Source organism: Coturnix japonica, chromosome 7, assembly GCF_001577835.2.
Source record: "Coturnix japonica isolate 7356 chromosome 7, Coturnix japonica 2.1, whole genome shotgun sequence".
Classification (NCBI taxonomy): Eukaryota; Metazoa; Chordata; class Aves; order Galliformes; family Phasianidae; genus Coturnix; species Coturnix japonica.
In genome coordinates, this window is record NC_029522.1 from 4,028,440 (window position 1) to 4,165,266 (window position 136,827).

The window sequence follows — 136,827 nt, forward strand, 5'->3', positions numbered from 1 at the left end:
TTGTAAGAAGCTGGCGGTGAGAGCTGTACAGCTGTTTCATTTCCTTGCAGACAATGGCTCAAGCTGCTCGCATGGTGGTGAAGCTGGAGTCTTTGGGGGAGGAAAAAAAAGTAGTTGGGTTTTAATTTATTGCATGTATACAGAATGAGGAGCATCCATTACAGGACATTAAAGGCTGCCTCCTTTAAGGGGGGTGGGGGAGAAAAGCTGGGAAGAGATGATTACAGAACATCATTTTGGGGGCAAAAAATGCACTCCTCCATGGAGCGGGTGGGGAACGAAAAGAGAAAGAAGCTTGGGACAATGAGCATTTGCCAGAAAGCACGTTTTTGGCCATAAATCTCTGCATGTCTGTGTTCCTTTACTTCTTTTCTTTTTTCTTTCTTCTTGAAGCCCTCGCTCATATAATTAGGTGACAATCTTGGCTATAGGGTTTTTTTTTTAAATCAAGTTCCTCGCTCCTCTGGTTTTGGAGAAAAGCTTGGAAATGTAAGCCTTAAAGAACCAAGGTGGTAATAAAAGGCCTCTAAGACATATTGGTGTTCGGGCAGAGCGATGGCTGTGCCTGTCTCTTGGTTTTGGTGGTTTGGTTCCTGTTTCTTCTTTTCCTTATTTATTTATTCATTCTGTTAGGGGTTGTGTAAAATCAGTTTGTAATTAGCAGTGTCCATTTGAATGCAGTTCTTCATGCTGGTGTGATTTCCATCAGAAATCTGCCTTTTGACTGTCTTGGATTGTCACCCACTTGCAGGTTGGGAATTCTCCACAGCAATGACTTTGAGAGTGCTTTGCTCTCATTGAGCGCCTTCATCAAGGTCACTGGTCTGGATGGGAACCTTATGTTTTCATTGCCATTAACGTGGGCATTTGGACGGAGCTTTTTTGCTGAGCTATTTTTTTCAGCCAAGGGTTTTACCCACAGAGTCCCTGCAGTACCGTTTCCATAAGTGCATGTGGTTTTAAGGAGTGATTTGGCCATAACCCCTAAGGAATATACCTTTTCCCATCGGCCTCAAAATACCTTCCATTATTTTGCTTGGTTCCCAGGTCTCCAAGAGAAAGTAAAAAAGCACTTATGATTCAATAAGTAAGTTCAAGAACCAGAGTCCTAATAGGAAATGGCTTTAGTTCTTGTGCTCCACAAAGTGCTGCTCAAAGATAGCTTCTTAAATTAATAGCTGTGCAACCCATTGCATGTGCTTAAGACTTAAAGGTGTGAAGCTTTTAGCTTTGTAGCTGATGAGAGTAGCATTCAGCTGAGAGTAAATTATTGATTTAGGGTAAGAAAATACACGTTTGTGATGAGAGGGATTGAGATATTCTGTATGTGAGATATTCTGTTTTGCTGTAGATTTGCTATTGAATCCTTGAGCTTTCATGTGAACATTTGAAGTGAAATGGCACAGGTTTGCCTGGGCTGTTCTGACAGTGCTTTCCTCAAATGATTGCCCCGAGGTGTATCTTCTGCTGTGGCTGTATCTCCACCTGGGGCTGTCTCAGCTGCTCCCCATCCCCTTCTCCAGGCTTTCTTCTCCCTTTCCTTCCTTCATCTCCCATCTTGTCTCTTCCCCTGGAGCTGCCGCAGCCTGCTTTCATGTTTTATGCCTCTTTCCCAGCTTCCTTCATGTCGTGTGAGCTGGGAGCCTTCTGGGGTAGGGCAGGTCCTCCTCTCTGATCCATTTCTGCAGGAGAGATCTGGGTGCGTACTGAGCTGCCATTGAAGTCCATCCGAGCATCGACAATCAGTCAGCGCTGTGAAGTGTCTCAGTCTTTTCCAGTTTGGAATCATGCTTCTCCAGCAATTCCTCCAGGCAGCTGGCTGATACCTCTGGTTCCTACCAGAGATTAAAGGGATTTGTAGCTGTTATTCCACTCGTTGTGTATTTTCACGCAGTGTTGATAGAGACTTGCTTGTCCCCATCACGCCGCATTAAAACATAAAGCTGTGTTATTTAATCTACCCGGCAGGGATAGGTGATGGTTTTTCTACGGCGCATTCTTTTTGGCATCAGTAATTCCTTAGGCTCTTGCAAATGCAAGCTTAAAAATTCTGCTGCCTTGGAAACTAGGTGCCATCATTTTTTTCAAAGAAAAAAACCTTTTATTAGAAGCTTAATAGGCGACTAGTGAGCTTACGGGAGGGTAACTTAAAAACAGAGGGCCTTGTTCCTCTAAATTCAGGTCTCTGGCAAAGAGCTTAGTACACCTGTCTCTTATTGAGTAGAGGCTTAACGTGAAGTGAGGAACATAATAGAAAAAAATGTTATGCCTTTGCAACTCCTATTTCAAAGCGTTTCCAGAGCTCTGGATTGTGCCTCGGGGTGCAGTGCTGAGGGAGGAGTGCTTTCGTGCATGTTGTTGCCCCGGGGAGCGTGCATCACGATGGGATATGGTCAAAAAGGCATTTTTCAACGATGTGAAGGGTGGTGGAAGGGGCCTTGGGTGAGGCTGGGGCTGGGAAGGAGTGCTGGGAGGATGCGTGTTGCTGAATGCCACAGCCACCTTCCCCTGCAGTCCTGCCCTAAGCACTGATGAATTCCCAGCTGCAGAGGGCTCAACAGAGAACCCCTCTTGGAAGAGGTGGTGGCTGTGTGTCCAGTGGGGATTGCCCCCAGATGTGGACCTGGCTGTCATTCAGCTGCGTGGCGCAGCTGTGAGCCTGCAAAATGAGAAGTAGGATCTCTTACGGTCAAGCCCGGGGAACTGTTGGTCCAGGCTTTCATGCAGGTAGAGGTTTGGTTTCTCTTTTGGCTCTGATGGTGTGAAGGGGCTCTGGACAGCATTCCCCTGCACCATGGAGGCTATACCCAGCTCCAGGACTGAGTTCTAGCTCACAGCAATGTGTGCTCTGATATCTAGGAGAAATGACGCTGCCAGTAAGGCAGTGGGGCCAGTTCATTTAGTTGTGTGATGAGCCTCTGAGCTGTTTGCCAGCTAGCATTAACCACCATCTACAGGAGGTTTGCTGCTTACTTCAAGGCTAAGTGATAGGGTTTTGTCAGTAGTCAAGTCTATTAGACTTTGATATAGCACCAGCGTGTTCATCAGGCCTGAGCACAGCGCGTGGAGGAGGAGGACTGGAGCAGAATTAGAAGGTATAAAGTTCAATTCTAATTTGAAGAATTTTCCTCTACCACTTAAATGTGGGAAATGTTCCTGTGGTTTCAGGTATAAAATGTCATACTTCATAAGGAGTGTGCGTTTTAAATCTCAGCCAGATATTAAATGCCATGCCACACTCCACTTCTCTCTTTGTTAAAAAGTAAAACCCCAAACCATGTCTCATGGAATGATGTTGTTCAATAAAATTAAAGCTTTCGAAAGAGCCACTTCAAATAGTGCCAGCTCTCTTATCACTAGGAAACATCTGGTAGTGTGTTGATTTAATTCTGTATTGACAACTGTTCATTGGCATTCGGCCTTTTAATTATTGATGATGTTGTTCTTCAGGTTGTCTACTAGAACAAATCTTGCCGTCGATAACAGACCAACCATTAACGTACACCAGATGTTTTTTGGTGAGAAAAGAACAGAAAAGGGGTTGGGCTCGGGCTTCTGGTGATTATCCAAGTAATTTGTTAGCAGAGGTTTTAGGAAACTAGTTGGCTTTAATGCTTGGCTTCATCCAGCAGATTTTTAATGAATTAATGCAAACTCTGTCAAGCTATAATCGCTTAGGAGGGGAAAGGTCACTTCTTTTCTGGAAAACAAATATTGGAAATAAGTAGCATTTCTTTTGGTTGTGTAATTTGAAGATGTATTCAATATCAAATGTGAAATGGTACTTCTGGACAGACCCACTCTGGTTCTTACGTGTGGCTCCTCTCGCCATTTACTCACTCCAGAAGGTCACCAGCCAGCAGTTTTAAGTGTTATGTATGTATGTCTGTGATGTGAAAGTTAAATAAGAACCTATGAACTCCATATCTGATACTTTCATTTGTTGGTCACCCTTCTCCAAGTGAGAGGCAGTAAATGGGGCTGAACTCACCTTGGGGGTGGATAATGCTTTCTGATGTAGTTATCAATCTAGTTTTGTTCCACTCTGTCCCAAACACTTACAGATGGAATTTCTTCACAACCTTTATTGAGAGAGAGCTCAGAAAATCTTACATGCTTTATTATTTCTAGGCTTTTTATTTAGCATATAGTGTTTATTTTCTTATGAGCCAAAGTATCTGTTGGACGTTGACCCTCTGCATCACCTTCTCTTAATTTTGCTTGTTGTTCTTGGATTTCAGAAATAATCACGGCAAATATCCATGACTTGTTTCTTGGGGTGGCCTCTGATTATGGAGAGGCAGAACTGCTGCTATAGGAAGGAAAGCTCTGCTTCTCGTGGAGGGCTTCAGAAGAGCTGAAATGGGATTTAGGAGGTAACGACAGTTTGTACGCGTCTCTCAGTCCCTGTGAATGACATAAGTGTAATTTTTAGCAGCTGTCTCAGTGACATTTTTTGCAGCTGAAAGCCCAAATGTGGGTGGTTTGCAGGGAAAACGCAGTGAGCTCTTTAGAGACCTCGTGGGTAGGATGTTTGGCAGTTTCTGAAGCTGTTCCAGTGATGTTGGACTCAACATGCCTCATCCCATCCTTGGCCTAACAGCTCATGCAGAGAAAGCAGCAGACAGTTGGTATTTTCTGGTGGCTGCAGTTGTAGGGATGGTTTGGAGGCCTCAGGAAAGAGATCCCTGTATTTCATGCTGGGTGAGGCACCAAGCTGCTCCCATCTTTAAGCTGCTTGTGGTTGTTTCAGTTTCTGTTTTTCATAGGATCATAGAATGGGTTGGGGTTGGAAGGGACCTCAAGGGTCATCAAGCTCCAACCCCCCCATCTTCAGCTTTATTTCTCTCCCTCAAGTTTTAGCATGCATTTCCTCATTGCTTTTGCTGCCAAGGGAAGAAAAGGCCAAATTCTGAAGTATTTTCCAGAGCCAAAAAGGATTTTATGATTCTGATGGAAAAATGACAAAAAGTTTGACTTTTAGCACTAGATACATCTACACATTGTGTTCCTTTCACTTGCACAAGCTATTATCCGTTCCCTTTATCTGCATTTATTGTCTGTGGGGTTGTAGTTGACCTGAGTCAGTGTGTCTCATGCTGTCTAAAACAGGCAGGGGATGCTGTGTTGCTGGCGTCCTGGAGAGCCCTGGCTTGGAGAGAGCTTGGAACAGTGAAAAGCTGCTCGCTTTCCATCAAAAGAGGGAGAAAAAGGTCAAAGATGTAGGTCATTTCCGTGGTCAGTTCATCAGTGTGCTGCTTTGATGACTCATGTGAAAAAGTATCTGTTTTACCCAGTTGAGGGAATTAAGTAATTATATATATTTGCAATGAGCTATTAACATGAATTTATGGGGCAGCAGCCTTGGCTTCAGCTGTCCTATGGAGATGGAGATGTAAAGACCGCTGGAAAATGGCTCATATAGGGCAAGACATGAATATGACTAATGGACCTTAATGGTGGAGCTGGTGTTTTGTGGGATGACCAGGGTAGAGAAGACATCACAACCTTACAGAGGTCACATCTGGATCAGTAAGATCCCCTTCCAGACACACCATCAGAGTGAAGGGAAGCGTTTGGGCTCTGGGACTTGATGTCTTTAAATCCAGCAACTCAAAATGAAGTGGTTCTAAAGGAGAAGGGGCTATGAGCCATCTGTTTTAGCAGTTCCTCACCCAGAAGAGGAGCTGATCTCTTATTTGTGCACGTAGGCTGTTGTTTCAGTGTGTTTTGTTTTGTTTTCCCTCCCACTCTCCAGTAAAGCACCTGCTGTGTTAATCCTCTTTGATTCATCTCAGTAGTAAGGAAGTCAGACTCCCTGGGAGGCCGGGCAGCCCAACTCTCATCTCTTCAGGTTTCTGTGGGGGAGCACTGGCTAGCATGGTTTGAAGGCTTCCAGAAATGAAACCCTGTTAAAGCAGGGAGCATATGAGGAGAGAGGAGGCTATAAGGGTGAATGCTTTCTAATTTTGCCAGGTGTAATCATGACCTGAGCTGAGAAATGTTAGTCTAGAATGGGGAAATGCCTTGGAGCTTCCAAAGCCATTGCTCCCCATCCTCAACAACTCCTTTTGCATTCCTGTTTTGGATACTGAAGGCTGGACAGCCAGTGCCACCTATGGAGGGAAGGAGATACCTCCAGGTAGGTTGTACTGTCCCCTCTAAGCAGAGGAAGAGTCTTTTTCACTCTGCTGGCTGTGAGGATCCAAACACAGGTGCTGAAGGCTAAGATGGATGAGCAGCTTCAATGATCCCTCCCCCATAATTGCCCATCTCTTTGTGTTTAGGCTCTAGGGACATTACAGTCGGTACATGTCGACTGAATTTCCAGCTGGAGTGTCCCAGAGAGCTTCAACTTGATAGGCTGTGTGGAGGAAGCAAAAACAACTTATAACCAGCTAATCCATGAGTCACGGTAAGAGCTCAAGGGTTAATATCCTACCTAGGAACAATGCAAACTGAGTGCACGGTGCCCAGTCCCTTTTGCATTGCACGTGCGTCACTTCTGCGTGGAAATGAGTGTGAAACTTATTTTTTTCCCCTCCTCGTGCTATTAATAAAGCTGTGCAGTGTGAGAGAAAAATGAATAACAAGAGGCTGTAGTTTTTAGGTGCTTCGACAGGATGTTTTCTTGATTATCCTGTTTCTTGTAAACACTGGGATGGCTTTTGTAGCCCAGATGTAAAAGGCAGCCCTGGCTTCATTGTTCTAACACCTGCTGTCCTTTAAAACGCACCCAGCACGACCCATTGATAAAATTCAGGCTCAGAAACCTGCAGCAGCAGACTGAGCTCCGGTAGATAGCTCAAAAAAAAACCAACCTTTGAGAATCTGACATCCGCCCGATTTCTTTTTCCCCCCATTCTATTTGATTTGGAGCGGGGAGGGGAAGGGAAGCTCAAGATTATTTTTTCCCTGCTCTCCTGTTCCCACAATAGCAATAAAAAACAATGCTTTCTGGCTACAGGGTGGTAAATGGTGAGAAATAACCACAATAGTGCAGCACAAGGGAGGGAGCCGGATTTATGAATGAAACTGGTGACGGTGATTTTATTTCCAGGCCTGTCTCTGCTTTTGGTATGATGAGATGAAATAAAAAAGCCAGAGAGAAAACAGCTCCTAACTATTGCAGTCAGGAGAAAAGCAGAGCATAGGTTTGAATGCTATCAGTCCTTATAAGGGAGGGGTGAATGTTAGACTTTGGGTACCATACACACCCTCCTTTTGACAGACAACTGTGTGATGGTGGAGAGGGTTTATGTACCTTATGTTTACACACTGGAATGTTTCTCTAGGTAGGACTCAAGCCTGCTGTGCAGGGAGAACCACTTTAAAACATGTCCTAGAGCTGTTTTTTCTTGAGTCTCCTCTCACACAGGAGCCCCATCCCGTTTGCCTGAGCTTGTGTTTGCACTTGAACTACAGTTTGCACTGTTGATGAAGAAACCTGTGTGCTTCATGCGTGGAACTTGGATCTGCATCCCTGCAGATGCTTCCAGCATGAGATGTAATTGCTATAAAAGCTGTCCTATAGCTATATGGGTTGTAGTGGAAATGGTAAGACACAGCTTGAAACAGTGATTGAGCACCTGGTGGGATGGTGGGGCCAACCCAGGGGAGCTCAGGTGCACGCAATGTACCTGAGTGATTGGAAGGGATGGAGCCGGGATCCAACCCTTCCCAGGCCTCATTTAAGGGCTGGCAGTGGAGGTGAGACCATCTTTTGCTGGAGATCCCTGTCTACTGGAGGCCTTTTATAGGTGAGCAGGTTCTTTCCTTTGTTTCTGTGTCCATGGCTGTTGTATTTGGGCTTGTCCTTACTTGGTGTAGCTTAGAATGTTGCTACCTTGCTATTATTGCTGTGCTTTATAGCATTACATGGGTATAACTCTAAATGTCACTAGGGCTTGACCTGGCAGCTCCTGTGGCAGAGTGGCAGGGTTGTGATGATGTGGAGTGCCAAGCTGCTTCCTACAGCAGTGTTAGTTGCTGAGTGGAGCTGCACACTTTCAATATTGGATTTCATGGGCCCAAGCACAAGGTTCAGTCTCAACATCTTCCATTAGCTTGTGTCCCTTGCTCACCTTGGTTAGTGAGGTATTGCTTTTTTGCACTGTGTCATGTGCTATGGGGAGAAGGCGACCTGACAAGGCTTTGGAGCAAGACATTGAGGGCTTTGTGTTCAATTAGGACAAACAAGAGGGTGGTTCAGCAGCATCTTGAGAAAGACGAGATCGTTTTCTGCAGTGCTTTTCAGAGCAGGAGTGATTGTCCTTACGTTGAGGTCACTTGCGTGCTTCTTTGCTCCTCATGCACCATCCACCTGTGCTGCACAAGCAGAGGAGGCATGCTGCTATTTATTTACTGCCCCTATGGGCAGGGGATTAGACCAGATGGTCTCCAAATGTCCTCTCCAACCCAAGTGACTGTATACTTATCATGCTGAGAGAATGAGATGCTAACACCGATTCCTTCTTCATTTCATATGGTAGAATTTCAGTGCTTTCCTATGTCTGTATGAACCATGGAAAATGCATCAGTTGTTTTTTTTTTTTGCTTGTAGAGAGAGGGGTTGCTTAATAACCCTCTGGAGGCAGTGAAAGCTGCTAGGTATTCTTACAAAGAATCCCAGTATGGTTCTAAGGAAGCATTTTTATTTCCTATAAGTGTTTTGCTTTTACAGTCTGGCTTCCAGAAACCCTTTTTGCCCATGAAAATCAGACTAGTGATTTCTAAATTGGGTGAAAGGTGGGGGATGAACATCCGTGACTGGCAAGTTGCCTTTCAAGAGATTCTGAGCAAAACAGAAGCCTTTTTGAAGTGGTTTGCTGTAATTGCATGTATTTTTTTTCCCCTTGCTTCCTGTTAATACTGTTTGCAGTTCGTTTCTTGGGCACACCTACCAGCATTTTGTTTGTGGTTACAGGCAGCGTAGGAAGCCAGAAGGCCAACAAGAGGCAAGGGGGGTTTTAAAACCTTATTGCTTAGGATGCTGCTAACGAGATGTTGCTTTTATTCCTTCCTACCATCAAGGTGTGATGTAGCATTGGTCGAGGCAAGGAGGGATATGAAAGAAATGGGAATAACAGATTCCACGCTGTAATACTCTCCAATTAAGGATCCAGACTGTGGGCAGCATGAAAAGCTTTGTTTAGTCTGCAGTCAGTAGCTGATGGCTGCTCCTCATTCGTGCTCCAGGCACCAAACTGGAAAGCTGTGTCTCCTTCACAGGGGATTTCAGCTGGTGCCATTTACAGCATTGGAATACAGCTGTGGTGCACTGGTGGTGTGAAGCCAGAGCCCCAACTGAGGGGAAGTGTGTGCTGGAAGCTCCGCTCAGCATCAGCGGAACAGAGCCGTGCTGATGGCTGCAGGGATGCTTATTTTGGTAGCTGGGTCTTAGTACCTGCTGCCGTTTCTGGAACGTTCTTGGCCCCACGGCTGTGCTGGTGGAGCTGTTTGTGGGACCTTGGGATGAACTGGATGAGGATTAAGGAAGCTTAAAGGTGGCTTTGGCCCAGAGAGGGCATCTCCATTTGTCACAAGATGGAGGCTGTAAAACAGGTGAACCTGCGTGCTTCATGGGGATGGGAGGGCAAGCTGAGGCCATCCTGTCTCCGTGTTGCTGCGTGCAGTGTGGCAGGTTGCTATCAGCTCCTTGGGTTTTGACTCTTGGGAGCTATGGCTGGGTTAAATGTGGTTGTCTCGCTGCCTTGCTTGCCCCGTGAGTGAGGTTCTGCTTTCAATTAGAGCCCAGAGTTTGAGTCTACTGGCACGGCAAAAACACAAATCCATGAGTATAATTGTGGGGATTAAGTGGGAAAAGCAAGCAACAAATGTTGGGACTAATTTGAAAAACGTTCTGGTGTTTGCTTAACCTCATGCATTCCTGCTTTTTTTTAACCCTCCAAATCTAATTTTGCACACAGTTAACCTTTTTTTTTCTTTTTTGAGAGGCAACATTGCTACAATGGATTTCTGTCTTTCCACAGGCTGCTATGGAGTGGAGCTGACAGCTCCTCATAACAGTGTGTTTCTGTACAGGTTGAGCAGGAGGAGGCATGAACCATGTGGAAGATGTTTTGGTTAGGCTGGTCAACTGCTTTCTAGTTGATGTGATGCTATGGGCTGATTTATTCCAATATTAAGCATAGAGATCTCAGTACCTGGGATGCTTCCCTGCAAGTAGGGCAAGAGGAGGCGGAGCCACACTGAAGGCAGCTTAATGGGAGCTTTAGGGTGTCTGTCTGGCCACATAGCACTTCCACCAGCTATTAGAGCAGCAATTAGTTCTGGTTTGGGCTCTTTAAAATGCGCTGGTAAAAGCTCTGTTCATCTTTCAGTACAGGTTTTGGACTCTATCAGGACCTGAATGACTTGGATGGTGTGACGGGCCCCATAGATGGACTTGTGGGGCTGAGGCTCCCTTGCCCAGCCCTTCAGCTCCCTGTGGCTCTGATAGGGGTTTAGCTGGGTAAGAATCATAGTCATAGAGCCATTCAGGCTGGATAAAATCACTAGTTCCATCTAGTCTAACCATCAACCCATCACCCCTGTGAACCATATCTCTCAGTGCCACAAAAAGCAGCCCTGATCCAAACCTCCTTGAAGACCATTTACCTTCTGACTTGGGTTTTTGCCCACAGTTTCCATTCAGACTTTGCCTCTGGGCAATCTGAGGCACTACGCAGCCTGAGCACAGAAAGGCAGCTCGTGTCCTTAAGGGCTCACACGTCAAGCACATGGGCTTTGGCTGCGAACCCAGAGATTAGCCAGCAGCATATGGTCCCTAAGAGGTGTGGCTTGTATTGCTAAAAGCGCCTGGAAAACTGGAAACCAAAGGGATTTTGCATTTTTTTTTTCCCCCTTCCCTCCTGCAAAAATTCCTGTCAGTGTGAGATGTAATAAAAGAATCCAGAGCAGTTCCACAAAAAGTGGGAGGGAAAAGGGAGTCCCTTTTTGGCCACAGCTGTACAGGGAGTGGTGCCTATGTTTTCTACCCTTAGCAGCCCTCTTCCAGGATCACTATGATGTTGTGGACTGATCCATGGCTGTCGTGGGGCTGTATTTCTTTTTACAACCTTGTGTTTCCACGTTCTTAAGTTTCAGCATGTGTTTGAGTCCTGTCCTGAATGGAGACCATCACAAGCTTTTGCTGAAGTGCTTTCCTGAAGCAGGGCCAAAGGCTGTGGAAGTTCTCTTGCCTTTTCTGCTGTGCTTATACTTGCTGTGGCTGGCTGGGTATTTGCTGCAAGAAAAAAGCATCCCTTTATTGAGTTACAGCTGGCTAAGTGACTGAGAGTAGGCAGGTTAGGAGAGCGTGCATATCTGACCGTGCCCTCTCTCTTGTTTCTATGATCCTAATTCTGCTCTAAATTAATTCTTTTGTTTAGCTGCTGGGTTTTGTGTGGGGTGTTTTTTTTCCTCTCCTTTTTGTTTTCACATGAATGCTCGTCTCTATATTTAGGTCTGCAGGGACGGGATGTTACAAATAATTGTTGATTTGATATTATTAAGCACTAACACGCTTGGCTGTGTTGCACTAATGACGGGGCTTTGGGGATATGCAAATCAATTAATTGCAGTAATTGCTGTAAGCTGGTTTGGAGGAGACTGTTGAAGAGCCCTTGGGATGGCCAACAGGAGAGGCATTTGGAAGTGCAAAGGAAAAAGGGTGCTTCAGAGTCACTGAAGGTTGCTACATCAAGCTGCTATTTGCCAAGTTGCATTTGTGGTGCTCTCCTAGCAGAGAGGCTGTGAAAAGAGTATGATGTAGAGTATGATGAGGATGGGGAGGAAAAGGTCTCTTCTGGTTTCTGCCCTGCCTTTACGTGTGCTCTCCTTGCTTTGGAGCATTGTTCTGTGCTCTTCTGTCCCGGTTTCTATATACATCATGCTTTAGTTTCTGTGCTCTGGGTTGAGCATTCAATGTGGTGCACAGATGGTGCTCCCAGAAATCCTGTTATTTGCTAATGGGATTTTGTGCAGGGAGCTTCCACTGTTCATTTTCTATTAAAAAAAAACAACACCAAGTGTGTGTGTTTGGGTCAATACATCAGACCCCCATCCTGCTGAAACGTGCCCTCCCAGGCAGCTGAGAACACAGCTTCATTGCTTTATTTATCTGTTTGTTAATCCCTGAGAACAATGTCAGAGCAGCTTCTGCGAGGGGCAGAGGCTGCAGGAGTGAGCTCTGGGGGGGCTGTGCTTGTGCACTACATGGTGCAGGAATGGCCCTGCCAGCTCTGTTAGATGTCACAGCCCTGCCAGGTGGCCAGGCCACCTCTCTCCTGTCCTTCTTGCTTTGCATGTAGTCCTGCCCTTACGTTTTGCATTGACACGTGGCAGAGGGATGCTTATCTATTCAGTAGCTTCCCCCTGCTTTAGCAGCATTTCTCTAATGCAAAGTTCAGCTGTTATGGAGCTGCACCCCTCTGTGCCTTCCGTTCTTCACGTAGTGCCTGAAATTACGATATAAATAGCAAAGACATGGCGTATGTGGCTTTTATCAGCAGAGGCCTTTCAGGATAGGTTAGGTAGGTGCCTGCCAGGGATAATACAGCACTGACACTTCCTTGCAGCACAGAGCTGGGCAAGGTGGCCTCCTGAAGTCTTTTCCAACCCTTATTTTTCCATCGTTGTGTGACGTGTGTCGAGATTAGTAAGTGGGCCTTGGTTTTGCGTCACACTCACTGGAGAGAGGTCAGGGCTTGGCAGCTGTCCTGACTAACAGGCGGTTATGGGATGTACTTCAGGAAGTTGAGTGTCCATCTGGGCGCTCCTCATCCTGCAGAGTGCTCTTCCCCAAAGCGCTTCCCAGGCTTCTCAGTAGAGGGAAGGTGAGTCATGCCAGGGCAGTGGTTCTCCTTGGCCCGGCCAAGGACTCCAGGTGGTTCCTCTGGGACTGGCCTTAGCCAGAAAAATCCCCTACTCATTGTGAGTCCAGTGATGAGCAAGCCAAGGACTGTTCCCTTTGTGGTACTATGCTACCGAGCTGGCTGATTTGGGATCTGGGGTTGACTCGATCAACGGGGATACGTGCATCTTTGCAAGTACCAGAGGGAAAATTGGGATTCTCTTCCAGATAGCACAAGCATGAGCCCCTTTAACTGCATACAGGAGCGCAGCTTTACGGCCCTGCTCTATCTCTGTAAACAGCCAGGACTGTATTGTCCTCTAAAGCGGGGTCCAGCTGGCAGAAAACACTCATCTCCAGTCTTTGTACTTCCACAAGAGTTCAGTTCTAAGCTGGGGAGGGGTGCTAATAAAACCAGCCTGCTGTTGCTGTGGAGTCCACGCTATCTAGATTTGGATCTGTGTTTTGTTTGGATATCATTGCACCTATTTTACATCTGGCCCATGCAATGTTAGGCCATTTACAATAGTTTTGTGACCTCTTTGTCCAAAATTTAGGAGCTGCAGGGGATTCTGGAAATTCCTGTTTCTTGCATCTTATCTTTCTTGGGATGTAGGATCTCTTTAGGTCTGCAGAAATTGGCAGAGAGCCTGCCCAGACGCTGATCTTCAGATGTCCTCTATAGTGCAGGATTCCTACAAAGAGAGCAGCTCATCAGAGGTGTCAGCTTTCTGTGCCCATCACCACACAACACTTCTGCCTGTGTGCTTTCATAGCCTCTCAGTTCAGCTGATTTCATCGCCCTTTCTGATAAGTTGATTGGATCTGATTTGTTTGAGTTACATCCTGGCAGCTTCCATCTCTCGCAGACAAAACACCATGTTGCACGGCATGAGGGAATGTGCTGGGCTCACAAGCAGCCTGCATCCAAGAGATGGCAAGGAAGTGAGCCTTCCCAGTGCTCTGATACCTAGCAGATGTGATGTTACCAGGTCAAGGATTTGTGAGGATCAGGCAATGGAAAAAGCAGTATTCAGATGGTGCTTTAAAGCTGTAAAGAGGAGGATGTGATGGGCTGAATCATCCTGTGCTCAGCAGCAGGTCTGAGTGCTGCTGCTCAGCTTTTTACAAGCCGTGCTGTGTTTGAGTGGTCCTGCATTGGCCCCTGAAGCTATTTTGAAGGGCTGCACTAAGCCATTACCAATACATGAATATCAAATCTGCTTGGCTTGTTTATGGATTGGGCACTGTTTGCACTTTGTGTGTCTCATTTCTAGGGAACTGTGATTCTCCTTTTTCATCTTTAGAAGCTTCTGAGGGCACTAGAAAGGCTTTCCCCCCCTCTAACCAGGTTCTGTCAAGGTCAGTGACCTGCTATGAGCCAGAATATGATGCACACAGTATTAAAACCTGGCTCTTCAGCTATGCTGGGAAGATTTTTTTTCTAAGGCACTTGAGTTCAAAAAATCTGGGGCAAGCTGGACTGCCAATTATTACTGTGCCTTTTTCCTGTGTTCTAGTGACTGAAAATGTGAAATAAGGTGTGATCCAGCTGTGTTTTTGGTGCCATTTTGGACTCTGTGAAGGACATTGAGCCCTGTCTGTAGGCGCATCCTTCATCTTCCCCAGTTAGCTGTGGCACATGATTTTAAGCCACAGAAGCAGATCCTGAAAGTAATGATATTTAGAGGATGGGCTGTGCTGTAATTTTGGCTTAAAAGCCGTCTAAAAGTCCTGGGCTCTGTATGGCCCTCAGGATGAGCTTCCTGGCCTGATGTTACTATCGGAGCAAGCGGTGGCTCCTGATACAAGGCCAGAAAGCGGTGGGATTTTTAAGTGAAGAATGGAGTGTGCAAACAGTATGCCAATATGTCATAAAATACATGGAAGTACCAGGGAAAGCCTGAAAGAGCTATTCTGGAGGGGCTGGGGAACTGAGCTTTACCTAAAGGTGGTGATTTGCATCTTTGAGAGGGCTTCTGTAGAGAGGTGTGATGGGTTGGGGAAGGGGATCATGCGACATCAAAGCAGCTTGGCAGCATCTTCTTAATGTGGAGGAGTGTGTTAGGGAGGAACAGCTCAGCCTAGGCCTTTTCATCACTGCCATGGCTGTTATAGGCTCTTGTGGTGACTTCAGGGCAAAGAATGTGTCTCTGAGTCCTCTGTTTTCATCCCTCTGCTCTTCATGACTCCAGCTGAGTGTCCTCCAAGTTATCTTTAGGACTCTGGAAGGAAAGTCTACATGTTTAACTTCATGATTGATTTCGGTACGTGCTGTGTGAATGCAAAGCAGTGCTTGAAAGTACAGCCAAGAAAATACCAAGGGGATATAAATGTGTGTGTCTGTATAGATATGCATTATGGTGAGGCTTGCTTTCCTCTTTTGCTGATGTAATATTTTCTGGCAGTGTGGGTGCCAGGTCCTACTATGTGATGTTTCTTAGTACTGAGAGCACTTGTGAACTCTTATTCCACTGCTGGTTCCCCATCCAATGGACATGGGGAAGAAAATGGGAACACTTCCAGAGTGCTTGCTCTCTCCCACTTCCCCCCTACATCTCCTTCCTCATCTGATTTGTCCGAGTCAGTCCCCATCTTTGGTCCTTCCCTCTTATTTGGAGGCCACCAGTGGCTGCTTTGTCTGGATCAGCTCTGGTAGAGGCTTCTTCCTCCAAGTTATACCTGATGGATGAGCTTCATGTGGTTGAATGCGAACCTTGCCAAGCATGAAGGACTATCTGCAACGTTATGGATGACTGTAGACTTCCTGCTGAGGAGTGTGTAAAGATCTGTCGCCTTCTTATTTTCAGTCTGCTAAAAGAGTGCTCTTGCAACAACTTTTGGCTTTCCTTAAATCCTAATGAGTTCTTCTCCCTTATCCAAAAAGTCTGAAATAAGTCATTTATAAGCTATCCACCGCCTCTATTTGTCTGATTTCCTCCTTTTCTGGGCGTGTATCAGATGAGTGCTGTTGGGTGGAGGTAGGTTGGACTTTGGCCATCCTTTGGTTTGCTGTGAGTCCAAGTTCAGTGTGACCACTAAGTAGACAAAAAAAAAGCAACCCCCCCAAACGGAAATTAAATCACAAACGACATCATTAAAATAATAATCAGAGCCTCATGAAAGCATACAGAAATCCTGTAAGCTCTCTCTTCTTTGAAACTTGAATCTTATCTGCCCCTGTCAAGGTTAATTGTTGCTGGGTTCAAAGCATGGACAAGCTTTCATTAAGGCTGGAGTGTTGAGCAGCGGCTGAGCCAGCTTTGTCTGCTGGGTGGTATGAGCAGGGTTGAATTCAGTCCAGTACATTAAGGAGGGAGTTTCATCTGTAACTGCATTTCATTATGCATATGGGTTTAGATCTGACTCTTAATGTTTCTTGAGTGTCTTCTCCCAAGGTTATAATCTGTGGAGCTATTATAGAGGTGGTTGCTTTACGTTGTTTCTCTCCATATTGCTTCGAAGACCACAGTATGGGAATGCTATCAGATCTGGAGTGCAGGAACAGCTGTTAGAAAGTCACCCTAACATAAAGGAACCTCCTTGTTTATCTGTTGAGAAGTGAATGTTCTGTCCTGGGAGGCAAATCTTCCTAATTTTCTAGTTTGTTAACCTATGAAGAGCCAAGGCTGATTTCTTTTGGTCTTGGTTTGAGTCTCTGTAAGAGCCCAACCTGTTCACTGCAGTTGGACTTGATGATCCCAAAGGCCTTTTCCAGCTCTATGTGCCTTCAGGATCACAGCTCTGTTGGCTGATGTTTTTACTCTTGTAGCTCATGTTCTGCTGAAGGGGCACATCAATAAGCAGGGCTGTTAAGAACATCAGCAATTTAAAAATAACAAACTACATCAGTTTTAAAGAAAATAATAATGAAATGGGCATAATGAGCACTAGAAATAGCTTTATAACCTCTTGAGCTGGGAAATGTAAGTACATGTTCTAAATGACAGTCCCCACCCTCTGCCCTAAGCTTCTATTTTAATGAGTCATGTTCAACTGGTGAGTTTAATATGGGAGACAGTATTTCACATGCAAATGACTTAAGATTGTGGTTCTGCTTGGGTCAATCACAGAAACTCTTCAATGCCTCAATTTACTCAACCTTAACATGGGGCCATTAGCTTTTTCTTCACCCCTGTTCTGTTCCCTGATATCCTCAAGCTCAATAGGGTGCTGATGAGATACACGAGAGTGATGTGATGAGCTAGGTCAGGTTGATGGTTGGGCTTGAGGATTGTGGAGGTCTTTTCCATCCTAAATGATCCTATGATTCTGCATTATTTTCTACCATCTGAACTAAGTGAAAAAGAGGCTTGCTTGTATTAGTGCTGGAATCCTTCCTGGTAATTGTGTTAGAACTGGCAGTGGGGGAAAAGTAAACTTGTTTTGGAAACCAGTTTTGATTTTTTTACAGGAATTTTCATAACTTCATCAAAACTTTCCAAATCTTTTCATACCAAATAAAATTCCTGAGTTCCTATTAAATGTGACTCGATGTGACTGATTAGCATTACATCTCCAGCTTTTCCTTCAGCCCACTCCTTTCCTGTGGCCTGTTTTCATTTCCTCGCTAATCCAAGCGTGTCTAATGTGCCTGGTTAGCTTGGGGAGGTGTTTTTTTTTTATGGTACAGATATATGAGGGAGATCTGGCTAAGATTGTGTCTAACAGTTGGCATCCATAAATATAGGTGGGGTGGGGGAAAAGGATAACAGAAAGGTCAAGGAGAAATGCTGTTGGTAAAAAGAGATGGTGGGGAGGTAAAATGTGTAACTTGGTCAAGAAGGGATGAAAAATACTTGCAAATGGATCCAGATGGAGGAACTGTGATCCCATTGGGCTTGTATTGCTTTCTAATGTCGTGTTAGTTGCTTGGAGAAATGCGAGCACCTACTCCATCTCTGTGTCCAGCAGCCCTTCGCAGGGCTTTGACTCTAAGCGCCATCACGTTCCTCCTTTGGCGATCTTAGAAGTGCTGGTGATAAGCAAGCATCCTTTGCTGGTGTGCTGAAAGAAAGGCCACCTTGCCTTGCGAGTGCTCTCTCTGAAGACAGATTTGGTGATTGCATTTAGGGAGGTAAGTCCATTTGTTCTTGCTGTGAATTACAGAAACCAGACTTCTCATTTTTATACAGTCTCTATCCGCTAGCAACCAGCTGGTATTTGGTATCAGCTGGGAGCCTGGTCCGGAAGCTTTTATTTACTTATTGTTCTGTAAATTCATCTTGTAATCTCCTCTGCTTTCTCAGTGTTGCTCTGTACCTTTTTGACCTGTCTCCTTCATCCCTTATGTGAACCCCAGCAATACGCCATGGGTAGGTGAGAGTTTCTTGGTGCAATGACCAGACAGTGCCATGCAATAGGACCTTACTGTAGGGACTTCCGTGGTCTCACTTGAGCACTCTGGGAAGTATGAACTCAGCATGGTTTCTGTGAGGCTGGAGTAAATGACTGCATAGCTCTGGAACAATCTTCTTTTGCAGTCTAGTGCACTTCCATGTGTGAAAATGGGTAGGTGTACGATTTATTAGGCTGAGAGAGCCAAAGGCTGTGGCTTTTAAATGGTTGGTGTGTTTATTTTTATGAAAAAATCCCATGCTTTCTTCATTAACAGAAAGTATTTACTTTAGGTACAACACAAATCTGATGTTGAGTTTAAGATTAAATAAATCCCCATTTATGGACATGTTAAGTTCCTACACTTCCAAGTCTCTTCACAGTACATTTGGGTCTTGCGTCTGCACTGGAGACTTAAAGTTGAGCAGCCGGAGCTCCATCCATGCAGGAAGGGTCAGATTTTAGGCTGTGTTAAAGGCTGGGGCCATCGGATAGCATGAAAATCCTTTCATGTGGCTGTGGGGGGATCCTCTGGAGACAGGCAGAGGCCAGCCTTGTTGGAGGAAAGACTGGGAGTAAGGTGAGGACAGGAATCCAGCCTGTCTGAGGCAGGGGATAAGGTTTCACTTCTGGGGGTTGGTTCATTTGCTAAAGCAAACAAAACCTTGGTTTTGACTTTGCTCGTTTGTTTCTCTTTTTCTGGAAATGCATTCCTTTATCAAGAGGTGCAGGAAGCTTCGCGGAACTCCACTGGCAGCAAGATGCTCTCAAGCAATTTCATTTCTTTTTTTGGAAGATTTTCAGGTGTGGGTTCCAGTCAGCTGAGCGTGGAACACACAGGCTCCTCTTGCAGGTTTGGTGCCAGGGTCTTGGCCATCAACATGATTCTGCAATATGCTGTAGTGGTGGCAATTGCTTTACAAAGCAGTGTGTTTTGTTCCAGTGGCATCAGACAGCTTTTTGGTGCTCCAGTTAGATCAGAAACTCAAAGGTCTCTGAGTGATGAAGTTTACAGAGGAGCTTGCATCTGTCTTTGGTGCCGGTGTTGATGTGCCTTGCAGTAAGGGTCATTAGCAGACAATTGTCCCCTTCTGAAATTGGGTCAAGCCTTTGGCCTTTCCCTTGATTTTCCCAGTGTAGATAGAGCACTGTAACTCTGTCTTCCTTCCCAGAGGCGGTTGTGATCTCAGGTTTGGTAGGTTAACAGGCACCACAAAAATCAGTAAGGTTGACAAAGACCTCTAAGATCACCTAATCCAATCGCCAACCCATCACCATCACGCCCTTTCCTGGAGCTTAGTGCTGCGTCATTTTGTAGAAGCAAATCTCCAGTGCTTTGAATTCCTCTATCAGTGCCATGGGTGATGGCTGCCAGGAGCTCTGCCCTTGGCTCTCACACATGGAAACCAATCTGCAGCGATCTGCCACCTGAAGCCACTACTAACGATAGGCATTAGCATAAGCAAAGCTAATTCACTTACTTTCCTCCAGTGCACCGTATAATTGATTTCATCAAATGAAATCTATGCAATAAAGCTCTGGAAGCAAAGGGAAATCTGCAACTCAACTGTAGTTCAGCCACAAATAAATTTCTTTTTTTCTTTGACAATTTCAGCTTGCTGGGGAGGCCAGAAAGATTGGAGGTTTCATGGGGGCTGATATGCTCTTGATCACTGACATTTCATACCCTGGCTGAAAATGAAATGAAAACGTTGCAGGTATTTCTTTGGATTAGTCACAGGAGGGAGATGTCTGGGTCAAGACAGTTGTCTGGCTATGAAGAGCTTTAGCCCTGCATAAACCTAAATCTGCTTTCTTTTTTTTTTTATCTGTGAGTTTTGTTGTTACTGTGCGGGATGCAGAACATGGGGAGAAGTGAATGTGTGTTAATTCAAACTGACAGGCGTTCAGCTTTTGGGGACTTTTATTTTCTTTAGCAAAGTCATTGCAAGTCAAGGGTAGCTCCACAGTTGGGCCATGCTGGTGTAAATAGCAATAGTGGGCTGCTTTCCAGCAGTTGGAAATGGAGATCTGACCTTTAAATGTGCCTTCCAACTCAAGTGATTCCATGGTTCTATGAGCTGCTATGATCCTGTCCCAGCTTTCTCCCATTTCAGCAAGTTTCTCCATGACTGAGGACAGTAGGTTCAGCCCATCATTGAGCTGGGGACCCCAGCACGTTCCAGCTGCCCTGTCTTTCCTGGGTGCTCAAAGCCCACGACTCCCTACTGAGCCAACCACACCACTGTACACTGTGGTTTTATATTTCTCCCCATGCAGAGCAATTTATGAGGTTGTGATATTGGCACTTGACCGTGTATTTACCTTTTCTTTTTACTGCTGCCTGCAGCCCTAGAGAAAAGCTGCAAACGTAACTGGAAGAGAGCTGATCCAACTTCTGTCTGGGCTGTGATCCCAGGGGAACGTGGTGGTCACCCAGGGTGTGTTCGTATCCATACCAGGAGGTCCTTGCTCTGAGCTCCTAAGGGATGTGCTGGGAGGCAGCAGGAATTGGCAAAAGGGACTGCCCCAGTGCATCAGTGGGAGCTGCTAGCATGCAGCTTGGCAGAAGCAAGCTTTAAGGATGGGTCTGTAAAAGGAGAAGGCCTCAGAGTGAGAGTGGGGCTGTAATGCAAGGTAATGCATGCTGTCTCAAGGGGAGGAAAGGAAAAGGGGGGGGGGGGAAGGGGTGCCTTCAGAGAATGGAAACAACAGTAATCCATGAGAAACTAGCAAAGAAATGGAATCAGTAAACATAGCTAACTTCGAAGTGACACTGCAGTCTTTCCCCCACTCCACCCCCACCTTTTTTTCCCCCTGTCTGCTGCTCTGTTTCCTATTCATGATAAACACCGTATCCAGGAGCAAAAAGGAGAAATGATACCACATCTTCTGGAATGTTCATGTAACTGGAGGAATGATGGCTACTCTCTGTGAATGGCCGCTGCAGAAATAGCTTGTGTAATACGTGCTGTGGGAGTACAGCCCGTCCAAAATATAATGTTCAGTTTTTGTTCTATAGATGGAACTGTTTTTCCTTTGGGGTGCTGTTTTAAGAATGGCTTGGGTCTATCCAATGGATATGTCTGCTGCAGCTTTTGAAGGCTTTATGAGGCTGGATCTTTGATTCTCTTTTGTGCAGTTGTTGCTGATTTTTCATGGCTGGACTGGATGCAGTTTTGGCCAAGCAATAGCCCTTAGGCTCTTCATAAGGATGTGTTAAGGGAGTGGTTGAGTGAGAACTGGTGTCTCCTATCACTGATCTTGTCAACCTCATGGTCTCTATGAAGTTGTGTGAGATGTGGCTGCATCATACAGATTGCTTGGGTGCTAGTTTATGTCCAGGTAGGTTGAAAGTGTCAGAGAATGCAGTCTGGGTTCATGTCACTACAGTCTTTTTATTTCAGGGCTGCCTGCATTTGTTCTGGAAAAGATTGCACAGATCAGAGAGGAAGGAGCAGGGAAACTGAGTACACCATCCAGAGCCCTAAATTTCCCTGTGTACCATCCACCTTACTCCCAAGCTGACCTGCAGATCGTGTCCTACAGAGTTGGGCTTCACCAGCAATATCCTTGTCCCTTTTCGCTTTGCTTACACAGCTGGTTTTCAAGCCCTCTTGAAAAAACATACATTCAATACAAATATTATCCCTGTACATCCTCCCTCTGTTATTTCTTGTGTGCGGGATCAGCAGTTTGCAGACTGTATCTCGAATCCCGTCAGGGGCCAGAGCTGCCCACAGCCTATGAGAAATATTGCCTTACAAACTCCTTCACCCGGCCAGTCCAAAGAAGTGCAAGCGGTGACTGGGAAAGGTATAGCAGCCCTGGGATGGGTTGTGTTCAGTCAGGCTGTAAAAAAGGCACTGGGTTCTGAGAGAGGCTTCAGTCCGTGGGGAGAGATTGCGAGGTGTGAGGCTGCTGGCTTTGTGCAGGTTATTACCCTTCCATTGCTGGTTTCTAAATGGAGTCCTGTTGCTGAGAGAGACCAGGTTTGTCTTTACTAAAAACTTAGGGGTGGGTTTTTTTCTGTTCCATGGTATGTATGTAACTTTAGATGGCCGTCTCTGTGCCTCATCACCTCTGAGGTTTTTCTACTGATATTCACCTCGAGAAGCTACAAAGAGGTAAAAACTACAGTGGCTTGCCGTGTTTTTGCTGTAGTATCTGGCTTTGATATAAATCCTCAGGGTAAAAAACACCTTCCTTTTGCAGCGAAAGCAAAGGCTGAGGGATCTTTCATGAAACAGGCTTAGTTCCTCTGGAGGACTGAAATCCCCATTTTTAAGGCCTAATTGCATCAAGTCTCCTGTGATAATTTCTTAGACAGCAAGGGAAAGCGGTTGGAGCCGGCCTCCAGCATCGAGAGGCTCGAGCCCAGCAGGTCGGTGTGGTGGCTTGATAGGGCAACAAAGAGATTCAAAGAACTGAGCAACAGCGATCCTATCCTATGCTCTAAGAGCTTTTTTTCCCCATCCATTACTAACACAAATTCCTCAGGTTGATCAATATTATAACAGCTCACTTCAAGGCATGTTTCCTTTGCAGCTCACCTCTATTTTTATAACGTTCTCATGTTGTAAAATGCTCTGCAGTATCAAGTTATCACTGCTTGAGAGCAGAGGCAGCGCTCATAAGAAGGCGTTGGTCTGACACTGGGCTGATGTTGTCCAACACTCTGAATTCTGGGATCAACCAAGGCTGGACTTCCTACCTTCGTGTTGGAGCTGCCAATATAAGCTTTCCTTCTCAGCTATGTCCCCCATATTATGTCACAGCCCCCCGGCTCCACTTGTCACCACATGAGGTTTGGGTTCTTGTTTCCCAAGTCTATAGCCATCAAAGGATGGCTGGGCAGCTGCTGCTGTTTCCTTGCCATGAGAAGCTGGAGCCTTGTGTGCATTCAAGCTTTCCTGCTCCTCAGTACTTTAGATGGCTTTACATCTGTCAGAGCAGGTACAATTTCTCAGGTTCTCTATCTTGTAAACCTCTTTTTAAAGCTATTTCAGTTTGATTTGATGACCCAAAGCCCACAGAATGCTGGTTTGTAGGATTTCAGCCCCCACATTGAACCTGACCATTACAGCCCCCTCATAAACCCAAAGTAACAGCAATTTTAAAGCCCTTTGCGGCGCTGATTTATATATTTTTCTGCAGTATCAGCATTGCTTTAAAGGACAAAGGTTTTTATAATACAGTTGTGAATTGTTTTTCTAAGTATCTTAAGTGCCTCCTGGGAACGACTGATCGCTTGAGATGCTTCATAATTTATTTCTTCTTACATTTTTCAGCAAGTGCAATAAAACATTTGTAAATACCCCAGAATGAGGATCATTACAGATGGCACTGGCATGCACCAGGCTCACGTGGAAGTCACTTTATCACCGCATGAAGGAAAAAGAAGATAGGAATGATAAGCCTGAAGTTTTCCTGAGCCTATGTGACGGGTATTAGCAGCTGAAACTCGTGGTAAAAGTTATAAACATGGTCATTTTGCTTTCTAAATCCTTTTTGTGGGGTCTTCGCTGGCATCTCTGTTGTGAAGAGCAATCGGCATCAGTGCTTACGTGCCTTAATGTGTGCCGAGGTGAAATGTGTTATTATCTCATTGCTGCAGAAGGGTGTTGGGAGTAGGATGGTCCCTACCAACTCCAGCTGCTGCTGGTGGGACCCAGTTACAAAAGCAAGTTTTTACTGTTTGATTTCAGAACTATACAGCCTTACAGTTGGCCATAAGTGCTTTTGTCCAGATCTGGACTTAGATGGCTGGGATATGCATTGCTTGTATCCTCTTGACCCAAGAAATGTTATGGCTTTCAGTAGTGCTGTTTTACTCTCCTTCTGTTGAGTGCCTGATGGGTTGTTTCATCAGAACTGGAAAATCATATCCAAAATGACATCAAAAGCAATCTCCCAACTCTTAAGCTTCAGGTGTAACTCAAAGAACTTGATGAATATATGAAAGAGATGAAAAGCCTCGCTTTCCTTGGCTGCTTCTTGCTGCTGAGGAAGGCTTATACAGCCATAATTAACACAAGAAGTATCTAAAGGGAGTTTGCTGTGCAGGAGCCTCAAAGCTCAGCAGCAATGCATAGCAGCTCCCCAAGATACTGACCATCCAATTCTCTGAATGTGACATCATCAGATTTGTATTTCCTCTAAATGGCCTTATTGCTTTCCTAGTGCTTTCTGCCTCTTTCACATGGCTTTTACCTGTAATAGCCTCAAACACTTGTAGCCACTTAACCTGGCTGTATTCCCTGAGCAGAGTGCTGTGCTAATCTGTGTGGATTTGTTACAGGGATGTAAATGCTGGTTGAAATACTACAAGATCATGTTTTCCTTTGGTGAACAGGCCAAGAAGATTGCTGATCAGTAAATAAGCGCAGCGAAATGGCCTTTATTTCTCGCTTGATGCTGGGATTTCTGGCTAACTGCACCTCCAGGCGTGCTTACAGAATGCCAACAACCTCTTGTAGTAAGGCAGGGCCTGCTGGTCCTTTGACAAGGCAGATCCAGAGGGCCTGAGATATCATCAGCACAGCCCGTCTGCTCCTGTTAGCTCATGCAGAACCACTGGTGGTTGTATTGCTCGCGGCGTGAAGTAAATAGCAGTCGCTGAAGTGCATTGATCTTTGTAGCAGTGGAATTGTTCATGGCACATTGACCTGCCCTGAACTCCTGGCAAGCCGCAAAGTGTTATTGATCAGTGCAGCACGGATGTAATAAGTAGTATGTTTTGCTGTGTGTAAACACACTGGGTTTGCTTGTGAGATCAGTTGTGAGATTGCCCGTTCCAGTGATGACCTAAACTCATTCTCCTTTTGCTCATGACCTTCCCTGTGCTCCTCAGTCAAGTAAGTTGTTCTACAGCAGCCGGTCATTGGCTCCAGATGTTTGCCTGACTGCGGCTGTGTCTGTCCCTGCTAACCAAACACCTGCCTATGCAAATACATACTTTGTTCCTGAGTCCTGAGGGCTGGAACCATCTGCCTAGAAAACCAAGGCAGCCCCAAAAGTGTGCTTAATATCTGCTTTGTAAACCAACCTTGATGTGTGGCCCTCTTTCCTGAGCAATTAACTGCTTGGTGAGGATCTTGCAGACCTGCTGGAGGTACCTTTTGACCTTGCTTTCATTCATCTGGCCACTAATAGCTTGTTCAGGGATCTGGAGGGTTTAACCCAACCGGCAGACATCGCAGCTGGCCTGGTTGCTGTCCTGTTGCTCACAGCTCAGATTCCTGGCTTCGTGCAGTAATTCATAAATAAATCCCCTTTCTTCCCAGTGCTACTGGAGCCAGCTCTGGGTGTGTGCTGATTATGCCTTGGTGGATGACAACAGTATCTTAACTCTCTTTATTGCAGCCCTGCTTAAGAAAGCAAATGTATCTTTGTTCTGTCAAGAGCAAGATTAACTCCTCCTGTTGCCGTGCAAGAAAGAAGCAATCAGCTTGGAGCAGCTGCCTTCGTTTTCTTTTTGCCAGGCCGTGTTTCTCAAGATACAACAGCAATGGCAATGATGCAACATCTCTCCTGGGAGAGATCTGGCTGGAGCGTGCTGCTGGAGCTCCAGCAGAAAGCTTCACCCACAGAGGGTGGGGGGCAGCAGTTGATCTATACCAAATGATGACTTAACCTTGCCTTAAAATGAAGGAGCTTTTCCTTTTTTTTCCTATTCCTGTTGGAAAACTGGTTTTTCTTCCATGAAACCCAACGTTTTTCTTTCCTGCAGTGCTTTTCTGTACCCAAAGGTTGCCTGTTGGAAAGCTCCCCACTAGCTCTATCCATGGGCCAGGAAATTTTCCAGGGCTGGTTTGACATTTCCATTGGGTGATGTGAGGCAATTTTCTTTCTCCACTTTCTTTTGTCCTGTTTTTAAAGACAGCCAAGCAAAACAACAGCTGGTGAGAACTTTAGTACCTGATTTGTCTCTATAAAACTTTGCTACAGTGTGAGAGGGCTTTTCCAGAGCTATCTGCAACTTACTTTTGAGACTGCGTTTTCTCTAATGCTACCAGTAGGAGTTAATAAAATGGCTCAGGAGTCTGGTTCATTTTGGATGCCTAATTGGGTCTCGATTTGTTTCAGCTGAGCCTTGTTAAATTTATCCCGTGACCCTGTAAATATAATCTGCCTTTTCATCCCTTAAATAGTCACCATCGCCTTTCAAATATTACATCGTGTTCACGTTCCTGGCTTCCAGCTTTAAAGTGGGAGCCTGGCTTTCTGCTCTCCTGGCTGTGCTAAGGGCAGCAAGGGCTCCGCTTATCTGCACCAGTAGACTTGAGATCAGCTTCAACTTTATTTCTTTACACTTGAAAGCTGCTCAGTTGGAGAGCAACTTTTTGGCTATTGAAAGACTGGAAAGAGGCCTGGAGTAATCTGCTTTTTGTCTCTGACAAGTGCCAGTAATATTAAATTTGGAAAACAGTTGCTTTTATGTTTCTTTTCTGCCTCAGGAAGGTACTGGAGTGGACACTCAAAAGGAAAGGTGCTCCAGGAGGGAAGGATGGAGTCATCCTGCCTGATAAAAGGCAAAGACAGAGCAGGTTCTGTGTTAAATCCTGCATCTTTCTCTCCTGTAGCATAACATCCATCTGCCTCTGCCCTCAGCACGCACTGTGTGCATGACTTCATACTGGTGTGGGGATAAAACACCACCAAGAGATACTTTACGTGTGGTTGTAAAGCTCTAGGCCTCAGTATGAGAATCCATCTGGTAGCATGGGGGAGCTTATAACAGAGCTCATTGCTTTTTCCTTTGACGTTTGCTTGGCTTTCAATGCTCTGCACGGCATTTCTTCATTTGTTTCTGCTTTGAAACGTGATTATTTGTGAAGTAGTGTTGTAGATTGCTTGTTGTGATGGTTTTGGGTTTAGTTTTTTTTGTCCTCTCCCTGATCCTTAGTGATTACCCCTCCTTGCATTTTGTCATTCATCTGGTTCAGACTGACTTATACTGGTGAGGAGAGCTGGAGTTAATGTGGCTGCAGCTTTACTCTGCAGACTGTCTGGTGCATTGAAAGAACAGTTGAACTTCTTCCACATCAAATTCATTATCAGTTTCTTCTCCCTTTCTTCCAGCCATTTTTACAGATGCTGTCTGTCAAACCATGCTAGAAGAGCTCAGAGTGCTTCACATTGCACTTCATGCCTGAGCAGAGAAGGGGGAAGTAACAGCTACAAGGCTGTGCAGGTCCCCTGGGCACTCACCTGTAAAGACACTCCAGGGGGACAAATTCATGCCTTTCTTCTGTCATACCTGCGCCGGAGGACAGATCTTTACCAGGTACCTACTGGCATTCACAGCATTGGATGTCTGTAAATATTCATGTGCAACTTGTTTTTGGAGCAAGTGTGAGCAGAGCTGTTGAACTGCTAATTGCAATTGCAAGTGTTAATTTTAGCACTGCTGTAAAAGCATCCCAAATTTTGGAGGTTTCACTTGAGTCAGGGATGAAGTTTCTGACAGCTTTCAACTGTGCAGATGTGAAATGCTGAGTTTGAATACTAAGTCCCTCTTTAAATACTTTATTTCATCTGGAAAGTTCTCAGATTTGGTGTTGCTTTGTCAGACTCAACTTTTTTTCTCCTCTTAGAGAGCTTGGAGTCTTGATTTCCTATTGCAACTTTGTTTAGTTGAGTTCATGCATTCCTCTTATCATGTCTTCTGTGCTGTAATGGGCTGCTCTGCTTCTTCCCTGGCAAAGCACAGGGGAAGGTATCTGTCTCTGTGTGCCTGGGAGAAGAGTGGGGTAGAAACAGACTGGGAAGACCAGAGGGCCTTGACCAGATCCTTAGTGCAAAATGGAGTGGATAATTAATGCTGGCAAAAAGACTAAACTGTGTGATAGTACTTCAACTGGCTCATCTCAGGTTTAGGACAAGCAGCAGTTCCAGCCATGTTTAGAAGCCAAAGAATGTATTGTGTGGTGCCTGCGCTGCTGGTAGAGAAACGCTAGGTGCACTGAAGTGAGTGGTGTGACTCCATTCAGCATGAGCTGGGGCAAGACTTGACCTTAGACCTGCAGGGAGTACAGAGAGAGTTTCTCCTGGCTTGTAAACCAAGCAACTGAGTGTTATTACGTACACGTGCACACAATAGTGCTTAGAGCCTGTCTGCTGGGATCTTTCCTTGGGGATCCATATAAAATAGCTCTCACAAAAGCTGCCCTGTGTGCAAACAGAGGAAACTCCATCTAGTGACGTAAAAAGAAAAGCCAACAAAACCTTTTCACACGTGTACGTGTATTACCTCTTATCTCACTGCCAGTCTGCTGAAGATATCAGTCCAGCTAAACAGCACTCGCCATATGTGAGGCTTAAAGTGCTGCCTGGGAAGCACTTCCAGGCCCTATTCTGTATTCTGCCAATGCAAGCAAAAATGTCCCCTTTGTCATGTTAGTGAAAGAATATTCTTGTTCCCCTTTCTCCTTGGATTTATGTCAACCCTGAGTTTCAACTGAGTTTGATCTCCTTGCTTTATTGTATTGCAAACAGTAGTCAATAGCTCTTCAGCTCGAGATTGCCTGGATTTATTTTCAGGTCAAGTCAACTCTCCTTGACCCACGTCTGAACCAAAATACATTCCCAGAAGATTCCCCCACAGGATATCGGATCCAAAGACAGAGTGACATTGTAATGAGTTCAAGGTTTCAGTTCAGTACAACAGAGTCCCTGTTGGTGCGGGGAAGGCAGCCGAGCCATCCTTCTTGTCTTAGAGCTGGGACCTCTCACGGGGCTTTTCAGAGCAGGTTTTGTCATCCACTGGTCGCTGCTCTTCATAGAACAATGTCATTGATTGCAGTGCTGCTATTTGTACTCTCCTGACCGGTCCCAGTTCCGTGCATGTGAGTATTCATGGCTCTAACGTGTGTTAACGTGTGTGGAATGAAGTGTGCATGCTTTAAACAACTAATGGGTTGCTTTGCATTCTTTATTTTCTTTAAAGAGAAGGAGAAGTGGCATCTCCTTTGGGGACTGCCTGGCATGCAGGCAAAACCAAATGATATTGCATCATAAAGTTAAAAAACACCGCTTTGAAGAGCTGGGACAAAAATGGAATGAAATCATGAATTTATCCTGGATGATAAATCTTCCTTCAAAAGAAGGCAGCCTTATGTTTAGTACAAAAGACTGTTTATTTCTTCTATGGGTAAAAAAAAAGAGAAGGAGTGGTGTAATCGGATAGGATTAACTTTCCAAGGGGCCCTGGACAGAAGCTGAAGTACGGGCTGCCTCCTTGTGCTCGCATTGGATAATTTGAGCTCTGGAGTAGTCTAAGACCACTCTGGCTTCCTACAGCATTTGGCTACGATCAGCTGCCAGCATGAATCGCACCTAAAGCCAACATTAAGAACCCCAGCAACAAGGGTTTCTGCAGGGGGAAAAAAATCATCTAAATACTTGGCTGGTATAAACAGCTTGTCTCAGCTGGGAACCTGGCCCAGGTGTGGGCAGAAATATGGCCTTATTAGTGTCCTTCGTCTCAAGCAGCAGTTAAATACATTTTTAGCAAATACCAATAATGTGAGGCTGACTTAATGTTGCATTAAGCATCTTTGTGGTTTGTGTGTTCTGACTTTGCTGTTTTGACCATTCATGGCTGATGTTGCATTAGCCCTTTTAATTTTATCTACTCATTTAATTACCTTGGAGCAGTCCTGCATGAGCTTTTGTCAGTGGGAGCAACGATGCTTCCAATTTCACACCTCACTGGAATGGATGGGCAAGTTTGGACTGAGCTGTGTAGGCAAAAGCAAAGAGGAAAGTGAGTGCCTGAGCCCGGTTTGCATGTGTGTGCACTTTTATTTTTGCCTTAAGTCCTAGGTGGTAAGCAAGCCCCTCCCATAAACCTTTCTTCTGGATCAAGTTGAGTTCCCTGTGCTTGAGCTGGGTAAGACTCTGATGTGGTTAAACTCACCTGTATTGAATTGTGGTGCAAGGGCTGTTCAACAGTCATTGTTACTTGTGTTGGTAAGTTTGGATATGTTTTATTCTTGTTTTTCCAGAATAAGCTAGGATAAAATATTTTGGATAGCAAGTCATCGTAGAGAAAGGTCATGGTCGTGAACAGTTAACTTGTATGCTTGTTAAAGGCCCTTCCGTAGCTACTGTGAGAGCAGCTGTACAGCAGAACAACACTGAATGTGTTTGGGATGATTGGACCTGTGCTTATGGTGCTGTGTGAAGTTGATCTGAGCCAGTCTTGAAAATAGAGGCATGTAAATTGGAGGTATTTGGGAGCGCAGATTTGCTTTTTGGCTAATGCAGGCAATTATATTTAGGTAGACGGAGTTAAAAGGAACCAACAAATTATCCAACAGACGTCAAACCTGTGGAGAACACTGTTGTAGCGTGTTTGTTGTCTCACTTGCCATTGGTGTTTGCTAGCAGGCTAGACAGCGTTCACAATGGCCCAGTAAAAAATTACCCTTTGTGTTGGTTTACTTAACATTTCAAGGAACTGCGGCTCAATTGGGATGACCTTCTTTCTCAGCTCCCATGCATGGGCTTAGCTCCAGTAACTCCAGTCAGGCTATGCTGATTTTCGGCAGCTGGGACTTGGACCTTGCTTTTTATGTCCCTTCTTCAGTGCTCGTGTAGTCAGTTTTCCTTGCCAAGATTATATTTGCTTTCTTTCCTAAAGGACTGCTCTAAATATCATGCTTTAAAACGACATGTCTTTTTTGTCCCCACAGAGAACAATATGATATGCCACTGTTGAATTAATATGTCTATGAAAAGTGAATATAATCTCCCCAGTAGATCCCCTTTCCAAAAGATTTATGATTTAATGAATTTTTTATTCCTTACCGGTGTGTAGCATTCAGTCATTTTACACCTAGCAGGAGTTTTTCCCAAGGAAGCAGGGGAAGGCAGAGGGGGGGGGGTTCCACCATCCTCATTCAGATCCTTTTTCCCCCTTTCTGCTCTGCTGTGCCACTTGTAATGCTTGTTGCTGCTGCAAAGTCAAACCCAACTTTCTTTACCATGGCTTCTATCAGAATCTACCCTTAACACATGCAGGTTGTGGTGCTGGTCTGGGACAGTGCGATGTGGAGAGAAATTTGGTACAGTGCTTATATAAGAATCAATGCCTCTGAAGTCTCTGTTGCTATCTGCTTGACTGCTCTAGGCAGGATTTCTTGCTCGAAGCCCTACTCTATCTTCCTTGTGGTCACGGTCCAGCGCGTTTTCAAATGAACTGCTATAATGCATCTGACAGTAGGTTATGAAGCCGCAGATAACATCCATAGGTAACACCTTTATTTAGTGGAAGAGAAGCAAAGCAGAAGTGAGCTGTGAAGAAGAGAGCTGTTATAGACAATTATTAGCTGTGTGGGTAATACTCCTAATTATGCCGCCAATTGATTTCTCCTGAAAGCTCCTTTTGCCTTGAAACTGGTGAATTGATTGCTCTGCTGGCCCTTCCCTTGGCTGCTAGGATGCCTGCTGTACCTGTGCTTGGCTTTTGGGAAACTTGCTGGGATCAGCGGCTGCAAATCCTGCTGGGATCGACAGAAAGTGCTGGCAGGGTGGCTGGGCAAGGGGCACTGGCATTAACCTCTCTCATGCTGTGTCTTCAGAGGAGAAAGACAAAGAGCAGCTACAATCCTGGGTGGCCCCATTGATTGAGACACATGTGAAGCGGTGCGTGCTTTATATTGTCTCCCTGAATCAGCACTGTTCATCATCACTTGTCAAGAGGTAAATGCTAAAGGCAGTATCCTTTCTGCATGGAAAACACCCATCTCCAGCTGCAGGTTTTCACAGGCCTATTGGTGTACGGTTCTTCGTACTTCTGATGCTGTAACATCCTAAGAAGCTCAGTGTGAGCACAACAACCCAGAGCACACTGCCTGTCCCACCCAGCACCACCAGCACATGCCTGGCTGGGCATTAAATAACTTAATCATTTTCTGTTGAAGGGGAAGCAAAACCGGACAGTGCCACGGTCACGGCCTGCTGGATGTTCCCTTCTTGTTTCCTGCCATTTCACAGAGGTGGCTCCAGATGTCTTGCAGGGCGAGGAACGTGACTGGCAAAGGACAGAGAACCCTCATGAAGGAGGGAGGAAATGAGTGCTGCGTTTCCATCCAGCAGCCCGTTGGCACTGGCTCCTGGGACCTCAGGAAGCTTTTTACCTTTGTGCAATTGATGTATCACAGCCTGATTTCCTGCAGGCGCCTGTCTGTTCAGCTATCCCTGGCTTTGTCATCTCGACGTGGGTGTTTGCACTCCTGGCCAGCACATTGTTCTCTGCCTGTGCATGATGCTGCTGCCTTCAGACACGCTCGGTGATGCTGCTTCCGTCTCACTTTGGCTGCATGCAGATCCTCTCTTAGGCAATGGAGAAACCTTTCCCAACATCCCTGTTTGACATGCTATTCTAATGCTCCCCTTCCCAACATTCGCATGTACTTTGCCATATTGGCTTTCTCTCCCCCCCCCCCCCCCCAAATCTTTCTAATACTTGAAGCAGCCAAATTGCATTGTTTTGGTTGACTTAAGTGGGTAGGGCTTGGGGTTCTCTTCCATCTGCCTCACAGTTGGAAAAGGTAGCCTTGAGAGAAAGCAAGGAGGCCTTTAGCTCTCATTCCATGTGCCAGCAGGGAGAGGCTGCGAGGGATACTTTGGAATCCTGGGTTTTCTATTCCTGCTTGTTGTGCTTCTGAGGGAAAAGAAAGACACTGCTTTAATTCAGGCTCATTGGACAGGCAGTTAGGGTAATAATTCAGCACCATGTTGTGCCAGATACCCCGAGTCAAGTCATTCAGCTTCATTTTCCTTGCCTTTTCTCTCACAGAGCAACAACTGTCACACCTATCTCCACTGGTCAGAGCTTACCCTTGTGTGTGTTTATCTTCAGCACTGAGCACAGCAGAGTGCTGACTTCATTCAAGGCCCTGTGCTGCCTGTGGACAGCATGGATAGCAGAGGCTGGTGGTGGGAGAATCCTGCTGCTGAAGAAAGCCTGCTAGCTGTCACCCTTCAAAACAGAACATGCAGCTGTAGGCCACATTACAATTGCTGGACAATCTCTTGCTCAGTTCTCATGGTGTAAATCCAGGTCCTAGGAGAGAAGGAAATTTGGGTGGGTGAGAACTCATCTTGCTGCATCTGTGCAGGGAGTTCCTGCTTGATGAGCTGCCTCAGAGCTCACATCTCTTGGAGGCTGTGGTTGGGCTGCCTTTTTAACTGTGGTTATAGAGCAGAACTAATCTCACCAAGCAAGTAGCGTGGGCCCTGTGCTGATCTTATCTGGGGTGCCCAGCTTTTCCACAGCTCTGCTCGCTGTGCTGTAGGGGGATGGTTTTGTGTTGTGTGGTTCTTTGAGACCGTGTTGCTTCGCTTACTGCTCAAGCATTTCATTCCTGAGCACCGAGCAAAATCTGGCTTTCATAATGGAAAGGGAATGGGCTCGTCCCTCCTGCGTGTGGAACGTGTTCTCTGTAAAAGATAGCTGGAGGGAGGGACCTGGAAGGGCAGCGAGGGCTTTGCTTCTGCTTTGCTCCTGCTCTCAGCAAATGCAAGAGAGGAGGCTGCCTGCAACTCCTGGACAGAGAGCAGCCTTGTGGTTGCAGATGCTGGATGGTATTTTTGGAGAGGCTGTAATCCTTGATGTTATTTTCTGGCGCACCAAGTAAGGAAAAACCGCTTGCTTTTTTTGTTGTCCAAGTGACTCTGGACTTCTGCAAGAGTACTTGTATTTTTTATTTTTATTTTTTTCTGCTTAGGGTTTTCAGAGCCTGATTTAGCCAAGGGCTTCAGTACGGTCTTATTTTTAAACTGAAGCCTGTCGTTGTCTGAACTCATCATGCTTCAGCCTTCACAGGCTTCGGCGAGCAGGCAGAATTTAAGCAAATGCCAGAATGCTTTGCTCATTGACAGCTGTGAAGTTGGGAGGGTCTAACTGTCCTCATGCAGGGGGAGGAGAGCGAGGTATGTTTCATCTCACCTGCTCCACCTGAGGGCTTCTGTCCTTCCTGGCACCCAAACCACAGTGGGTTAGGCTAACATCAGTGCATCCTTTCAGCTGTGGGAGGTGTCGTGTCCGCAGCTTAATCATCTCTGCTTTGCTGGCAGAGAAACTGAGGCTGATTAATGCCCTTTGCTTGCAGGGTGTCATCCATGGACTCTGCTGCTGCTTGATGATGTTTGAATGGAAGCTTTTGATTGCCCGTGGAAATATGTTTAAGTATCAACAGGTAAACAAAATGCACACTTTTTGGTGGTGTTTTGGTTTCCTAACTGCAAGAAAGATATGGAGGGTGTCCAGGATGGTTTGGAGCACAAGTCTTATGGGGAGCAGCTGAAGGAACTGGGTTCAGTGAGGAGGAAGCCCAGGGAAGACCTCACTGCACACTGCAGCTCCCTGCTGGGAGGCTTTGGTGAGGGGGTGGTGGCCTCAGGTTGCACCAGGGAAGGTTCAGGTTTGATGTTGGGAACCATTTCTTTTCTCCGTGCTGCTGACAGTGACTCGATGAGGCTCTCTTTACTAGCAGCGCTTGTGGCAGCCCGGTGTATGGTGAAGGTATAAGAGCCGCTCTCGCACTGCCCTGCCCCGCTCCGGCTGGGAGAACCCTCCCTCCCCGTTCTCGCCTCAGCCCCCCGAGCTGTCCCGGGCCGGGGGCGGGCGGCGGGGCCGGGCAGGGCCGCCCTCCGGAGGCGGTCTCCCGTTGCCGCTATAAGGTCCGACGGCGGCGGGCGGCGCTCAGTGGCTCGGAGCAGGCGGCACGCCGGCGGTGAGGTAATCATGGCGGGCGGCCGCGGGGGGAGCCGGGCCGGGCCCGAGCATCGCGCTGTTGGGGCTGAGGTGGCTGTGTGTCCCGCGGTGGCAGGGCTGGCTGTGTGAGACGGGGTGACACGGCTGTGCTTGGTGCGGCTCGGAGCGCAGAGTCTCGGAGATGGGGCTTGAAGCGGAGCGGGAGGGCGGGCAGGCTGTGCTGCGGTGTGTGGCTGCACCCTGCTGTCCCTACGGGGAACCGAGTGTGCAGAGCAGGATCAGCTCTCTTGGGTTACCTGGCTCTGCTCTCCTGGGCTCGGTGCTTACAGGTGGCAGGTAGAGATGGTCCGTCCGCCTCTCTCCCTCGCTAACCGGTGAGGTTTGTCCGAGCTTGAGCCTTATAAACGCGGAGCATCTCATTTCCCTTCGCTGGCTGTAGGGGGAAGCGGTGATCGCTCGGCTGCAGGCCCCTGAACTTAGTTGGGGTTATAAGCCCCTCTGCACAGGTTCAGCAGTGCCAGTGTTCCCTGTGACAGCTCTTCGGGAGCATCGCAGATGTCATCCTCGCCCTTGTACAGGGCTCTGTGCTGGCAGGGAGAGCTCAGGTTGCTTTGAGTGTGTTGAGGCGAGGTATGAGGTGAGAGGACTTAGCCAAACAAGCAGTTAATTTGGTTTCAATCTCAGCCTTGTCTTTCAGCATGCCGGCCAGATGAAAGACTGGAAGGCTGGATAGGTTTGCAGCAGTGAGCTAGATCCCCTCACGGGGCCAATTTGGGCCCTGTTTGTGGAGAGATTTGATCTCTCCTGGCTTGTGTGCATGGCCCTCCTCATTGTTAGTGCCACCAGCTTCCCCTTCCACCGGGACAATAGTGCCTTGAATCTTCTCCTGTAATCTCCCCTCTTATCTCCCTTTTCTTCTTCAGTTTGTCTCTGGCAGAGCCTGGCTGTGGCAAGGCAGGACGGGTGGGAGCTTTGGGAAGAGCTGATTATGCAGACGGAGGAGTAAGAGGTGCTTTGTGAACCCTTTTCAGAGGCATGAAGTTTCCCCAGCCCAGGTGCCAGTCCTCTGTGGGGATGAGAAGAGACCACTTAGTGCAGAAGCATGTCCCAACTCTTCCTTGCTCTGTTGTCTCCTTCATATGTTACAACATCCTAGAACAGCTGAGTGTTCCTTATGAGTTTCCATAGTGCAGGCTGTCTCATAAGCCCCACCAAAACCTGCATCCCGCCTGAGAGATCCTCTGGGGTGGTAAGGATGTTGAAAGATACAAGTGGTTGAGTAAGTTGTTTCTCTGTGTGCTTCCCTTGGCTTGTATCAGTTACTTGGATGCTCAGTGCGAGCTTGCCCTGGGACTTGGAGCAGGAAGCCAAAGGATGCTCTCAGTTACAGGATTTACATCTTAATTGTGGGGAATAATGAGGCTTCTGGCTATGTTTCAGGAAGTTAAAGTGTCTATAAAGGATTTTATATCTGAAGGAGGGGGATTGATGAGAGAAATGCAAGCTGAAACTACCAGCTAACAAGGGCAATGAACTAGAAATGCTTTTCTTGACAGATCCTTTACTTACTGTATCCCTTAACAGCTTGCTCAGGCTGTCCGCCTGGTAATGGCCAGACAAGCAGAGTAAGAGAAAGCTACTTGTTGCAGTTAAACTGGGAGAAAGGATGGGCTGTGAAGCCTGTTGGTGTTGCTGCTGTGTGTTGGAAGAGATACAGCTGCTGCACAGCCTGTGCTGCAGATGTGGCTCCAGAGGCTTTGGAGCTCTGCAGAGTGTGATCCACCTGTGCCATCACTGGACCCCGGCTGTCCTGCCAGGTTGGGCGGCATAAGCGGGACAGCTTTCCTTTGCCACCTGGCCTGGTGCTCCAGGGGAATGAAAGGAGTGCTACCCTGGTGTGGAAGCAGGAAGAAACTCTGTCTGGCAGGTGTCCGACTAACCCAGGAGCAGCCTTGGGTGGTATTGTTGGCTCAGCAGGGCAGGAGGCCTTTTACACCACCCCAAAAGCACAACAGTAATTAGCAGTCCAGCTCAGATCCTGTGCGAGCCGTGTGGGTCTGCTGGGTCCTTTCCTTCTGCTGGCAAGGAACTGAACAAGTAGCCCAGTGCTTTGTCTGCCAATGGGGGAAGGGGCTGAAGAGACAAGAAAGCAGGTTTAGAAAAGAGAGAGGGTGGGGAGGAAGCAGTTGTTGTGGAGCCAGCTGTGGTGGGGGGGAGTATTTTGTAAATCAAAGCTCTCTTCTAAAAAGAAAACTTAAGCCCAGCAGATCTACTCAGCGGTCAAGCTCTGATTCTTTTTCCTCAAAGCTACGTGATAATCGTTAAACACAGGGGATGCTTTGTGAAATAGAATTGAAGGGAAGGAGGGAGAATGGAGCGGGATTTAAATTTAAAATTGGATGAGGGTACAAAGCCCCTTAGTTCCCCATTTCTGCCTAATGCAGCTGGAGCCGGACTTGACAAGATGCTTAGCAGAGCTTGTGGTAAATGTTTTACGGTACCGTGTATCAGCCAGATCAATTCTACTATGCTTGAGGGAGTGCAGATAAAATGGCTTAAAGATTCCCCTGCTGAAAGCGATAGTATCATCATTTATGCTGGAGAAGACAGATTTAGTTGCCTGACGTTTATTTGGCCACGGTGTACTTTGCGGATTTCACACCCGGGGATGATAGCCAACCTGATGATGTCAGACACGAGCCGCAGGAAGAAATCCCACACAAAGCTAGCGCTGTTCCTCTTTCATGGACCAGATGAGTTTTGTTGTGTGTCTGTTCTGCTTCCTTTACTCCGCAGACCTCTTTAATGCAAGTGTGTTAGCAGAGCGGGACGTCACTAAAGCTGTGTGTCTCGCATGCGCTTTGTGGTACGAAGAAAGCAGCAGAAAAATACCCATTAACTCAGGTCTTTTCTGTTGATCCCACTTCTTCTACAGGTCGCTTGAAGCCTGAATTAAGCAAACATGAGTGCGCTTGATTTGACTTCAATCCTTGATTTCCTGGAAAAGGCCAATTTAACGGAGATGAACTGGATGTGCAACAACAGCGACTGCATCACAGTGGATGCGACGACATGCCCTGGCACACTCAACAAAAGCGCCCTGCTCTACACCCTGTCCTTCTTCTGCATTTTTATCTTTGTCATAGGGCTGGTGGCCAACTCTGTTGTGGTGTGGGTCAATCTCCAAGCCAAAATGACTGGCTATGAAACCCACCTCTACATCTTCAATTTGGCTGTTGCAGATCTGTGCGTTGTCATCACGCTTCCTGTTTGGGTCGTCTCCCTCATCCAGCATAACCAGTGGCACATGGGAGAAATCACGTGCAAAATAACTCACCTTATATTTTCCATCAACTTGTACGGCAGCATCTTCTTCCTGGCATGCATGAGCGTGGACCGCTACCTCTCAGTCGCCTATTTCACCAATTCCAGTAACCGCAAGAAGAAGATAGTCCGCCGCTGCATCTGCATCCTGGTGTGGCTTCTTGCCTTTACTGCATCCCTGCCAGACACCTATTTCCTTAAGACAGTCTCTACCAGCAATGAGACCTACTGCCGTCCCGCATATCCCGAGGAGAGCTTCAAAGAGTGGTTGATTGGCATGGAGCTCATCTCTGTCGTTTTGGGCTTCCTTATCCCTTTTCCAGTCATTGCTCTCTTTTACTTCCTCCTCGCGAAGACCATCTCTGCCTCCAGCGACCAAGAGAGGAAGAGCAGTGGGAAGATCATTTTCTCCTATGTCGTGGTGTTTCTTGTCTGCTGGCTACCCTACCATACGACTGTCCTCCTTGACATCTTCTACAGTCTGCATTTCATACCCTTCAGTTGTCAAATGGAGAACTTCTTGTACGCCACGCTTCACATCACTCAGTGTTTCTCTCTAGTCCATTGCTGTGTCAACCCCATCCTCTATAGCTTCATTAATCGCAATTACAGATATGAGCTCATGAAAGCCTTTATTTTCAAGTACTCTGCCAAAACTGGTCTCACGAAGCTTATCGATGCTTCCAGAGTGTCAGAAGCAGAGTATTCTGCTCTGGAGCAAAATACCAAATGACTGGAACTCCAGAAGGAACCCTCCTTGACTCTTTGACTTTTCCCCTCCCCTTTCCTTATGCTTGTTATGAACGGGGCATGAATTACAGCCTACACAAGAGAAATAGCGAACTGTAATTTAAGAGTAGAATCAGGCACAATATGGAAGTGGTACCAAAACTTAAGCGTTTTGTTTGTGTGTTTTGTTTGATCTCCTCCTAGCCCAGCCTGGACTTCTTGACAATGCTATGCAAATGGAATTGACTTCCTAGCAGACAAAGCCATTGTGTACCATAGATAACATGCGTTTTCAGGATAAGCTTTTTCCTTCCATGTGTGGGTTCCCCCTTGTCTCATTGTATATGTTATATATATAGTGTGTTGTATTTAAAAGCTCGAGACTTTATTTTCTGGCTGTTGGTGTACCTTATGCAATTGTATTTGAAATTGAAATATATTTTTATCATGTATTTGATGTATATTGCTCTTGAGCGTATCCAGTGCGCTGTAGTCTGAGTGTTAGACTGCCATTTGGTTTTAACTGTCCTTGGTAAGAGGATGACAATGATCTCTGATGTGCATCCTTGCTGGCTGGCACGATTCATTGAGCATAGCTTGATGTGGTGGTCATAGCCACGTGTCTGGAGAGTGAAATGTATGTGTTGTAATATAGCTACCATCATGTTAAAATTAACAGCGTTGTAAGAGTTGTTAACTCCTATGCCTGAACTTCACAAACCTGTATCCTTATGCACAGAATGAATGGTCTTGCTTCTGAGAGTTGTCTCTATTTGTAAGTTATTTTTGTAAAATAAAGATCTGGAAAAACTACATGTAGGAGTGGTTTGACTTTGCTTTCCCCGATGCTGCTGTCCTGCTCCTTAGAAATGAGCTGAAAAGAAGACATCACAAAGCTGCCTTTTAGCTTCTCTTGGATGCGGTAACAAACAGGTCAGTTGTTGGTTACATTGGATGACAGCAGTGAGTAGGAAGAGGGGAAGGAATGGGGAGGAATGTGTAAGGATGTACTCTTTGGGAAGATGAGGCTGATGGGTTTATAAGGTTGGTTAAATCTATTGGGAATAATGAAAGCAGTGTCTGTAGCTTAGAAATAAACATGTAGAACAAAGATATGGAAGCACATGAATGGAATGAATGTTTGGACTAATCCATTTTCAGTCCTCTGCAGTTTTTGCTTGCAGTAGAATTCTCAGAGGTTAGCAGTCCTGAAAGCATTAAATCCCTTTTTCTTTCTTCTTCCCTTTGTTACAAGCAGCTTTAAATATGTGTTGTTATTCTGTCAAAGTGCAGGACAAGATTCAGCTGGTGCAGGATGTGTGGAGAAGACCTTTTTAAAGCCAGTGAAGATCATGTCATCCTCATCCCAGGACAAGGTAATTAATGCTAAATCAATGATGCTGACTCTCTGCTGCTGCTCTGTGTGTTTTGCAACTTCAGTGCTTTGTTGGTGAAGGTTATAGGCACATACCTGTTATGAACAAAGCATGCCCTTGTCCTTCTGAAATCCTGATAGTCAACAGCTTTATAACGACTGTGTTTTGTTTCTTTCTTTACGGTACATTGCTGTCTTTGTGAAGATGATGCGGTACATCCTGGGTAGCACTGAGTGTTGAGGAGATCCTGCAGCATGAGCTGGACTGGTAAAGTCTCCAGGCGTTACACTACCAGGTCCGTTACAGCTCCTTGGATGGGAAGGCACTGGGGTTAAGCAGCTAGCTTTTCTCCTTGCCCCTTGACTGCTGTCTGCCCGGAGGTAGAGCTCAGACATTGCCTGCTGCATGTAGGATGCCAGAGCCAGCGTAACTCAGCCCTGACTGCTGTCCTCCTCAGGGTTTGGTCTGCTACAGGTTAGCACAACTGCTTTCTGAGAGTCGGGACAGGGTCCCGCTGCCTGCTCCTGAGGAATAGGGAAGTTACAGAGTTGGTCGTAATAGAAAATAAGTACGCTGGGGAAAGAGAATCTCTTTATACGTATCTGTGTATCTATATCTGTTCTAGGGTGTTTGTGAAGGTGTGTGGCACGGTTCCCCAGCTGACGTTCATATTAGGACTAAAAAGGTGCTTCTGGGCACCATGGAGTCTGATGTGAAGGAGGATTTTTTTGGCAGTAACAGGTGGGTGAAAACACAGGTCCTTGGGGAGAAGAGAGTGTGTCTTGCAGTGACTGATGCAATGCCTGCTGGAATGCTGTGTGGCCAGATGTCCCCATCCTGGAGCTGGAGTGTTATGAGGGGCCCCTGCTGTTTGGTGCAGGACTGTGGTCTGGGTCCCAGCAGTGCCTATAGATCCTCTCTCTGACAGCTACAGGTGTGCAGCACACTTGGGTCCTTGCTTTTCCAGGAGGCTTTTGATAAAGTGATTAAGTGTCAAACCTGACGTGTCACGATCCGTGCAGGAGCAAATCCTCCTGTTAAACTGTTGGTCTGATAGGATCCCATATAGGATAACTGTCAGGTTCTCCCATCTGCCTTGCAGGCGGGCACCAAGCAAATGAAAATACATCTGCTCCCTGAGAAAGGGTTTGTATTTTATTTTTTATTTTAATAGAAAGTGCTTTATTGTTACTCAAACACAGATTTCCTTTTATGAGCCATAAATGACATTCAGGTGTAGCGCAGTGACTTTAAATCTGATCCTCTGGCAGCCATCAAGATATTGTATTGCAAGAAACGCCTCATAGGCTAACTGGCCCGTTTGTCCTTAGACTAATTCATGGTTTCAGTGCTCCTGATTTTACATACTAGTCTTTGATGAGTTCAGTGAGCATAAAAGCTATTTAAAGTTACTAAGAAGCAAGAAATAACTCATCTGTGAGCAATATTTAAGCACGTGTCTGCAGCAGCGCTGCCAAAGCCAGATCTTAATCTGTTTCAGAGAGCTGCTTGATGAGGCGAGTGTGACTGGTGCAAGGTGCTCAAGCAGTGGGGCTCAACACTGTGTGAAATGCAAAAATGGGATGGGTTTGGAGGGAACTGACTTGTGTTCAGTCCCAGTGTGGAAATCCCAGTGTGCTTCTAGGCTCGCTTTTCCCATATGGTGTGTGGCTGAAGAGCATCTGGGCCGGAGTCTTCTCTGATTTACACCCTGGCTTTACTGTTGGATAATGCTGCTGATTTGAAGGGAGCTCTCTGGGATTTATAGGGCTTTTTATAAGAAGGATCAGAATGTTTAGCAATAATCCTGTGCAGGTGCATGTGAGTATGTGTGCCTCTGCAACTCTAATGCAATGTAATACCCACATACAGCAATAATGCAAAGACATAATAATGGCAACAAAACAGATAATAGCAACGTGAAATTGCTTTTGGAAAAGTACATCCATTACAGGACTATAATATGATTGAAACCAGGCTCGTAAAGATCCTGCAATGGATAATCCAGCTGTATCCCCAGAGCAACCTGGCCTTTCAAACGCCGTAGTCATGAGGAAAAATCGATCCCCTTCTGTTTTGGTAGTTGTTCTTTTGAAAACATATCCCTTTGTTTTGTTCTTCACTTGGTTTAAATCTCTTTGTTTTCCAAGCATTATGGGAGTGTAAGGCCTTATCTAAAGGCCTCTGTCCTGGAAATGTTATGACTTCATAGCACCAAAGAGTTGCCAACATCCTTATAATGCTATGAACCTAGAGAAGCCACACGGTACTGTGGCTAAACATCTGAGCTTCTGTCCCTGCCTTGATGCCTTTAAGTTCTACTGCTTCCCAGGGCCCTTTCCCTGAGGGGCAGAGTGACAGCAGCCAGGAAGCCCAAAAAGAACCAGAAGTTAGGGGATAAATGCTCATTTTGAACCTGCCTCCTCCATGGTAAGCTGTTCTCTTTCCAGTTGAGATCATGAGCCCAGCAGAAGCTGGTCTGCTGCAGGGTTCCATGCATAAGTACGTCTGTCCTTATGGCAGCAGCATAGAGAAACAGCTCACGGGAGGCACGTCCTGATGCTCCTCCTCTTACAGCTCAGTCAGAATGCAGCCGAATCATGACACTAGGCTTCAACCCTTGAGGGCAAGCATCCAAATGCTTTTACAAAACAGAGTGCTGGGAAACCACCCAGACCCTGTGCTGATGCCAAGGGGCACAGTGCAAATGAGAAGTGTGAAATCCATGCTGCTCAGTGGGTCATCATCAGCAGAGGATCCAAGCTGCTGTGTGTCGACTGGCTCTTGACATCAGCTGGTTTTAAGCCAGCTCTAATGATGGATGCTTTTACCTCTCCCCCCTGGGTTAGACGGGAAAAATCCCCAAACCCCATCATGTTTACTGTCCGTACAGTGCCATTTCCAGACTAAAGAAAATGAGTTAAATTACACTGTAACAGAATAATACTGACAACAGCAGAGGTCAGGAAACTTTTAAGCAAGGTTACCCTATCGACTGCGACAGTGAAAGGATAGACATCAAATGCTTTGCCATGAAAGGCTGAAAAGAAGTAAATTCAGCATGATATATTGAAGCCTGAGTCTCTTTCATATGTTGCAGAGCTCTGACATAGCAGGTTTACTGTTCAAGCTGTGATATGTTGCCTTGCCAACATATATTCTGAGTTACCCAGGCAGATTTAATGTTTTTGCAGTAGTGGCTTTTTCCCTTTTTTTTTTTTTTTTTTTTTTTAGGGGGCACTTTTTTCTTTTCACAAATTGTTGCAGGAGATTTCAAACCTACCTAGGAAATGCCCTTAATCAATTTAGTTCCACCGATGAGTATGAAAACTCACATCTTTCTTTTTGCTTTCTCTAAACATTGTCTCGGTCGCTTTGAGTAGGGCTGACCGAGTCACAGCTTGACAGAGAAGTGCTTTTTGTTGGTTTTTATTTTTTACCCATCCAAGTGGCAGCTATGTTTTGTCCAAAGGGATTGATGTGACTGACAGGTGTTTTGAATTTCTCAACTCTTGAGGTCTCAAAATGCATGACAACACACACACAAACACACACACAAATCCAGTTTGGTACAAGGCTGACAGACGTCGCATTCATTTTCCCCCCTCCCCTTCTCTTTCTTTTTAATAAGTCAGTGTTTCTGGGCCACCTACAGGCACGTTTATGTGTTCTGCAGTGGGCGAATCTGGCTTACACAATGAGCCCAAGTGCAGGCGTAGTGCATCAGCCTGGATCTCTCCACATCTCAGGGTTGCAGCTCCCATTGCAGCAGCTTGTGGGGGATCTGTTCCCACTGTTTCCATATTGATCTGGGACTTTGTCCAATGGGCTCACAATGCTCAGATGTTCTTACTGTTTAGCACTTGGGTTGTATGCCGTTGCCTCTCACTGTCCTAGGTAACGATGGGGACAAAGTGGATTTACTCACTCTGGATTGTTCACAACAAAGAACCAAACCTCTTCTGGAGGTTATCCTATTCATTTTTGCCTCCCTATGAAAAACATCAGCTACTGGAATTTTGGCTGTGACTTGTCTGTGCAGCCCATAATTCCTCTGTAGTGTGGCCATAGGCTTTGAGTTTCCACTCAAGGTGAAAGGTATGGGAATCCTGTGCTGTGCAGTGGGTGCTGATCCCTGTAGGATGTGGTCCTGAGTTCTTTTCTCTAGCCCAGCCAGCTTGTTTCAATGGCTGGCTTCGATTTCAAGGTTGCCCTGTTGCTTTGGCTAGGGGCGGAGGTGATGCTTTTATAAAGAGAGTGGTGATGGAAAGAAAATCTCTCTTCTCATTTCCCGTCCTGTCTGGACTGGTGAATGCGGTGTTCTTGGTTGACGGATTCGAAGGAGTGAGGGAGGCAGTCAGTTGGAAACATTGATTCTGCAGGCACTTGAGGATCGCCAGCCACTGCTTCCTCTTGGTTCGGCTTGGCTGGTTCACCATGGGCCCAAAGTGGTACTGTAATGGGAAGCTGGCTGGTGGAGGAGCATCTTTACCTTCTTTTGCAGTGAATCACTAAAAAGCTGGAGTGCCGAGGATTCCTTCTTCTGGGAGAGAATGGCCCTCATTGTAAGTCTGAAGAATAAAACAGCAAAAAGAGAGAGGGAGGCTCTTCCCCACACATGCCCCAGCCCTCTTGGCCAAGAGGCAGGCTTGCCTTGTGTGTCTCAGCCACATTTCATTTTGGCAGTACTTGAGGCTTTCTAACCCTTGCCTGGCTGTTGTGTCTTTGGGGGAAGGTGAGAGCCAAGCATTGTTTGTGCGGTCAGATTATAGGGTGGTAGAGGCTAGGAGATCCCTGGGTGAGGAAGAGAGAGGAGCATTTAGTAAGAGAAGCATCAGCAGCTCCAATGGCTTCTTATGGTAAGCTGCTCTCCCTCCACCTCCCAGCACCATGGATCTACCATCTCCCCATTGCACCAGGTCATCTCTCAGTCGTGCTTTGGAAAAAGTTGCTTTGGGATGAAAGCCTGTATTGAAGGCTGGAGGCTTTCCTACAGGCAAACGTCCTGGACGCCTGAGAGGTGACTGCTTGGCTCAGCCTCTGAAAATTGAGATGCAAACCTGAAGTGCATTACACCCCTCCAGGGAGGGGTTTCACACTTGGAAAAGCTTTGTGAGGTTTCCAGCATCTGCTGCTTCCAGTCAGGCTGGAATCCAAAAGTGCAAAGGCCCATGAAAGTGATTAATAAAGAACAAAAACCAGACCCTGAGACAGGTTCAGCTCCACGACTCCTCTGAAAATGTAAGTGCACTCTCTGCTGACATGCAGAAGTCTTGTGCTTTACTGGGGTATTTCTGAAAACCTGCCCTTCAAACAAGGCCCAACCCTGGATGCTGTTTTTATAAGGGTTAAGAGCACCTACAGGTATAAATTGCATGGTGCCCATTGACATGAGTGGGTTATATGTATATGCCTTCATGTGGCTGTGGAGCCTGGCTCAGATAATTCAGTGGAAATGAGTGGAATTTACTTGCACGGGCAGGTGCTTCTGTACACGTACTGCTCTTTGGGACCAGTGGCTTTTTGACCATGTTTTGTATTGGATCTTGGAGGGGTTTGGGGCAGGCAAGGCTGTTTCCTGCTCAAGGCAAGAAGCAATTTGGAGCTGTCTGCAATGTGCATAAGGAAAGGGTGCTCAGGCAAAGGCTCTCCTAGAGTCCGTGTGGCCCCCGCTACTAGATAAAGCTGCTGACTTTACTTAGGCCACGTGATTTACAAGGGAAGGGATTTGTCTGCCCTTTACTGCTGCTGCAGCAGAGGCACCTGTTTGAATAGCAGCACTGTTTCTCAGGCTAGATGAAACCCATCTGGTTTAGTTTGATTGTGCCTTCTCTTGTCTCCTTCACCTCCTCCTGCCCCTTTAAAACCCAGGGCTGATTCTTGCCCTTCTCCACAGTGTCCCAGAGCCTTATCTCTCCTTTGCACTGGCTGGGGAGGACCCAGGTCCTATCAGTGGTGCTGCAGGCACAGCCCCGCCTGGACCAGCAGCCTGAAATCCCAACAGTGTCCTGCCTTCCCTCTTCAGAGCATGGCTGCTCTCTGACTTTTTCCACTTGTTGCACAGTTAGCTTTTCCCAAGCATGCTCTGTGGTCTGGTTTGTGCTGATGGGTCGCTGCCCTTGAGCTGGATCAGACAGAGGTCTCAGTCCAGCACTGCTGCATCTGACCCTTAACCAAAGGGGAAAGCAGCATGGAAGAGCCTACCCCTGTTCTCAGGAAAAGGCGGCTGGATGAGGACAGACCTTACAACCTGCAGCAGTGGTTGCTTTCCCAAAGGACTGAATTCCTGGTCCCCACTGTTTGTTCAGACTAAGCTTCCTGCCAGGGGTCATTTCTCTGGTTCCTTTCACCAACATGCACAAGTGATTACGCTCTGTAAGAGCCATTTTCAGGCTGTAGTGCCGATGGAACAAGAGCTATGTGTGTTCCCTTCCTGTGCACTGATGCTCTCGCTGCCTGCAACGCTCCCAGAAACGAAGGCCAGGTTTGTAGGAAGCAATCTCTCATGTTAGAGTAGCCCGTAGATCTCAGACAAAGCAGACAAGCCATTCTTCAGGCTAAAAGCCTATCTGGTTTTCTTTTTCCCCATTTGTATCAGCGCTGTTTTTCCCATCTTTATCTGTGCATTGCATACAACTAGCTGATAGAAGACATGCACTGTGCTGTCCGACACTGAGATGGGCAGCAACCTGTGATCTGGTTGAGCTCAACTGTAACCTGTCTCTGTCCTTGTGTGCAGGTGATCCACACTCAGACAGGCTCTACCTATCCATCCTCCATCAGCCAGCTGCCCACAAAGGCACGACTACCTCTTCTCCTGGTACAGAAGCATCCCTGGAGGTGCCTTTCCCAGGCAGCTCATGGGAACTGGGGTCACATACAGCCCCCTTCCCATCCTCATCCCTGGCTGCAACAGCTGGGTTTGTTTCTCTGCGAGTCTAATATGGGTAAGTCGTATATCACAGGGGTAAAAATTATGGCTAGTTCTCTAGTGCCAGACATTTGGAAGCATCTGGTTAGATAGAGGAGTACCCAACATGGATAAATCATGTTTTAAAAGCTTGTAATTTTTTTTTCTTTTAAATATGTATTTTATCTTATTTTTATTTGTTCTTCCACCTCCTGGGGCATCTCCCCAGCTGGCTGTGGAGGAGTGGTTGTCAGGGGAAGCAGAGCCCAGCAGATGCTCTTTTGGAAAGACAAGAGAGCAGTAGAAGAGCTCTGAATTCACTTTTATACCTCATTGACTTGGGATTGCCTTTTAAAAGCTGGATTTTCAGCTAAAGTGGGTTTCCTTTTACTCTTCTGGCAAAAGAAATGTTTTTCATGGGGCTTTTCTCAGAGCATATGTTCTCTTCATTTAAAAGCTGGCTTTTTAAAGCTCTGCTTTATAACTGCGTCATATACCAGTGCTTATATAGTAATTCCCTGCTCCTTTCTTATGGCAGAATACTCTTTCCAATTGCGTGTGTCTTTGTCAGGCTTTGCCTTTTGGAACTGGAGTTTTCCACCTGAGGTGTCTGACTTGGAGTCAGGTTTTGAGGGGAAATAGCTGCTTGGAGTGACCCACTGGGTCTCCCTATGGTGGCTTCCAGTGGAATGGAAAGCATCCAAGTGCAGCAGAGGACGGGCAGCTTGGACTGCTAGGACACCTCCAGCCTGGGTCTGGGTTTTGGAACTGGATGAACTCTAAAGTCCCTTCCAACCCAACCCATTCTGTGATTCTATAATTTAAAGCCTGGGAAGAGGGTGGATATCATGTCTCTGCCTCGGTGCCCCTTTGTTAACACCTTGCTGCTAAGCCAGACTGTTCTGTGTTTGCAAGTAGGGAAGTTTGCTCTGCCAGCAGCTGTTTTTTGGGTTCATTTTGCTTGGCATTGTGGAGGAGGGTTTGCACTGTTGTTTATTGGTGACTCCATCCCAAACGGCAGGGATCCTGCTATGTGTATGTGTAAAATGACCATGAATCAGTCAAGTGCAAGGGCATAAATGGTGGAGTCAAACTGCATTTCTGGGCACGTGATCTGCTGTATGTGACCAGGATTGAGTCCAGATGTAAACCATGAGCTTGCCCAGCAGTAAGCAAGGCTGAATTTAAGTTTTACTTGCACCCACGAGACTCGATGTGTGCGGCCCTGCTTTGCACTTGTCTCCAGAATGCTGGTGGGTGGCCAGGCACAACCCAGCTGCACTCCCTTCTCCGTCCAGAGGAGATGCCAAGGGAACAACAGCCATGGGATGAATCCTCCAAGTCCTTTGAGGACTCAGCCACATCACCTTGCAAGTGGAAAGCTGGAATCATCCCCCACATTTCACAGCTGGGTGCTTGCTTAGATAACACAGATCTCCATTCTCAATGGCTCTGTTCTTCCCTCCTGCAGAGGTGCTGTCCTCCTCTCCAGCGCTGCCTCAGCTCTTCCATCTTCAGTAGCAGCAGTAGTAAGGGGAAAGACTGCCTGGAGTGCAATGGGCTGACTCTTCTGCCAAAAGAAAGACAAAGAAAGGCATTTTGCCCTCCAGAGAAACCCTGAAAGTGAAGATAGCCAAAGTTAAAAGGAAAAAAAAGATCATGTTTACATGATCTAGAGCCCTGGCCTGTTGTCTGTTGCCCGATGGGCAATTAAGCTCTCCAAACATGTTGTCTGCCTGCGCGTGACAAGATAGGAGGGTGTGAGTAGAGTGTTATTGATAGCTTCTGGACGCGCGGTGTCCTGGGGGTTTGTGCTGGGGAATGGCGCAATGGGAGATCTCCCCTGGAACACCCTTTATGTTCAGTTCACAACTGATTTGCTCCAAACAAACGACCAAGTGCATAATCTGCATGAGAAAAGCTCGCGAAGAGACAGAGGCTCAGCTGTGAGATCCCATATGATAATACGTGTGTGCGTATGGTAGCTGGGTGGGCTTGGAAAGGCCTTTTTGGCTGAAGTCCATCTTCCAGGGAGAGCGCGAGAGGCAGCTGACTCTATGGGTTTGGTAGCTGAGACATAAAAACTTGCTGGACCAGCAACTCACTGAGCTGATTTCTGCAGGGCTCTGCCTCAGTGTCCTTCTATCTTGGAGTAGAGAATAGCCAAAGCCTGCAAAAATCATATCTTGTTTCTTGGAAATCTTTAAGTGCCGGGTATTGCTTGGCTCAGTATTTAGCCCAAGTAGATTACGAAAGGCAGGAAGAGCTTCTGACTGTGCCATATCTGGAGCATAGGTGTTAAAGACGTATTTGTGAGCCAGTCAGAGAAGAATGCTGAGGAAATCCTGTTTGGGTTAATCTTGTTTAATTTTACAATCAAAAACATATGGCTGGCCATCTGGTGCTTCTTGCAATCAAATATCTCACAATTAACAGTAATTTACTTGCCCTGAGACTTCCAGGATCTTTACATGTGCTTTTTTTTTTTCCTCTATCTCTAGTACGTGTGGTCCCCTCCTGGAGCACTGCTGGGTGTAAGCAGAGCCCTGGAGCTGTCTTTATGAAGCTGTAGTGGAACAGAGGTGCAGGGATCCCAGGGGCAACTTGCTTTCCTGCTGCACCTTCTGCTCACACCCCCCAAGAACTTCTGCCTTTCAGACCCCCCAGGAACCACGTGCAGGGTAAGCCAAGTGGACTGCTGCGCATACCTGCACATGCGTCACTGCAAAGAGAAATAAGGCTGCAATTAAGGGGAATATACTAATTACACATCTATGTTTTCCACCAGGCTTAGGGATTTCTATAGACCTCCAGATGATTATAGCCAAAGCAGGTTTTCTGCAGCAGTTTAAATTACTGAATGTAATTAAAAAAGATGCAGATGATCTTCTGCTTTCTGGGGGAATTAGAAGTGAAATGGGATGCAGAATAAGACCCAGCAGGCAAATTTCTCTATGCATTCTTTCATCCAATTTAGAGACCCCCAGGATGCACCACACTGAAGCTGCAAGGTCTGATGGACCACTAGGATCACAGAATGCTCCAAGTTGGAAAGGACCCATAAGGGTCTTCAAATCCAACTCCTGCTTCCGCTAAGAGCTGTACAACCAGACAGCATGTTGATAGCTTGCCTTGGTTTAACCTAAGGATAAATTTGGGTCTTTTAAACTTGCAGTCTAATAGAGGTACTTTCCATTTCTGCCAACAGAAGTTGCAGCCAGGAGGTGGACGTATCTTGCTCTTCAGGAATGATGGGAGCCATCTCTGTGAGGCAGTGCTGCATTGTTATGTGATGCTGTTGAAAATGGCATTTCTTCTGCTGAAATACCAGTTTGCTCCTTCAAGCTCTTTATTTTTCAGAGGTGACATTGGAATTGGCAGTCTCTTCAATAACTTCAGGTCTCTTTTGAGTATGTTTTGAATATGTTGCCCATCCACCTCTGTAGCTTAATAGTATGAATAGAGAACATGAATAAATGAATTCCAGACGAGAGATCTGCATACCAGGAGGTTAGGGCTCTCCCGGGCATTCCTATGTGATTGCTAGCTCTGTTTACTATCCTAATATTTTTTTGCTAGCAGATGAGGAAGAAAATAATTGAGCTCTTTCACTCCTCCTCCACAAAATCACTGGCTTCATATGTGTTCACTGGCATTCATATGCTTCGTATCCATATGGTGCTCATTTAATTGGTGAACGGAGCAAAAAGATGTGTTCAGGTATGAGGGTAGGTTAGACTGCTGTTACTCTCCATCCTCCAGATTGTTTATTGTGGAATAGAGAGAAGCCTTCTGAAGGGCAAGAGCACATTTTAGCAGGACTCCCAAAGGGGACTTGCTATCGATTCGATACGCACAGCTAGCAGGTATAGAGTTTCATGGTGCTCCAGCAGCTGAGTTATCAGATCTCAAAGGTGCAGCTTGGAGTAGATTTGACATTCACCCAGAGCAGCTCACCATCCAGTCTAGATAGTGACAGTTAAAAAAAACAAAGTGATGAGTACCATGGATGTACGGGTCGATAAAATTGTTGTTATTAGAACAGTGGAAAAATGCTGAGTCTTAGGATTCAGTGCATGTGTTTGTGGACACTTCTAGGCAAGTGCTGCTGGGTTTTGCACAGAATGCATTTAGGAATTTCTCCACTCTGATTCCCCCCCCCCCTTTTCCTTTTTCCTTGCAAAGCCACATCAATCTCTTTTGTCTCCCAGTGCAGGGTGATTTTTGTTCTTCTTTTTCCCACAGTGCAACCTGTGTCTTCTTTCTCTTCTCCAGAAGAAGAGGAGTGGGTGACCCAACGATGAGGATCTAATGGGTGACCCAGTGATTAGGACATAGGCATCTGGCAGGTAAGGAGCAACTTCAGTAGGAACTCTCTACTTACAGGGGTGTGTGCAGTAGGTCACTAAGTGTATGTGATTACGAGGGCTGATAGCTTTGGTCTAAACTCCACTCAAGGTCAGGTTTGCCCACACTTTCATGCTGTTTAGAAGGGAAGGTGCCACCATCCCTGACAAGCAGAGGAAAGTCAAGGGGCACCAGGGACGGATAAAGGACAATGAATCAGCCATGCCACGAAGTGAACCTTGTTCTTTAGGAGAGCTGGATCTTGCCAGCACAATAGCTAGATTACACAGCCATTTCCTCCAATTACCTTCTCTGTCAAATCTCTGTGTCATCTGGCACTAGGAAAGTTTGGTTTCAAATTCATTGTGAATCGGGGCAGTGACACCAGAGATTTCTAAATTAATATCCTGCCAACAGGAATTGAGCTTGTTTTTTCCAGTCATGTCAGTTCTGATTCTGCTGCTTGTCAGAGAAAACTTGGTCTCGCCATCTCTTTTCATGGGCATGGGTTAAGGAAATCTCATGTTGCTCAACCCAGCACTGTGAGCTTGTCCCATGCCTTCCTCTCTTTGTTTCTGCTTTCACTGTCGATGTGTAGGTGTGGGATGTCTTCCCAGGAGCTATTGGTAGTTTACCTGCAGCCACAGGGCAGATTTGCCCTGGCAGCTTGCTTAAATCTTCATAAAGTTCGTCCTTCCCTCCTTCCTGGCTGGGGAAGGTTGGGAGGTGTTGTGCACTATGGTCCCATGTTAAAGCAGCTTCTTGCCTTGCCCAGCAAAGCAGCTCTGAGTTAACCGAAGGGGTCATTTGGCCTGTGAGTAGCTGTGGTGCCTGCCTCCTCTTCCTGCTCACAGTTGTGTGGCAGTGCAAGAACGGTTAAGACCTACAAGGGAGGTTTCAGTGGGGTATGGAGGCTGCAGTGGCTGATGTTGTGTTACTTCTTTCATAGGTGTCCAGAAGAGATGAAGGTGATGCTGCACATCCTGGAACTGGCCCGGTGGAGCTGAGAGTGGATGGATGGATGGACCAAGTGCTGCTGATCCGTGGCAGTGAGGCTGTGCATTGTATGTGGAACTGCTCACGTGATTCCTGTCGAGCCATAATATTCTTTCAGAAAGAGAACTGACCAGATGCCTTATTATTATTGCTCACAATGCTGTCCTCAGTGTACAACAATCCATCACGGGGCTCGGCACAGCCCTACAGAAAAGTCCCTGACACGTTTTTACAGAAGGGCCAGGTTCTCACCGCTTGTGTGCATTTGTATCTCTTGACAAATAGCTGTTTGACTTCAGTTTTGTTCCAAGACAGTGGTGTCAAGCGCAGGGCTCCTATTCAAGTGCCCACCAATGGTGGTGCACAACTCACTGCTTCCTCTTCTTTTCTTGCTTTGTTTCCTTGTGACAGTCACCATTTCTTTTTTTTCCCCTTCTTCTCACGTATCTCATAGGTTTGCTTTAAAGATGGTTTTAAAGGATATATTCAAAAAGAATGCCTTTAGTAAGAACTGTAAAAATGGTTCAGGACTAGATGTGATGGGTAGTTGCCATTTGCATGGGTTGCTGATATGACTCTTAATTATATTTTGGTCATTTTTCCACGTTGATTAGCAGACTGGCTAACAACACCTTGGATGTGTTGAGAAATACACAGTTAAGGAGTGTCTGAACAGGGTCTCCTTCAGAGGAATCCAAGTCATTATTTGAGTGTACCACTCTTGAAGTTGTCTCAGTGGAGCTCCCAGGGGAGGGATGAAGTCCACACGCAGCAGTGTGTGCAGCCCTGGCTGTGTAATGCCAACCTGGTTGTTAAATGTTTTGCTTTATAAATGAGGAGTCTTTCATATTCTCCAGACTGTGTCTGTCATGTTTTTTCCCTCTGACTTTAGCGAGTAATTTGTGTTCTCAAAGAGCATTTTCCATCACACGAGCCTGAAATGGAAGAGGATTTATGGAATGGAGAGCATGAGGCACCAATTCAGCAAATACCAGAGTGTGTATGTAAGTGTTTGCAGGTCTAAATATGCAAGTGGTCTTGATCTTCTTAAGCTGCTCCATACTGCTGACTCCAAAGGCCGATGTGAGAACCTGCACACAGTTTGCACGTGAAGATTTTTAGAAGTTTTTGTGTAATGAGAGCTTTGTCACTGTGTTGACTGAGTATTATCTCCCACTCACTACTATTCTCAGCCTGTTTAATAGATTTACTGCTACTGAGCACCCTTGGCAGATGCAGAACATCATGTTGTTGGTGCAGAGGCCTCATTACTTTCTTAAGATCTTCAGCTTCCAATCTGTTACATTTTGGCAAGTATATGATGGTGTATCTGACCTATTATTGTTTCTTTCTTCTTCTGACCTCTCGATGCATCCCAGCCATGGTTCGTCATTACAGAGGCTGTTGGTGGCCCTGCCTTTGCTATGATACTTCCTCTGGAGTTCAGCTTCGAAGTTATCTCACATCATCATTGCAAACCTTTTTTCAAGCCAGGTAAAGCCTGAGGGGTCTTGTGGCAGATAAATGCGTGTCTTAACCGGTAATTGTAAAGTTGGGCTCTGTAATTAATTTTTCTATAAAACTCTCAACCTCAAGGTGAACTTTCCTCCTTCTATTAATAATTAGCATAGGGGAAGAATACCCTTGTCTGGAGGCAGAAGACAGAAATGAGTGGGGAAGAAAGGCAATTAACTCCTTTGTGTGAATGATAGATGTTGTTCGCTTCGTGTCTGGGGACATGAAAAGCCACATGAAACAAAACTTTGGCTGTGGAAACAGCATGGTTTTAGCCTTTAAAAGAACTGGAGTAAATAGCCCTTCAACAGGCACCGCAGCCCCCACCCAGCAGATTCCTCTCATTCCAACATAAGCTCAGAGATACCTGTGTGATTCTTCATAGCAATCTGTTTAACCTGTTTCTGCTTTGGGGATCATTGAGATGTCCTTCCTGTGGTTTTTTTTTATTATGGATTTTTTTCTCTCTATTTCCCTTTTTTCTTTCCCAAACACGAGGCTCAGATGCACAAGCAATTGCTTGGATGCTCATCTTAGCCCCTCTGAGCTGCAGCTTTGGGAAAGGCACCAAATATCAGAAGGGTTAGCGCTTCATTATTTGCATTAATTTAAAGGCAAAACTCCTGCATTGGAGGGCTCTTGTCAGAGAACAGGCCTTCCCCAGATCTTTACATGGAATTGGTTATGCTGTCCAGTGAGCTGGAGTTCCCTGTTGAAGGACAATGTGGTGCATCCCTGTATAAAGCTGTGGGCAGCAGGGCTTGTTCTGCCAGATTCAAAGGGACGAGATTAACATCCGACAGATGCAGGTCTGACAAACCTTAATACTGAAGATTTAAAGTCTGCTGAGCTGCTGCGCATGGTAATATAGCAGTTAGTAAAGATAGCTTCCTGAAAATAGCTTTGTGGCAGGAGAAGTGTGGGTTAATAAAGGCAGGATGAAGAAGATGGTTGAAGCGTTTGTTGATTGGCTGGACTCACTAAGAAAAAAATAATCCAAAGGCAATTTCAGCTGACCCTACTGAAGGCTTTTGGGGAACTCTTGGGAGGAAAGATGAAAATGCTTTTGATCCATTAACTTTCATTTGCCCTGAACTTTTTCTGCCGCTCTCACACTTTTTATTTTTTCCCTGATAAAAACTGAAGCAAACTCAGAAGCTGTTTCAATCTGAAGTAAAAAATGCCTTTCAAAACGTCGGAATGAGTTTACCTTTATGAGACCTTTCTCTCCTTTATTCCTTTTGTCTTCCCTCTGCTTGCCTCTGAGCAAGCATCGTGCTTATGAAAGGAAAAAGGCGATGCCTGTTGCTTCCACTCAGTTGCTAGCGTGCTCCACTTCGCCCCTTGTATGATCTTTGCTTTTCTGCTGTTGTGGCTTGATGAACTCTCCTCTCTGTGGAGTGTCCCTGTGCTGTGATTGAGGTGCAATGGCTGTATTTTTCCTCTCTCCCAGATTTTGTCCTCAGAAACTAGCCTGTAGTGCCTAGTTGTGACTGTAATCTATCACTGAGCTCAGTATGGAGTGACAGCCTACAAAGCAGTAGGTAGAAATGTCATTCCTGCAATGAACACAAGTCTACTTCTCACCTTCCATTCTGGGTTATTACCTTTTGAATCTGGTTGCAGCAATTAGGGATGCACCCTGGTTACATTTCCAAGCCTCTGATACTTGTGTATCCCGCAGTTAATGGGTGTGAGATGTGTTGTAATGCCATCAACCACTTTGCTGGAGACGATTGAGTAGAAGTGCCTTAAAACATGATCTATTCTCACCACTGAGCCCTGAATTTTCTTCCAGGGGATCCCAGTGTGCTTGTGTGTCTTGGCTCTGCAGGTTATAGGGATGCTGAGAGATAAGGGAGCTGTCATGTGCAGTTGTGATTTGTGGGGCTGCTTTGAGGCAGGCAGCTTCACGATGGGCGTGAGTTTTGTTTTTGCTTTGTTTTGCTCGTTGCAAAATTCTTTGGCATAACGCCTTTCACCTTGTCTCCAAATGAATGTTTTTCCTCTGCGTCCCACTCAGTGACTCAGGTCAAAGGCATCTTATTTAGTGCAGTACGTTCCTTGCTTTTTTGCTTTTGCCAGATGTGTGTGAGCTCTAGGAAGAAAACGAGAATGGAGGCAAGTGTTATGTGTGGCTTTGTTACTCAGAGCAGTAGGCATTTTCTTGCTGACTCCCATACAGTGAATTTAAACCATCTGAAAAGAGTTTTTTGTTTCTTTCTTTTTTCCTTTCACATTTCAGAGACCTGTCTGTAATTCGTAGCTTACCAGGGTCTGCAGGCCAGAGGCTGAGAAGTACTTCATCAAAGGAGCTGAGTGCTGGAGATGTGGCTGAGATAGAAATGAAGGTCTAAAGTCCCAAACTGGAAGCCACCGAGGCCTCCTTGCTCAACTCCCTCCTGATGCTGTGAGTACCTCTTCTCAACCTGTTTGATCCCAGAGTCTTTAGGGTAGCTTACAGTGCTGTCTCTGGAGTCTGTTTAAAGACTGAGGCTGATCAGGATGGAGAAATCAAGTGTGTTTATGTGTCCATTCAGCTCATCAGCTTTCCCAGTATAAACTCATGGGCTGAGTAAAGGCCAGCTGTGGTTCTCTCCTTTGGCAATGGAGCTGCAGGATACCATACCCCATACCCTTACTTTACCTCTGTTAGAACTTGTGTTGAAAACCATGGTAAGACTATTGGTTGCAGTACTCCCTGCTCATCATCCTAATACCTGGGGAACTTTCCTCTCCCTGGGCTCTAGAAAGGTGCTACCCCTTAGATTGGACATTCCCTTGGAAGAGTCCAACCCATCCCATTCTACCTACAGGGACTGTCCAAATTCGAGGCACAGATTTCCAACTTGGGCTCTGCACAACCAAAGGGAACCAAACCATTCAGTACTTTTGAATTATTTTTTCATAAAACCCTCAGATATTCTGATGATGAGCCCAGAATTGCTTGTTTTTAGCTGCTAATAATCACAGAGATACGCCAGCATTGGGAACAGCCTGCACTGCCATCACATCATGGGAAAAGTGGCTGGCTGAACAGTCAAATGCCTTCATGTAGATGTTTCTGAATACCCTGTTCTGATCTGCTCAAAACAGTGATGTTTATCATGTAACTCCTAAATACTGTTGATCCAGCTGTTGAAATCCTGGCCCATATACAAGTCAAGCTGGCTTTATCCAATTTACTCTTTTCTACATGCCAGGGAGAAGGAATGTGCCTCTGGTGTTTTGAGAACATGGATTTCTGATGATACCTTGCTAAAATGCTTTTGATGGGGGCTCTGGCTTCTTGCTTCCTGGGAAACTTACTTCACTTTGCACTGACTTGCACAGAAAAATATGTGATGGCAGTTGGAAGAACTTGTACCGTGCTTTCCATCCCTCTAACAACCCAGATGCTTTTCCCCTGGGCAGCCTTTTTTTCCTTCAAACTCTTTGAGGTCAGACTTTTAAATGACTTCCTACTTGTAGAATTTCCTCCATTTTGTGCTGTCCAAAGAACTGACCATAGGGTGAGGACTTACAATCCACAGCTGGCCTGATGTCCTGGCATCCGAAGCACTGTGAGTGAAGCTGGAATTGCACAGAGGGGATTTCTGTGTATTCCAGAGAACAGGATCTGCCCTAGCAGTGTATGTTGTTGAGGCACATCTGCTTTTGTCTAAGCTGAAGTCCATATGCCACACCCCTTCCTAATGGAATCATGATATTAATTGGAGCTGACAGGGAATTTCCCAACCTGGATATGCAGTGATTGGTACAGGCTGAAATTTCCAGATGAAAATACACTAGGAGACCAGAGGGCTGTTGCAAAATGATGTTGAAAAAGTACAAATAAATACAAAACTTCTGCTACAAATCTAACCTTCTTTTGCCACGTGGAACCTTGGCATCTTCTCTTATGGAAACACCCAGGGCTCCTTTACTGCAAGGGTAAGAAAAGAGGACTGCTGGTGGATGACAGCTAGAGCTGACTGCTGTCTGTGGACACCTGGCTTTAACTTATGGTTAGAGCAAAGCTGGTGAGCGTTCTGCTATGCACCGTGCCTGAGGTCAAATCTCTGCACCCACCATCAGAAGTGGAGGAAGGTGGAACTGAAATCAAATAGCAAGGTCATTACAAAGAAATGGACTGAAACCACATCCATTTCTGTCCCGTCTGTGACTTCTCAGCTGTCTGTAAGTAGTCAGATGGCTGCAGGGAATGGCAGGCATCTCTGCTGCTCCCTGTCTAGGTGATACAGCTCTGACAGAAGATAGAAATGGATGTTCAATAGACCTATGTGTGCAGCAAGGCCTTATTTGTATGCTGCAACACCTCTGTAGCAGCAGGCGTGTTCATGTGCTAACATAGTATCATGTTGGTACCAGTAGGTGCCATGAATTGTGTATTACACGATCACTGTAGCTCTTGCTTGCTGCTTACCCATAAGAAGAGCTTTAGGAATTGCATGTATTTTGATTATAAATGCTACAGATGTTCAGAACCTGCATGCCTGACCTTTTAGCAGCTCTTTGGCCTTAACACACAAATAATGATGAAATCTTGGCAGCTCCTTGCTTTTCTTAGCTTTTGGAAGCTGTAATATTACAGAGCATTGCAGGCATCTCAGAAAAGTGCTTATCTTAATGTATTCCAGCCTTGAGAATATTCTTAGATTATTTTGATAATCAGCCCTTCAATGGATATGAATCTTTGGCACTCCCAACCAGTTCTGTACCTTGGCTTGGCAAAGGATTCTTATTCAATACCCAGCCATCTTGTGCCTCGAGTCCAATCAGTATTCCTTATCTTCCTGCAGATGGTGATAATGACTTTGCAGGCTGTGTGGTTCTAAAGTTTCTCACGTGAAAGTAAGTCACTGAAGTCTAGAAATGGTCTTTTTAGTGGTTCTGCTTAGAAGCCCAAAGTGAATTCAGATCCTGAGCAGATCATTGCCTTAATGCTTCTTTTCCTATGTGCTTTTCCCGTCCTTCTCCATGTGGCCTTCTCTCCACCTGTGTCTTTCTGGTTTTCTTTTTTGGGGCTGTCACAGTATGGCTGTGTGCAGTTCCATTATTATCAAATTGCATTTATTACTGCAGAGTATCTGCAGTAACAATGGTATCTGTATCATTTTCCATCTTCTCCCTACCAAGTCTGGCTCTCTCTGCAAACCCATACAATGGGTTTCTGCTCAAAATCCATCAGGTGGCAGGGTGTAAAACCTCAGCACTGATAAATGTGGCAGACTGCTTGGCTGCTGTTTGCTTTAACTCCCAGTCCAGTTCACATGAGGTCAACTGATAGAGGACAGTACCAGAAGTAACTGAAGAGTTCTGAATAAATGAAGGATATGGGAGTAATGCCATGAGACAGACCAAAGACAGAAGATCTACTTAGGAATCCTCAGAAGGGCCTCTCTGTTTCCTAGCATGGCTGTGTCTGGATGGGGAAAAGGCTATAGCTTCCCTTGTGGCCACCTATAAAAGCAGTGCCCTGCATTTCAGTATGTTCCATTTACTAAAGTTATGTGGTATGTAACTCTTTTCCATTAGAAAAAATAAGTCTGCTCTTCAAATTAATAATTTCTTCTTTTAAAATTCAATTATTTTTTTGCAATACTCACTAGTTATTTATGTGTGTACCAGATCTGTGTGGGTTTGACGCTGACTGGCTGCATGTGTGTTTACAATAGCCCTTGTGTTATCCCAGACAGCAGCCTAAAAACACTTCCAAATTATTCCACATCAGAAGCAAAGAGGGTTTGGATAGGCTCCTAGGGGAAAGTCTTGAAGTGCTGCCCAAACCTCAGTCCCAGTGCTGTAAGTCAGGCACGTGGCTGATACTTTATCCACCCAACTTGGACTTTTGCAAGCTGTGGAGGGAATGGGAACTTGGGAGCAATTTTAATCAGTGATTTCTCGGAGATGGGCTTCTTCCTTTCCTTTGTCCTTTTTCCTTCTCTTGACACGCCTTGCATGCACTCTGTCTGTGCCCCGTGTGTTCTCAGAATTGATGGAAAATATGTGCACATAAGCACAATAGCAAGGCTGTGCTAAAACAAAACACCGCAGTGGATAGAGACAGACCTGTTTCCAATTTGTGCCTTTTTATGCTGATTTTGTGCTTCACTTGAATGCCTGTAGGTGGATGTGCACTAAGGACTTCAAACTCAGTGTTGTCATTAGGGCTTGGGGTTTGTTACTTGAATGCGGGTCCAAACTGAGATGGTGCTGTCATCAACAGCTGGTAATGCTTCAGCACATGCTCTAGGTTTAGTCCCCATAAGTGGTCATGGTGGTGGTGATCAAAGCTGTGACTTCTGCAAAGGGAAAGTGAATTTCTGCCCAACTGCTGCTCTTCTGAGTCCTCTTCTCTTGCACAGCTGTGTCTCCCACTGCCCTGGGACTGAGCGTGGCTGGGAGTTCCACTTCTGAACTTCCAGGTTGATAACCTAGAATGTGGATGAACAGCCCCTGAAACCAGTTAGCCAAAAAGCTTTGCATCCTTCTAGTAGGGCAGGATGTAAGGTAGGGCTGCCCTGCTATTTTGAGCCTAAAACTGTAATTCCCAAAGTGTAATGCATGGACTGGCAGCAGTTGGGCAAGACTGTGTGTGCACCTCTGACAGTGTTTCATTGGCCAACAGTGAGATTTCAGTTCTAGAAGTATCCGAGCTCTCTGTGTTTTAGCTGGACTAAAGATGGCATTGTTTTCCAGAGATGTTGGCATCACTGTGGCTTAGGGCTCAGTACCTTGAGCCAGCTCTGATCTCGTACATTGAGTTATTCAAGTAATGGCACGCTGTGCTGTTGGGGTGAAGATCACATTTAAAAAAGGTTATTTAGAACCAGCATACGCATTGATTTAGGAATGCAAAATGATTTTATTACTGTCTCATCTCAAAACCTTTCCCTTGACCGTCTGTTATTCTGAATTGCAAAATGTATTACAGAACCACATCTGTCATACTTTATAACGTGAGATAAGACATGCTATGGTTGCTTGCTTGCTCTCTCTCCTTCTCCCCCTGCTCCAGAGTAATGCAGGAATAATATACACAGTGTCAGACCTCAAATCAGGTGCATCACGTTTCGCCCATCTGAGCGCTGAGTTGGAAGAAGGACGTGCTTTGGATTGGATGGACAAAAAGGAGTCTCTCACCAGTGATTCTTCAGCTGGACATTGAGCAGGGGCCACACTCCCAGACTGGAAGAAGAGGCAAGTTAAATGTTTCATATCTCCTTAGCACTTGATTTTGCAGGTCTTCCCTTTGGCCAAGTAGAGATACGTGGACATTCATTGGCACTCATAGACATAGACTTAAAATGTCCTTGAAAGAAATCCACTCCCCCAAAGGCAGCCGCAGTCAGAATTCTGCAAAGCAAGCACTTAAAGCAACACCAGTCAAAAGATTTTTTGATTGCCTTCTATGTTGCTGAGGCTCCCAGCCCTTTGACCACTCAGTATGAATACATATGGGGTCAAGGAACACACTCTTGGATCCACTATTTCCCATAGGTTTTCCTGTAACAAACCCTGCAGGGCGTTCCCACCCCACCAGAAGGAGATGTTTGATACTTCTTTCTCCTCTCCAACTTTATAACAGAAATTCAGGAATTCTGAGCACTGAGTTAAAAGCAGCAATAATTGTTCTGGATCTTAGGCCAGTTCTTGTATTCATTCGGGTAATGAAGCTTTTATCGCTCATGGAGTAATGGTGCGTTTTTAGAGTATTTCACACCTACTTTAAATCTCAGTAGAGACCATGGAAGTTCTTTGGTCATGGCCACACGGTATCTATTGTTGAGCAGCCTGTTACAATGAATCAACCTAGATTAAGTGGCCAAAATTACCACTTGCAAAGGCTTCCCTGCATCCTTTCCCTAGGAGACAGCCCTACAGAGAGGCTGAACGCTGATTAAACACTTCTGTTCTAAATGGAGTCCAAAAAAATTCTGGCTAGAATTGTGTGCACCCAGAGATGTAAAGGGTCCGATGCATCGCATTGGTCTTCTTGAATCTCAGCTGACCTCTGCAGCAAAATCCTTCATTAGAGATCCTTCCATCTGCTTGATGAGGGCTTCTGTATTCTGGCCCTGAATTTCCTTGTTCTCTCCCCAGCGGTATTATCTTGTGAGTTCATTATTATTGCTGGCTGTAATTCACACTCCAAGATGCAGTGCTTGGAAGATGCAGCCATGCAAAGCCAGGGGTGCAGTACAGAAGCTTAGCCTGCATGCTTTCAGATACATGTGCTGCTGGAGAGGGCGGGGGGAAAGGAACAGCTGCTTTGTGACCTTTCCCTGCTTAAACAACAGCAATGGCTCCATCTTTACAAGGCCCTTTTGACCTGGGCAGACTGGATCCATCAGCAGAAGAGTGCTGCTTTGTGCCAGCTGGTTCTGCGGCCCCTCGGTAAAGCTTGTGGCTCATGAGAAATGATGAGTAGCAGCTTTGCTTGGTGGGGTATCTGGCTTTGATTCCACCTTCCACCACCAGGCTGGTTCTTCTTCTGTTGGGGAATACACAGATCTCAGTCAATCTCTTATGAAACTGCAAGCCAGTTCCAAAAAGGCAAATCAGTGTTTTCTTTTGAGAAGGAGACTCTTGGACAGCTTCACTTGAAACATATGAAAAGCATGGGAAATGCTCATGATGTCCTTCAGATACTTAGAAGTTCATTGTGATTCTGAGAAGGGGCTTATTTCTCCCTGCTTTCTATTGGTTCTCTATGTTATCATTCCATGTTGTTGCTGGAGATGGAAGCACATCAAGGCTGCCTTCTTGAAGCCCTTGCCATGAGGTGATGTCACCCAGGATTGCTTCTGGAGCTGCTGCTGCATGTAATGACAGCTCGAGGGTCTTACAACTTACTTGTGCCATGCTACTTTAAAGCTGCAGCACAGGAAGGCAAACAAAAGAGAAGATTAGACTAAACCAGTTGCAGAACACACGTGGCATGTACTTATGTCTTGTTGAAACAGAGAGCTGCAAAAATGCTACCCATGCATTAAAGAGAATGCAGGCTTGCGTTCTGAAGCCCTGCCTCTATTTGCCAGTCACACAGGCTGTATTCTGCATTACCAAGCAATACTCCATAACTTCTTTCAGCCCTTCCCTATGGCACAGAACATTTTGCCTTTCACCAGCAGCAGACTCATTGCAAGAGGGCACTGGGCAGAAGGTGGCTTGCTTCAGGTCTGACGCATGCTATGGAAAGAGCTCCTTGGGACCAAGTCACCAAGTTGGTGGCATGAGTCCCACTGTCATCTCGGGTGCTGCTAGGTTTGCTCCTCACTGGTTGTTGGAGAGCGCAGATTCTGTGCTAAAAATTCCTGATGTTTGTGGACTTTTCACTTAGTTATTTCTGGAAAACATTAGCTATAGCTTGGCACCCTGCCTAATGACTTGTAGAGAATGGGTAATTCACTCTGCTTGGGGAATTCAGAGGTTTCCCTCTCTTTTGTACAGTTTTATTTACAGAACCTCGTGCCAATCTAAGAGCTAATGGCAGTGCCAGCTTTCCATTAGAAAGCTAACCCTAATCCCCCCTTCTCACATTATCCAAACAAACCTGGTGTGCCACATTCCTCCTGTCTGCCTTACAGTGCAGAAACAGACCCAGGAAAGCTTAAGAGTGATGTGAAAGGAAGCAAGATAGGAGAGAGGGGAAAGCTGGAGGTGCTCAGTGTTGGGAAAAGGTGGCATGGTGCAAGTATCCCAGTGCTGGTAGTGTCAGCAAATGCTCTGGTGAGGCTCATAAAATCACTGTGGGCTTTGGGGTTAGTGGGCAGAGAGGTCTGAGAGTTGCCACTGTCATGTTTGGTCTCAATGGAAACCCTTCAAAATTACTTAATGTGAACCACTGCTTAAGAAGCCCCAAGAAATTTCTTCCTTTGGTTGAATGCTCTGAGTCCAGTAATAACTTCAGGCTTTACAGACACCCCTGAGTTTATTCTTCCCTGTAGAAGAAAATATGGGTATTAATGGTTATTTCTAATCAGTTCCTATTACAACTGACTTCTATTTTCATTGGAGTTTGCAGTGAGCTGAAGCCAAGCTGCAAAGCCCTGCGAGCTGCTTCCCCTTGGGGACTCTCCCAGTCTCCCCACCCTTTGGTCAGGAGCTGTCTTTAAGTACGTGTGGGTCCTTTCCTTTGAGTTCACAGCTTTTGAAGAGGTGCCTTAGAAAGACTTTTTTCCTCCTTGCACATAAAAAGGCGGGCTTCTCACCCACAAGTCAAGAACAGAAGACTGTAAGATACTCCATATATCTAAGCGCAAGTATCAAAGCTGAGTTCTGAATGAAAGGGCTCTGTGCTCCTTGCGTGGCTTTCCCCATCCTCCATAGATGAGGCTCTCTGTGCTCTGTTCTCCTGCAGCCTCCTCTGCCCTGCTTGGGTTCTGCTGGCACATAAATTCCTGAGATCGATGGGAGGGCACCGGATTTATGGTGATAAAGTACTGGGAAACTGCTAAAACCAAACCTCAGCTGGAGCAAAGCAGACAGATGGCACTGAGGCATCCTCCAGCCCAAGGACCCAACCCGCAGGCACCCATTGGTTTGACCCACTGTGGATGAAACCCACATCCGGATGGCTTTCCTCTTGACAGATGCCCATCCCACATCCCTCACAATGAATGGGGGATTGCAGAGTGTCTGTCAGGGCAGAATTTGCCCTGTAGTGTCAGTAACTGCTCTGACGGCCTATTTACGCTTTCATCTCCTCGCTGCTACCCCTGATTTATGCCGTTTGCGGTGCTGAGCGATGTGGCAGCTGCAGGGAGGAAGAGATGAGAACCAGAAACCCCGCAGGCTTCCTAGGAGAGATGTGCTCTCTCGTCATAAATCTCAGTTGGAGGAGAGCCTCTGCCTGCTCTGCCCGCACGGCTCCTGCAGCAAGGAAGGCTTGAGCACCCGATGTTGCTCCCCAAAAGGCGTCGTGCCTCTTTGTTTCTCTCTCTGCACTTTCCAGGAGCCAACAACTGTGCTGGCTCACCCCGTCGCAGTGTACTCAGCTGTCAGCAGCTCCCACCAAACAACATTCCCCCTCCGTCACGCATCAGAGAGCTCCCCAGGCATGGGCTGGAACGCGTTGCCATTACAAAGGAGCGAGGATTACAGGGAAATGTAATATCTGTCAGGTCTGAGACCGCATGGCTCTGATCAGTGCTCAGTGCCGTGCACCCGGCTGTACAAATTGCTGCCCTTGGAGATGTCCTTTGCCCTCTGGTTCTCATGGTGCTGCTCTGTTCATCTTGGTTGGGGGTTTTTTATGCCACTGTTCTGGGGTGCAGGAGCAAGTTAGTCAAATTGTTCCTTGTGTTTGTAGAATCACAGAATGGCTTGGGTTGGAAGGGGCCTTAAAGATCACCTAGTTCCAGTCCCCGCCATGGGCTGGTTGCCCCCATCAGGTCAGGTTGTCCAGTGCCCCATCCAACCTGGCTTTGGAAACCTCCAGGGTTGGGGCACACACCCTCTGGGCAATCTGTACCAGTGAGGGAAATGGGTACGATGGGTTTGGTTGCCAGGGCTGTTCCTAATAGGGGTGGGCTGCGGTTCCTCTTCTGCTTGGAATGGCAAGGTGGTGGGATGGAGAACACCTAGCCTATTCATCACATTGGCTCAGAAAGGAATGAGAGGCCTCACCGTGTGGGCTTTGGCAGCTGTTTTTCAGTGTTTAAATGAAGGGAAATGTCAGCAATAATGTCCTTTAAGGGAAAAACACACGGAGCTAATACCAATTACCTATTTGTGTGACCGTTCCCTTTCCCACTGTACTGAAAAACCTAACTAAGGAGTGGTTTTTTTCCCTGAATTAGAAGGCCTTCTCCCCTATGCTGTTTTCTCTGTCAGATTACCAGATTGCTTTTCCAAAGGGTCTGCAAGCAGAACTTCTATGGGCTGCACAGGGAGATGGTGCAGTCACCATCCCTGGAGGTGTTCAAGAAACATTTAGATGCTGTAGTGAGGGACATGGTTTAGTGGGAAATATTGGTGGTAGGTTGGCAGTTGGACTGGGTGATCTTAGAGATCTTCTCCAACCTTGGTGACTCCGTGACATTATCTCTGTGTAAGGGAGCAGACACAAAAATGAAACATGCAGATTATTTGAACTTGGTTAAAATTGGATGCTGTGGGGGAAAAAAAAAGAGTAGGGGTGTGTGTGTATTTTTTATTTTTTTTTTCCAACCAATCTGGTTTTTGGCATCAGAACTGGCCTAGAGAAGTGTGGGTGCCCCATCTGGAGGCACTCAAGACCAGGTTGGATGGGCCCTGGGCAGCCTGATCTGGTTGGAGGCACCCAGCCCATAGCAGAGGGTTGTAACTGGATGGGCTTTAAGGTCTTTTCCAAGCCAAAGCATTATGTGATTCTATGATCTCCTTCAGTCTGGTGACAATCATGGGAGAGGTTGTGCTGGACCTGGGATTTCACGCCTGGTTCCTGCTTGGAATTGCTCAGCTCGTGCACTTCAAATGTTTCTGCTTACAGAAAAAGAAAGTTGGATTGAAATGAAGAAAAGCGATGTGGTGTAGCCCAAGACCTGTGCCTGGGGAGCCACGTCCCATCTCTTCATGTGATGCCATGAGGCAGATAGAGCTCATCCATCACTCTGAGGCATGTGTCTGAGCCTTCTAATTAGTGAGTATAACCGGAGGTTTGGAGCTTAAACTGGTTCTGACCTGTATTTTTTAATTAAGGTATTTTTTTTTAATATAACCCCTGCTTCGGGTCATCTGATAATACTAATCTGGACATAATTCCTAACCTCCTTAACCCAAGACTGTTACTTCTGCACTTTAATGCCAATCTTAAAGAAACATTACCCCATAAATTAGACGCCAGGTACCAAAGGGAACCGAGCCAGCTGCACATTAGAATGCTTTTAAGGAATAATTGGATCAGCCCTGATGATCGGCTCCCAGGCATTCTTGGGCCTCCCATAAAAGCACAAAACGCTTGTGTTTCTCTTGTTAATGCTGCCTCCTCCATGCTCTGGCTGCTTGCTATAGGGTTGGAAGGGATCCTGTCTTCCCACTATACGCTGCGTGGTGTTAACAGCTGACACCCAGCAGAGAGAGCATCTCCAGATGCTGTTCTGGAGAGAGCTGAATGACCCATATGCCCTTACGGTCACCTGTCCTGCTTCTGTGTTGGAAAGCCATGGGGATGTGGCTGGTTTTGGTTGCACAAGGTCTCTGAGGCATCAGATGCACAGAGACAAAGCTCTGATATGTGTGCACGGTCAGACATCCTTGATAAGCACTGCCTGCATAAAAGCATTGTGGAGGAGACTTTGTTCCTAGCAGACAGAACAATCAATGAAGTGAAGGGATCAACAAAACAAAACTGAGCGCTGGACAGTTTTATGAGAGACTTTTTATGGGGTTTTACTTATCCTGTGATACTCTGTGCATAGCAGAATCACACTGAGAATCACAAGGAGAAATGCTAATTCAGGGTTTTATATATGGGAAACAGCATGCTAAGTGCATTCCTTAAGTCAGTCCAGAAACCACCTCCTGCAAAAATTCACAAAAAGCACATGAAATGCCTTGTCAGGCTTGGCTCTTTTATCTGAGAGACTTAAAGTGTGTTCTCCAGAGGAAGAAAGGTTGCTGGTGGGTTTGTTTGTTTGCTTGGTTATGGATAAAGATCTTTCGAAGGTGGCAAAACACCCCTGTCCATCTGACAGAAGGGTAAAAGCCCCTCAGCACTGCAGGGCTGTGATTTCCTAGAGCCAGCAGGGGCCCTTGATTTCAAAACCCAACTCGGAGTGTATGCCTTACAAATGTTACGTCCTAAGGGGCTTCTTCCAGCAGTGCCAATGAGTTAGAAATGGCCTCTGGTGCTATATTTCGGTTCTCTTATACTTGTAAGCAGGTTGCCAGCACAGCAATGGAGAGTGGCAGTGGCAAAATGTTGCTGCAGATTGCTTCTTGCCAGCTAGTTCTGCTTGCCTTCCTAGGAGTGAGCAGCATGGAATCATAGAATAACCAAGGTTGGAAAAGCTCTCCAAGATCATCCAGTCCAATCATCCACCTATCACCAATATTTCACCCTAACCCATATCTCTCAGTGCAACATCTAAAGGTTTCTGAGCACGTCCAGGACCTCTCTCATGGCACTGCAAAGGACAGAAAAATTTCTACATCATCTTAAATGAAAAAGAAAAAAGGAATGGAATGGGAAGGACAATTTGAATGAAAGAGCTCAAAACTCCAAATTGTTCCCACTAGTTCTTCAAAGTACAGTGTTTCAAACATGCATGGCTCAATTTACCGCCTTTTTGATGGCAGGAGTGTTTACAGCACATTCTCTGCATTCCCTTGCCAGAAGCTCTGTAAAATCAGACTTTTCCCCCTGTATGTGATGCAGAGAATAGCTCGCATCTGGAAAATTTACCTTACAGCTGAGCACTGAGCTCTTCTTACAGCAGCTTACCTAATGGAGATGGCAGCCACGGCTGTATCCACGTGCATCGCTGCTCTACAGGTGTGGGTGTGTGGATGAACTGCAGTGATGGAGTCTGAAGGCAGAAAATGGGTATTAGGTTAATGTTTTTTAAAGATCACAGAGTTTAGAGCACTAGCATAGATGTCCAAAGGATCTTGTGCCTTTTTTTCTCAGCTTTTGCTAAGTGCCTGTCTGTTGTGCAGTGCTGGTTTCCTCCTGAGTCCTTTTTTGTTGGACTCCAAGTAGGAATTTCTGGGTGAAAACACAGCCTGCTCTAACACAAGAGACTAGGATGGGCATCTCTAATGATTTCTCCCTCCTTTCCAAGCTTCAGATCAAATCTGTGTCCTTTCCCACAAGTTGGGAACTGAGCCCAGAGGGTGAAATTCCATACGATTTGCCAGTTAATTCCACCTTCATTCCTGCATGCTGCTCAGTTGTGAGGTCATAATTGGAGCTGATGCCTTGCACCAGCCTTGCTATGCAGAAGGAGGGGTCTCTCCTTCCACATATACCTTCTCCCATCGAGACAGTAAACATATAGATAAATAGGTAGATAGATGGTAGTTAAAACTACTCTTCCCAACTTCTGTGTAGTTGCTACCGTGTCTCTTGATGATAAACGAGGGTGTCACGACTCGTTATGTCACATCAGACAAAGAGAGGGAATAATAAGAGCTGATGCAACACAAAATAGAAGAAGAAGGTTCTCTGCGCACCAAAGAGCACATCTGTTTTGTGGCATAATTCAAATTAACCAGGGGTGGGGAGGGGGAATTCACTGCATCTCGGGTGTCTTCCATGGTGACACGCAGAGTAGAAATGCAGTCTTGGGAAGACTTTATGAAAGTTCAGCAACCAGAGTAGTTTTAAATTGATATTCCTGATATCAGATACTCTGATAGCAATTTCCTTCACTTGACTGATTCTGCCTAATTTGCACTTGTGCTGATTGCAGTTTTATAAACAGGAATTCCCAGGCTGTGTATCTCCCTACCAAGGGAGGAGATGTTTAGCTTTTCACCTTTCTCCTGGATGGTGTTGATTTGTCAGTGCAAACCAGGAGCCTGGAGGGAGGTTCTCCTGGGGAATTGAAAGTTTAATCCCTGAGGATATGGCAGACTCTATCCAGGACAAGGGGGCACGATATCTTGAAGCTTGCTGCAGATGACAGCCCGTCCTTGCAAACCTCACCGTCCTCTCAAACACAAAGCTGTAGGGAGCAGGAGATCAGGAGGAGGGACTCACCCTTTGAAGCTGTGACTGAAGTTGAGGTTCCCCATCTGTCATGAGACACTTTGCTTCTGGGAGCTGAAATAGCTATGTCGCATCCCCTATGTCAAAAGGTAAGAAAAAGCTCTCTAAGTACTACTTTATCATATCTCTTGTAGCTTACAAATGTAAAGTAAGCTTTGAGCCTCTCTGAGCTTTGCAGAGATTGCAAAATCTTGTAAATTCTCCCTGCAGAAACCTATGGCAAAGAGAAATCTTCATGGCTCAGACTAAAGCAGCCCTTTTGGAGCTCCCCAGTGGGCTGCCCATTGCAGAAAACCACAGGAGCTGGACCCACAGCTGGGCCTGTGGGTCTCAGATTAGGCTGGGTTGCTCTGGAGAGATGGATTCTTTGCCACAGGCCAGCAGGATGAGCAGCAGCAAGTCATAGCTGCCTCCCATGCTTCAGTTTCCCCAGTTGTTGAAATGACAGCAATGATGCTCTTTCTTATTTGGCGCTCCAAGTCTCTTCAGGCTATGGTCTCACCCAGAAATACCTCATTATTTTATCCCGATTACCCTAATAAGCACACAGTAGTGTAGTACCCCATCCCTGGAGGTGTTCAAGGCCAGGTTGGATGGGGCCCTGGGCAGACTGATTTGATGCTTCGTCTGGAGGTTGGCTGCACTGCCCACAGTAGAGCTTGGAACTGGATGATCCTTGAGGTCCCTTCCAGACCAAGCCATTCCTTCAATCTATGATTTACTGGCTGGTGATTTTAGTAGCAGCTAGCTGTTTCTTGCCATCCTACACTGGGATGGCCAACTGCACACGGGTTCTTCAGTCTCCTGATACTTCCAAGGCAAAAAAACTGAGAATTTTGTCTGTTTTCACTTTTGCCAGTGGTTCAGACAATTCATCCCATCCTTGCTGGATGGTCTGCGTGGAAATGTACCTTACAATGCACAGAAATATTGTAGATAACATCCAGTTTTCATCACAACTTGTGTGTGGCTTCCCTCTCCACTGCTCCTTCCAGGTTTCCAGTGTTCGGGGCTGGGAGGCAGCTGGAGGCAGTCATCTAACCACTCTGCCTTAACAAAGTGGAGATTTCCCCTTTTTTATCTTCCTTGCTCTAGTCCTGCACTCCTTCTGTTTATCTAGTGCTGGCTTCAGTGCTTCTCGGACTCTGATTTAACTCACTAACCTGGCAAAGAGGCATCCAACAAAAACACTGAATGCTTTTCTGCTGGGTGCTTGAGTTAAAACAGCTCCCATCTCTGGAGCCTGTTGCTACTCGCATTGCTGGCAGAATTCCTGCCTGCTTCCAATGGGAGCAGACATTGAGTAGGACCCACAGACTGTGTCCATCAGCCCGCAGAGAGGTCCACCCCAAATGGCCTCCTGTGATGCCATAACCACACAGGAGCCTGCTTGGGGCAAGCCCTTCTACATCCACACTGGTCTCTGGTCATTTCTCTCACTCAGCCTCATCCCCGCTGTGATTCCTACTCTTCTCTTCCTGATTTTTTGGGATTAAGCGATGTGAGGCCTGTTTGCCTTGGGCTCGCAGCCATAAGCACCTGGACCAGTATATTGAGCTTTGGGGTATTCTTCATAACGTGTGGCTTAAAGGCAGATTTATGTCAATTGCAGCCAAGTAGTGCTCGGTTTCACAAAAACGCAGGTTCTTCCCCCAGTGCTGAGAGACAAGGAAGGCTGAGCTGCTCAGCCACAACCTCTCCTGGCCATCCCAAATCCCTTCCAGTTAAACCCACAGCCCTCCACCTTGTGTGGTTGGTTTTAAGGAAAAGCCTTTTGAGGTTGCAAGCTGAGCTTTGATCAGAACAGGAATGCAGTCTGCTCCACCTTCAGCCCACCTAGAAACAGATTCATTTTTTAACTACCAGGTAAATAGATGGTGTCGTTTCTTTCATCCCATGGAAAAACACCCCAAAATCTTGCGTGTGATGCTCAAAGCATGGGGAATGTCTCTGGTGGCTGAATGTAGCAGCTCTCTGCTGAACCCCCCAAGGGCTTTTCCTAAGCATGGAAGGGACTAATCATCATGTTGTTCTGGATTGCTTTTCCTCTCGGCTGGTTATCAGAGGGTTTGAATGGGAACACAGCTCCAATTAAACTGGGAAAGATTGTCTTGCTGGGTGTGCAATCTCTGTTGGATGGCTGGATTCAGAGGAAGAGCTCTTCACATGGCACAGAATGAGGGTTGAACGGATTTAATGTGTTGGCAGTGAAAGGGCTTTGCATGTGGGAGTGCAAACTGGTGTGGAGTGGAGCTGGTTAGAGAAAGGACTCTGCTTCCCTTTTAGGTGAGAGTGTATATAGAGGGGCCCCATAATCCTCCTATTTCCCAGAGAGGAAAGGGGAGGAAGATCGACAGTGAACACGTAGGTTTTCTTTTCCCAAGGGGCTTTCCTGGATGGAGTATTTCAGTTTCAACTTTTCCTGATGGCTGCAGGAAGCGAGTTTAACAGACTCCCATGGCTTGGCTATTCAAGTTTTCTAACATAAATACCTAACTTGTTCAAAATGACCTTCCTCCCTTAAACAAAGTGGAAATCATCTGGGGAAAGATTTTGATTTTATGCTTTTTAAGTTGGAGAAATTCTCCTTTCAGCTTTCACATCAAGTATGCTCTTACCCCCTCTCTTGGGTGTTTTGCAGTGCCCCTGAGCTTGGCCCACTGCAGCCAGCTACACCCCAGATACTTCACTGTAGGCTGGCTAGTTTATGAGAGCGAATATAAAGCAAACAAACAGAAAAGCCCTTCATATTGCAGCATCCACCCTGTTTCTGGTGCATATGCTTAATGCCGAAGTCATATGACATATCCCAATGTAATTTCTCTCTCCTCTGGGCTCTTGTGTGGAAAACTGAAAGTGGTGGAGGAAAAAAAAAACAGTTTTACAGGCAAAATGATTGTGACAGAAGCTACCATGTTGTTTAAATCGTCTTCTGGTCTGTACTTCTTAACAGGCCAGCCAACATGAGTTTATTGCGATGGTGCTCTTGTGTTGAAAGAAAGGTGGGTCTCAGGCCAGGATCAGTAGAATCAGCTATAGAGGGGTGCCATAAATACAGGTATTGTGTTCATCCCTAAACCTTTGCCCCATCACATGCCTCCAGGCAATCTGGAACAGAAACAGAAATCTCCAAGTATCGTACTTTGTCAAACTCCCTTCTTTGGGGTAATGGAAAGAAGGAGGCCTTGTGGGATTTGATTCCTGTGAAAATGGCACATGTTTTTCATTTTTGCAGAAGCCCAGTGTAAGTACAACTGCTAGACTTCTACAATAGGAATTTGTTAAGTGTATATGATTCACAGTTCAGATTGCTGCTTAGCTCCAGCAGGGATTTCTGAACAGCCGTTGCAGTGCTGAGGGCTGTCACGCATGGCTTGATGAGGAGGAAGGGTGTGCTTCCATGTGCCTTGGCACTGCCTTCCCAAAGGAATATGCCAGAGCAGGGAAAGATGTTTGATATCAATCTTTTCCTGCAGTCATGAGGATCTAATCTCCCAAGGGAGTGGTTGGGCTGGAAGTCAAGCTCCAATAGTTCTGTGCTTTGCAGGGTGTAACGCGTACCCACCTCCATTAATCTAATCTCTCTTCCTCTGGCTGGTGGCCATCCCCTTTCCCTACCATGCAGCACCAGATGCTGCACATTGGGATACTCCAGTTGCTGAGATATGCCCCTGGTTGCATCATCCCATCTTGGTTACTTGGTCACATCCATTTTCCTCTCTTGGTGGTGAGCTGGGACTGTCCCTAGCCTGGTGTTTCCAGATAGACTGGTGACATTCTTCATCCATCCGAAATCAAGGGATCATCCTATCAAAGCATGCCCTCTCTGTGTGGCTTCTGTTTGTCACTTACCACCCCCTTTGGCTTGGCTGGAGGAGCAGATGTTAAAGATCTCACCTTGCAGGGAGGCAGTGAGAAACTGCTTTCTAAACAAAATCCTTCCTCGTGTCCTGTAGTTTCCTGAATCTGCTCATTTGTATACTATAGATATTTATGTGTCCCCTCCTGTATGTGTATGTGTGCATCTATAAATATATGTGTGGGTGAGCAGATGTATATATACAGCGCTTTGCTCTTGTAAGAGCGTGTTCATGTTGATTCAACTATAACAGCAGTGCTGGGGTGAGAAAATGAATCTCTATCAGGGCTTAGCCTTGCAAGTATCACTATTTTTTTAATGTTAAAATATGAGAGGGTGGTGAGACCCTGGCATTGCTGCTCAGAGAGCTGTGGGTGCTACATCCCTGGAGGTGTTCAAGGCCAGGTTGGATGGGGCCCTGGGCAGCCTGGTCTAGTGCTTGACCTAGTGGTTGGCAACCCTGTCCATGGCAGGTGATCTTTGAGGTCTCTTCCAACCTAAGCCGTTGTCTGATTTTGCAGGGATCAAAGGCTGGGACAGCATATGAGTGGGAGAAAATAGACTCTATGCACCAGTCCGACTTTATTGTCTCTTATGGCTGGCCTGTGTTTCTGCAGGGCAGCAAAAAGGATGGAGCAGCACAAGGCCAAGCATCAAGGCAGAAGATGTGGAAGAGAAGGAGCTCTGACCCATAGAGGAGCAAGAAGCTGGTGAGAAGCTGGCACCACCTTGGTGGATCTATGGGTATATGGTCTGTAATAACCTAGCTCTGCTCTTTTGGGAATGAAAATGTGGGGCCTGGCCCAGGGATGTCAAGGCAGATGCCAAAATGAGGCGCTGCCAAGGGCATTTTTCACATCTGAGAATCTCCCTTCCCACTGGGAAAGATGAGGCAACTTTTCCCTGTCTTCCCATTGGAGTCTCAGGTTTGCTGTTATATGTTTAGAGGCGGGTTTGTTTATTGCAACTGATCTAAATATTGTGTAGCGTGTGTATTCAGATCTGTATGTAAAAGCAGCGATTGCTTGCTAGTCTATTTTTTCTCCTGCAAACAATTTGCTCGCTTACTTCAGTATAAATCAGGAGTGTGTTCTCCAACATTGACAAATTCTGGGTTCATATAACCCCAGTGGAGGAAGAACTGGGCTCTGTGTGTTTATAAACAGTGAGAGAAAACATATATCTCTGCACACAGAGTTTACATTCCTTGTGGGCTCTCTTGCCATGGTGTCCAATAAAAGGAGAGGTGAATTTCTTTCAGAAAGCAATGGAAACATTTGGCTGGGTGGCACCATCACCAAATCCCGTATGCAGGATTCAAATGATGTCAAGCTCAAAGCAGCAGCCCTGTTTATTTTGTGTGTTTGCTAGGGGCTGACAGGCTCCATGGCTAAATAATTCAATCAAAACCAGGCATGAGGGCTCTTAGAAAAAGGCCTTGAGGGGCTGGAACTTGTTAATTAATTTGGAAGGTTTTTAGCACCCTCTTTTCATCATGGCTGTCTATCCCATGCAATTCTTAACTCACTTGGAAGAATATTCACCAGGTTCCTGGCAGAGTGAGATTCAGATAAATGATTTTGATCCTTAAATATTACTGTTACATGCTCTTCCTGTTCCCATTCCTTCACTTTGTGTCCAAGCTGTTAAACACAGTGACTGGTGAGTTTGTGTCCTGGTTGTTAGGTTATAGACAGGCTTCATCTTAGCAGTGGTTACAAGCTGGCTGGAGATGGGGAAAGGGAGAAAACAAACAAAAAGCCATAAATAGTTCATGCGTGCATGGAGACTAAATAGCGACTTCCTCACCCAACAGTTCTGCACGACCCTCCCATCTTTCTAAAGAATTAACGTGTCATCAGAACTCCAAAGAGTCAAAGAGCAAGAGTCAAAGAGTCAGCAACAGGATGCACAGAGGACAGGCTCCTCGGTGCCCATCCCAAATCCTTCCAATGGGCAATGTGCCACAGAGCTTCACTTGCCTCAGAGGAACATTTTGCTCTGCAGTTCATAGTTAGGCTCCTGTCCTTTCCATGACTCTTCATTATGCAGTGTTGGTATTCATTGACGTATTGAGGTGTCTGTCTTTTCCTTGGAAATGTCCAATGGAAATCTATTTGGCAGTCAATTTAGGTGATTCCTGGGTGATTCTTCTCTAACATCCTCAGCGTTTTCTGCTTTGTTTTGTTTCATTTGGTTTTTAATGAGAAAGTTGGTGCTGCAGTTTGTACATCCCTCCCATACTACCTCCCATAACATCTCTGGTAAATGAAACTCAGTGCTGGCTGCCTATCGTCCTGCTGGGGTGAGTGATCTGATGGCTCTCTTTTATGAATGAGGACAAAGGCAAGATTTAGTGGAAGTTGCCAGACTTAGGCTTCTTCCCTGATTTTACCAATAGCTGTTAAACATACGTGAGGCACGCTGTCGGTCATGAACCCTAAAGGCTGGGCCTTGGCTGCAAAGCTCCCAAAAGGAGGAATTTTCCCACTGCTAATCTTTTTGGCATGGAACTTGGCCTCTCTCAATGCAATTGTTATTTTTATCCATCGCTGAATGCTTTACAGCGCAAACTGGGTGGTCTTTAAGATGTTGTATACAATTAACGTGGGCTGACTTGGGGAGTGGAGAGGTATTATGAGGAGGAACGTGTGAGTTTGGGACCAGCCAAATTCCTCTAAAGCTGCTGTGGCAGCAGTGCTTGCTCCTTGCACAGTTCAATGGGGAAGAGCTGGAAGGGGCCCGCACCTATCCATCAGGGGCCCACATCTATCTGCCTGCTGTCTTTCCTTTTAAGAAAGAGTTGTGTGGAGCTGTCAGTCCCGGCCAGGATTTGCTTCAGGTCAGCAGTTTAATTGGATTGGCCTTATCAGAATTGGGTATGTTGGTTTTGTCCCCACAACCCTCTTGGAGGAGCCATGGTGATGACCATGCTGACCTGAGGGGTTAGGGCTGGATGTGAAGGTGTTTGCTCTTCACTGGGGAACACCTCTACAGGTTTCACTTTCTCCAGCCTGTTTTACAGAGGCAAACTCTCCCAGCTGAAATTTGGAGGACTTTAGAAAGCAGGAGTACTGACTAAACCCACTTGGCATTAGCAGAGCTGACCAGAGAGGACTTCTGCAGGCAGCAGCATGTGGTGCTGAAAGCCCAACACAGGCCGTGCTTCCTCAGTGATCTGTCATCAGCAGAGCACACTTGAAGGAATTCCACTTCCTTGGGCATTTCTTTGAAAGAGAATTGAGGGGGAGATGGGGTGGAAATTATCTTCAGCCAGGGATTGCTGCTTTTTCTAGCTTTTTTTTCCCCCCTGCTACTGAATGCATTTTACAAACAGCTGATTAATTTTTGTGGCATCCCGTGGCAGCTGTAAATGGTAATAGATCATTGCTTTATTTCCTTCTTCATTTCTCGAGTCTGAAAGCCTCAGCTAGTCAGCAGCAAATCAGGAGGTGCAGGCGGTTAATGAAACATGTAATTGAAAAAGAAGGGAAAAATAAAATCTCCATATGGGTGAAAAGTTGGAAATCCCCATGCGCTGAGAAATGCATTTGTGCCAGTCTGGAAAAGTCACTCCAGCCATTCCGTGGCTGCTCATGGTTGGATATGGTGGATGTAACATCCATCTACAACTTGGGCCAAGTACTTTTGGCAGCACCAGCCTGGGTTGGTGCCTTGCCTGATGTGCTGCAGCTTGACTCACTGCGTAGCACACCTCATCCAGGGGTGAAGTCCAATTGGACACAGCATCAACTTGGTCCAGGACATCATCTTCATCATGCTGTGGGCTGCTGTGCACTGCTGACATAGGACTGGTCTCCTCCATTCTTCCTTGGGGATGAGCAAGAGCTTGTGCACGTGCCTTGTGTCTGGATGCTCTCCTCGTCCACCAGACACTGCTGGGGTGTCCTGTGACCACCATCATTCAGGGACAGAGCATCTGAATGTTGGACGTTTGCCCATGGTGAGATGGAAACCACCAGCTCATTTGCTCTGGGGTGATGAACTGAGAGAGGCTTATAGCCCTGTAAGTTTCCACTAGGCTGTATCTGGCTCAGGAGGGATCCAATTTATTCTCTCCTCTATCCACAACCTTAGTCTCTTTGGTTTATACTCCTGTGCTGCAGGAAAACCTGAAGGCTCCGGGAGTGTGAGTAGGAGTGCAGATTTCTACTTCACTGCAGGGCAAGAGGCTTAGAGGGATGAGGCAACCTCAAGAGAGGCACGGTAATTCAGCTCTTTTTTATTAACTTGAGTTTTTTCAGTTTTCAATGGGGAAAAAAACATCAATCTAAATAGCACTTATTCCTTCTGAAGTGTTGCCAAGCCCATCTTGTTTGTGAAACTAAAGTCCCTTCCATGACCCCTCCCTGAATGTCTCCAGCACTGTTCCCTTTCAGATCCAGCCATGGGGCTGTGCTGGGCACCGTTAGGGTGTCCTAAGTGTCCCAGCAGTGAGAAAACAGGCATCTTCAGTCAACCTTTTCTCTGCACCCTAACATGACCTTTAGATGTTGTACTGAGCAACATGGTTTAACAAGAGTTTTTAGTGATAGGTGAGTGGTTGGACTGGATGATCTTAGAGGTCTTTTCCAGCCTTAGTGATTCTATGATTCTGTGACAATGCCAGAGGCCCTGTCATCCTTTTCACTGCTTCCTCCCATTGTATGTCCAGCCTTCTAAGTAAAAATGTGCTTTATGCAAATAAGCAGGCAAGTTAATGCAATGTCCTCCATGCTGAAGCTACAGCCCAATCTGCAGCATCAGCCCTAGCAATGGTGATTATCAGGCACGATACCCAGAAGGAGAGGGAGTAGACAGGGGCTTTCCAGGCTGGGTTGCCCCATTTGGGATGTTGTGTGCTGCCTTGCCCAGCTAATGATGCTGCTTTGATCTCTGCCTATTCCCCAGCTGAGCTTGGGGACCGTCTGCCATACTCTCAGCTTTGTTTTGATCTTCTGTAATAAAAAAAGAAAACAAACTGATGCCTTGTGTCAGCAGCATCCTCAGTCTGAAGCTACTCAGGCTGGGGATGAGAGATGGGTTTTCTTCGGCTTGTCCCAAATGCTGAAGCTTTACTGGTTGTTGCTCTAAGATCTGTATCACAGCAGCTGACTAATGAGCACTCCCCACAGAGAGATATTTAATGTGAGTCCACAGGAGCTCCTTAAGAGAGGTTGTTGGAACAGTCAGATGGGGCAACAGGTTTGGAAACAGTGGGATGAGGAAGGGAGGTGTGATAGAGATGCGATACTATGCCGTGCTGAGCTACACTACATCATGCCAATGGAACATGTTATAGACTACTGAGAGCTTGTGTCCATCAAGCCTGGTCAGCATCAGGATCCCTTACCAAGCCCATGACAATCTTACAGCCCTTTCTTGGAGGCAGTGGCCCTTAATATCACAATGACCACTCAACTGCTGTTGTTTCTTCTGCAGGAAAATGCCATTTGGTAATGGAAGACCATTACTAAAGTAACAACGGATGGGACTACTTATTCATGAGCTTTAGGTAAGCACACCGATGCTCTGGGATAGGTCACCCCTCTTCCATGTGCAAAGACCAGTCAGGTGAAGGTAAACTAAGCATAGTATTGCTTGTTATGTAATATCTTCTTACAGAAGCTAAGCATAAACCATACTGATGAATGTACTTTAACTACCTGGGCCCATCATTCCAGTCCTTAGGTTGATCTAATACTGGAAGTAAATGTTCATGTGTAAATGCTCAGCCATGTTCCATCTTCATCCTTTGGAAAGCTCTCTTTCCCCCAGTCATAAATACATGGGGCCAAGCTGTGTCTTCTCACCTGTGGCCGGGACCTTCCTAAGGCAAACGTTGGCTTTAGGTGTCTCCACCATATCCACCCATCCTTCTTCAGTATTAAAAGAATTACACTGGAAGGAAGTGGATGCATGCTCTTATGATGACCCTTGTTTGGTCTAGAAATAAAGAGAATTCAGAAAGTGGCCTGTATTATGGCAAAGCTTTACAGAAAGAAAAAACAACAACCCAACATTAAAAAAAAAAATAAAAATAAGAAGAAAGGAATATAACCAATCCTCTGGAACCCCCCAAAAGTTGTGGGATTATTTTTGGCAGGAAATGAGAAAAAAATCCTTTTTCTTTAATGTTTTCTCTTTCTTTTATTTTTCCCTTTTATTTTTCTGAACACCATGTAATTTCCTGACTATCTCTAATCTGAGCAGAATAATCAAAAGGAGGAGAAGGCAAAGCGGGATAGCTCCTTCCTGCAAGGAAATGATTTCCAATCTTTATTTGAATGCACTGTATCTTTGAATGCCTTCCTGACATCCTAGATAGAAGTACTATTTGGCAAAGGTCCTTGTTACAGAGATAGGGGCTGAGAATGGAGGGAAAATAATGGGATTGTATGCAGACAGCCACAAAAAACCCAAAGCTGGAGACTAGCAAGGGAGAGAAAGCTCTGGGGTAATTTTTCCTTTGTTTTCCTGCACATTGATATAATCCAAATAGTGTTTTAGGTTTATTTTTTCAGATCATAACCTGGTCTTTGTGTTTGGGAGTATGATGCTCCGAGCAATTGCTCTCATGATCTGATTAATGTGGCTGGCTCGTCCCTTAAAGGCAGAATTATGGGAGTAATTAAGGCTTGCTCAGTTTGCAGAGGGGAAAGGGTTTGCAGCTTTCATAGTATGGAGCACGGGAAATCTTTACATCCAGCTCCTGTACATAATCCTGTGGCTTCTGCCTTCCTCTGAGTCAAATTTGGGTGGTAAACATTGCATGTATTCCTTGGGAATGCAAAGCAACCTGCATGTGAACAAAGCTTGTTTCTCACTGACTGGCAAGGAAGCCCTGTGCTCCCAGAGCATGCTGCAAACACTGTTCTCCAAGAACAGTGTTGGGGCCATTTGCTTAGACCCTGGTTCTCATTATCATTCCTAGCCACAGAAATTTCCCTCTGCTTCAAGAGTCCTGGCGTGATCTAAAGAGAAGAAAATGCAATGTTTTCATTGAACAACATGCCTTTTGGTGAGCAACTTGGTTCTGGTTTTGGATAGTTTGGGGATTTTTCTCCTTTTTCTACAATACTTGGGAACCTCAGATGCCAATACTCAAAACTTGTTCATAGTTATGATCATTGTATTGGGAGATGATCTTCAGTGGCAGACGCTCAGTGTATTCTGTTCACATAAGCAGTAGGGAAACGTGAGCCCACAGTTATGTCTTTGACATCCTCTTGTGCTGAATCGGGAGTTCCCTTCTTGGGGAGGGTGGAAGCATCCCCAAGCCACAGCACATTGAGAGCAGAGGGAAGAGATGAAATGCCTTTGATAGCATGAGTGTAAATAGCTCCTGAATCAGCTGCCCTGGGGGCTGGAGACTGCTCCATCACTTGGGATCACTTGGCTCTGTGCTTGATATGCAATTCCAAATGTAATTGCTAGCTTGGGGGCTGTTTATGGGTTTCTATGTGCGCCTTTGCACGGTGGGGAAGATGAATTCTCCCTGTGGCAGGGGTCACTGGGTGAGTCCATGAAATAAGGTCTTGTGAGGACAGAGGGCTCAGAGAAGTGCAGTGGTGTTAGACCCCCACCTCCAATGGGAAAGCCAGGAGGGAAATGGGGGCTTTATCTTGCTCCCCCAGTGCTGCCACAAAAATCCCAATTTTTAGAAACATGTGGCTCCCTTTTGGCCTTGCATTGTGCAAAACTAAATCTCACCATGTGAAAATACTCCTTCATTTTGTGCTCTGGTTTATCCTGTCCAAGCATACTTCAGTCCCAGCAGCATCCATAGCTCACTCTCTCCTTGAGCATGGGTCCTTGGGAGATGAATGTTTGGAGCAAGGAGGCAAGTTGGTTCTGTTCCTGTTTATTTTGCTTTCTGTCCAAACCAGTAATAGGTTAAAGATGTCCTGCTGATTAACCATAACATCCCAGCAGCCTAATTTGCTCTGTCACAGTTTAGAATGGGATCCTGGGGTGCTAAGGAAAGAAGACACCAACCTGCCATTGAGGTGGAGAAAGGAGAGCCTCCCAGTCTTAGGGAGAGGGTATCGATACTCAAGCAGCCTTAAACAATGGACTCAGAGCTGGTGGCCCCATCTATTAGGGGAGAGATGGATGAAAACCAAACACAGGTAGACTTGCTCAATATCTTTCTGTGGATACATATACATGGATGTAAAATATTATGTGTGCGTATAAATATTACACATTTGCATGAGGAAGCTTGTGTAGAACCACAGCATGCAACTTTTCTCTGTCAGCAGGCTTTCCACCAAGCTGGGCTTACACATGGGGACCAGATGTGGCCATCCCAGAAGATCTGTTCTCTTCTATGCTTCTTCTATGCTCCCTCTTTTGATTCTGTTGCTTAAGTACAGCGTGAGACCTATGGGCCAACAATCCATCTGAGGCCAAGTGGAAACCAGGAGTGATTGCTTATAATGCCATAAATAGCTAAATCACCACTTTCAATAGCAAATAGGGATAGCTGAGTTAAGAGTGAACTCTCTAAGCGGTTTGCAGACGTTCCAGTTTCTTGTTTTAACATCTTCGTGTGCCTTTTTTCCCCTGCTCTTAGCTTCTCTTGGTGGGAGGTGGCACATTAGCAATGCTTCCCATGAGCAGGAGGCCCACTCTGGTTATCAAAAGGGGAATTAAAGAGACATAGGACTCTTCAAAAGCAGAACTGGAGACCTCAGGCGTCGTGGGAGCTGTCTATTCAATTCTTTGAGGGGACCCCCAAAAATCCCATCCACAAGATATTGGCAGTCAGTGCAAGGACAAGCGAGTGTGTTGCCAGCTTAGGGCTTTTGTAATGATTTTCAAAGCTTTCATGATCTTTCCCAGACAGCCACCCTTCTTCTTGACTGCAGTGAAAGCCATCCAGAAAGTCAAATTCCCATCACATGGAATTAGACTTTCTGACTTTTTTTTTGTGTCTGTGTGTCTGCTTTACTTCCAGATCAGGAAGAAAAGTCAAACTTTATTTTCACTGAGTTCTGGTGAAGAATCAGAGATGTGGAAGTGACCTTTTGGAAATGGACCTTCTGATGTTTCAGACTAAACTCCTGCAGTGAAATTGACAGGTTGTGGCCTGAACCAATGATTGAGCACCAGGTGAGGAGACATGGCTAACATAGAGAGCTCAGGTGCAAGCAGTGTACCTGAGTGACCAGAATCACCCTCATTCAAGATGAGCAGTGGAAGGAGCAGCATTTCTCCGGATAGAAATCACACTTCTCTTGAGCTGCTACTGGTCGTCGGAAAGGGTGAGTCAATTTTCTTTCTTTATTACCTGCTGTTGCTCCATGGTGCCTGTATTTCATTTGAATATACTGTCCTTGCCTTCTTTTGCCATGCAGTGCCATGTAAAGTAATGTGGGGTGTGTTTGCCTCTTTGTATGCCACGTGCAGGGTTTAGGATCTGGTATTAGGAACATCCCCTTCTTGGAGCAGGAGGTGGGGATGGAGAGTTCTCAGTTGAAGTTCTCATTATTCCTTATGCTTTTAACTGTGCTGCTGTCCCCTCAACTTGTTCCATTAAGGGAAGCAGACCCTACAGCCACCCCTGGTTGAAGGGGAAGGTGGTACATGTGTGACAGGGTGATTAGTTCAGCCTCAACACTTGGATGTTTGGTATTTTATGGCATTTGTAGAGAGGTACCAAAGCAGTGTGAGCTCAGCAGTGCAAGTCCTGCTGCAGAGAGCCATCCCCAAGCCCTGCAGCCACTCCATAAATAGGTCGGACATTTGGTGTCGTAATTCCAGCAGTGCTCAGCATTGGCTCAGCTCTGCTTTATTCAAAGTCAGCGGGAACTGCTGACTGCGAGCCAGCAAGGCTCTTACAGCCCTTTTCTCTCACTAATTACTTCTGGCTGCTGTGGAAGCCCCAAGGACTTCAAAGGGACGACATTGGATTCGCACAAACTATCTCTCTGGATCTTCCATCCCTGTTTCTCAGCCCTTGGTGGTCCATAATGCTTCAGGAGGGGACCTACTAAACAACTGCAGAAAACATTAAAACTTATTGCGCATTCCCACAAATGCACATTCCCACAGACACAAAGGCAAGGAAAATGGAGAGAAATCAAAGGGCAAGAGGAACAATAGAGACACAGCTTTTCTTTTTGTAACTCTTTTTTTCTGTGGGGCTGTAAATGAAGAAGTATGTGCAGAAGATAGTGTGCTTTTTTTTGTTGTTGTTGTTGTTGTTTGGGGTTGGTTTTTTGCTCTCCAGAAGGTGAAATAGTTCTTGGATAAAATAAGTAGAGGAGCACAGGCTGTCCTGCACCAGCAGCACCAGGGGATGCTGCAGAGGTGGTTCAAATCCCTGGGCACCATTGGATGCCTTTAGTAACATGCAGGACTGGAGATCCTTCCCAGGAGAATTTTTCTTGTTTAAAACTATTAAGTCATCTTCAAAGAGCTTTGTATGTGTCACACCTGAGTGATTGCATTGCTGGCGCTTAGCCATTCTGTTCCTGGGGCCCCACACTGAAGCAAAGCAGAGATGGGCTGCCTTGGCTTTGTTGGGGACGTGCTCTGTGTCCTGCTGGGAAACACGGCACCAGAACCACAGCAAGAATAGTGGAATCACAGAATCATTCTGATTGGAAAAGGCCTCTCAGATCCTCCAACCCCACCCCACTGTGCCCAGTTGTGTCCCTCAGTTCCATATTCCTTCAGGTCTGAAACACCTCCAAGGATGGTGATTCCACCACCCTTCTGGGCAGCTGTGCCAATGCTTGACCAAACCTTTTGGGTCCCAGATGAGCTTCTGCCTTGTAGTCGGAGGGAGCAGGGTGGTGACAGCATTGTGAAAGGCAGGGGGGGATGATCTGCGTGCCGTATGGGCTGTGCACAGTGGCCCCATGATCCTCACTGTAGACAGTGGAGACTTTATTTTGTTCGTAGGGCATTCCTTGCCTTCTCTGTCTCTCTTTGGGTGTAAAATGGGTGTAATTAACCTTTCTTAATGTGGAGATGCATTATGTGCATTATTTTTTTATAAAGCAGAGAGGTTTTATAGCCAGTCAATGAGCTGATGGGATGGCTCCAGACAAAGCAAACAAATGGCAGCATTAGATTTCAGGCATATTCAAGAGACTTCAGCCAGACTTTTCTTCAGCTTACACCCCCTGGTTACTGGGTTTGCTGTATTTGCTCCACTCCTAATTTTCTCCCCTTTCAATGAATGGAAAAACTGAATTTTCCACTAAGCCATTAAGAAAGCGGAGGTTTCACAACAGGCTGATTTGACCACGCTCATTTGAACAGGCTTTTTAGTAACCTTCAGAGACTGGCAATTCGGGTGGTAAACCCTCTTTATGACCTGTTATTACCCATGCTCTGCTCAGAGGCAGCAGAACTCATTACAGGCGTAAATGGCCGGAGTGCTCCTGCATACCAGCACAGGCTGCCTTTAATGATCTCCCTTTTCCTGCTTCTCCCTGATAAAAATACCTTACTGGTATAAAAAACAGAGACCACAGAGCTGGCTGCTAGTTCTCCTTGTGGCTCCTGTTCCTGAGGTTTTATTTTGCTGCACTTAGTTTTTAGGAAGTCGGCCGGTGTGGCACACTTTGTGTTTTTTGTTTAACTGCATATTTAAATGCTCCCCTTTGCCCCAAGTTTTATTAGGGAGAAGTTAAAGAAAGCCTTGCAAAGCTGGAAATACAGAAGGAAAACAAACAGCCCCAGGATCAGCCCTGTTACAGCAGCCCACTTCTCTGGGCTTGGTATAACACTGTCCATCACAGTTTGTGTAGGGCATGGGAGCAGTAGGCCTCCATTCAGTAGAAAATGAGGGAGAAAACAACTGATGGAGTCACTTAAATAGAAGATGTTTGATATCTCTACCAAGCAGAACTACCAAAGCCCGTGAGTCCCAGCCAGCTGTCTCGGCCATGTGGTGTCACTCCAGAGAAGCTCAAGAAGCTTGTCCCAAGGAGGACAGTGTTATGTCTGGGACAAAGTGATGTGATTTGGCTGGTGCTGCAAGAAAACCCCAAAATCTGTTTCCCTTCAGGGCACGTCTCCACACCTACCTGTGCTGGAGTTTCTCAGCAGAAGTTGCATGTAGTCAATACCGAGAGCACCATCTGGTGGGCTGCAGGGCCAGATAACACAGAGCTGGGGACAGGTTTTGGGACGCAGAGCAGCCCAGATGAGCACCTGGTGGGGGGGCATCAAGCAGCTGAGCTCCCCCCAGGAGCCAAGTGGCAGCTTCAGGGAGTAAAAAGAAGCCCGTGGAAGGGCTTAGCAAAGCAAGTTTCTGTCTTCAGGCAGACGGAGCTTGATGTGCTCCAATGTAGACAAACCCAATGCATGCCATGGGCTGTAAACATCAATCTTTTCGTGGACCCTTAGGCATAACCTTGGAATACTCCAGTGCTTTAGAGTAGGAAATGTCCTCTAAGGTGTCATATGGCTTTGCTTGGCAGCCTGGTCTTTTCCAGGGATGATGATTCTCCTTTGACTTGTATGAAAACCCATTCAGACACATTAGATATGTTCCTGAGCATTACAGCTCCATTGAATGCCCTGTGTGGGGCTGGCAGAGACATCCCTCAATTACCACACTCAGAACAACTTGGGATGAACTCCTCCAGGCCTTTTTTGGGCTGTCGCACTGTAAATAACAGCAGATGTTGCTTCAGCAGCCATCCCTCCATGTGAGCTGTTAGGAAATGACTTCTGAGGTGCTTGTGCAACCTGATGCAATCCAAGGGCCTCAGCTTGAGGGTGCTGCCATGCGAGGGATGCAATAGCAATCATCACCTCCTATAGTTTAATAACCTGGATTTGCCTGGGCACTGCTTGTCTGCTCATGGTTGGGTCAGTGTAGGGGAGCTGAACTAGATGACCTTCAAAGATCCCTTCCAACTCAATTCTTCGCTTCCATGTAGGTGTATTATTCAGTAATTGCAATAGCCAGTGGTACCTTATCCTCAGCATCACTGTTTGCCTTGTAAAGCACTAGAATGAGCACTAAGGGAAAAAATAGCAATAAGAGGGCTTGCAGCCATGCATCTCTGGGTGCTTTCCTGTGGGTTCCCAGGGTGCTGGCTCCATCCTCTGCTGTGTTGTCTGCCTGTTCTCTGGTTGAGGCATGTGGGACCCATTCCCACGTTTTCTCAAAAGAAAAATCTCATAAGAAAACACACTACGTTTTTCTCATGGTTTTCATAGCGTAGCAGGTGGGAACATGCAAGCAATGTAGGAAAAAGAAGCCATCGGGGCAGGCCCAGCTCTGTTGTCAAAGCATCAAAAGCGAGTTAATAAAAACTCTGGCTGTTGCTCTTCTGGAGTAAACACTCCCAAGGGCTCTGCTGCCAGCAGCAAGCTTAGCTGCAGACATGACCAGGAGCACTTGTCAGCGGGAGCCTGGGGTGGTTCCTCCCCAAACCACCAGCTTGGTCTTAACTATAGACACATAATGTGATGCTGGCACAGCTGCCCAGAGAGCTGGAGGTGCCCAAGGTCAGGTTGGATGGGGGTCATGGGCAGCCTGAGCTGGTGAGTGGCAGCCCTGCCCACAGCAAGGGGTTGGAAACAGATTATCTTCAAGGTCCCTTCCAAATCAAGCTATTCTATGATTCCATGAGTTTATGCTTGGTTAACGCTGATGGCTGCTGACCTGTTGCACGCCCATGCAATGCTTCCCCTTGCCGCTGTGACAAAGGAAACAAGGAGCACGACAACTCTGGGCTTAATGAGCCAGAATGGCAAAAATCCATCATGCAGATGAGTCTTTCCCAGTGACATTTCCCTTCCCCCTGTGCTGAGAGCTCTGAGTTGCAGCACCTGCTTGCTTCAGCTGCTGTGATTAACACTGGGGAAGACAATGCTCAGCCAGGCTTGCTTTCTTATACCCCAAACAATACTGAAAATCTCCCGAAAGTGGCGTGCTCTGTACGATTTGAATCAAAACCTCTGCATTAATAAGGACGCCTTTGGACTCGAAGAAGTGTCCTTTGTGTTGGGCTCTCCCTGAATTTTAACAAGCATAGCTTTTACAGGGGGGAAAATATATCTAGGAAGAGAAGCAGGCATGCACACAAAGACAAATTTCATTAGGCTCTGATCTCTGACGGGCAGCTCCTCTCTGACAGACACTCCCTTTCAGCCCACTATGCTCTGCTGTTGTTTTGTTCCCACCCAAATGCATCCTATCCCAGGGCTGCACGAAGCACCAGGTCAGACACCCCCAGTAAATGCCACGTCCTGGCGTGAAGTGAAGAGATGCTGAAAAGGGTAACAGCCTATTTTTTTTCCCCTCTGAAAGGTGCAAAGTTGTTAATGAGGTGTCCCATGCGGCACAAGCCCAGCAAATCCTTTGATTAAAACCAGCTTGAGTGGCAGAGGCTGAGTTATTTGTACTCAAGCCCTTTGAGAGATGGCAGCGGTGGTGGCTGGGAGAGGAGAAAAGGATGAGATATCACGTGCATGAGGCTTAATTCGACAGTATGGTTTAAGGTGATGTCAAAAAATGGGAGGGGGTTGTTAAATGATATTAGTGCTTGATTTCTTAGAGCAGTGCTGGCAGGAGTAAGTGCTTTGAAATGCTGCGTTTGGGGGGGCTGGTGTTGTCAAAAAGTCCCAGGTTCAAGCTTGGCTCTTTGGAGCCAGGGTTTGGCTTTCTGCTGTAGTTCCTCCCTGTTGTTTTCTGCTCTAGTTAGGCCCCTAAATCCTGTGTTTTCTCAAGGATCTGCTCTAAGGCTTTGGCTGTGAGCTCCCATACCTGCAGTCGCCACAAGGAGAGCAGACAGACAGGCTCTCCTTGGCTCTAGGCTTTGCACTTACCGCACTGTAAGAGCTCCCGCTCTGTTGTATTCTCGCTTTGATGGCTGGAAATATGAGCCCACCACAGGAATGGCAAAAAAAAAGCATAAGCGTGCTTGGACGCAGAACCAAGGCAAAAACAGCTAGAATAAATAAATTATAATGGGAGGAAGAAAATGCTCAATTCAAACTCTCCAGCACACTGCAGGAGGAGTTCACGTTTTTGGCCAGCAGCCCTCTGGAGCATTCCTGGCATAGCTGCTCCAGCCTCGGGGGCATTGGGTTGTTTTTGGGTCCGGTGGTTCCAGAGATGCCTCTGCAGACTGGGGAGGGGTAAATCCAGGTCACAGCAGCTTTCACCAGGTGCTGTGATTTGGGACCTGCTTCTTGGTGATGAACCAGCTCTGGATCTGGGACCCAGGTGGGACCCTGCAGGAGGGAGCCAGGGATGAAGCTGCCCAATGGGAGCAGCCAGGAAAGAAGAGAAGCCCCTATTTTTCTTGCCTTTGGACATGGATGTTGGGGTCCCCCAGTGTGGAGCTGGCTGGGAAATGGTTTTCATGCCCCACTTCTGCGGTTGCAAACAGCCTGCCCAGCCCAGGTGGAATCCATGGGATGCAACATACCCCCAGCTCCAACCCAAAATGAGAACACAATGTGCATTGAGCCCGTGCTGGGGATGCTCTGCGTGCACTGGTTTGGCAGGAGTGGAATGCAGCTGTGAGAGCTTCTCAGAGGAAACACTTTGGAGAGACAGGAAAAAGAACCAAAACTGGGAGAAATCTGGCAACTATATGTGTTTCTGTGTGGGGAGCCTCTCTTGGAGTTTCACTGGCCTTGTAAATATTTGGTCACCAATGAGATTTCCTGCACTTCATTTGTCTTCTGATCGAATGTTCTGGCTCTGCGCTGTAGCTGTTGGTGTGCACAGCCCGGTTCCCTTATGAGATCGAACAGTAGTGAAGCAGCTACAAACCCTCACACTTCGTGCCTGACTGGAGATGGGCTCAACCCAAATGAAATTAATCAGTGAATGGGGAAGTCTTCAAGTTTGCCACATTTGCTGTAGAGTCTCCTTTGAATATGTGTATGTGCCAAAAGTGCCAACCAAGTGTTGGCACAAGTCTTGCCTTATCCCTTCTAAAGTTGCTGAATGGCTGTGAGCAACATAAAGCTTGAAGGAGAAAGGAAGGCAGCGGATGCTCCGTTGATCTTTGGGTAGAGGATGGGCAGAAGGACTCTGGCACTTGAGAGCTCGTCTGGTTATTTTACGTGGTGACATCATATGTGCTAATGAAAGATGTACCTCGCTTTGTAAACACTCAGCGCTCAGCTATTCCGGCTGCAATAACATTACGTTAAATGCAAAAGATAACAAGGACTCAAGATAATCATATCAAGCACGTTTGAGAAATTGACCACCGCTTAGAAAAACAAAGACTGAGTTATATGCAAAGGGGGAGGAAAGCTGGTGATGCCCCCCATACCTCCCCCAGTATGACAGCATGCTTTGTGCATCACAGCCATGAGTCCATAAAATGTGCATTAGACAACAGAGATATTTCAGGAGAAATATCCCAGCACTGCACATCTGTTCCTCAGTCTCCCATGGCCAAGAAGCACAGGGAAGGCTTAGCTGCAGTCAAAGTGCTTTTGACATCCTGCTCCTCCGGCAGCTCTGTGCAAGCTCAACTGGAGCCATGGGACACCCTGTGCTCCTCACATTAAACACATGCACAGTTCTGCCAGTATTGATGCGTGGGGCTTGAGCTAAAGCAAATGACGGGCTCTGGATCAGATCTCCCTTGAAAAAGCTAATAAGTTTCCATCCCAATGGCTGCTTTGGGTTTAACTTGAAGACAATGCACAGAAATGGCACTTGACAGAGTGCAGTTGGTACCTGTTGCTCTGCACACAGAATGAGGCATCGGGAGACAATAACGACCCGTCCCTGCCCTGCTACCAGGCTGCGCTTAATGGAGCCTCTATGGGGAGGTCAGGACTCCCCATAGGGGAGATTATTACCGAATAAATCAGAGCGACTCTGAGCAAGCAGCTTTTTTCCATTACTGCAGGAGAACCTGGGGCATGGCAGGGAGATCAGATATCACCAGCTCCATCCTGCCTCGCGTGCAAGGGCAAGGGGAGAGCACGGCAAAACATGTGTTCTCTCTGGAAAGCTGCGGTGGAGAGACGGAGTTCCAAGAAATCAGGTTTTCAGCCACACTGAAGCGAATGATTTACTGGGAAACGAGCACCGAATGTAAACTTCTCTCCCCTCTGCCCCGCTGCAAATGGTCTATAAAGCAATCATTCACACGCTCATCTTTGGGGATGTTTTATGAGAGCATATTGCAGCTCGGGCTCTGCTTGCGTGCAGCTCCCTGCAAGTCTCACCGTGTCCATCCTGCTCCAGGAGATCCAGGGGGAAAGGGGAAGGCATATGCCTCACTCCTGTTATATCTGGGGGAAAGAAGACAGGTCTGAGGATGCTAGTCAATGTGCTCTGATTGCTTGGTTAAGTGGAAGGAAGCTTTTATTTTTGAGTGTATCAATCAATTTGAGTGAATCGTTCTGTTTGGTGATCTGCTTCGCTACTTGGTGCCTTGATCTCAGTGGTGTTTCTGCCATGAGGACTTTGCAGGAGAAGGCCTAACTTTTTATGTGATCTACTAGTAATAGGACAAGGGGGAATGGTTTTAAGCTAAAAGAGAGGAGACTTAGGTGAGACATGAAGCAGAAATTCTTTACTCAGTGCGGTGAGGCACTGGCACTGCTGCCCAGAGCTGTGGGTGCCCCATCCTTGGAGGTGTTTAAGGACAAGTTGGATGAGGCCCTGGGCAGCCTTAGCTGGTGGGGGCAACCAGCCCATGGCAGACAGTTGGAACTCTGTGATCTTTAAGGACCCTTCCAACCCAAACCATTCTTTGGCTCCATGATTCAATGACTCATTTCACATGGCCAACCTGCCCAGATACAGATTTCACTGGGAAATGATGGACTGTGATGTTGGGGCTGGGAAGTTGGTCAAAGTGACCTAAACTGGGAAAGAAACGAGTTGAAAGAGCAATAAAAGCAAGGGAATGGAGCACAGGGTAAACAGAATGAGAATTGCGTGTCATGTTTCCCTGAATCATCTGGACCCAAAGACTTCTAAATATAACAAATATTGAAAGCCTCAATTCCATCCAGTATAAACAACAACAAAGTAATTTTTTTTCCTGCCTGGCAGAGAAATAGGAAAAAATTCCATTTGGATCCCACAGGCAAATTAAGGACAGGATGAAGCCCTGCCCCACGCAGTGGCATGGCCCTTCCTAACCCCTCAGGCTGCTCAGGGCCATGGCTCCAATCCCAGTCTGCGCTGCTCGGGCTGGGATGCTGCTGGGAGCATCCAAGCATCTACACATTGGCTCTGACCAGTATGGGCTTGAAGGAGCATGTGGCAAAACCCACCCTATGTCTTTAGCAGAGCCTTTTAAGGCTGCATCTCAAGCTGGAGATTTTGCCTTACCGAAGAAGCGTGGGGCTAAAGAAATTTGCATCGATAACATCTGGCCGCTCTGAGCAGCTGCAATATTTTTAACTGCGTGTGGTTGTCCATGAGAACTGGGAAGACCCTGCCCCAAACAGCGTCAGCCTGGAGTTATTATAAGGTTTTTTCTTGTGTGAATGGAAAACACAGCTCGACTAAAGAGTACAATGGTGTGTGGCCAGGGATGGAGTAAAGCCCTCCTGAAGTCATGGAAGGGATGGAGAGCTTCCAGCAGACACTGGGGCTGGAGAACGCAGCTAAAATGTGCCAAATTGTCAAGGCAGAAGGTAAAGTGATTGGGAACTGCATCCAGCTTTCCGAATGTCCAAGGCCAGAAGTCTTGCTGATGGTGAGCAGTGAGAGGTTTGCAGTGGTACAGTTATCAGAGGGCAAATGAGCAGTAGATGGATGGCAAAGTGGGCGTTTTCCCACTATTTGGCCAAGACGCTATCTAAACTATGAAGGATAAACAGAGTTAACAAAGCAATGAATAAACAAAGGATGTCAATATGACCTGATTTCTGTCAGCATTTGCCAGTATTTAGTCCATTCTCTGCCATGTGGCTGTGGTTTCCTGTTTATATAGGGCCTGAAGTAGAGATAGTCACAACAAAACCTATAGCAATGGGCGTCTGTAATTTATCTTATTTCTGGAGCTGACGCCAGCCCCACAACTGCAGACAGATTGCAGGGGCTGAGCTCCTGCTGCCTGCTGGGCAGCCACCCATCATCAGGTGCTGGTGGTTGGTTCTGGTCTTGTTAGGATCTGAAGTCATTCAGTTAACCCAAACAAGGGAGAAAATGTCATTCAGTTACAAGACAGGAAAAAAAAATATACAGGAAATTAATTCTTTGTAATTTTTGTAGCTTCTTGTTTGACATCCGATGACAAGCATCTCTGGAGTCAATCTGAGGAACATATGTACAAAGCCTTTTAAGGGAAACATCTGCCTTATCATCTGCAGTAATTTATATCCCCAAGGCTGCTTATCTGGTGCTGACTGGTGGGAGCCCCGTGTGCAAGCTGAGCTTCTGCAATTAACCTTCTTCCAACAGACAGACACTCTCAGTGCCTCCTTTGGTGCTCTCAACACGAGATGTCTCAATCTGTCAGTCATCATCTCCACTCTCCCACAATGGTGGAGAAAATCTGCGGAGGGCTTCCCATGTCCTTGTGGAAAGCAAGTGAGAACATTGTGTGGTCTTGGTTCAGCAGATATAAGAGAATGATGGAAGACCCTATGGGATGATGGTGATTTAAAGGAAGGATGGAAGGCCCTATGGGATGATGGTGATTTAAAGGAAGGATGGAAGGCCCTATAGAATGATGGTGATTTAAAGGAAGGATGGAAGGCCCTATGGGATGATGGTGATTTAAAGGAAGGATGGAAGGCCCTATAGGATGATGGTGATTTAAAGGAAGGATGGAAGGCCCTGTGGAATTATTGGAATGGGAGACTTCTCAGAAACACCCAGCCCCAGTCAATGCTGCTCCTGCTGATGTTGGTAGGGCTTGTGGGGATAACCATGTAGGGGTGCTGTTGCTTTTAGAGCATAATCCCACAAAAACAACTGTTCTGGATCCACCTATCTGAGGATCCTGCTTGTAAGAGCAATGAAAAGTGGTTGTCTGCAGGTGTGAATGGCCATAAAAGCCTTAAGTGTGTATGGTGTTCCCTCCTAGATTTCTTCCCAGGGTGAGTGTAGTTGTTCTGCATTTAGCAACCCTCAGCAGTGTCCTCATTGCCTGAAGCCATCCAAACCTCACAGCATGATCACTGTGGGTTGAAAGTGTTAAGTGCTGAGAGACATATTGAGACATGGGGAGTGGATGCTCCCAGGCCTTCCCAGCCCTGCGTCCGGTCCTTCTCCATCTGCACAGTCCCTCCCATTCACATGTTCCCAGTGCAGGAAATGCCAGGAGAGTGTTACGTGGTTACAGCTTCTCTTGTTGGCTTTTGCTGTCTGGAAACTGGGTGACAAAGGTAATAAAGCAAAATATCACAGAAAGAGAAGCAAAACTTACTTGTGAAAAAACAAAACCAAACATTGATATATGGGTCCCTTTCTTGTAACTGGGATATATCCAACTCCTGATGCCCCCCCTGCAGAGTCTTGAAATATTAACATCTTCAGATTCAAAGTGAGAGCCAAGCATGAAATTGAGCCTCAGGTGGGAACTGTCAGTTTAGCAATACTTTGACTGGAGCAATGTAGAGCGAATTAAGGAGACGTTTTTGTTTTATTTTTACCTTAAATTTGAGCTATGTGGTGAGATCTGCAGTCGTTGCTTTTTGTATTTCATGCTTTGTTTACCTTTCTGTCACTCTAGTGAAGATTCTGAATCTATTTTAGTGGCATAGGAAGAATTTCCTGTTTGTTCCCGTTTGAAGGGATTTGATGAGCATTTCCATATAAAGAAGGGGGGTCTGAAGGATTGTGCTTATCTTGCTGCTTCCAAGGAGGAGAAAGGTTTCCCATTTCTGAAATGCACTGGGATGATGCTATGAACTTAACCACAGAGATGGCCAGTGTGGAAATACTGATGGCATGAACAGCTGATACTCTTTCTATTGAAGTACTTGTTGAACACCTAAGGTCTTGCCTCCTGCTTTCCAGGTGTCTTTACTGCAGCATCATCAATCCATACCACAGACAATTAGTGCTGCTGCATTGCAAGATGTAGATTCAACAGGATTGTTTATGAAAATATAGAGGCAAAATGGGGGAAGAACTGTCAAGCCATCCCAATTCCTGCTTCTTCCCCTGTAATAGCCACAGTTGTGGCTTGAGCGATGGGCTAACTAATATAATACACGCTCTGAAAGCCCTGAATGATGAGCAGGAAGTTTGTCTCCCACCTTAAGGACATCAGATGTAGTGCTGCTGGGCAAGGCAAAAGGAAGGTCTCAAAAACTCAAAGTGAGCTTGTAGGAAGGCTCAAGGGAAGAACACAAAGAGGTAGAGGCATGCTCACACGTGAGCATCCATCAGTCTGTGCAATCAGTGGGTCAGAGAAAGTTCAGCAGCTAACGCCTGAACTCTCCCAAAAGAAAATCCTTGTTCTTGCGTGTGCTTTGGCTTATGATAATCGTTTCAGTCAGCATTTATACAGTCTAATTAGTTTGCTCGGCAGAAACACTGCACAAGTGCTCCAGTGAAGGCATTCCAGGAGCATGTCTTTCTGATCCACCTAGAAAATCCCTTTGGATGCACCTGGTTGTGGAGGCTCGCTCTGCTTTTGGTTCGGTAGGATGCCATTCCATCACCACCTCACTGAGTCGTGCTGCAAGCACAAGGTAAAGCTGAAGGCAGATCTATAGCTCAGGCTGGGCTCCCTGCAACCACAAGTTGAAAGGTCGCTATTTGGTGTGTGCTGTGTTAATTTGTCATGTTTTATCTCTTTCTGCTACCCCAGCAGCTGCGGTGTGTAAAATTCTCCAGGTCCACAAGTAGAAAGGCAACAAAAGCGGGGGTCTGCAGCTTTTTTCATGTAAATGTTTGCTAGCAGCACGATTGTCTCACAAACCCCTCTGAAGGCATTCAAATTCCTTTAAGGGTTTGTAGTTATGTGCTCCTGACAGTCACTGTGACAGCTCTGGTCACACCGAGCAGTCCTGACATCCACATAGTCCTCATAGGAGCTTTCCTGCTCTATGGGGCTTTTTTAATCACCTAACATCAGTTAATGGATGCTTAAGATGAAGTAATTTCCTTTTTCTTCTCCTCTCTCTGCTGGTCAATGGTGGATGAGATCACCTGCTTTTTATTTGGGGGTCCAAAGAAAAATTGGCAGCCTCTCCCTCAGCTTTTTTTCCCCTTCTCCTTTGAGCAGGGTGGAATTTGTGCCTAACAATTAACATTCATTTGCTAAGTGGTTCTGCAAGCCTGTTTACAAGAAATGCAAATACCGCAGGACTATGGTGGTTTTGTATTCTAAGGTTCACCTAAAGCAGGCCTTGATGCTGGGGTTTTGAGTGTGTGCTTAGCTTACAGCATACCATGGGGCCAAAGGTATCTGTAAGCCACTCCAAGGCAGAGGTGTTAAGGCATGGGGCATCTTCAACGTTTTGAGAATGCTGTTGTATCACGGCTTAAAAATAGAGGTGGTTTGGACCTCTTAAGGTGTTTTGGAAGGGAATTTCAGACTGAGAGGGGTAGCTTGAAAGTGCAGGCTTTGCAATGGATAAAGTGGATCTGTGATGTTGGTCTCCCACGAAGATAGCCCAAGGAAGCTGACGCCTCCAGGACTGCATTGTTTCACATCAAACTGTCTGCTCACGGAGCAAACGCGATAGCAGGGTGTTGATTTATGAAGTGGTGGCTGAGTTCCCAACCAGAAGCAGCAGAAACGTTTTCCATTTGGGATATGACAGCCCAGGCTCCATACATCTGCAAAACCTGGTAGTGTTTTGAGAACTGACCTTCCTATGTGGATGTGGGATCAGGGATGGGCCGGTGATTTTGGGGCACTGAATAGGTTCCTCTCACCTCTCCCCAAATGGTCGTCTTCCATTTAGGTTGTAGGCAGGGAGCCTTATGGCATCTCTACTTCTGTTGGCTTTGGCCAATGCATTCTGGAATGACTGGGGGAGGGCAGGCAAAAGTACAGAAGTTTTCCCCAGGAAATGAAGCTAAAAATGGTTTTAGTCCTTCTTAACCAATTAATGGACTTCAAAGAGCAAAACCGAGGGATGGCTCAGGCTGTGGAATGGTTTGGCACAGGATGGTGAGAGGGGGTAAATTTAGCATGATGGGACAAGCCAACCTGAAGAGCTCATCACAAAATAACCCCTTGAGGGTATTCACTTGGAAAGTCTCTGCTTAATTGCAGCCTAATTGCTGCTGTGGGTGCAGTTCTCATGCCTTTTGAAGATGTCTTGAGACTGGCTGGTGGAAAACTGCTCTAAAACTTGTTTTTGTAAGATATCAGTCCAAGCCAAAGGAAATATGCCAGGGAGTCATGGATATGATTGGAGCCTATCAAGATGCAGAGATGAGGAAAGGCAGGCATATCTTGTTTCCTCAAGCAGGGACAATTAACTGCATGTGAACAGAGACATTGCTGTCCTGGAAATAGTCATAGGGGCAGCAGCAGCAAGCACAGATAGATAGAGTTTAACTCTTGCCTTCTGTCTTTCATACCTCAGAACAAAGAAACTGCTTTTTGGGTCATCAAATCAGAGCTTAAGTGGCTTAGGAACCACCTTGTGTGTTACTAAAGGCAGTCGTTTGCATTAAATTCCTGCAGCATCTCCTAATGTTGAATTTTCAGATGGAAATGCAAAACTTATCCAGAGGACCTTGGAGAAACTATAGCTGGCAATTAAACAAGAGTGAGGGTGGATGAGTGCTTTAGTAGCTTGCTAGAGGATCCCACTACCGCTGCCCAAAGCCTGAGTGGGGATTCTGCAGCCATCACATGCACTGCAGGCCCCAACAGAAGTGCATTAATAAACTCACCCTTGCTCAAGGTTACAGTGTGAGCTGACTGCTTCTGATTAGGGATTTGTATTCAGTTGTGAGATCCTGTGATTTTTATTGCCTTTACGGTAATAATTGCAAATAATAAAATGACAAATTATTGTAATTAAATTTTAATTAATTACAAACCCGTTACTTTTTAAGTTTATTCATGGCAGTGACAATGATACTGAAAACAATTCATTAAAGCACTTGCTATGTAAATTATGAAGCAAGGCATTAATATTGGGTAGTTGTGTGCTCGCTTTCTGCACGGCGGTAGGGAATTTGTCTAAGGGACAGCAGCTCTCCTGGATGATTTTAACAGCTCACTTTAACGAGCAGTGAAATATTAGCTACTCTTGAGCTGATATTGTTCCCAAAGTGAGGTTCCACAGCACCCTACAAGTTGCATGCAACCCACGTGTAATGTTTTCCAAGTTTCACCAGCTCATAAACATAGAAGTCCTTCTGTCCAGGGGGAAGGCATGGATCAAGGGAAGACGTGATTAGACAGAAAGGCACCTCCAGCTTGGACAAGGAGAGCCTAAAGCAGTGAGGCACACCCAAGGTTAATAACACGTTCCTCCACCAGCTTCTATCTAATCTTGGAAAACGTTCTCTGCCGCAAAGAAAAATGGGAAAGTGATTATGTGACTTGAAACAAGGTCTTGCTCTACTGTCTAGACAGCTTTAAAAAACATCAAGCTGGGGTGTTCCTATTTATGAAAAATGCAGCTGTACTTCTGCCTTCCACGAGCAAGAAAAGAAAGAGGGGCACTTGAGGTCACTTGGCTGTAACGCGCTCCCTGAGCCCATCCATGGGAATGTATGCCTCTCTTTTTCTCCTTTCTTTCTTTGTTTTGCTGCTGGTGCTGCACAGCTCGTGCTCCCAACCTGCCATCCCCAGCAGCTGGGTGTTGAACCAGGGGGCTGCGTGCAGAAGGGCTGTGCTTTTTCACTGCAATATCACAGTCAGAATCACTTCCCCGAGCAAAGCTGCAAGCAGCCTTCAGACCCTTAATAGAGTCTCTTCTAGACTCCATTAAATTGGAAGCATTCAATCTGCCCTGAATGCAACCTCAGCAATTCCCTCCCCATTATTTTAAGCCATGATAAATTATTCATAGGCTATGGATTCTATCTTATTTTTTTGCTGATGGTGTCTATGCAGGTGGAATTCGATGCCCAAATGGGATGGGCAGGACCTCCAGCATGCCCTTCATCAGCAGGAGCCCTGGAAGGCCATACAGCATCCTGTGGAAATCACAGCATCGTTTGCTGCTGATGCTTAACTTGGATGGTCAGAAAACCTATTGATCAAGAGGCTGCGTCCTATAAAAGGGAGAAATAGGTCAGCAGGTACGTTAATCCCAGCTTGATCTAAAGTCTTCGGGACAGGTGGCAACCTTCATTTAATGGAACAATGAGATCATTAGGAATTCATAATGAACTGTACCAGGGCCATGGAAGTAGGTCACACTAACCCCAGGAAGACATCAAAATGAATCTGTTCCTATTCATGTGCAGGAGTGGAGATGGCTGGGGGCAGGCTGATAGCTCTGCCTTGAGATTTACTCACCAGACAATTTCAGGAATGAAAGGGGGCAAATGCAGTGGACATAAAATGGCTTACATTGTGCTGAGTGATAAGAGGACTTAAAACACAGGCAGATAGAGTTGGAGGTGTTGCACCTCATTGGCCATGGGCCGTAGCTCTGCTGCCCTGGGTGGGATGGCAGGAGGACGGTCAGCTTGGGAAGAAGCGTTTCCCAAATGGATCCCAAATCAGGGTCAGTAACCAGCCAGGAGGGAAGAGAAGAGCCTTGCAGTCCTACCAAGGACCCTAGGATTGAAAGTCAAATATGCTTCATATATGTCAGTAAGCTGTTTTGCTTTGTGGACTTTTTCCTGCTCCTGTTGATTTTTGCTGGTGAGAATCAAGTGCTTGTGATAGGTTTATGAATCTGAAAAGTTCCTTTTCTTCCCTCCATTCCCTACTGCCCCCAAACTCTGACATTCTTACAGTCCTGCATAACTCTATTAGCCATCAAGAAGGCAGGCTGCTGCCCTGCAGGAGGAGAACAGGCAGGCTGGGTTATGGGGAGGAGAGAGCTTAACTCAGCTAGCACAAAGCCCAGGGTTGAAGATAGGAAAGGTTAAGAAAATATTGTGTCAAAGATGCAACAAGTGGTAGTGGGGCTTTGAGGGTTATTTTATTTTATTTTAAAGGCATATTTGAAGGAAGCTTTTTATAAATGTTTAAACACAAGAAACTGTTGAAGTAATATGTGGGGGCTGATTTGAACTCCTCCTGGAAGTCATCATGTGAAGCTCATGCTGCTACCAAGGATCCATCCCTATGTTGCAATGTGTTTCTAGGGGCAGGGTTCACCCATTCTCCTTATTAGTTTTGGCTTTTGTCATAACACCCCACAGTCATTAAGTGCAAGGTGACAGGAGGGGGATGGAGATATTTTTCTGGAGGAATGGGAAGGTAGCTAGCAAATTCTTCAGGTCTGGGGGACTGCTGAAGATGGGCTGATTTCATTGGAAATTGATTCAGGAAAGGGCAGCCTAAATGGGAGCCCGGTCTGGCCGTGGTTGCTGTGTTCCTGATGGTATAGCATTTAAAAGACATGGGGAGAGGAGGTCCCAAATGTATGTGCCCTTGGCCATTAAAGAGGAAGGAAGATTGCCCCGTGGTGATGCCAGCCCCCCTGACCCCAACCCTGTCCCTCTGCTATCAGTTTTGAGGACTTAAACCAAGGGTAATAACCATCTGGCTGCATAATGCAAACATCTCACCATACCAGGTAGCTGATAAGGAATCACCTCTCACTGTTAATGAGGAAAATTGACACAGCCTCAGGAAAAATAAGGGACAACATTTCAAGGAGTGCCTTGAAATGGAACATTTCTAGTGCTTGATAAAGAAACACACAAGTTAAGTGTGGTTCATGTCAGTAAGCATTTTCAGCTTCCTCTTAAAAAATATAAGGTCTGTAAACATTAAATCAAAAGGTGAAAAGGTTCTGTCAGTGTACGATGACTCAAAGACTAGATTGGTCTTGTGGAAAGTTTCTACCAGTAAGGCAGCCCAAAATGGCCTGCAACATGCTTTGCAAAATAGGCTTGGGTTTCCTCCCCTATCCTCCCCTTCTAAGTGATCAAAGCAATTAGCTGTCAACAGCTTTACCTGATCCATAGTGATGTCGCAGTGGTTCTTCAAGCTTCCAGCCAAAAATGCAGGTCCTGATGCTTGATGGATTTGCTGGATGTTGTTCATGCATTAAGACAACTGTAGTATTATTGGATGTTTCTCCAGCTTTTCTCAACAAACTGTGGGACCAGCTGGGAGACCACTTAATTACAGATCTCTTGAAGTTCTGATGTTGAAATGGAGATCTTTGTTTTTTTAGAAGAGTGGGTTGAAATGCCATTTGCAGATACAGGGTGTAATGGATTTGTGGGAGCTCTCTAAAGTCTGCCTGGAGCAATCCATTCCAACCTTGAGCAAAGCTTGGCCAAGATGGCCTTGAGACCATAGTGTTTCTTGTGCATACAAAGAGATTAAAGTTCAAAGCAAGTGCTGGTGGGCTATTCTTTACTTTAACAAGCTAAGAAGAAAGTAAAACTCAAGGATATTTTTCAAATATGATGAAGCATTGATTCCTGATGCCTTCCTGATAGTCTTTGCTAGCAGCTGTTTGGGGGTTTTTGCTCCTATCCTGGTAAAGGAGCCTTGCAGAAATAAATATCACACCTCACTGGAAGCAAAAACATCATGGTGGCCAGGCTGATGGGCCAGAAAATCTGAATTCAAATCACATTTAGCAACTTCCCAAGTGGTTCCTTGGAGAAACCTCCTCTTGCTTTTTCCACCTGGGTGGACAAATTTCTCTTTATTTTCATGAGCATTCTTGTATCAGGTATATTAGTTAAACTGCTGTTCCATTGTTAGCTATTCACAATGGCTGGAAACATTAAAATAATAACAGTCATTAAGAGCTCGAGTTAGATGACAGGAGTCTTACAGTATGCAGTGTTGATGTGTGTCGTGCTAAACCTGCTTCCAAAACACACATGTAAGAGGACAGCTCTGGCTGCTTATCTCACTTGGAATTGGCAAGCTCTTTATATTGTTGCTGAATGGTGTTTCCTCCTTGTGTGTATACATGCAGGCTATGAGTGATGCTATCTTACCTTCTTTTTCATGCTGGCAATCTTCCTGCTAACTCAACCCCTTTCTAAAGATAAAAATTGGCAGCAGACTCTGACAGTTAGTATGCTGGTGTGGCTGGTGTCCAAGGCTGTGCTTTTCTGTCATTGCTTAGTGTGCAGGCAAAGCTAGATGCCTCTGTGAAGGCATTCATCCTCAAGCTCCTGGGCATTCAGATAGGTATGTAGCATCTTCTATGTGGAGGAATAAACAAGACGACCCCAACAGTCCTGCAAATCCACAGCATTTCCAGTCTGGTGTCTTTCTTTTCAGCATCTAGTTAAGAGGAAAAATGTGTCTTGAAGATTTCCATGTCTCTACTTCCCCCAAAATGTGTTTCTCTTTATACCAAACAGCTAATTGGCAATTTCAACTCAAATGCATGAATAGATTTCATTTCCAAAGTGGAACATCTCAACAAAGTTACCACTTACTGAAAATAGCTTGCCTTATGCCTTACATTTTCAGAAGGCAACTTTTCCAATAGCCTCTAGATTTCATCAGTTCTTGAGCAAATTACTCTATGTTCCGGCAGTAAAGCCAGGTTACATTGCTGCACAAACAGCAGTGAGATTTAATATAAATTCATTACTTATGGGATAGGCAGACAGAGAAGATATTTTGCGGTTCTGTTCAACACTTTGAAGTCAATGAGACATTGGCCATTTTGAATGAAAATCTTAAAGTATTAAAAAAAAAAGTATATTTAAATGTTTACATCTGGGGACATGCCATCAAACCCAGCCTAGATGTGTGTTTTATTAACCAGATGGTAACGTCTTATTTACATTTCTCATATAAAACCATCTGTGCCTAAACTGGGGAGACGCTGCCTCTTGCTACAGTTGGGAGTTTGGCTGCAGGGGGTGTAGCATTGCTTTTGTTACCATTCAATTCTCCTCCACTCTATGGAGCTGAATATGTAACACTAGTTTTATTTAACCTTGTTCTAATTAGAGGATTACAAAACTGCGGTTGGCTCTTTCTGCAACATTTTGCTGGCACCCTGTATTTGCTGCCTTTAAACAAAATTGAAATCCATTGCCTTGTTTTCCCTTGGTACTGAACTCATATTTCTCCTTCTCTGTTTGCATGTAGCCTTCTCTGCCACCAAATAATTCCTCTTCCTCCTTGGTGTGAAATCCTGGCTATGCTGAAGTCAATGGAAGTCAACGTCAGCTTCAACAAGGTCAGTGTGTTTGTTTTCTTTAAGCTCTCACAGCCTGTTACTCCAGCCAATCTTTCCTTGAGCCAAGTTCAACACCTCCATCTCCACTAACGCTGTTGTTCTTCTATGAGCTCCCTCCAAATTACAGAGTTGGGTGCCCAAAAAGGAACATGCTATTTCAGGTGTAGTCTATGTAATAACCTCATAGAAATGCTATTTTTTTCTGCTATTGGCTGCAATAGCAATTTCTTTTTTAACCTCTTCATGTTTTACTACTGTATCCTGTTGCATTTTCATGTCATTAATAAAGATATGACCAACAAAAAAGAAAACAACAACAACAGAAAAAGTTAAATTGGCCTACAAAGTAATCTTTTTAAGCCAATAAATGAATATATAAATAAATAAATCAGTCACCAATCAGATTGGATGGATTTACATTGTATTACGTTAGTATGAACAATGTAAGTTTACATAAACTTAAACGTAGAAGATAAAATACTCTAATGAAATCAAAGCTGTAGATTGATGAAATCATAGGTACTAACACAGTGCTCTCAGAAAGCAAAACAGCTTCACAGTGCATCATTTTACAGTGGAAAACTGCCCAATGGGGTCTGTATTAACTAGCAGCAATAAGCCTATGATATGTAGTTTCTTTACTAAAACCCACAAATACTTCTCATTTCATTGGGAAAAATAATGTTAATTGCAGAATTATGTAGGCTTTCTCATCTTAAGGGTCTTGTTCTTGCCATCTCTGCTATGGAAAATGAAATTATATTCAGGAAAGAATGGTTGTAAACCAGGCTACAGTTATTCAATGACAGAAACATATTTGTGATCCATTATTTTTCTTTTTAGCTAATTCTGCATGAGCCAACATGTTTCTTGCCTCCTGTCCATGGGTCTTCGGTGGCAAGAAGGCAAACATTAATGAATGCTCTAAATATTTGCTGGATCTATTTCTGACCAGTCATGCTAATGTTGTGGGAGAATTTGAGTGACTGAGCAAACCAAAAGCTGCTGTTAATGGAGTTAAGCATTACTTCTTGCTAAAATCAAAGCAATCATTGGCCTTGTTTCCCTTCACACGACCAGGTATGGACAAGGTGATTGATACCCACCAGGACAGGCTATGGACATCTCAGAGAACTGTCACCTGAGCATAACAGTCCTCCACCTGATATTTCATTTTGTTGACTTTCCTCCTTTTCCCAAACATCTCTTAAGCACAACAATTATTACACAGATGGAAGAAAATTACTGGCTACAGAAATCACTTAATCAAAATGGTAGGAGCATTTCCAATGATGTGTCCAGAGTGAGTTACTAATCTGACAAACTATCCAAACACTCAGACCAAATTTATCACATCGTTACATTTTCTCCCCCTCACCCCCCTTACTTTTTTTTTCTTTTTCAGGCTACAAACAAGGTCAAAATAACCATTCTGGATAATAAGAGAGCTCCATCACATCAACTTGCTGCGTAATTCCCTTCTGTCAGGCTGGCTTCATAGGCTTGGCTTTTGTTGTCTGCCTCTCTACCAGATTAAAAGACCCTTGCAAGCTACGCAAGTGAAATCTACAAGCAATGAAGGATAAGTCCCACGTTCTCAAGGAAAAAATGAGGAATTTAGATGCTAAAAAATGGAAAAGCTCCAGCAATACCTGTGTTTACCTCTTGTCTCTCTGGAGATACCTTTACTGTTTCTATATGATCCAGGATTGTGTTTACTTGAGAGAACTGAGTGGTGATGGGACCGTGGTCTTATGCAGACACGTATCTCTATGTGGAAGGCATTAGGAGGAGCTGAGTCCATTGCGTTTGCTCTTAGGCCTTGGGAAAGAAGCCTGGGAGCTTCACATCCCTCCGTGCAAGGAGGAGATGGGAAAAGCTCAGCACAGACCACTCTGTCTAAAGGCTTTCCCATCACACTGGTTTTATTTGTGTTTTGAGATAACTCAAGAACCGCCGTGGCGTGCTTACAGGCCTGTGGTTGGGCTGGGAATCTCAGGCAGGGTCAGGGCAGGCAGTTTGCTTTGGCAGGCACGGTGTGAGCGCATGGGGTGAGGGCTGACCACCTCCTTCACTCCACATTGGCGGGTTGGCCATTTTCCTTGGGTGGAGGCCAGCCAGTCCTGCTAGATTCACATTACAGGGCTGTGTTTGCGCTCTTCTCCATCATCCCAGGCATCCAGATGTGCGACAGACGCACACACATGCAATGCACTGTGGATGCTGTATTTTGGCTGCAGCTGAAGTAAATATTATTTCTATATCATGAGGAAGATGAAATAATACCTCTGGAGGATTTGGAAGAAAGGCGGAGGAGACTCAGTTTATCATGGTCTGCCCTTAGCTTTTTTTCTCTTGAGCACATTGTCATGCAACAAGAAATAAAGCAGGAGGAGAAAATGCAGCCTACTTATGAAAGGGATTTTGGCCTTCAAGCAAATCCTGGTAAGTCCCTTCCAAAAAAACAACATGTTGTTTGCAGCGGCATCTTCCACCCCTTGTTTTCTGTTGCTATCAGGATGCTTCTTCCCCCTCTCCTAGAATGAGAGTTGCTCACAGCTGCTCAGCTGCAACTCACGCAGAGCCTCTCTCTGGGGTCCTCAGCCTGGAGGGGATAGGAGAACAACACAAGCTCATCCAACTGGTAAAATCCTGTCCATAAATTAGAAGTGCAGGCCCACAGCTCTTGTTTTTAAACACTCAGCACATCCGATTGCTCTGCTAAAGACTCTCATCCTAGCAGAAAACTATAATAATCACAAAATCCTGTTTAATGGGGAAAAAAAGGATACATGGCAGAAGCACAAGGTTGGCTTGGATCGTATCTCTTGCCCAGTACCTGGCACTGTGTGACATCCAAAGCACATCACAGACGTAGGATGGCACCATGCTGCTGCTGTGAGGTTCTCTCATGTGCACAGACTGGAGCACCCCAACCTCATCCCTGTCCCTATAGGCAGTGGTAGTGTAGGGACAGAATGCTACCCAACACATGGCAATGTGTTTGCGGGCAGCTTTTCTCTATAACCTCCACATAAACATAGTTACATACAACATCCCACACTAAGTTTTTAAGTAGGATTTTCTGAGCAAGAAACAACAGTGTTGTCATGCTACAAAGCTAGCAGGGCTGATGGTTGGGTGTTTCATGATTTTTTCCCCCCACCAGATGTCCTGCCGCACTAGCAAGGTCCCCTCTGCTCTGAGATCATCTCTTTTGCTGGTGTCCAAAGCTGACTCAGTGCTCACACGTGCTGCTTTTTGGCCTTTTTTATTACAATTTCCCAACATCCAAAATAAGCAATGCCTGAGATTCTTCAACTCCTTCAAGCAGGAGCTGTGCCTGCACTGGGGTCCTGCATCCCCCAGTCACAAGAGATGACAAATCCCCTGGTGTGGGCAATGCCTTTCTGCTGAGCCCAAACCTGTTTAGTCTCAGTGGCATGGGGAGCTGAAAGGAGAGCCTGGTTGGCAGGTCTGGTTTAAACAGTGCGATTGGAGCATTCCCCCATACTCCTCTGCAGATAAATCACAGTTCAAAGGAGCCCTCACAGCGGCTGCTGGGATATGTGAGCCAGCAGCAGTATGTGCTTCCAACCCATCCCTCACCCCTATAAAAACACACAAACAGGAGCAGAAAGGCAACCACCTGTGAGTCTCAGCCATGGGTGAGAAGGTAGGACTCAATGGGCAGCTGTGGGCACAGGGAGATGAGAATGGGAGGAATGGTTGAAGCCATGGGAGCAGAACTGCAGCTTGCTGGCTCTAATGATGTCGGGCTATGCCAAAGGGCAGCTTGATGGGTTTAATTTACTGCTATTCCCGCCCTACATAATCTCTGAGAAGTGCCACTTTCAGTTTGTATATCTTTCCTTGACATGTATATTTAGCACTCATTAACCACTTACCTTGGGCTAATAATTCAGCTTTTTGTTCCAAATTTCCTCATTTCCGTGAGTTCTTGGAGCCAAAGAACATTTCTGACAGATTAATTTCAACTTTGTGTGAAGGCTCACTGCAGCCTTTTGGTTTATTTGAACAAAACTTTCCATGTTTTTCAAAGATTAGTCATTATGAAACCATCTCATTGCTTTAAAGCCCTAAATGGTTCCTACCCCTTTCAGCAAAAAGCAAGTTCAGAATGTCAGAAATTGGCTGTTTTTAAGAAAGGGGGAAAAAAACCCTCATTACATCTGGGTGCTTTTGCCAAGCTTGCAGCAATTAACATCACTGTTTCTGTCCAAATCCTTTACTCCTCTAATTTATAGGTGCTATCATTGCTTTATTCTAGATTCAATGGCCCAGTGGTTTCTTTTCCATCTATTTAACCTCTGTCAGCACATAAATTATCAGCAATGATGGGACCTGGAGTGAGTAGCTCTTGCACAACACCTTTGTGCAAACATTAAGTGCACTACAGTGCTTAAGCACACGCTTAAATGTGACTTGAGTGCAATCTTAGCAACTGTGTCAAACAGATGTAGAGAGGATTAGGGCTGTTTGCTGGAAAAGAGGCTGATTCAGAGGGATTGAGCACCGTCACGCGTGATTTCCTGCCTATGCAGAAAGCAATGTCAGTGCAACAGGTCAAAGCAAGCACAGACTGCACAGCAGGGTTTTCCCCATCAGCAGAAGCTCAACTTGGCTCACAGCTGAACCTGAACCAGAAGCACCAAGCACAGGAGATAACAAATGTTTAATTTCTTGGTTGCAGAGAAACCAGGGAGGTGCCCCCTGGAGCCTCTCTGCATTTCCTCATCCCACCTCGAGGAAATGCTTTGGTCAGCAAAAGTCTCCAAGGAGTGTTTTGTGGTTGGGTTTGGGTTGTGGTTTTGGGTTGTTATTTCATTTCCACTGCTCAGCTGTAGGAGACACATTGCACACACACAAGGAATGCTCCAAAGGCTGCAGGAAAACAATCAGCAGTCCAGGCTGAGTAGGAAGTGGTTGGAGACCCATCCCAGAAAGCTGAGAAGTGAAGCATTCAGCTTTGAGGAGGATTTGTCCCTCTGGTGTAGGTTATTATCATTGGCAAAACCAGGATGAAGGACAAGAGAAGCTGGAAGCAAAACATGATAAGGCTTGGAATTGGGCAAGAGCAAAGGAGAGGTGTGAAACCAGCACCCAACCTGATGTTCTGCTGCAGGACTCAACCTCAGCCTGCACTAAAATCCCCACCAACAGGATCCTGTCTGCAAAGCCTGTTTTCAAGTCACACAGTGCTAATTTGTGGTTTTGAGGAGAGGCCATTGGAAAATAGAAGCATAAATCCAAGCCAAACCTGCTAATTCTGGCTGCTCTTTGCCTTTCTGGGTTCCAATTGCAGCTACATTTTGTTTGAAAACATGGAACTCAGTCATAAGGAAAAAATGAATTAGATTATGAAGATTTGCATTAATCAGTATGGCCTAATAAATACCGAGCTTTGCACAGCACGAGGACAGGATATCACCCACCACCACATTCGGGGGGGGTGGGGTTTGGTCTGTTTTGTATGTTTCATACTCATATTGGGTTGAAGATGTGCCAGAGTAGCAGGCACCTCAACATTTGCACATAGGCAAATTAAGTGCTAGTTTCAAAACCAGCCTCTATGCAAGGCTGGCTGCTTTTCTATAGGAGAAATCTCAGCGTGTTTACACTTACAATGACTGAGCAGAGAAATATGCTTTCTGATTTTTGGAGCTGATGGAGCCCCCGCTGAATGGAATGACTGAGACCCTTGGAAGCTTCAAGGTACTTTATGACATCAAGTGGATTCATGCTCAACCCATGGTTATTTTTGGAGGTAAGTGACTGATTTCTGTGCAGACTCCTATGCCTGGTTACTGGATGACTTGGGTGGTGGGTACTTTGGCCAAGGGGTGGTAGGAAGATGTCCATGGTGTGACACCTGTTGGCACTGAGCTGGCAAAGGGACACAAGCTCCATCACAAAACACAGCACCTGAACACGTCTGTTGGACTCGAGGTTAAGGCTGCATCTGCTTATTGGAAACAGATTTAAGAAGCAGATGAGATGGCAGGAATAAATCTGCCCAGGGAAGGGTCATTTTCCATAACACCTGCTTGTTATTGTCTTCTGCACAGCGCGGAGTTCTTTTACAACCTTGCATTTGGGGAGCTTGGCCAGGCTGCCAAAAAAAAAAAAAAAACAAAAAAAACAGAGGGAATCATTCTTTTATGAGCCATCCCTTCTCCCCTTTTATATTGTTAGGAATTTCCCTCTGCGTAGCTCTCCCACAGATTCCTTTTAAAAATGTTGCATCCAAGTGAAAGTGGTCCATCCCAGTTTGGCTTCTCTCACATCAGCAAGTGGAGCTCTTGGTCTCCTTTTCCCTCTCTACTTTTTAAGGTTTCCAATACATTGGAGTGACGGCCTGCAAAAGAAAAATTATCTTAGGTGAGAAATAATTATCATTATTACACATTGGAGGGAAAGGTTTACTGTGGATTCTGCTTGGCCCTGGATTTTTGATTAGGAAGCAATAACACTTGAAGACTTGTGTGAAGTGCTACTGCCCTCAGCCAACACCAACCCTGTGTTAAGCTCTGCCTTCACAGCCACAGGTCTATAGGTGGGGTTGGGGTCAACTTGGCACTGATTTAAAAGCACAGCCTCGGTGTTGCTGCTATGTCTGTGAGTGCAGTAAACACCAAAAAGAGGAAAACAAGAGCTGCTTGAGCACTTTCCAAGGGAGTGATTTATTTTTTCCCCTTTAGTAAACTCTCCTTTGTCAAAATGAAATCTTTCCAGGGGAGAAATTATCTTGTAAAGATTTTGGTCAAGCCTTGCGTTTGTTTGTTTCCAAATGTCTTTTTAATGAAGTCGTAGAACCGTATCAGATTTTGTAAAAGTCAGAATGAAAACAAGATGTATCCATTTTGCCTTTAAAAACAGGGCTGGAAGCAAAGGGAGAGTTTATACAGTTCAGTTCTGTGCCCCTGTGTGGGATCAAATATTTTCGGGATACGGATAAGAAGCCAAGAAAGTTAGCATTCCTTCTGCTTTGTTTTTATCCTCTTCCTCACTCTGCAATCTCCCTTTTCACAGCGCTTTGCTACTGCCCATTCAGTGCCCTCTGCTGCCTCCATATTTCAGCTGCCCTGAATTGGAGTGGCACAATTAATTACAAACCTGCACCGGAGCATCCCATCCCCTGGCCCTGCTGCAAGGTGCCTTCCTGCAGCTTTCCCCTGCTCCCCAGCCTAGGACAGCCCACATCCTGCCATGACCTTCTTGTGTCTTGTCCTTCACTCCCTTCCTAACCAAACCCAGGAAGTAATATGTGGCAATGCTGGAGAAAATCTTTTCTGTCTGATTAGCTGTTTAAACCAAACCCACACCATTGCTGCTATTGGAGCTGGCCAACAATGGCAATTTAATGAAATCCAAACATTTTGGGAAAATGTATCGATTTCACCTACAGTTTCAACAGGAAATTATGGAAACAATTCCATCCCCTATAGTCAAAATGTTTCCTTCTGACCATTGCATCAGCTGCTTTCCTACCACAAAATGCTGCATGCAGAGCAGTCGATGGTCAGCTCTGTATCTGATGTGTTTCAATATAAAAGTCAAACCAAACCAAACACACACACACACACACACACACACACACACACACACAAAACCATTTTGGCTTCACTGGTAATTTGCTCTCATTTGTACTCGGAAAAAGAAAGACTCATGTTCCAATGGCTGCTTCCCTCAAGACAAATGCTTTAGAGAAAGCTTTTTTTTCTAACTTTAATGTTCAAAAGTGTCAAGGAAATCTGAGTCATTTGCCTGCTTTGAATCGTACAGAATAAATGGACTTCTCAATCCCCTGGGTTGCTTCAACATCTCAGCTAGAGGCCTCTATTAATAACCCAGCTAGCTCTATCGTGACACTTTCTTGTCTCTGTTGCACAGATGGGAAAACAGCCTGGTGGTGTTACAAGCAATGGAGATGGGGCCAGAGTCCCATTGCCCACCCAGCCTCAAGTGAAGCTAAATTGGATATCGGGAGGAATCCGTTCACATATCAGGTGGTCAGGTACTGTAACAGGCTGCCCAGAGAAGTGGTGGAGTCCCCATCCCTGGAGGTGCTTTGGAGATGTATGGCTGTGGCACTGAGTGGTGTGATGTGGTGATCAGACCCAGCAGACAATTGGACTTGACAGTCTTGCTCCTGGTGGCCAGTGAGCAAAGTTAACCAAGTGCCAGCAAGTAAGATTTTCAGGTTACCCCTCATTATCGTGTTATTGCAAATGCCATGGTGTGTCCAATAATGCCTCATGTCTGGAGAATTGTAGCGTCCAATGAAGTCATACTTAAAGTCCCCTGCCTGCAAGAGCTTGTGCTTTAGCTCACTTATCATGTTAGACTCATGCTGGACACCCAGGGATGCTCAGTGAGCTATGAGTCAACCCAGCATAGCATAGTCCCCTCACCAAAAGCTTTTCTTTCTATTGCTGGTAGATAACCCAGTTGGACTGTATGGGTAGATTCCCCCAGAAGAATTGTTATTCTGGGGCAGGAGTAGAATCTCATTTTAAGTTTCTCCAGATGAATTTATCTGCATAGCAGAAGGTGCTTATGTGTCAGGATAAAAGCATCCATATGGGAATTTATCCAGAAGATGGAGAACTCATATCCTAAATCCATTTAACTGATCCGTATGGACATATACACAGTGTACGGATGATATCCTGTGCTCCTGTACACCAAATGAAACCATCTGCATTCAAAAAACATTGTCTTCTGATTCCTCTCCCTGTTGCTGGTTGCTTATATCTTTTGAAATAACAGTAATTTCCTACTTGGCAGCTCTGTCGGACCAGTATTTGATTCCTGTGGTGTAACCTTCTCAAGGCTATGGATAGGCTTCTCAAGGCTGTCTGTCCCAGCAGCCCATCAGTCCATGGTATGTGGCACCCAGGTAAGCAGGGAATATAGGAAGTATCATGACAAGCTTAGTCTGAATGTAGCCAAGATAACAGCTCCTGGGTAACAACAAAGCTATTTTTTAACAGATTCTGGTTAATGCTGTACACATTGTATGCTGGCAAAAACTCAGCATCTTGGTTAAGCTTTTCAAGCTGCATGGCTTTCATCTGAAGGAAACCCAACTGGAATTTCATGTTGTTAGGGCTGTGGGCTCTTTTGCTGTTTGCTCCCAAGGGAAAATGGAACTCTCCAAAACAGTTTCCTGCAGAAAAATTCCAAGTCTGCAGAAACTGCATTTGTCTACCAGAAAGAGCTATTTCAGTGGGGAACTCCTGGCCTGCTCTGAAGCTCAGTTATTTAGGGCCGAGCTTATGTAGCGATGTCAGCTATGTAGCCAACTATTAGCTAAGTTAGCTGTAGAACTTGATCTCTCACATATTTATCTTTATAGTAAAGTATGCATCAGAGGCTGGATAAAGCCTGTTTAAATAGCAGAGGGTGTACAAAAGCTTATGAGACATGTCGTAGGTGTACTGTGGGACAGGTGGCTGTCTGAGCACACCTCTGTGTAGTCCAGATTGCTGTCCATTCTCCTGAGTCCCCCAACAACCTTACTGTAGCTATTTCTATGCTTGTAAATCACCTTATCTGTGTGAGGCAATGCCATTAACTTTGCCACGCTAAGGCAAATTTACAACGGGAAGCAGCAGTAAGAAAATACTCCTACAAGAAATGACGTGAGGTCTGCACAGGGCACGCCATCCATAAATCCCAGGCAGCCCCACACACCATTGAGATGGGCCATTCCCACCAAATGGGAAAGGCTGGTGCGTTGGCTGGGGATGGAGCAATGGCTTTGGTGCATGGCAGTCTCCAGCTAGAAGAAAAGCCAGATAAAATCTTCCATCCAAGGCGATGCCAGCCAGATACTGGGCACCCTGCTGGGGCACAGTGTTGGGTTTACCCTTGACCCAAGGAAGGAGATCCCAGTTCAACGGTCCAGGAGCTTCTTATGGCTAAAAAGTAACCCTGTGCCAAAACCTGAGAACCTGAGAACATCATCTGTGCTTTCCATAGAAGTCTTGGAGCCAGCTCTCTTAGCAAGTCTGGGTCGGGTGCCAAGAAGGCTCTGCTAAAGGAAGCCCAACAGCTCATGAATGATCTGTTTAAACAACAAATAAGTGAAATGCCCGCCCTGGCATACAGAACTGTTAGCTTTCCAGTCCTTTCCAAGGCTGCTGCAGCATAAATATCCCAAGCACACAGCACTGCATCATGTTTCCAAACTCTCTTGCTCGCTCTGTGGCGTCCTGGGGTCTGGACATCCATTCAGGCATCTCTCTCTCTCTTTCAGATCCAGGATTTGGCTCTGCTGACCAACCCACTTCTGTGGATTTTCACTTTCCTGCTAGAATTATGCTTCTCTATGAGCTCTCCAGGTGTGCAAAAAACCCATTCTAGGAAACCCCTTCCTTAAGGAGTTTCGAGGGACCCGAGGCATTCGACATTCCCTTGGCTGTGGTGTGCTCCATGTTGCTCTTCTCATGGTCTTCAGTGTTCCCAAAGAGACAGCCCAGGTCAAAACTACCTCTGGTGTAATTTTACAGGTACCCTTTTTTTTTCTTGATACTGCATATGGAAGGCAGCTGTCAATTAGCAGCTGAAAAAATAGCCTGCAGTGCTAATGAGAGCAAATCTAATAGAGACCTCTTCCAAATTGTTTCCATTCATTTTTCAGGGCTTTTAATTGCTGTCATATTAGAAGGAGGCCAGAAGGAAAGCACGAGGGAAAAGCCCCATTCAGAGGTAAGTTCCTCTCTGCCAGGACTGGCTCTGAGGCAGCCTTCTTCCCCGAGTTTCATTTACAAGAGCTTCTCAACTCTTTTCCAAAGCTGCATTTAGCCCTGGGTCCTGGCCAGCTCTTGCAGTCTCATTTCCCTGGCACTGAGGATGGCAAGAGGGCCCTTGGTTTTGTACCAAGCATTGCGGCTTTACCAAAGGCTGGGGATGGATGCTACCTCCCAGCCACCCGCTGTGCTATATTGTGGCTCTTTTATTTTGGAAGGAATGTAGTTAAACGGGGGATATTAGCTACTGGAAAAGCAACAGCAAAATACACAGTGTTTCTAAATTCTTACCAAATAATGGCTAATTGTTCTGTTGGCAAGATGTCTTGGCCCCACAGCATTAGGCGCTGCAGACAGAAAGCAAGAGGAAAGCAAGGTGTAAGGGAAACTATTGATCACAGCCTGAACCTCCGATTAACCACCTGAGGCAAGTGACGAGTCAGCTGTGAGAGCACAGGTGAAGGTGATTCAGCTGTACTCCTAGAAGGGATGGAGCTTGACTCCACCACTCCTAGATCCCATTGAAGGGCTGACCACCACTAAGGCAATATCTCTTTGTGGAGACTGCATCTTCGTGGAGTTTTTGTGGTGAGCCTCAACCTCAATGAGCATCCATCTCAACTGCATCCTCAGCACTGGTGAGTCTTTTCTTATATACCCTCTGGCTATCCATTCACTCTGTAATTACAACTATACACTTGTGTTATTCCACCTCTACCTTAGGCAACGAATGAAGCACAGTGAGGGCAATACAAACAAGAAAGCGAAGTGTTTTGTGAAACTATTGTGTATAATCTCTGTATATATGCATACGTACAAGTTACCCACTTCAGGCCAGGCATATACCAAAGAGCTGTTTGGAATTATGTTGTTAAAGGCCCAAAAAGCACCTCCTCTTGGCTGTGCTGTGATGCTTGGCCCACCAGCATAGCTGCAAATAGGAAATAATGCACCAAGCGTGCCTTTAATAACCTCAGGACAGTAGCAGCTTTGCAAAACAAACTTTCCCCAGCTGCACCCACCTGGACAGCAGCCCACCCAGCTGCATCCCATGCTGGCCTCTCCTGGACCCAGCCTCACAGATCTGGGCCAGATCAGGACAACCCAGCCATGACCCTGATGTGGGGACCTGGGGAGTGGGGCAGAGAGGATGATGATGCTCGACACAGCCAAGGGTCATAGCATGCAGCCTTGGACATCTGGTCTGGGTGTCTCTGCTTGGCTGCCAAGCTCAAGCACAAAAGGAGAAGGGAGGACAAAAGCAAACGAGCCCCCATCCGTGACCCTGATGCTTCCCAGAACCACCGTTACCCCCTTCTCTGCCCTCTCTGGAGCCTTGTCCAGTGTCCACACACTGCTGACTCTCAGTGCAGGTGTGAAACATCCCCTCTGGAACTCCTGCAATTATTTCATCACAAATCCTCCCAAGATGAAGCCCTTTATCCCCCCAGATTCCTGGAATACCAAACACTTGGATTGACCTGGAGCATTCCCCTCGTCCATCCATCTATCTGTCCCGGACTGAGCTCACCCAGACCATCTGCAAGGTCGTGATCCCCAGCACTGCTGAAAGCACGTGTATGTGTGTGTGCATGGGAGATGATGGGTCCAGGCAGTCTGAGCGCCAAGCCGGCCATCTCCTTCACAGAATGCCACATGCGCTGGCTGTTTTTAAAAGGGAATGGAGCAAAACAACCCCTTGTGAGATAATGGTTTGCAAAGTCCTCCAAAGTCAGCCCTGAAGAGCTGCTGCTCTCTGGTTGCTGGGGTAGGAAGGTAAATGAGGCAGAAATCTGGACACACAAAATGGGTCTGTTTGCAGCTTTCCAGTGATTCAGGGCAGACATAGCCCAGGGTGGGAAGGAAAGACTTTATTTATGCTAAGGGGAAGCAGTAAATACTTTAGGGACAGGGACTGGGCCTGGGGACACCAAGTTGTCATAGTGTCCCCAGCTGCTCTTCATTCAGACCCAGTCTTCCCTAACACCTACACTCTCAGTGCCTTTATTAGGTGGCATAACCCATTGCTTGCTGACACCCTGAGCATATCTCAGCCACGACCAGCTCCCTGTAGCTGCCCTTCCATGACAGCTCTTCCATTCTGGAAGGCTGCTATCGTGCCCTTCTGCCTGCTGTCCTGTCCCAGACTAAACACAGCCATCTCTTGTAGATCACAGCTTCTCAGCCCCTTGTCACCCTCGATGATTGTCTCTGGATCATCTCCAAGTTGTCTTCATCTGTGTGTTTTTGCACACTGAGAGGAAGCACGTGCCTTCTTCAGCTGGGCTCCTGGCAGGCTTCTTTGGACCACGACCATCCCATGGCCAGTGCAAGCCAGACATTCCTGAGACGTCAGCAGCCTGACACAAGGCAGTGCAATGGGACAGTGATTGGGAGGGGCAGGAGCGATGATGCTTTTTCATTTCTATACAAGCACACACCCATTTTCTCACTTTCCCTCGGGGATGTTTCCAACCTATGTCTGAATCAGCCCTGGGCTTGGACTGAAACTAACTCAGCCCAACGCTCAGCTGCAGACTGAGTTAATATGGACTTCATAATTTGCTGGCAAACCTGGAGGAACAGGCAACTGTGTTGGAAACAAATGAGGCACCCCCAGTCCCCTGCAGAAAGAGGAGGAGGCAGATGGGTTGTGAGACATGATGAGGGTGGGCTGGGTGAGCTGCCCCTTGGCTGTGGATTTGGGGCATCATCAGGTCTCAGGTGCTGGCCACAGTTGCCACCTTCTCCAGGAGGCTTCTGCCCCACTCTTGTTTCTTTCTGTTTTGACAGACTCCCTTCCTCTGCCTCTCTGAGCTCTGATATCTGCTCAAGATCAGCCTCAGGTATTTTCAGAGGTGATGGAGAAGACTGTGAGAAGAGCTGCCAGTGGCTTAAGCCTTTGGCAAAAAATACGGTGTGTTGGAGAGATGCCTGCAAGGGGAGCAAGGCTCGTGGTGAGATGACTGTGCTGTGATCTCAGGCACACGGTGTCCATTCCTTCACCCATCCTCCGGGCTGACACCTCCACAGGTGTTAAAGATATCAGCTGGCCACCCTCCTGCTGGTGTTTTTCCATCTGCCTGCTCATGACAGCTCGTATTTTTCAAGCCGTAGGGTGGGTGTGCAGAGCAATAGGGCAGTGCCTGAGGATGGGGGTTGGAGCGCAGTGAGAGCTGAGTAACCTACAGCTCAGGGAGCACATAAGCAACTGTTTACAAGGATGGATAGTGATAGGAAAAGGAGGAATGGTTTTAAACTAAGGCAGGAGAGGTTTTGGTTTGATATGAGGAAAAAGTTTTTCACTCTTAAGGTAGTGATGCACTGGAACAAGTTGTCCAAGGAGGCTGTGGATGCCCCATCCCTGCAGGCATTCAAGGTCAGGCTGGATGTGGCTCCGGGCAGCCTGGTCTGGTGGTTGGTGACCCTGCACATAGCAGAAGGACTGAAACTGGATGAGCATTGTGATTCTTTCCAACCCAGGCCATTCTGTGATTCTATGATTCTATTCTGTGAGCCACACAGTGCTGAGATTTTGGGGTGCTTGCCTCTCAAGTGGGATGCATTAGGACCACTGCAAGGCCCCTGCTGCACACATGGGCCTGCACAATGCTCAGCTAGGAGCCAAACATGGGCTAGTAGGTGACAGCTGCATTTGGGAGAAGAAACACAGCGAGCCCTCCAGGTTTATGTCAGTGAATCAGGACAACAAAGTGATTGCTTCCAAGAAACCTGCAATTGGAAATACTTTCCGTGCCTTTGTTGCTCAACAGCATACCAGCATTCTCCAGGGGGAATGGTTTTGTTTCTGTGATCAGTGTGTATCAACAGCTTTGCTGCTGTTGTTGATCCTGAGGGTTTTGGTCCAAAAGCAATGAAAGCACCAATTATGCCATAGGTGAAGGTCTGGTCTTATTTGCTCCATGGGTGTGAAGTGGCACAGTGGTTCTTTTATAGACAGCTCTATTAACGAAGGAGCGGGGAAAATGATAAATAACACATGGAGTTAGCCAGGATAGGTTACTCACAGGCACTGCACATAGCTGATCTCGAAAATAAATTCCAGCTAAATTCTTTAAAAACCTTAAGGAGGGGGAGAGCGGAGGTGAAACGAGTCAGTCAGCCCTTCAAATGTGCACTCCCAGACCTGCCAGCCTTCATCCAGGAGAAGTGAAGTCGGTCCTGTGTGTCCTCTGACATAGTGCAGGATGCAGCAGGTGAGATGTCAGCAGCCAAACTCCATCCCCTGCATGGACACCCAAAGGCCATCAAAGCACACAAGTTCAGTCCACGTTTGACTTGCAGGGAGTCTTCCAGCCGGCTCTGCTTGGACAGAGGGTAGGACTTCAAAACTCCAGCTCTGGAAATGTGTTTAATCAGGACAAAGCTTAATTAGAGCCGTCTGGAAGGCTTTCTCCCTCCCCCCCCCGCAATTCTCTTCTCATGCAAAGCAGAGCTTCAGTCAGTGTGGAGGCTTATTAGGAATTTTAGAAACAGGGTGGATGCTGTTGTCGAAAATGCCTTCTTCAAACAAATGCTCCTTTGGGGGACTTTGAAGTGGTTGAGCTATTTATTCATTTGACTGTCAATGAAGCACTTTCACAGAAAGCTGCTCTAGAAATGGAGCCTTTCCAGGCGTGGTGGGGTGATGGATTGCTGTTCTGTATGGAAATCAGTTAAAATTTCTCAGCCTTCTATTCAAAAGGGAGACTTCTATCACTGGCACAGCAGTTGATCAATTCACCATCGTGCTTTAAACTCAACAACCTCCAGTAACCTAATAAAGATATATTTATATATATATATATGACCAGTTATATGTAATTTAACAAATATATTCCTCCTGTGCCTTCGCCTTACATTACACAGAGGGCATTTTAACAGTTTGAGTGATGTTGCTTTTATGATGCACAAGTCATTTTACTGAACAGCATGACAGAAGTTTGCTCAGGCAGGAATTTCATTAACTTCAGGGTCCTTGTTGCACTTAGTGGCATTGCTCTTGGCACGCAAGAATAATGGGTTCCAGGGCCTGAAATCTCCATTATTTTCCATCCAGTTTATTTAAAAACCATTGGGTGGATTACAAAAGGCTGCTAAACAATGATTATTTGTTGCTGTGCCCAGAAGTTCAGCATTGCAGGGTTCCTTGAGAATGCTTTGGGGTTCTGCAGAAGGAAATGCATGCTGAAAAACAGCCCCTAATTATGGTGTTCTTTATATTTTTTGCTCTTAAAGGTTGAAATTTAGCTGCGCCTCTTCCCCTTCTAAACTTTCAGTAGGTAGAAACTGAACTCCAAACTGCCTTTGGGCGCTTGGAGATGTGTCTTCATGGACAAAGCAAGGAGGCTGGCTGCAGTGACATGCAGCTTGTAAAAGCTCCCTGCTGTAGCAGTGTCACTTACAGGCGTATGGAGCAGCATAAGCCAGCCAACACACACCTACTTGTGCAGCAAGCCTTTAAAAACAGACCCACCTTGTCCAGATCTGCTCCCAGACCACTGCCATCTCAGCGTGTTTATGGGTGAGGGATGAATGGTGCCTTGTCGTGGCCAGGTAGCCAGAGCCCACAGCCTGGCTCTGCTCCTCTTGCCAGCCTTTTTATGGGTCCCTGATCCATAGTTAGCGTAAATTAGACAAGACTCCAAAATAAATAGCCTCCTTCTGTGCTCCAGAGTAGGTCGTGCACGTGGGGAATGCCACGTACTGTAAATAAACAGCTAATAAAAGCTCAGTGTTCTGACAGAATAAATAGCTTTGTGGCTTAAATTAAATAGCTACACCAACAGCCAGCGAGCTATGGGGCTGTTGGGTTCATACCAAAATGCCTTCTTGACCAAGGCTGAGTCCCATCCTGAACAGCACTGCTGCTGTGTGACCCACAGCTCCCACTCCTGCCCTCTGGGTAGGACAGATCATAGAACTGTAGAGCCATAGAATGGCCTGGGTTGAAAAGGCCTGCAATGCTCATCTGGTTTCAACACCCTCCTATGCGCAGGGTCACCAACCAGCAGCCCAGGCTGCCCAGAGCCACATCCAGCCTGGCCTTGAATGCCTGCAGGGATGGGGCATCCACAGCCTCTTTGAGCAACTTGTTCCAGTGTGTCACCACCCTCTGGGTGAAAAACTTCCAAGATCCAACCTAAACCTCCATTGTCTCAGTTTAAAACCATTCCCCCTTGTCCTATCACTATCCATCCTTGTAAACAGCCATTCCCCCTGGTTCTTGCCTTACTTTGGCCACCCTTTTTTAGGAAGGATGGTGCAGAAAGAAATCCCAATTGAAAGAAGGATGGTGTGGCATTGCTAATGCACCAAGGTTTGACAGGTAAGATAATGTACCAGTGTGGCAAAACACAGGCTACTATGGAGAAAGCCACTCACAGTGATAGTGGCATTCAAAGAAGGTGGAAATTATTTGGTAATAATTTGCTAATATTACGCTTTCTTTTCATTCAGCTTTCACTGCATGGGATCATTAAATGAATGTCACAGGAACTCTGGAGGTGGTAGGAAATCAGAGCAGCCGGGAGAGCTGAAACAACTGCAAGGGCAAGAAAAATATTTTGCAAAGGAAACTTCACTGAACTCTTCCACAGAAGACAAAGGGGGTGAAAAGGAGCAACTTTCTGTTTCATTTTGAATGGATATTTTTCCGCTTGCTTTGCTTTCCTGAAGACAAAAAAAAAACACATCAGATGCTTTCATCAGAAGGTAATTCTGCTTGAAATGCCTGGTAGATGAAGCAAGGCTTTCATTGCTCAGCTCTCCCTGCTGGGGCTGGGGTGGGTCACCTTTTCTAACGTGGGTGCTGGGCTGGAGCTGGCTGGTTTTTCATGGACATTGGTATTGGGTTGTCCTTGAAGATGGCCCTTTGTGCTGGGGTTGTGCAATGCTTTGTTTTGGCTCACAGGCAGAACTAAAAGCAGAATTTAGGGATCTCATTTATTGTCAGTCTGGAACCCATTAGGGTAAAACTGATCAGACACTGATGTTATGAGTTTCACTCTTGCTGCTGTTGTGATCATAAACTCACACAATTCCTTGTTTATGGAGTATGTATGTCTCTTTGTTTAGCCTGGGAATTGTTTTAATGCTGTATGATGTTGCTCCTTTTAACCAATTTTCCTTTATTGATTACTACGCTCCTTTTAGATTTAAAGTCCCAGCCCATGCTAGAAGCCCATCTCCCCACACCACTCTCCCATTAATTATGTCAAACCAGTCCTTTCCAGCAGAGCACAGACCCCATGTCAGCACTCCCCAAATCCTGCAGACCCATCAGGCCAATCAAGACATGATTAAGAAGTCACAAAACCCACAGTGAGAGGAATAAACCAGTGTGGACAATGGCGATGCTAATTGCCTGGTAAGTCTGTACTCAGCACTTCAAGGCTCCTTTCCAGCTGGCTATGCCCAGCTTTACTCTTCCCAACACAGAGGCAAACTTGCAACATGATTACGGTGGCTGCATCTCTCTGCCCCACGCCTATTCACTACAAGATGCTCCTTTTTGGTGTCCCACAGCACTGGTGCCTAGAAATGGAAACCCACCCTTACATAGACCTATATGTTATCTCTTTCTAATCCCTTTTTGCCTCATGCTCCTTTTCTGACCATGATGTTTAGTCTCTACCTGAATGCTGTGGGAGCATCTTTGCCACGTCTCCAGCATCTGATGCCCAACCCCTGCTGCATAGCATTACCATCCAACCTGTGCACACCTATCTGCTCTTCAGTATTGCCTTCTCCATTTGAACTCTGTATTTTCTTTTCTTAGAAAGCTTCATTTCACATGAAACCACCAAGATACAAAATATAGGAATGTATGAAGCTTAAAAAGCATAAAACCCAAACCTCTCTAACAAAAAACTTCAGCCAGGAGAAGCAAACTCTGTTTCATGTCAAGAGGTCCCAGGCACACTTTTGGCAAAAAATAATGCAGGAAGAGGCTCTGCAGGACTCTTGCTTTTACCTGTTGTTTCCTGGGGAGCAAGGAAGATGTCCTGTGTGGGATGGGAGGGGAGCGCTGGGGACATCCTCTCATCCTGGCAAAGGAAGTGGTGGATGGAGAGGTAGGACAGGACCTCTCTGTCACAGAGACTTGGACCAAAAGGCTGCGCTGTGAAACATTTATTGTGTGGCATGTCTGGTGGAGTTAGATTTCTGTCACCAAGCTTTTTTCCGCTTGCTTTGTATCCATCTCACTTCCTTTTCAGACCCGCCTCGTTCCAGCATTTATGGAAAGTATGTGGCAAATGACCAGGAAAGCTTATTTTTCCTGTCCTTGTTTCAAGAGGTGCTTCCCCCGCAGTCCTGCCTGCAAAGACTCAGGGAAATTCAGGATGGAAAGGACCTGTTGGTTTGCTTTTTGTGCTCCTGCCAAGGTGAGAGCTCCCCATACAATGTAGTCCTCAGTGCTTCTGCTATTCCAGCTTCAAATGTTGCAGGTGTCTTGCTGAGATTAAACCTTCCTGTGCTGTGACAGGAAGGCTTAATGCAAGGATGAGAGGTGTCTGTGTGACACATGGGCCTCAAGGTGGCCCAGTTGGAAGGCAAGGTCAGCTCAAGTCCTGTTTGGACTTCTGGTGTGGTGCAGTTCAGGTTTGAGCTCCTGTGTTTGCACCTCTGGTTGTAATGACCTGAGTGTGTCCCCTTGCTATGGGCATGCACCAAACCCAGTGAGAAGGGCTGGCCTGTTTAAAACCACAGAGGTTAACCACTTTTAAACACAAGATTAAGGCCTCTGTGCTAGCTGACCAGAGGGTCTGCTTCTAGACTGAGCACGCTGCAGTTGCATTAGCAAGGTGGAGAAGCACCCACCAAATGCAGCACAAGGCATTTGCTGACTGTGGTTGGAATCCTGCTTCGTTGGCCCCTCATCTGGTGAGCTTTTCAAGTGAATATGGTGCAAATACTCAGAAGGGAGAAATGCTGACACTGAAAGCAGACAGCAAGCTGCAGGATTGTGTCAGCATTGCACTTGTGTTACTTCAATGCCTGCAGGTCCCCAGGGCTAGATACAATGATGTCCACAGCTTCTGGGAGTCATGGTGCCACTTCTGGCTGGTGGGTCCTGCCAACAAGATACAGCTCTGAGCTGATCCTCAGAATCCAAAGAGCAAATGAGCATCACATTTTGACTTGTAGGCCCAGATAGGCACGTCTGAAGGGATGCTCTGGAGGGTCCCCACACCATGAGCAAATCCTCGGCCCCGTACGTGGGGCCACATCTGGATGTGAACCAGCTGTTGGCAGCCTGAGCCACTCACACAAAGAGGCCATTGCAGCACAGGCTTTAGGTCACAGAGAGGAAAGCCCGGGAGCTTGACGCAAGCGTCAGGGCCGTGAAATCTGATTCTGTTGGATGTTATGGGCGAGGAACCTTGAACATCATGGACAGGTGGCTGGGGCTTGGGAAGGGGCTGTAACAAGGCATTGTGGACACAAGATCCTCTTTGTTAGGATGCTGCTGAAGGAGAAGTGACTGTGTGAGAGGTTTCGGCACAGCTGCCTGAACTCCTTACCTCCCTCAGATCAAAGCCTGCTTTTCTAATTGCCTCTTTTATTACCCTCTCCAAAATGCTCTCCTGCCATCCCACTGGGTTCATAGGAGGAACAGGTGTTTTTAACAGGAGATTAATAGTTTTAAAAGCATGACCTGGGAGGCATGGCAATGCATCATGCTCCTGTTGGCATGTGGGATGCTGAACATGGCAGGGAGGTTCATACCAGAGCATCTCCCTTGCTGGTACAGGATGCTCATCTCGCCTCACATGGATGATGGTCTGAGGTTGCTTTAGGCAGAGTCTGAGCTGTCTAGAGGCTGCCCAAGCACAAGCCAGATTGTCAAGGGAGGCACTGAGGAGCCCCCCAAGCTCCAAGTGCCAGCAGCAACACTTGGGGTGCCCCATGCATCCCATTCTGCTGACAGGGGTATGATAGGTACCGCCAGGGGGCTCCTACACAGGGATGGTTTGCCCCTCACGTGCCCTACTCCAACACTCAAATGTTCATGCTGGGCAAGGGATCCCCCTGCATCCCCCCCAATCTCCCCCTTTTGCACTGCTGATCCTCCTGTCCATCCTCTCAAACCCCCTCTGCTGGACCAGGGATTTCCTCTTCTCCTTTCCTTGAAATCTGGGGGATTTCTAAGCAAGCGAGTTGAGTGGTGGATGGTGAAGAGATTTTATGTTGTTCAAAGATACCAAATGCCTTCACTGTAGAGGACTGAAGTACATGGAGAGCAAGAATTGCTGGCCCAGGAGCCAGGGTTATTTGGAAGGGGACAGAAACTTGGCTGAGGATCCCTTGGAACAAAGCAAAAACAGGAAAATGCATAGACATGCCTCGAGAGTCATAAAAACAAAGTTTAGGTTAAATACACACAGGGTCTCCTTTTCCCTTTGCAGGTTAAGAAAGGGCAGCCTGTGCCTGCAGAGCTGCTGGCAGAAGCAATTGCTCCACTTTTTCCTTGCCCATACTTGAGAATAGTGGGAAGCAGAGGGTGGGGTCCCTTTTTTGTCCCCCCTCCCAGCTCTCCAGTATCTCTGGTTTAGACACGTTCCTTTGATTATAATGCCATGCCTGCACATTGCTGCAAACACCTGTTGTTAAAGCGCCATGTGATGCAGAGCAGCACCTTAAATTCACAGTGCTCTATGAAAATGAAACAACTTTGGGTTTTTGGGGGGAGAAAGGAAATTAATGAATGGGAAAAAAGAATGTCTTAGCAGTGTTCCCAGTCTTGGGGATATCCTAGGATGCTCTGCCCCAATGCCAGAGGACGCTGCATCTTTGTGTCAGGGCATTCCCAAGGTAGACCTGAGCTGTTTGGGTTGGCTGCAGTGTTACAAGAGGGGAAAGTGGTTGCAGGCTGTAAGCGCTCGGAAAAGGGCTGGGTGTAGGAAATGGCCTCCTCTGGGCACATCAGCCACTTGCTGCTTCCTCTCCACCTCACACAGCCCATAAAAACAAGGTGTTTGTCCCCCTTGATGGCAGTGGGTAGCGTCAAGCAGGCTTTGATGTCGTGGAAGGAAATAATGTATTTAGGCACGGCCCTCGCTCGGGTCAGACATAGCTAATATAAATCAGGGTACTGAGGAGATGGGGAAGGGTGTGGAGAAGTTCAACTTGACCCTTTACCACCGTTTTCTTTAACTTTCACGTTAAATTAACTTCCCTATTGTTCCATATCGCTGTGTTACATCTTATTTTTCCCATCAGCATTCTTTTGTTCCCCTGAAAAGCTTTTGAACAAGATGAGAAAGGGAAACCTTTAGTCATCAGCATTGCAGAGTGTGCCTTCAGATCCCAGACAGTGCACGAAAGCGGCAGGGGAAAAATAGAGCTGCCACGACACCCCCAGCAATTGCTCTTGGAAATGGCCTGAGTCTCCTTTGAAAGCAACCTATAGTTCCTTTGGACGCTCAATACTGCAGAACTCGAACCCATTTCCACCACTGCATTAAGATTCATAGTGGGCGTAAATGAGTTTCTGAGATTTCCGTGCCATCATCGCCATAAGGAGCTGAATAAAAATCACATTAAATATACTTTATACTTCTACAACAGCTGGCAGCCAAGTCTTAAAGTGCTTTCCAATCCCACGTGCCAAAGGCAGAACCACAATCCTTTCAAGCCAAAGAGATCTCCCATTAATTTAATCTGTCCAGATTTGCCAGGGGCCACATTTTTAGTGCTTAAATCAAAGAGAAGCTCCCCAAAACAGCAGATGACCCTGTGAACCCTGTGAATGACCACTGAACTGACCCATTCAGTCACTGGAGATACAAGATGGCGCCCACAAGGCCATCAGTTGACATGGGAGGGGACAGCCTGTAGGAGCTGGGATTTATAGATGAATCCTGCTGGAGCTGAGATGAAGATGAGATATAGGGATGTATGATGTGCTCTCCAGAGGGCAAGGAGTGTGAGGAGTGGCTGGAATTCCATGGAATATTTCACTTCCAGAGGCTGTTCTTCACTGGGTGGAAGCTCTCATCTCTCCCAGCATGGCTGTGAGATATGGGAGAGGTGGTAAAGAGGAGGGTGAAAAGCAAACAGAGAGAAAGAGGGGTGGGGGGAGGTTGGGGGCAAGAAAGGGAGAGGAAAGGGGTACTTCTAGCTATATTGCTTGCATGGAATCTGTGGTTCTGGTGGTTTGGGAAGCTCAGCTAACAGCACTGGAAAGCAGCAGCTTCTCCCTCGTCCCAAAAGCTTAATGAAAGACTGTAAAAAATAATATATATATATATTATATATATATATAATTATTATTATATATATATATATAAGGGTGCCTGGCTGTCTCAAACCAGAACAAGATTCTGTCATGCTGGGGACAGCGGGACACGTGGAGGCGACCAGGAGATGAACTAGAGCAAACTGGAGCAGAACAACAAACCCACCCTCCTACCTCCCCGTGTTTTATGCCTTTCCCTTGCAGCTGGTGCCCTCTTGTGGATAGCTCTCACCACTCCATTTTTGCCCGAATATATCTATATATCAATAGATATACACCTAGGATACGCTTAGAGGATGTGCATACACAGAGATACCCCATTTTTGCTATCCCATTTTTGCCGTTTTTAAATGGATGTATGCACCCTATCTCTTGCATATATGTATATACACATATATGTATATATGTTATATATTATACACACATATATATATCACATGTATATACATATATATTATATATTCTACATATATATGTATATTATATGTATATGCATATACATATATATATGTATGTATCTCCTAGAAATATATGTGCGTAGATATGGAGATATATGTATGACTATAACATCCTACACAGAGATATACGGGCTGTACCACAGTATCCAATCCACGTGTAATCCCTTTTATACATCATCCCATAAGCAACGCATAATAGTGGAACCCAGCCCATTTGCAACCAGACCCACGTTAATAAGAGATAGAAGCCAACCCCCCAGCCCTCCCCTTCCCTCCCCGAAGTCCTCCAGAGCATTAGAGAGCTACAGAGAGCGGAGGTGCGTCATGGCTGAGACGGAAATGACGGCAGGCGCGGCCGCCGCCTGAGGGGGGCAGTTGTGTCGGCGGGACGATGCCGGTGGCGGTGATGGCGGAGGGCGGGTTCGGCTTCAGGAAGCTGCTGGAGCAGTGCGAGACTCAGGAGCTGGAGGTGCTGGGGGCCGCTGTGGGGTTGTGGAGGGGCTGGGGTTGGAGCTGGCCGCTTGTGCCGGCCCAAAGGGCCTCGGGGCTGCGGGAGAGTGAGAGCGCTGCGGTGTGGGTTCCTCACAGCGCTGTGGTAATGGCCGTCACACCGAGCTGCTTTATAATGCTTAACAAAGGGATTTGTGCTTGTCCTTTAGGCCCCTGGAGGAATCGCTACACCCCTTGTTTATGGCCAGCTCCTAGCTCTGTACCTGCTGCATAACGACATGTAAGTGGCTCTTGTTAATCTTTAACCTCAGGTCCTGGAGCTGTTACTATTAGCCTGATGCAGATTGATCTGCAGTTATTAGGTTACTAACTAGTCGTGTGACTAACAAGGTGCGTGTAAGTAAATGCTGCCAAGAGTTCCCCTGTGTTGGCTCTTCCATGTTAAAGAACTGTAGTCCTTTAACAATCCATCAGGCTACGTTTAAAAGTAAGATTTGGATTCTTTCCACTTAAAATTTTATTGAAATAGTGTTTATTCATCCAGGCAGAGTCAGTGGCGCTGTGGGATATGAAGACACTCGGCTCGTTGGTCTAGGGGTATGATTCTCGCTTAGGGTGCGAGAGGTCCCGGGTTCAAATCCCGGACGAGCCCTTCTTTTCCAGGTTGGAACTAGATGAACCTGAAAGGTCCCTTTGCAATCTAAGCCATCTTATGATTCTCCAAGGGCAAATTCCATCCCGTGTTGAGGTTGTGTAGTAGGTTCATTCAAGTTAATTTTGATATGATACTGTAGAATTGTGCCATTAACAGAACTTGTACCATTAACAAATTAACTATCAGTGCTTCATTTTTAGCTCTTGCTCTATAAGTTTCTATTTTTGTTTTATAATACATCAGTGCATTAGTATGTGTGTGAATTTATTAATACATGAAGGTTGGTGGGGGGTGTGCTCAAGAAAGGCACTGACAAGTCTTTTAAACTTTCTTTAGGAACAACGCACGGTACCTTTGGAAAAGAATCCCTCCTGCTATCAAATCTGTAAGTACTCCATGAAATTCCACTTGATACTAAACCATGTAAGCTTGAAAACAATGACTTATTTCCTCTCTTGAGGTTTCTATTTAAGTAGCTTTGGGCTTGGTTCTGTGCTGTGAACACATTACCAGCATGCTGGCCTTCCAAAGATCTTCAAGTTGCAAATCTATCTATTCCTTCTTTTCCTTCTCAATTAATCTCATGACGTAGTTCTCTAAATCTAGAGGTTTTATTATAAAGCCTCAAGTTAAAGAGTAGTCAGCTGGAGGAAAGCAGTGACTCTGCTCTAAGTATCTGATTCTGGGCTGCAGTTGCCCTCCATGTGAGGATGCAGAATACTTTATGCAGTGAGTTATAACTTGATGTTAGTTGTACCCTCAGATTTCACTTTCTGAAGGTGCTTTGTTTTGCACCGCCTTTGGATCCAAGACGCATTTTGAGGCTTTAGCTACTTAAATCAAAGATATTAGTCTATTACCCAGGCTGGTGTTTGGTTACTCTGGTGGAATGGTGTTCATTCTCAACCTGTTGAGCAATATGCAACACAGTAGCCCTTAAAACCAGTAGTGGGAAAACAGTGAGCATGATACCATTTTAAGCGTGATCCATGTTCAAGACTTTCAAGCTAAATTGCTTTCACTATGCAAACAGCACCTGCACTCTGTAAAGGCTATGTTGAAGAAGGAGGCATCTCTTTGAGGAGGGAATAAGCTGTGCTTGTCCTTTGGCAGCTCCAGTCAGCAGACTGAGTACAAACTATCCTCTTTGGCTTTAGCTGCTTTGCCAGCCTGAATTGATACAACTGCTGTGAGCAGACTTTGCTCATGTGAGTGATAATCTTTGGCAGAAGGATGGGTCAGGAGTGATAACAGCAATGGTAGTTATTAAAACAAGAATTCCCAGTGCTCCTCTCTTCATCATTATGTATATCTCCTTGCAGCAGGGAAAGGAAGGCAGTAGGAATGAGTTTGTATGGAATGGTCTTTGTAGAGGACAGACAACTCTAAATTAACTGTTTTTGTCATGACAGGCAAATGCTGAGCTTGGTGCAGTTTGGTCAGTAGGACAAAGAATCTGGCAAAGAGACTTCCCAGGAATCTATACGACGATCAGTGCACATCAGTGGTCTGAGACTGTTCAACCAATCATGGAAGCACTGAGAGGTACAAACTGAATTCCTGCAGGTAGCATGTAACCTGAAGTTATCTGTGGATCACAGAATCACAGAATGACCCGGGTTGGAAGGGACCTCAAGGATCATGTAGTTCCAACCCCCCTGCCTGGCAGGGCCACCAAACATACACCTTTACTAGATCAGGTTGCCCAGGGCCCCGTCCAACCTGGTCTTGAACACCTCCAAGGACGGGGCATCCACAACCTCCCTGGGCAGCCTGTTCCAGGGCCTAACCACTCTCCTACTAAAGAACTTCCCCCTAACATCCAACCTAAATCTTCCCTCTTTTAACTTAAAACCATTTCCCCTAGTCCTGCTATTGTCAGCCCTTTCCAAGAGTTTACATTCTTCTTGGAATTTCAAATACCATTTGTTTTATTCTGTGGTAGCACAATGGACTAGTAGATACACAACTTGCTCAAACTCATTTAACCAAGAATGCTGGCGGTTTGGTTTGGCGTTTCATAAGCTTGTAAAAAGTTGCTTTTAAATATGACTTTAAACAAATGGTTTAGCACATACAGCCTGTGCAATATTAACCTGCAGATGACCAGACTTGCTACTAGAGGGCACTCCAGGCCGTTAAGAAGCTTCTGGAGTGTTTTGCAATATCAAATTTTCTGTGGTTTTGGGAACAACTGCTTTGCAGATGCTTTGCTATCAAAGCAGACCTGGTGTGGGGGGTAGAAAAAGCATGAATACTTGTTACTAATTGCTATTTTTTAATGATTTGTTCGTGGTTGTCTAATTCTGAACAATTTGAGGCAAGTTTTACTTCTAATGGTGAATGCTGCCTAAAGCTGAGCATCCCACACTGCAGTTTGCCTGTGAATAGTAGCACCCAAACTGCATCTGGAGATGAAATGCTGTCCCTGAGGTGTTTTCTCATGGCACAAACCAGCTGTTGTCTCGGTGACCCTTGAGACTTGAATAAATTGTTGGGAGAATGTTGAGGTTTTAGTGGTTTTGTGCTGTTTGAATTGAAAATGTTATCTCAGATTTCCCAGCTATGGAGTTGAGCGTACTGTCTATTTACAGCATTTCTCTCTTTCTAGATGCAACTAGGAGGCGAGCATTTGGACTGGTTTCTCAGGCGTATACCTCAATAGTTGCAGATGATTTTGCAGCCTTCGTTGGGCTTCCTGTAGAAGAAGCTGTGAAAGGTACTTTGTATCTCTGAGATTTCTGCAGATGGTCAGAACTATAGGTGGTGGTAAATAGAAGCTTGTACAAATGCAGAAATTATGATAAATAAAATTGGAGAGGCAGTAAATAGTGGTAAATTGCTTAGCAAATAGTAGTTTGGGATAAACGCTTTACCATTGGTGTTTTCCTCTTCTGTGTGTGGTGTGTCAAAGCAATTCACCAGTGAACATAAAGTGAAAGATGAGAAGGCTCACGTGCTGTAATTTCAAGAGCTTGTTTGTTGAACTAAACATCTGAATGCCCATAAGAAGTGTCCTGGGTTTGTAGCAGGGCACTGAGATGCTTTTATGTTGGTCTCAGTGTGCATCTGTTTTGGTTCTGGTAGTTATATATGGTTTGTTCTTACGGATATAAAAACATGTCTTTTCAGGTGTATTAGAACAGGGCTGGCAAGCTGACTTCACCACCCGTATGGTAATGCCTAAGAAGCCAGGTAGGTGGGGCTGTTATTTCATGAGACATTGAATTTAACGTTTTTTAATAATCAGATGCTAGTTTTCAATATAAATTTTTCATAATATTCTTCTATGTATTTTATATGGACTTAAGCAGCTGGGAAACATGGAATGTTTGTAAAGTGTAGGATGTACAAATTAGTGAGTTTAGTTTAAGGTTACCAGCAGTCTGAGTTAAACCAAATCCTCAAATTAACATGTAAAGCAGACAGGATATGCTACGGTTTCTCCTTCTCCTCCTCTGCTGTTGGCTCTGGTTCAGTGGATGTTGGATGACCTCAAACAACACGTCTCAATTTAATAACAGTGAGGAAAAATAAACCATTTTCAAACCTGAGAACTTTTGTTGGGAGAAGTTGAACTTCAGGCAGGAATTTAGTAGATCTTTGGTCTGAGGACCTGAAGTTGTTGGTATTATTTCCTTTGGTTTTCAACTATTGTGCTGTTAGTAACAGGATCAACGTTTCTGCAAAAACACATCTTTTCTAAGGTGGTATCTAGGACTGTTTTCTGTCTGAAACAACAACAAGCGTTAAGCTGTGAAGGCAGATATATATTCTCTTAAGCTGTATGGTACAGCTCTGGAAATAGGAGCCAAATTGTCGCGTAGCTAACATCTAAGAGCAGGAAGAGGAAAGAATCTTTTATATGGGCAGGGTTCTTAGGTGTTCAGAGCGCAGAACATCTTATTAAACTCGTGTCAGACGAGGTGCTAGAATTGTTTTCTCTGGGCAGACATAACCAGCCAAAGTCCTGAGCTTTTGCCTATGATCAAAAAGGGCTTTTTTTCCTACAAATGGGACAAAAAGAGGCAGTCTGTTTTGAAGTTGCATGTTATTCACTGGACGTTGAGTATTGTGCATTTTAATTCTAAAGTAAAACGTTATCCTGAATAGGCCTAGTTTTAATTACCCTTTTTAATGCAGTTTTGGCTTGATGTGTGCGACTGTTTAAAATTAGTGCAGCGGGCTAACTTCTGTTGTATTTTTCCATAGGTGCACTGGAAGCTTCCTTTAACAGATTTATTCCTTCATCAGGTATTTCATGTTTCCTACTTGCACGTGTTGGTGACATGCATGATTAATATAAAGAGTTTCATCAGCACTACAAAATATAACTTGAATCCTAGAGAATTATGTCTGTTCCTTACAAACATAATTGGGCTACTTACATGTTTGTCTTCTCTTCCTCTTACATATGAATCTACATCTTAAGCAGTGCCCAAAACATTTGCCAGAAGTGTCCAAAATGTGGGTTTTAATCACTTGTCTTCCAGTCTATCCTTACTGTACTAAGCTAGCATTTATACAAGTAGCTGTACATGCACTGCCCTTTTCCACAACCTGTGCAGTGCTTTTTGTTAGCATGATAACCCATTAGATTCATTATGTTCAGTATGAAAACTTGTAAGGAAAGGAGCAGCTGAAGAGCTCTGGGAATCTTTTTTTTTCTCAAGTGGAGATGCTGTCAATCCTCATTATTGACAGATTCCAATATATACAACATGGAAGCATGCTGAAAACTGGAACTTGTTACAAGTACCTTTGCTATTAGTAGCTCTTGGACAACTTGGTGTTGCAGATGACAGAAAAGTAGTCTGTCAGCTAAAGCTGTGTAGTTAAGAGAGCGAACTTAGGTATGTGCCCTGTTAGTGTCTCAAGTTTAAGCTTTCCTTGCTGCTGTGATGGATGGTTGATTTGCATTCTTCATTTCATTGATGTAGTGTTTGTTTTGTTTTTCTAGAACCCGCTCCAGTTCCACCGATTCCAAATGAACAGCAGTTGGCCAGATTGACCGACTACGTCGCTTTCCTTGAGAATTGATGAACCTGCCTCTCTGTCTAGAGCAACTTGGGAATCCTGTGTACTGACAGTTCTAGGAATCTAAGACTTATTTTGTATTTGTTAAATGTTGCAGCATCCCCTTTCGAATGTGTAAAATATACAGTGTATGTTATCCTAGTTTGTTTTGCCAAAGCCAAGCTAGCAATTGAAACAATCCTTTAACTTCTGTAATACTTCTTCAGTAGGCACACAGCAGTATTACACAGTAAGGTTCTTTTTACTGACTTGTAGCCAAGAGATGCAGAACTTTGTTCAGGTATATCAAAAGTGGAGAAGAAAAGGTTGAGTAATGAGGCAAATTAATGGTATTAGGGGGTTAATGTTACTTGGTTACATGCTTCTGTGGTGAGCACTGCAGTGCTTGGTGCAGGTCAGTTGCACATTTATCTAAAGTACAAAGTGACAGGCTGCTCTACCTGCATCTGTAGAGAGTGTTTTGATGGAACAGTAACAAAGCAACTTACAGGAACACTTTTGGAAGTCTTGGATGTTTTTTCTTATAGTTGATCTTTTTTTTCCGTGGTGGTCTCTGTAGTTTAATTGAAATCTTCTTTTTTGGTTTGATTGCAATGTCATGTTGGGCATATTTTTATGGCAGAATGATTGGAGGCCTCTAAGGAAAGGCAAAGATTCGCTTTGAGGAATAAATGTTTTACTTTTGGAGGTTTTATTCCTCAGTACACATAGGACGCTAGGTATTTTGCTTGGAAACCATATACCTTCTCAAAGTCTGTCATGGCGTGGATCTTTCCAGTACATTGAACCTGGATCTGCTACAAACAGCTCTCCACCCACCTTTAAGCTTCTTTTCTGAATTACTTCTGCAGTTATTGGAAAGGACCTTAGAAATGGGCTACCGAAATCAGATCAGTTTCCTCGAGTGAATTGGCCAGTCAGGAGAAGGCGAATTTTGTGCTGCAATGTCAGTCTGAGGATTAAATTTCCTATACCAGAGCACTACTTAAGCTGAGAGTGGATTTTAGAAACAAAAAGATGAGTTGCATTCCCAGGCTTTTTACCATTCTTAGGATGGTAAAGACTTGGAGAATAGTGGTGCTTGAAAGGGCAGTGCATGCCATCGCTCACTTCTAATCCCCCTTTATCACCATCATATTCAGTGGTTTGTTGATGTCAGGTGTGCTCTGTTATTATTGTTTTTCCAGTGTGCACTACCTACTGTACATTCTCTTGTTGGGGGATGTGTTAGCAGGGAGGAATTCTAAACTGTGCACTGCTGCTTTGAGAGCTCCCTTTATATGTAAACATTTAGTCAAAATGATTATTTATTTGGAAGTAACCTAAGACTTGGAATGCTAAATATGATGCAAACTTATCTTCAGTGATATTAAAGAACATGTTTACACTGACCTCGTGTACCTTGTTTTCAATTGTCTTCTGAGTGCGGTTCTGGTTTGGCTTGTTTTTCAATGGATTCTGATTGGCCTAATTTGAACAGGGCTAGTTAAAGATAAATGTAGTGCTTTGTCTAGACAGGTGCCTAGAGCAACTTGATGTTTATGTGGGAATGAAAATACTGGCCTTGAGGTGTCATGTACAAAGGGGTAAGCACTTGAACTAAGTGCAGCTTTTCCCTTCTTTGTGTATATATCGCACAATTTTGTTGGTGTTTTTTGTGGATGCTGGTAATCCGTGACTTAAATGTAGTAGTTGGATTCTTGTGATCTGTCCAGTTTTATCAAGGTCATTGTTTTGAGGTGGTGTCTGGTCTGCTGCAGAACTAAAGGTGATTTTTAGTTTTGGGTGTGCACTTAACCCATTTCTTGCCTGGAGTTCTATGCTTCTAGCCACGCTGTTCTGTGTCATCACCTTTGCCATCTAAGCTAGTCCAGAGCTTTCATCTTGCTTGCCCTTATTTGTGCCCACTGCCACAGCAGCAAGCTGTTCTGCTTGTTTCCAGTCCTTTTGAAAACTGCCTTCTCTTGAGCATGGGGGAATAGATACAAAGCTGCTTGCATAACACAGTTCTGTACTTCCTCAATACTTCTTTTTTAATTTGCTTTTTCCCCTTCAGTGTAAATGCCGCTTGGTTCTCTTGTATGGATACTGATCATCTCCGTGTTGGTATTCAGGTTTAAATGAGCAGGTGAGGAGTAGGTTGAATTCTAGTATCTCTAGTTCTCTTATGGAATCTTAAGTGTTGGTGCAGTGGGGATATTAGATCCAAATGAAACGTTGTACTTAGTCTGAGCAAGGCAAATGCTACATATTACTGAATTGGTGAGGCACTTTGAAAAGGTTGCATAGAGAGGTGGTGGATACCCAGTCCTTGGAGACTTCTAAGGTGAGGCTGTATCAAGCTCTGGGCAACCTGATGTAGCTGTGCACGTCCTTATTCGTTGCAGGGGAGTTGAACTAGATGACTTTAAAAGGTCCCTTTCAACTCTTAAGGATTCTATGATTCTAATTGATGTTGTTTTTGAGTAAAACTGGAATAGATCTTAATTGATTCTAATGACACAACTGAAAACAAATGCCTTTGGTGAGTATTGTTGATAACTGTAATGAGACCTCTAAGGATCTTGCTTGGCGTGTATTTAGCTAATGAAGTTTATTTTCAGCCTGTCAGTGCAGTGCAGCTGATGCAAGGCAAATAGAGTACTCAGCTTCCTCTGCCACTGAAAGAACTAATACTGGTACCCCTGGAAATAGCCAATAGCTGATTTAATTCTGAAACAAAGGACATATAGACATACTTTATTTATACTATTTTATTTTTACATATTAGCTGCTTAGATACTACCTGTTTCCATGTATTTAATGGTGAATGCTGATTGTGTGGTAAACTGTACTGGCAAATGGATGCAGGCTTAATCAGATATATCACCAGCGCTTGATCTTTGAAAGCTGGGCTCTTGGGATCCTTTGGAACTTCAGATGTGTCGTCTTTTAGGCCAGCTGTACAAAACCTTGAGTGTGAAAAACACTGGAGATTCCTTTGTCCTATTGTGTGGAAGAATACCTGCTCGGTCCCCTCTCAGTGGGAATTCCTCGGATACTGTCCAAAGGTTTGGAGTGTCTCGAAGTGTTAATGCTGGGAAGATGCTCTGTGACCACAGGGAAGTCCCTTCACCTTCTGACACTCTAGTTCCTGAGCTGAGTTCAGGGGCAGTCAAAGTGGGAAGAACTTGGATATTCCAAACAGTTCTCATCACCCTCTGCTGCTCAAAGTAACTCATCCAAACCATGTGTTGTGTGTCTAGTCGTGAGTTGGCTTTGCAATAGTTGATTCCCATGGTACAGCCTTTTGAAATGCTCATCACCTGAGGGGTTTATCTAGACTCATTCTTTCCTGCTTTTGGTTGCCTGCCCGGATTTCAGCTGTTTTAAGGGCCTAAGGGAACACAGCTGAGCTGTTAACTGATTGTAAGGAGACCTCTCTGGAAGCTGGAGATGAACGCACCTTTGGAAATAGAAAAGAGAAGAAAGGCCTTTTTTAATGCACTGAGGTTAGCTTGGAGGCTGCAGTGAGAACGACCTGAGGACTGGTTAGATGCGACTTAGCTGACACAAGTTTCCAAGCTAAGTTGATGGTCTGGAGAAGGATGGAGTGGGTAAGTGGCTTTTGAGTGTTTTTAGAACATCGTGGAAAGCTTGTTTCTCATGTAAGAATGAAATCTGCCTTTAGGTGTGTTTTGGAAAAGCTGCTGAAGACCATCAACAGAACTAGAGCTGAATGCAAGTTTCAGGACTGAGAGACTTGCAGAATAAATCCTGGAGGTCTGTTAACATGGAAAAACCTTTAAGCAAGCATATGTTATGTGTTTTTCAGTTGTTCAGATGCAGCCTTGCTACCTAAAGAAGGAGAGATACATTAATTGTAAGGTAAGCACTGAAGTTTAATTATATCTGAAGTCTGATTTTTAACTACCTGAAGACACATACGTCTTCACTGTAGTATTTCCAACTATTACCTTGGCCCACACTTGTAGTTCAAAAGATGCTATGAAGTCAGCAAAGTAGCAGAGAAGAAGAGGCTGACACCAAAGAGCTTGCTACTGTGAGCACCCAAGTGGTTTGGAGGAAGTCTCTGGTCTTGTTTGTTTTCTTGATGCTTGGAAGTGAGAGGCCTGGGCTGAAAGAGTTGGTTCTGTTGGAGGCAGCAGTCGTGGCTTTACACCACTTTAATTGTGTGGTGCAATAAAAAATCTATGGCTTTCACCTTCAGCAGTGTCAGTTTTCAGCTGGGAGAGAAGAGGGGGAGAGCTGGCCTTAATTGGCCATTATTGTGAACTGCCTACTTCAGTTTGGGATGCTTTTGTAACACGTAAGTGAACTTTCATCCCTTGAGA

General features: G+C 45.8%; 2 protein-coding genes, 6 long non-coding RNA genes and 1 other non-coding gene across 11 annotated transcripts; 7 read left to right on the top strand and 2 right to left on the bottom strand.

Annotated features, from left to right (window-relative positions):
• Positions 1-20,963: 20,963 nt before the first annotated feature.
• On the top strand, positions 20,964-32,647 carry LOC116653678. The gene is made up of 6 exons (XR_004307973.1): positions 20,964-23,149; positions 23,485-23,662; positions 24,495-24,568; positions 27,278-27,482; positions 28,739-29,043; positions 30,017-32,647. It is a non-coding gene; the product is annotated as an uncharacterized LOC116653678 (long non-coding RNA).
• Positions 32,648-34,291: 1,644 nt separating this feature from the next.
• ACKR3 (atypical chemokine receptor 3) lies at positions 34,292-39,790 on the top strand. 2 transcript variants are annotated; one of them, XM_032445870.1, is made up of 2 exons: positions 34,292-34,404; positions 37,858-39,790. In XM_032445870.1, exon 2 carries the CDS (start codon positions 37,885-37,887, stop codon positions 38,977-38,979), a length of 1,095 nt encoding a protein of 364 aa, XP_032301761.1. In that variant the 5' UTR covers positions 34,292-34,404; positions 37,858-37,884; the 3' UTR covers positions 38,980-39,790. The 2 variants fall into 2 exon arrangements, with proteins under 2 accessions (XP_032301761.1, XP_015723304.1); XM_015867818.2 differs by lacking the exon at positions 34,292-34,404 and adding an exon at positions 34,855-34,946.
• Positions 39,791-40,127: 337 nt separating this feature from the next.
• Positions 40,128-41,089, top strand: LOC116653648. Its single transcript, XR_004307847.1, has 3 exons — positions 40,128-40,351; positions 40,556-40,646; positions 40,977-41,089. It is a non-coding gene; the product is annotated as an uncharacterized LOC116653648 (long non-coding RNA).
• Positions 41,090-47,079: 5,990 nt separating this feature from the next.
• Positions 47,080-50,664, top strand: LOC107316357. The gene is made up of 3 exons (XR_001556307.2): positions 47,080-47,298; positions 49,763-49,942; positions 50,470-50,664. It is a non-coding gene; the product is annotated as an uncharacterized LOC107316357 (long non-coding RNA).
• Positions 50,665-51,511: 847 nt separating this feature from the next.
• LOC107316406 lies at positions 51,512-109,003 on the top strand. The gene is made up of 13 exons (XR_004307926.1): positions 51,512-51,610; positions 52,558-54,098; positions 56,365-56,529; positions 66,598-66,747; positions 74,296-74,388; positions 79,121-79,193; positions 80,613-80,699; positions 81,634-81,810; positions 82,641-82,947; positions 98,635-98,822; positions 102,781-102,871; positions 104,277-105,316; positions 108,557-109,003. It is a non-coding gene; the product is annotated as an uncharacterized LOC107316406 (long non-coding RNA).
• LOC107316408 lies at positions 62,912-69,895 on the bottom strand. Its single transcript, XR_001556330.2, has 3 exons — positions 69,811-69,895; positions 68,551-68,635; positions 62,912-62,999 (listed from the first exon to the last, which is right to left on the bottom strand). It is a non-coding gene; the product is annotated as an uncharacterized LOC107316408 (long non-coding RNA).
• Positions 109,004-109,161: 158 nt separating the features above from the next.
• LOC107316407 lies at positions 109,162-116,993 on the bottom strand. The gene is made up of 3 exons (XR_001556329.2): positions 114,961-116,993; positions 113,941-113,996; positions 109,162-109,250 (listed from the first exon to the last, which is right to left on the bottom strand). It is a non-coding gene; the product is annotated as an uncharacterized LOC107316407 (long non-coding RNA).
• A 4,986-nt stretch (positions 116,994-121,979) lies between these two features.
• COPS8 (COP9 signalosome subunit 8) lies at positions 121,980-133,884 on the top strand. 2 transcript variants are annotated; one of them, XM_032445795.1, is made up of 8 exons: positions 121,980-122,036; positions 127,011-127,081; positions 127,793-127,841; positions 128,869-129,001; positions 130,068-130,175; positions 130,589-130,651; positions 131,669-131,710; positions 132,417-133,884. In XM_032445795.1, the coding sequence occupies exons 1-8, from the start codon at positions 121,995-121,997 to the stop codon at positions 132,494-132,496; spliced, it is 588 nt and encodes a 195-aa protein (XP_032301686.1). In that variant the 5' UTR covers positions 121,980-121,994; the 3' UTR covers positions 132,497-133,884. The 2 variants fall into 2 exon arrangements, with proteins under 2 accessions (XP_032301686.1, XP_015723310.1); XM_015867824.1 differs by lacking the exon at positions 121,980-122,036 and adding an exon at positions 126,683-126,820.
• TRNAP-AGG lies at positions 127,382-127,453 on the top strand. Its single transcript has one exon. It is a non-coding gene; the product is annotated as a tRNA-Pro (tRNA).
• Positions 133,885-136,827: the final 2,943 nt, after the last annotated feature.

Coding starts and splice junctions, on each gene's coding strand:
- COPS8 (XM_015867824.1), top strand. CDS start 126,743: ATGCCGGTGGCGGTGATGGCGGAGGGCGGGTTCGGCTTCAGGAAGCTG. Junction 127,842..128,868: donor TCCCTCCTGCTATCAAATCT/GTAAGTACTCCA, acceptor TTGTCATGACAG/GCAAATGCTGAGCTTGGTGC. Junction 131,711..132,416: donor CAGATTTATTCCTTCATCAG/GTATTTCATGTT, acceptor TTGTTTTTCTAG/AACCCGCTCCAGTTCCACCG.
- ACKR3 (XM_032445870.1), top strand. CDS start 37,885: ATGAGTGCGCTTGATTTGACTTCAATCCTTGATTTCCTGGAAAAGGCC.